The sequence below is a fragment of the Physella acuta genome, unplaced genomic scaffold, assembly GCF_028476545.2.
Source record: "Physella acuta isolate Inbredline_101_S28 unplaced genomic scaffold, ASM2847654v3 ptg000161l, whole genome shotgun sequence".
NCBI lineage: Eukaryota > Metazoa > Mollusca > Gastropoda > Physidae > Physella > Physella acuta.
The window spans coordinates 79,048-220,000 of NW_026731680.1; the positions used below are offsets into that span (position 1 = coordinate 79,048).

At 36.7% G+C, this 140,953-nt stretch overlaps 1 protein-coding gene and 1 long non-coding RNA gene across 8 annotated transcripts; both read left to right on the forward strand.

Moving 5' to 3' along the window:
• Window positions 1-8,033: 8,033 nt before the first annotated feature.
• Window positions 8,034-110,918, forward strand: LOC131935831 (paired box protein Pax-6). Of its 6 annotated transcripts, none has more exons than XM_059292520.1 (12): window positions 8,034-8,813; window positions 27,869-28,353; window positions 44,217-44,318; window positions 62,421-62,572; window positions 63,355-63,570; window positions 90,919-91,153; window positions 101,044-101,193; window positions 102,323-102,422; window positions 103,130-103,291; window positions 105,263-105,378; window positions 105,954-106,079; window positions 106,624-110,918. In XM_059292520.1, exons 2-12 carry the CDS (start codon window positions 28,341-28,343, stop codon window positions 106,734-106,736), a joined length of 1,485 nt encoding a protein of 494 aa, XP_059148503.1. In that variant the 5' UTR covers window positions 8,034-8,813; window positions 27,869-28,340; the 3' UTR covers window positions 106,737-110,918. The 6 variants fall into 6 exon arrangements, with proteins under 6 accessions (XP_059148503.1, XP_059148506.1, XP_059148505.1 ...); XM_059292523.1 differs by having other exon boundaries at window positions 105,263-105,366; XM_059292522.1 differs by having other exon boundaries at window positions 103,133-103,291.
• A 4,318-nt stretch (window positions 110,919-115,236) lies between these two features.
• LOC131935833 (uncharacterized) lies at window positions 115,237-120,883 on the forward strand. Of its 2 annotated transcripts, none has more exons than XR_009385986.1 (3): window positions 115,237-115,344; window positions 115,918-116,043; window positions 116,588-120,883. It is a non-coding gene; the product is annotated as an uncharacterized LOC131935833 (long non-coding RNA). The 2 variants fall into 2 exon arrangements; XR_009385987.1 differs by having other exon boundaries at window positions 115,237-115,332.
• The last annotated feature ends 20,070 nt before the right edge of the window (window positions 120,884-140,953 follow it).

The window sequence follows — 140,953 nt, forward strand, 5'->3', positions numbered from 1 at the left end:
ATGTATCACTTATCTACACATCGTATTTTGAAAAATCAAACATACAATAACTAAGAAATTGTTATAGTCACCTCTTATTGTTTTGTTAGAGTACCCATATCTCTAATCAGAAGCCCTTTCAGCCTTATAGTTGTTCTTAAACATGGCGTTTATTCTTCCACATCAGCTCATTCCCCACTCATTAATTAATCAAGCTGGAACCCCCTCCCCCCTTTCTTGGGGGTCACACAGCCACCCCATGTTGCTCCCTCGTAACGAAATCACGCAGCGTAACTATTCACCTGGCTTCTCTCCCCCTCCCCCCCCCCCCCCCCAACCTCCAGGGATAAATTCTTCATGCAGGGGGCAGCGGCCGAGACTTGTTATTTTGGTGTTGTTTCTGGTAGGCTGGAAGACTTGTGTCCAATTTTGACATGTTTGTTTAGTCCTACCCCGGGAAACTTGGTCGAGGAATGTTCCCGATCAACGATGGTCCATTAAATGCAATGAAACGTAGAGACCTGTGATGATAACAAGGCGTATCAACAACCTTATCTGTAAAAGAGATAATCTAAGGCCAGAGTTTAGGTTTAAATTAATGCAAATTTTGCTCGTTGGGCATCAAAAATCACGATTGTTTTTTCTTCAACGGAATGAATTAAAAATATATTCCAGAATAAAATTCCTATCCATGATGGAAAACACAAATGCTTTATGAGTTACTGCAGTCGTAGATATAGGAAGAATAGAAGCCTAACAAAGTAATAGTTTATAGTTGATTTACAGTTCCCGTATATGAGCCTTTTCAGCTTCGGTGTTTCATTATTAATCGCGGGAAATACTTTTTATCAAATGACATAATTAACAATTCCATCATATTGCAAGTAGTGGATTGGCTGAAATTTAGTGTGAAATGTGAAGTAGCATTTACTTTGTTTTCTTGAGCATAAAGTTATGCATTTTTAAAAAAAAATATTTGCCAAAATTAAGGTTTACTTCAGATGCTGGCGACTGGAATATATCATAATTTTCCGTTGGTTTCCAAGACATGGTGCAGATGTAGTTTATGTGATTTAGGACCTCGGCATATGAAGGGATAGTGTGGTCAGCACTATGGCCAGCCGCCTTTGCTTTCCCTAACGTGAGTTAGGTACCCATCAGAGCTGAGTGTGGACTCATGGACGTTCTACTGACTTGAACCCCCTCCCTTGAACGAAAACCAATTTAAATAATAAATATATACTTTTAACAGTGCCCCCACCCTCCCCGAATTTTTCAATCTCCCCTCCCCCCTGGAGAAAATGTATGAAATAAACACTGATGACAAGTATCACGTGATCAACACATCGTTGGGTGTATATGTACGAGTAGGGAACTGGGGAATACTGGGGAATGCTCGGGATTACAGGTAACTCAGTGGTATTGATTGGGCAGCTTCACGTGAACATGTTTGCACTCACATTAATTGTGTTTGCAGCGGCCGACCCCTTATGGGTCCCATATGGGTCGTTTGACGGAAATGTTCCGACATTAGTTTAGACACGGCGAAAAACTTTTCAAATGACCGGATCAAACAGGATGAGGGTGGGTGATGAAGGGGGGGGGGGGTAAAATGCATCGCATGACCACGGTTGGGTACCCTGAACATGAAATCTGCTCACCTTCATTTAGAACGTGCGCGTGTGTTTCACGTGCTGTCGAGTAGAATGAGATGTTGTTGATGGTTGTGTTGTTGATTGTGTTGTTGATGGTCGTGTTGTTGGTGGTTGTGTTGTTGGTGGTTGTGTTGTTGATAGTTGTGTTGTTGTTGGTTGTGTTGTTGTTGATTGTGTTGTTGGTGGTTGTGTTGTTGATGGTTGTGTTGTTGGTGGTTGTGTTGTTGGTGGTAGTGTTGTTGGTGGTTGTGTTGTTGGTGGTTGTGTTGTTGGTGGTTGTGTTGTTGATGGTTGTGTTGTTGGTGGTTGTGTTGTTGGTGGTTGTGTTGTTGATGGTTGTGTTGTTGACGGTTGTGTTGTTGATGGTTGTGTTGTTGATGGTTGTGTTGTTGGTGGTTGTGTTGTTGGTGGTAGTGTTGTTGGTGGTTGTGTTGTTGGTGGTTGTGTTGTTGGTGGTTGTGTTGTTGGTGGTAGTGTTGTTGGTGGTAGTGTTGTTGGTGGTTGTGTTGTTGGTGGTAGTGTTGTTGGTGGTAGTGTTGTTGGTGGTAGTGTTGTTGGTGGTAGTGTTGTTGGTGATTGTGATGTTGGTGATTGTGATGTTGGTGATTGTGATGTTGGTGATTGTGATGTTGGTGATTGTGATGTTGGTGACCTACTAAAGTGCAACGAATAAAATTGCTGCTGTGGTGAGAGTTTTGAGCTAGATGTGATCCGGGTTAGTTGGTCGGTGTGGTTGTGTGAGTGAGTGGGTAGGTGTGGTTGTGTGGGTGATTGGGTAGGTGTGGTTGTGTGGGTGAGTGGGTAGGTGTGGTTGTGTGGGTGAGTGGGTAGGTGGGATGGGAGTGAGTGGGAAATTTGGGTGATGGAGTCGGTAGGGGGTTTGTGAGAAAATGGGTAACTGTGGGTTAGTTGTGTGTGGGTTAGTTGTGTGTGGGTTATTGTGGTGTGGGAGGTAGTGTGGTGTGTGGGTTAGTCTACTCCTAATTAATGCCCGCCTCATTCACAAACACCGTCTCACCTGACGGGTCAAATGACTAGTTATTTCTTATTATTTAATTAGGCTACAATTATTAATTTAAAAAAAATTATTAAGGTCTTATTTGATAAAAAAATTAGAGAGACAAATATATTTTTGCATTTTCATTGACGACGCAAAAATTGACAGAAATGGCTATTTTCCCAGAATAAACCTAATTTGAGTTAAATGTTTTTATCATAAATTACAGTAAATGACAAACTTAGAGGCGTAAGTAAAAGTAAAAGCTAAAAGAAAAAGTCATTAGGTATGTCAAGTCACTTAAAAATATCACAGAGGATGCATTTCATTTATTGATTTATTTTTTTAAACATCGAGTGCACTACTGCCCATGTAGGCGTGTCATGACTTCCGGTGGGTGCCAGATTAAAGTGACAAAATAAAAACAAAACAAAAAATAAAATTTGGCAAAGCGGATGGGGTAATCTCCGCTTACTGCGTGATACGGGCTGTTGGATGAGGGGTGGGGGTGGGGGGGGGGGGGTTGTTAGGGTGTGACGTGATGACGTCGTACTGTGTGGGTGTATGGGTTAAGTGAGGGAGGATTAAGAGGTGATGATTGCGGCGTGGGAGGAGAGGTCCAATTTGAGGCAGGAAGAGGAGCAGATGATGACTGCGTGGGTGTAATATGAAGGTGCATCGTGTGAGCAAGTGATTGCTGCAAACAGAGGCGGATGGCGGTGGGTGCGTGGGGGGTGGTGTTTAGCCGCCCACCACATTTCCGGCAGACTATGTCAATGAAAATTTAAATATTTAATTAGTTGAAGTTAATTATTTTACTTTAGTGAATAATGTACTGTACTATAAAGTGTGTTCACATGCTCTATACCTTGGTGATTATTTTTTGTGCTGTCATATATTACTTTTAATCCCAGCTTGATTCTATAAATAAACCTAACATTAACCAATACCAACACAGCAGTAACCTTAAATGTAACCGTAAACAAAACGTATGGCAGTTGATTGATACCAGTTCATCTTTCTATATATTCGAGCCAGTTTATATTATTCCATAAATCACTTCTTGATTAATAACGTTTTATTATTCCTTTGATTTGTAAGAAGAGTAATCTAACTAAATATTAGTTTGATCCCACACTCTTTTTTTTTTAATTTACTAGTCTTTTAAATATTAGCTATGTAAAGTAAGGCAAATGTAAGTAAAATACCCATCATGGGGCAGGTGAAGTAGGGTTCGCCTGTTTCAGTGAGCTATGCAGGGTAGTGTGTTATTGCAGAGCTGAGTGGACTCAGGGACGTCATATGGACTCGAGCCCGTGATACAAACTCGAAAAGACTTTTAGGTGAGTAGTCGAACGCTCTAGAATTCGACCACACCGCCCCTCACGAAGAGTCCTACGAAATATTTCAACCAATTCTGACTGAGTAATAATCCATTCCAATTTAGCTTTTCTGGTTATCAAATGCCTGGTACTTCCGAATACGTTTTTTATTATAACGTTTTCGTACCGCTGGTTATATCTATTCAATTACCTTTTGGGATCTGGTAGTCAATAGAGCGGGTGAAGTAGAGTTGCTTTGTCCCCAGTGTTTCTTCCAGACTTTTTTCTCCGGGGAGGGAAAGGGGGGGGGGGGGGCCCGACACTAGTAAAAGTGTATGTTTACTATATAAATTCTATCAGACCCCCCCCCCCCCCCGAAGAGATGCCTGGAAGAAACTCTGTTTGTCCCTGTGACCTCTACGAATAAAACATTTTTTTCCGGGGTTCGAACTTCAGACTTTTGGATTAACAGTCTACCACCCTACCACCCTACCACGCGTACCCCGGTTATCTTTATAGATACCACCTTTAGTAAAAACACATATCACTAAACTTAAACTAAACCCTGACACTGACACCAATCCTTAAGAGCCTAACCCCGAGCATACAAATAATGGCAGTGAAAGGGGGCGGAAAGGTTCGTGTTTCTAATCATTGAGACTTATTTCGTATTTTAACCCCCGCTAGCGACTCGTTACAAAATGTTACTGTGGTCAATCAGTAACATTACTTTTCGAGTGTCAATGTTACATGCACATCCACACACCTTAATCGTTTCCATTCAACCGCGCGCCACCACACCGCGCATGTTTAGCGCCGTACCAACAATGTAACAATGACGCCCATTGGCCAGCTCATGATTGAATATTTTCGTACCTATTGTTGCCATTCAGCGGCGCTTAGGAGGGACAACTCCAGCGAAACGGTTGTCGCCCTTGGCAAAAAGTGATTCTAGTATATTGAACATGTCTATTCTAACTAGCAACAGCGTGGACCACTCCTGAAATGTCAAATACAGTACTCAATAGAAACTATAATAAGACATCAAATTTGTGCATTCAGCCACGGTAATTACAAAACCTCTCTTCTTTAGTAAGTACGTGATATAGTTTATATATATATATATATATATATATATATATATATATATATATATATATATGGGGGGGTGTTATTAAAGGGATTTATAAACACATGGACCAATATGTATATGAAAATATCTATAATAAATACAATTTATGGTTTACCTAAATCTGATTCCTCATTTTGTATTTTTCACTTGACGGTTTTACTGTCACATAAGAAGGATGCATCAACATAGGTTATTTTAATGGAAAGTTTTAGTAGGAGGTTTGGATAGGGGGTTAGTGGACTAACGGCATCTGTCTTGGTACCTTAGGATGGGCAGATTGTGACCTTGGGAAGGGCAGGTTGTGACCTTGGAAAGGGCAGGTTATGACCTTGGGAAGGGCAGGTTGTGACCTTGGGAAGGGCAGGTTGTGACCTTGGGAAGGGCAGGTTGTGACCTTGGGAAGGGCAGGTTGTGACCTTGTGAAGGGCAGGTTGTGGGCTGGGTGTGGGGAGGGGGTGGGGCACCCATACCTTCTCTGCTCAGTGCCGGAGGTTGACGTCACACCAGATCGAGCCCAGACCCTCACCTTAACGGCTAACTTCATTATCCCATAACTCGGGTTATCTTACTTCTGTTCTGGAACGTTCTTTTAATAAAGTTTCACCTATCAAATGTGTGTTAGTGCAAATTGTATATTGAAACACTCTGTATAAAAAGAATAAAAAAAGAAGAGATTGAAATCAGTTGGGAATCTCCAAAATCAACAGCCGTTGCAGTATATCTGCTTCTTTAACCACGATACGTCTTTATAACGGGACCTAATACCATTTTGTTTTACGCCCCTTATAAACATTCTACTGATAGTTTAGGTTTGTTTGTGCTTTTATTTGTTATAACGAAATATAGTTGTATAGCATGTGCCATTTATTACACGATTTAACAATTACACCACATTTACCCTTGCGACATGTAAACGATAGATGTCTCGGAAAAAAACAAACTGGCAGCAAGTTAAGTATACATGTTCCGTGGGGAAAATGTTTTAATATAACATTAATTTGTTGTGAGTTTTATTCCTAGACATGTATAATATACATGTCGCAAGTGTAAACGCGGTATAAGTGTTTTTGTTGTTTGGAAATAAGACTAGGGATGAAGGGAATAACGGTGTTGGCTTTGGGTTATGGGACGAAGTGGTCTATCGACAGAGCACACAAGTACTACCCCGTTAGTGATGAGTTCGGCTCACATCTTCCAGACGTCTCAGTGTCTATTCCGCTCTGACCGTTAACTAGCGGGGGAAGTAGAGGTGGCCTGACATAGTTATGATCAGTGATTACACTTTTCCTTCATATGTAGATGAGAGTAACTGATACATTTACTTTACTACCCCATAAACCATCAATTAAATAAATTTAGTGGAATTAAAGGAAGGAAGTTGAAGTATTTATACCTAGCGTTGTAGACTGTAAGAATAAGAGTTAAAATATAGAACATAAAAAGTTGTAGGATAGGACTGGACTTCCAATTTTAAACAAGACCGCATCGACGATTTTTAAAAAAAAATCTTCACAGAAAGAGATGCCTGGAAGAAACTCTGATAGTGTGATCCGCACTGTGCCTAGCCGTCGATAGGTACCCATCAGAGCTGGGTGGACTCAGGAACGTTCTACTGATTTGAACCCGGATTCGAACTTGAAACTTTCGGTTTAGCAGTATACCGCTCTACTGTTAATCCACGCTATTCTGTAGAAAAAAAAAAACCATATTGTATTACCCAACCGGAAAATACCTAAATATCGATCTAAGCGATTTATTTCTAACATCGATATATTTTAAGTTAGGTAACGGGAACGTATAACATACAAGGTAAATTTCTTTACGAAGCAAAACACCACCCCACCCCATGTGACGTCATACAATACAAGCTGACGTCACTTGACACCTTTGGTTTAAAAATAAATACATTTTTTGATGAAACGCTATCTGACATCAAAGCAAGCGGGGCTTTATTGATCAGAGTTCAAAACGTGAGCACTGAATTTTAATTATACATAACCTAATCATGGCGCTGGTCCGCACACCACGATCTGTTTGTTTGTTGGTTGGTTGCTACTGGCGACGGATAGTTTAATAATTGTCGGATTATTTTATAAAATTTTGAACTTTTTTTTTTTTTACCGCTGGGCGACACATTTAAAAAAAAATAAAAAGATAAAACACATTACACTGAAAGATCAAAGGCAGACGGATGAGGACACGTTTTTTTGGATTTTTGTTTTGTTTTGAGCATGCGCAGTAGGTTCCAACACAATTCGCGACACACACTCACACGTGTTTCATGTTCTACGGTGATCCAGGCGACAACAGCACTGAGGGTAGATATGGATTAGAAGAGGGGGACGAGGGAGGGAAGGGAGGAGGGGGGTGGATTTTTTTTTTTTTGTGATTGAAAACGACCTCAGCGTCGCGTACGGGTCTGCCGTTTCTTTTGAAGCGCGAGATGGCCCCGCCCCCTTTTTTTCTTTTTTTCGTTTGAACGAGGCTGAAGGGTTGATCGCGAGGTTTGACGGTTATGGACGCGAGGCGGAAGTAACGAATAGCGCGCGGGGAGCGGTCGCGAGGTAAGAGTTTTACGGGTGGGCGCGGCTTAGAGAGAGACGGATTATCGATAACGGGTTAACTCGCCCGTTGTATGGTCGCTGTGTTGTGTTGGGATCAATCAACCCTTCCCCCATACCACCCCCCCCCCACTTTCAACCCCACCCCCCCCCCCCGTTATTTTCGTTATTTTTTTATATCTCCCCCACTACCTCACCGTAAAATAAAAATATATTCTGAATTCAAATCGACGAAACCACCACCCCCCCCCCTTTTTTTTTAAATATAAAATCCCCCCCCCCAACCAACTCAGCTACGGAAGTGTGGCCCTCGCCCCGCCCCCCTCACCGTCCGCGGCTTATTAAGCATGTGTTTTATAGCAGCAGAGGTGAGTCGGACGGTCCAGCCAATGTTTTGGGGATCTCATGCCCTGTTTCGTGCCCTTTTCTCCCGGCGAGCTTGGAGCGAGTAATTCCATCCCACGCCGCTTGACTGCCTGCCTACCAGAGCAGATCCCACTCGGACGAGACCAGCGCCAAGGCTAGGGGTAAATGCCGTATGCTAAATAGTGGTTCACACACGGGCTAGATACTCTGAACGGGCGAGTGCGCCAAGCGAATGCTGAATTTCACCTCGGCGGATATTAAGAACGCACGGATTAATGGACCGAGGAGGTCGCAAATAGAAGTTAGGTCTAAGAATAAGCCATCCTTTATTATGCACAATTTCGTTTCTAGCTAAGCAAAAGGTGTTTCAGTTGTTTTTTTATTTTTAAAATAAATTTACATTTTTTTTTTTTTTGGAATTGTGCGGAGAACATTTTTTTTTACTCGGAGGAAACAAGTTACTCGGTGATGTTTTCTAGGCGAGCGAGCCTTTTCTAGGCACCTGAGCCTTATCCTGTTGTCATAGCCTTATCTCGACGTCTTCTGTGTGACTTAATCACAGGAATAAACTACAAGGTGTTAATTACAATTAGTCTTAGACACGTGCAGGTAGCGTCTTTATACTACAAGGACGTAAAATTTTACCTCGGGATTCTTAAAGAAGTTTTTCAAATCCTATCTTGGATCGAATTGACGTACCAAGACGCGAATATTCAGAAGTTCTTCTAACTGGATGCGTGTGTTCTTTGACTTAGTTGTGAATAATTCACTTGGATTCTTTACTGGAAAATAACGTGAAAGGTAATAAATATCTTCTTTTATTTTAAAACATATTTACACATTTTTAATGTCAACCGGGTAGGTCTACTTCAACTTTCTATCTACAAACACACAATGCGATATTGAAAGTATTACACATTAAATCACCCACATACATGAACAGCTACATCTAAATTAGTTACACATCTAAGCAACTACAAACATAAATAGCTACACACTTGAACATTATCATTACATGTAGCCTTTCATTAAACATATCACTTCATGGCGAAGAAATTAAGGTTGTAATTTTGATACTTTTAATTTATTAAACTATTAATTATAAGCCGAACAAATCGAAATTAAACGTAAGATACTACGTGGCATTAGCTGATTAACTTGACAGAATTACATTAATAATACGATGTTTCTAGTCATTTAATTAATGAATTAAGATTATTACACGAGCGGATAAAGTTGACTAGTACAAACGTCGCAATTTAAATAAAAATTATAATAAACCTTTCGTGTTTGATCGCAAAAAATGACTGTAAATAAGTATGTTACGCTTTAAAAGTAATTTTATAATTATTTATAGGTAACGGCTACTCGTAACTTAAAAATAAGCACAATTGTTTTTAATTAAGATTAAAATCCTGACTTATTTATCTTCCGTAAGCCTGAAAATATATTTCAATGCCGTATAGGTTTGGGGCTGGTCTATGCAATAGCAAACAAAATCGGGGAATCTCCGAGAAAAGTTGAACCAACTACAAACATCTTGCCTTGATATACTCCGAGTAGTGTCGGGTGTTTCCAACTCTAAGTAGCTGGTTTACTTATTCGGAGCACATACTCGAAAAATTTTTTTTTTGTGAAAAATTAAACACGTAAAAAAAATACTGCGAAAATTTAAAACACGGAAAAAAGGGTTAATGCGTAAAAATAAACACAAAAAAGATTGCTGCGAACAAATGTTAATTATAATTACCGCGAAAATGTAAATATGAGAAATGCAAAACTTGCAGAACATGGAAATTAATAATAAAAATCTCTGATGCAATTGAAAACGCAGATGGTGTCGAATAACTTATCACCTGGACATGTAATTAGCCTGATTTAATTAGCTCGAGCAAGTATAATATAAACAAGATTATAGAGAGTGATTAGGGGGATTTTTAGTTTAATGGGTGATTCGTTAAAAAAATAATTGATAAATTCGGCAAATGTTTTTTTAGTTCTTGAGTTTATGATTTTTATCCGCCCTCTTTATTATTTTTATAAATAGATTTTAATCAACATTAATAAGGTTGATATCTGTACAACAAGAGGTAAAGAATTTAAAAAAAAATTAAATATAAAATCTGTTGAAAGATAGTTATTTGTTCTAATTGCACTAGATGCTGTTCATCAAATTAGACCTTTTCATTGCGAAAATAAGAATTAGTCGGATTTAGAATATAAATTTCTTTGTATTGCAATGTATGGGTACTTAGATAGAAATGTTATTACATCTGGTTTTCGATTTAGAAGTGAAAGAATTCAGGTAAAAACCTGATATGGTATATATAAAGGTATTTGAAAACGGGGTAGATACACATTTTAATAATTAAAGAAACAACTACCTAATTTTGTCGACGTGTAAGATAAATTGTTAGGTGTTGGATTGGGTTTAAAACTTTTAAATAGTTAAGTTTAAGAAAGATTAGAAAAAATTAAAAATAATTGAAATCTGAGTCATGTGGCATATTTTAAAACGTTTCTCGATTTTCAAAGACAGTTCAGGTTTCTAAAGGAAACAAATTAATATTTTCCAACACCCCCACCACAACACACCTCAAGACAGAATCACACATCTACACAGCACACCTCTACACACCTTAAACAAAACACCAGCTGCCGTCGCTTAACACAAGCAACAACACCTTGCAGCGAGCCGTAGGCCTACGGCAAAGAGAGAAAAAAAAAAGAATCATTCAACGGCTAGGCCTTAGCTTGACGGTTTTCAACGCAACACATATCGCTGTCGGAGTCTTTTCTTCCACACCGTAAGCCTGATAAACGCCATTAAACTTGGCTCAGAGAACTATACAACCCAATTCGTAAATAAACTCAGTTTTTTTTCGCGGGGATACGAATGTAAATTAACACGAAATTTCGACGGAGTTAGGACTGGTGAATTGGACTGAGCGCCGGGAAATCTGTGGTTTGAAATATGATTATTGTTTTTGAATATCACCCGCTCCAAGATAGATACATCAAACATGCTCATTAGTGCGAGCTGCTTGGATGGTTTTGGAAATATTCGCACCTGCGTTGGAGAACAAGAAACAAATTTATGTTTCGTAGTTTAATTTAAAAGAAAATAAATACTATGTGTTTTTCGAAAATGGAATTTTAAATTTTAAACAAAATAAATTTTGTTAGAATAAAATGTTTAACAAAAATTAAAAGTCCCCAAATAAATAATTTTTGTTGTAATAATATTTTTTTCCTTACTCACCATTCAGAAAGATACATACAATTTCATGCTTATAGATTCCAAAACAAATTTACTGAACTTAAAAACCTGGGCAAAATAACATCAATACATATATTATCCAGGATAACATGCGTAAGGAATTTAAAATATGGTTTGACCCAAGGATGTTTTATCGAAATAATTTTTAAAGCGAGTTTATTCAAGCGTATTTACTGCAACGGTAAATATTTAAGAAATATATTATCTCTAGAAAATATTTAAGAACTGTATTGTACCTGGATTTATATTATGGAAAAATTCAATCTATGTATAGCTCTATATTACATGTAATATTTTTACACGACTTTCTTTGAATATTTAGTTTTGCGATAACTTTTCTAAGGACATTTTGCCCCAAGATAGTTTCCACAAAAATATTTTGTCTTAGGATATTTAATGAAAGAGCAAATTTTTTCCCAAGATAATGTACCCGTTGATATTCTTATGGAGAATTTTGTTCAAGATGTTTTATTTAAAGCTATTTTATCCAACGTTTTTCCGTTTGGGTAAATAGAGAAGTTTCTAAGAATTTCATATACCAAAATGTTTTCAATATTCTAAACAGAGTTTAACAAATAGCTCACACATATTTACCTAAGTATAATTCACTTGCCAGAAGATAACTAAAATCAAAATAATCGAAACATTGGCCAGTTAATATAAGAGATAAGTATCTTTAACTTTACAAGATTTTAAAACGTTTCTGAGGTTTCTCCTCACATACAATTAGCTCATGATGCGCTTATTACTGGGCTTCTCATTAACAAAATTTAACTAATTTGTAGCTATACTACATTAATTGATAGGATGTAGATGTATATGAAATTACAATGAATGTGTTAAATTGTTATGTAAAATAATTGTATTAAGCAATAAAATTAAAGTAGCATGTTACACATAATTTTCTTTAAAAAAAGAGATACTACTTTAAATATAAGCCGTAATAAATATTTATTAGTAGGTTAAAATGAGTTTTATTTTTAAACCTTACAAAATAATGTTAATAATTGTAAAACTAGCTATTTTTTAATCATTCCATGTTAAAGGAACTTGTCATTTTAATTTTACTATTTTACTAAACAAGTTTTTGTACCTACTGTTTTGGTTTTGTGTATCAATTAAGTTTTAAAATTATAGTGCGTGGTGCCAAATTGCAATTAAGTTTGTATCAAATTAGAAAATAGAGAGATCTATTGTTTTAAGGTATAAAGTACTTTGAAGATACGCCGGCGAATTATAAATTTAGTGAAATTTACAATCGTCTTGCTTACTACAGGATTTTAAAAACATTCGTGGTTTTAGAAAGCGGTTTCGTTTTTCTCTACTCAAACATTAATTGCCACATTTACATCAAAACACATACTTTCAATCACGCACAATCATCGACTACAATCTCAATTCACACACTTATTGATCACAATATCGAATGTCAATAATTTTCAACAGTTCCCCGTCACATTTAATGCCCACAATATCCATTCACAATCACCTTCCAGAACATACTTACAAAATCAACATACATATATTCTATTCCCACTCACTGTCCATAAAACATATTCACAATCACCGTTCACATTCTTTATTCAAAATCAACGTTCACATAATCTACTCACAATCAACAATCACATCATCTATTCACAATCAACATCCACATAATCTATTCACAATCACCATCCAAATTCTACTTTCACTATCAGTGCTCAGAATCTCCTTTAACAATCACCTTCCACCAAATGTATTCACAATCATCGTCAACAATATACAATCATATTCTTTATCATTGCGCATAACCTCCCCTATTTGCAACGACCACCACGAATAAATTGCTACGGAAATCACAAAAGCAGACGGTATTTTGAATCGAAACCCCTGAATTTACTATCTATTCAAAACATTTTTTTTTTAAATTAAATTAAAAATAGAATAAATATAATAAAAAAAAAACAACTTAGACCTACAGATTCTATCATTTCCCTCTATATATAATTTGACTTTGAAGTCAAAAAATAAATTGACTTGTGACTTAAAACAACAGCTGCAAACCCCAGGCATCAACAATCTAATCCAGTGTAAGCTAAGACAGAGCCGTTATGCCCAGCAGGTATCGACTCCGGTATCGATCGTTAAGCAGTTAATGAGATTCAAGTACTGACATTTATCGATACTTAAGTGGATACGAGTACTGATCTTATCATTAACACGTACTCGATGAAAAAAAAATCCGCGATTAAGTATCGGATTGTATTTCATAAGTGGTAGCGGAATAAAATCAATATGTTGAGATGGCTTTGGTGATTTTGAAATAGTTCCAAAGCCGGAGACTCAATATCTGGGGCTTTAAACGCTGGACATTTTTAAAGCCGGGGATATAGCCGGATCCGGGTTCGGTACATGCTAATCCGTTTGGTTTTTTAGGCTCGGGGTGGTGGTTTGGGGGTATGAATTAGTGGTTTTGGAAATACAATACCTTCTTCTTTTTCTTCTTCGTTCTTAATTTTTGAATATGGTGGAGGAATTTTTTTTGTAACCTAAAAACAATAAACCGGGAGTGATCTCCCCTAAACTTTCTCGAATATTCTTATATAAAATAACAGGGGATGGGAACTCGGGCTATAGACATGATTTTTAATCCATTTTAAATACTTAAAGTTTTAAAAATAGAATAAAATCTCGTAGACAAATTAATTGCACACCAAGTGAACGCGAAATAAAAAAGCGCATAATAGTGCGCAATATTATTATTACTTTTAAAATTTACATTAGTTTTTTGAGAAATCGGAAGTAGCGTAAAGTACTACTTCCAGTCAACGGAAATGACTCAAAATTTAATAGAAGGTAGAGAATTAGATCTTTTACTTACGTATGAAATTTCATTTATCTATCTGAAATAGTACTCAAGTTATAGGCTTTTGAAAAATTCAAAGTAGGAAAAGTACCACTTCCGGTTATCGGAAATCGCTCAAAAGTTGATACGGATCTACGATTTTGATTAAATACTTATATATGAAATTTCATCAACCTAGCTGTAACGGTACTCAAGTTATCGTGTTTACACACGGACACACACACACACACACACACACACACACACACACAGACACACAGACATACGGACAAGATTGCAAAATTATGTTTTTCCGTATCAGTGAGATGCAAAACGTCGAGATTTGCAAAAATCTCGATTTTTTTTTTTTGCACGATTACAAGACTTTCTCTATACTTCGTATATACGAGAAAGTAAAAATCAAGTAAAATCTACTTCCGCTATTCTAAATGCGATGTTGATACGTGTATACACATGCCTACAGAGAGTTCAATAGTACACAGATGTAGGGCATTAGCTTCTGTCGGAGGCTTTATGCGGTGTGTTGGTTCAGGCACTGGTCCGCTATATCGGACCAAGCGACGACTGCAATACGTCAATAACTCGTTCGTCACTAATATCGATAATCCGCTGTGTTTTGGGGTTACAGCATTACGCGTGTGTTGAGAGATGCACCGCGGGTTAAGGGTTACGGGTCGGTTAGGGATTATGGTTTTGGTTAAGGGGAATTGCTTGGAATTCGGTTAAGTATAGTGATTGAGTTAGGGTTAGCGCCTAGCGGACTATTCTTTTATTATTACTTGTTTCGTTTAGTATAGGGAAAGCTAGTCTTTTATTAGTATTTTTGTTTATGGATAATGTCAGTGATTCTTCCAGACTTTTTTCTCCGGGGGGGGGGGGGGGGGGGTGGACAACATTTTCTGGAGTGGGTGGACACTGGTAAAAGTATATGTATTCTATATAAATTCCATTTGGCTTGGGAGGGAGGGAGGGCGGTATAGATGCCCGGAAGAAACTCTGGATAATGTGACTGTTATGCTTAGGTTAACTTAGGGCTGTTGGCTTGGAGTGTATGCTTGCCGGGTTCTAAAGCGAACGGGTACGGCTAAATTACAAACACCCATTTGCTCAGTCACTTCTTCAATAGCCATTACAACATATTAAACTATTACTGGTGACAAAACAAGGACTGCCATCACACCCATCATCACATCCCCACCCCCCAACAACCCAACAGCAATCGCCCCATCCACGGGGTGTGTGTATTTATAAAGCACTTGTCCCCCCCCCCTCTCACAATTATGATTACACAGACATTAAAACGGCAGCCTTGATCCACCCCACCCCACCACCCCACCCCCACCCCTACCCCACCACCCCACCCCACCCCACCCCACCATCGTGCCGCAGAGCCGACTACACACACGACGAATCAATACCAAAACAACACTAGGCCATGTCCCTGTAATTGAACTGCTCAGTAGAGGAGGTATAATTAATTCATTGACACCCTCCCCGCTAACACTAGCGTATCTTACGGGAAAATCCTATTTTTTTTTTAGTGCGCACCATATTATTTTAAATTTCGCAATTGCGGTCCATTTAAACGCAGAGGGTACGTTGTCGAAATATGGTATTAACATTTACGGCAATTTTAATTTAGGGTAAAATGCGAACCGCTTTGTTACTTGCTACATAGATAGCTTAACTTGAACTCGATTATCAAGTATTCTCGACCTTGCTTATGTAATCCATGTCCTATCATTTCATTTTATATCCGATTTCCGGGCACCTCATAACTGAAAAATTCTGGAGTATTCAAACATAAAATTTTTGTTTTTAAATCTATTTGAACGATTTGTTTTTAACTCCAGTCTATTTAACAATATTTTTAAAATTTACTATAGCAACTTGGCATTCATAAAACTTTAATTTTCTGTACTCTAATAAACGTTGATTACATCTTTGTATCAACACTTTTTAGAGGTCTCCAGGTTAAGATTATTACAGGATCTAGTTAAAGTAGAGTGTTTACGTTTTAAATATTTGTCACAATTTATTTCAATATTAATACATTTTAAAGAATTATTGAATTTAATACGAATATTATTTTGTTTAATAATAAATAATTGATATTATCCCTAAAAATACAGTTCATTAATACTAATTATTGTTTATTAACTCTAATTTCCAAATAAAAAAAAATGTTCTTACTAATCTTAATTTTATACCCGCATAGTCCTAAAAAATTAATAATTTTGCATAACATTTCTATTGTTTTTCCCGCTGATTCAATCTATTTAAATTGTATGCATTACAATTATCTCGACGTTAAAGAAGATCAAATTAAAATATTTTAAATAATCCTTTTGGAATTGATCCGGTAAAATGATGAGTGTATTCATTTTATCGCAACAATACTTGTAAACTTCATCGGACAACCCAAACATCTGAAATAAATAATTGATCTCTAGGTAGGTTGTAGTACATTAGGCTATAGTTTTTAAAGAATTCAGGCGTGCCTTGGGAGGGGGTGGGGAGGGGATGGGGGGGGGGGGGAATGGTAAGAAAACGCAACTCAAATAATGATACTTTTTTTTTGTTTGTTATCAAATTCCGTTATATCTTTCGCAACTTATTAAAATTGAAATCTTTTAAAACTTGGAGTTTTTGCTTGCAATTATAATTCTTCTTTGCTAAACCCAGTTCTATAAATGTATGAAATATTCCTTTCTTTTTATTTTAAAAAATTCCGTTACGTCACTTATTATTTGTCAAAGTTGAAACCTTTTAAAATTCAAAATATTTTCTTGTGATAAAAATTTCCATCGCGTTTTTTTTTAATGAGAGCCCCGCGCGCCTCTTTGGTGCCCCCTGAGAGAGAGAGAGAGAGAGGGGGAGGGGGAGATTAACAAATGCTTGATAAACAATATCTCAATCAGATCAAAGTCATTATTTAAAGCCCCACCCCCGCCCGTCACCCCCACCCCTCTCATAACACATGGACGTCAAGATGAGCTTTCACACCCGCCATACCTAATTTCGCATAACCGAGTCGAATTCATGTTTTTTTGAACGTCAAAAAGAAAATCTCTCCTCGGACCCACCCCCATCACCCCCTCTAACCTCTTCACACCTTCCTCTTTTAGCCCCAGGGTCACGATCGAATCTATAATTAGAGGGAAGTTAATTTTTTGAGAACGTCAAATTTCCTCCCCCCCCCCCCTTCTCTCGCGATCCAAAGTAAAGATCAACACTTCTCGCTCATAATGAACCGATTATGGAACGTTTGAAAGCGACTTTGGAAGAAAAAGATAATAATTCAGGAGCCTTGTTGAAAGAGTTTTAGCAGTTTGGCTTTGAGGCTGTAGATAATGGAGAGCCCGTACCGTGCTGCGGGTTTTTATGCTAGTAGACACTTGGACATCAATCATGATTGATAGGTTTTCAACGCATTATTCATCTTAGAGGTGGTAACTTTAAAAAAATATATATACAAAAATCTATAATTTATCGTTTTAAAAAAAAACAAAAAACCCATGTCTAAAAAGTGGTTTCCCATCCTTTTTACATTATATCCATTCCACTTACATAATTGTAAAATTATATTACTTGTGAATATTATTCTAATTCTGAAGCTTATAATAAATCTTAATTAATTAAAGATAATTAATTAAATTGCTGAACGAAATGGTTGAGAGTACTGAATTATATTCCACTAGACTAAAAAACATTCATGTAAAATATTGTAAAATAATGGTATCTATGGTATTTTTTAAAAGCTTAAATACTTTGCTAATAAACTACTAATTATTTAAAGAGCTTGAATAAAACTAATAATTTCTAAATAAATTAAATGCGGTGTAAAATCATACGCCTAATGACTTGTTTGTTATTTTTAAATTTAAAACTATTTTGGTTTTCTTCGAGTTATCACCCCTTGTTTGTTGCGTGTTAAAGAGGGCGCTAATGGCTGAGTTGTAAACAGATTGCATGCAAGAAATGGTCTCAGATTTCTTCGTGGGCCCATGCTTCGAGTGTTATCTCCAAAACCTTTCGTCAGTTCGTGAAAATTAATACGTTAAAGTCGGGACCGATCCACCGGGTCCGGCAACTGCCCACAGAGGGCGACCGGTTAAGACCGGCAGATTTTTTTTCTTCTTCTTTCTCCGAGGTGGCCGGCAACAGAACAGATGGTTATCCCACAATAGTGTGACACGGGAGCCGGTCATTAGGGGGGAGAAGGGTCCCCCGTCCGCGTGTCCCGGGCGGTGCCGCTCTTGCCCCGGGGCTAGTGTAACTCTGATGTCTTTGAGCTGGGGGTTGGGGGGGGGGGGGGGGTGCTGGTGGGAGGGGGGGTATGTCGCGCCGTCTCGTCTACTTAATATTGAGTAGGGGGACTGTAAAAGGGGAAATGAAAAACTTCTGATTTGAATTGAGATGCAGAAGGGACTAGAGAGTATGGGAATCGTTATTAAGCACAAAAAAAGCCATCTAAATTTGCAGTCGATTAGGTAAAATGTCAGACAATAGACAATGGTACTAAGTTAAGAAAATATTGGAACATATAAAATCACACACAATAACTAATATAACTAGATGGTTATGGTTTTAAAATCAACATTTATTTCTTTAATAATCAACAGCTTACTGATAACTGCCGGTTTCTTACATTATTAGTAAAGTCCCTTGTCGAACCTGACGGTCCATTGGGCTAGTGAAGTAGAGTGCACCTGTTTCTTTGACCTCGGCATATGAAGGGATAGTAAAGTCAGCACCATGCCCAGTCACCATTACTTTCCTTAACAGAGCTAGGGGGACACAAGGACGCCCTACAGATATGAACCCGGATTCGAACTCTAGACTACCGCCCTACCACTAGACCACGCCGTCCCACCTACTTACATTAGCACTTACTTGAAATCAGTTTAAAGTACTGAGTATTGTAGAGGTGGTGTGTCTAACCATCTAGCAGAACCACGAAAACACTTACGTTGAACACTCTTGTCTTACAAACAAAACTTAAGTTGGTGGGGGGGGGGGCGTTAAAGCGGTGTTTGTGCCCGCAAGCACCTCCGCGAGGGACGCCACTGTCGAACACCCAACACACACACCACGCCATCTCACAGCACAACACGTCCCCGGGCGCAGCGCTCCATTTAGCGGGTACAAAGTGAGACGCCCAGCAGGGCGCCACGCCATAGATCCGCGGCCAACGAAGCGTGTGAGGTACATGCGCTGGGCTCGGGTTTATGGCCGACACTATGGTGTGTGTGGGTGTGTGGTTGTGTGCGGGTTTATGGCCGACACTCTGGTGTGTGGTTGGGTGCGAGTTTGTGGTTAGCGCTCTGGTGTGTGTGGGTGTGTGGTTGGGTGCGGGTTTATGACCAGCACTCCCGTGAGTTATTTTAAAATGGCACCAACTTAATAAGAGGCTTGCTGAAATTTCTATTTGGATACGTTTATTATTGTACATTTAACTATAAATATATATAATACATATGACAATACTTGAATAGTAATACAGTGAACACACACATATAAACATATATATATATATATATACACACAAACATATATATATATATATATATATATATATATATATATATATATATATATATATATATATATATATATATATATATATATATATATATATATATATATAGCTTAGCTCTCTATAGTGAATTACTCCTCTGAAGTTGCCTTTACATTTTTTCAAAAAAAAAAAAAAAAAAGACCTAAACTTCACCTATAACACGATGTTAAAGTTGAAGTATATAAAAATAGAAACATTTTTTTATCCCTCCTATTCCAACCCGCAAATCCTTATAACATCATTTGTACTTATGAAAATCTTAACTCGAATTCTCTTGTAATTAAAAAAAAGAGAAGGTCTTGAGCGTTCGCAGATTTCGTTTCGCTAGACCCGAGTTTGGCGCTGTTTTAAAATTGTTTAAAAAAAATATAAGTTTGTGTGTCAAAACAAAGATATTTTAGCTCTTTATGAGCTAAGCTAAGCTGTTCTACCAGGAGCAGAAGTTTCAAAATTTTAAACAATTCTTGTCAAATTAAAAAAAATAAAAATCTGAAAAATAAAAATGTGTTCGTTTTAAATGAGAGAAAAAAAATGTGATTTACGTATGTTTACGTATGTAAAAGACAACAGTGAAATACGAGCAGTTTAATTACTGCACTGTGTTAGGCGTGGAAGTCGGAATTCAACGCAAAACAATTAGTTTAACGTGATTTTTTTTCTTTCGTTAATTTAAATTTAAATACAATCCTAGTTTTATACACGTTTTTACATGTCCTGCCCACAACCCTACCTGAGAGTAGTCTCTGTCGTAGAAGTGAGGTGTTATCTCCCTTGAAGGAGGAGTTGTCCCCGTGTCACACAAGGGAAGCAGATTAAGGACATCCAATGGACTGGGACTCTCGTGTTCTAGCTTGTCCGCCCACTGTAGGGGGTGGTGGGAGGGGGGGAGGTGATTAATTACAGCGGCGATGACTCCAGGTTTTGTCGTGTTACACAGACAGGCACGTACATGCTAATCTAGCAGATATATTCGTTGTGCTACATGACACACACACAAACACACACATACACACATACACACAAACATATATATATATATATATACATATATATATATATATATATATATATATATATATATATATATATATATATATATATATATATATATATATATATATATATATATATATATATATATATATATATATATACCAATACATGTATGTGTGTATATACATATGCATGTATATATATATAAACACACACACATATATATATATATATATATATATATATATATATATATATATATATATATATATATATATCTGTATAACTATATAATCATAGATATTTACCCTCAAATACCCACACACTTATATATGTAATATATATGCCTATATATTGTTAGGGTAGATAAATCAATATCTATCTATCTATCTATATATATATATATATATATATATATATATATATATATATATATATATATCTTTGTAGCTTAACTGATATAGTTTATGAGCTGAATTGGCCGTTGAATGGCTTCCTACCTACCTACTGTCCACCAAATGAATATCGTGAGTCACATAGAACCCCCCTTAAATAGGACGCCATGTTTTATAATTTAGCACGCAGAGGTTTCAGCCCTACACACTGATTGAGCGGCTTGCACCCGCGATCGAATACAACCGGAAATTGCTCGTTACTGCTATTTTTGTTCTACGGTAATTTCCAAAAAATAAAAAAAAATATAAAAAGAAATAACTTTTAAAAAATCCTTTAAGTCATTACATTTAGGAAAAAGAGATAATTTACATAATATTTAACTCACATTTTTTCCATATTTAGCTCTTCCCAACCTAAAATTAACACAAACAATTAAAATTTCTTTTTAATTAGATCATTAATTTTTAATTATATAAATTATCCTGTTAAATGAACATATTTTTTTTTCTTAATAAAATATTTGACAAAAAATATCTTTCATATTTTGGTATCCTTATGGTATTATCCTGCTATTATCCGGGTATCCTTGTGGTATCATCCTGCTGTTATTATCCTGGTATCCTGCTAGTATTATCCTAGTATCCTCTGGTATCCTCCAGTATCATCCTGCAATCGGCGCTCTGTCACTCCCAAGCCTTAATCTTCCATGAATATTCATGCCCGTCGACTTCTTTCCGAGAGCGACCTGAGCAATTACACAGATCTTTATTCGAAAATTACCCCTACCCCACCCTTCGTCTCCCCCCTTCCTCTTCCTCGTCTTCTCTCCACTCACCCCCCCCCCCCCATCCCAACAACAGGTTAATTTTTTTCATTAGTTAAACATGCCGATGTCTACACACATAGTCACCACACAGACACCACCACGCTTTTCACTCACAAACGTTGTTATGGTGATTATAATTTTTTTTCCAGTGAGAAAAATACACCACTATCTTCTATCCACCACTCTCCCTCCCCACCCAACAGTTTGTTAAACAGCTAAAAATAGGCCAACTATCTCTATTTCTAGGTATGTTTCAGTACATATAGTCACTACACGCATACCTTTTTCTTTCCACGCACAAACGTTGCAATCACGATATTTTTTTCCCAATGATCTACATACACCACTATCCTCTACCCAAACAGCTAAAACTTCACAATCTCTGCATTTCTAGAAACATTTATTCGCCCCCACCCCCACCCCCTCCTAACACATTCAACACCCCTCTACCCACCCCAAAAAAACACACTTTCGAAAGTCGTACTCACAATTAACTCACCCCCTACCACCACTCCCCCCTCCCACCCCTAGCACCAATACAAGACTCATCGCACTCCTGCAAATCAAATCTCGCCCCTCCGCGATACACCGCGAGAGAGTCCGCGACACGCAGCGCTGAGCACCGGTATATCGCCGTGGTGACATGACAACTGACATTGTGTCGTGACGACCGGAACCCGTCTTGTCCTGCCCATCTCATCTCGTTATTTTAACAGCAAGAAAATTAAAAAAAAAATATTCTGGAGTCGTATCTGTATCTGGATTTACGCACCTTGCTCTCATTTTAACTTTCGCATTTTTTTGTATTTATACATTTGGAATTCAAAGATAGAATTAAACTCAGCTCTGAATGACATCATCGCAAATGATTTCTCTGTATATTAAATGTGAACTTAGTTAAATTTTGTTTAATTTAAAAACAAATAAACGAAAAAAACTGTTAAATTACATTTCTATATTTCTACGATTGAAGTGCATTTTTAAAATATAAAAAAAAAATATTTTGAAATTTAATGTTTGGAATGATGTTTTTATTTTAATTAAAAATAAATAGATCTAAGCATGTGTTTGCTAACAACTTGTCATAACTTATAGACGTATTTCCAAACTTGAAGCCACGATTTAGCAGATAAAAATATACCTTTAAGAAACCGGTTTTAATTGTCTGCGTGTTCAGTCTTCACGGATCAATTCATCAGAGTGTGCCAATGTTAATTAAGACTTTGGTCCTGCAAGGGCGGCCACTCCTAACATGAGTGAGGGGAGACAACTAGTGAACATGGATTCTGTGCTTTGATGGATAACCGTGGATGTTCGTACCTACGTTGTGTGTGTTTTCGTTGTGGATACATTTTTTCCCTCCGAAGAGTTGGAATTTTTTTTCTGAATATGTGACCCCTCCCACTTTTCGCTGTTGAAAATGTAACTAGAGCTACGCATTTTAAATGAGGTGAGGGGAATGCCTAAGATTAAGTCTTGTAATTTAAGACAGGATTAAAATGCCTAATACAAAAATTATGTAACAACACTTATGTGTATAGAATGCAAAATTATCTAAAATTAATGACGTGTAATATTTCTAAACAGTATTAAAATTAGCAGAAAAAGCTATCTCGTCAGTTAAACAAATCCAATGTATAATCTTCGATTAACGAAACCATCAAACAATTAAAAAATAATGTAACATAGCATCAATATATATATATATGTATATATAGGCCGCTATATATATATATATATATATATATATATATATATATATATATATATATATATATATATATATATATATATATATGTTCTTTAAAAGTATGTTTAGGAACAGGGAAACCAATATTAAATCACTTTTTAAAAATGTATAAGAGCATTAACTTGCCAATTCGCCACCACGACCAGATGTCGTTAAGGCTTTAAGTTGACCAGTTAATTACAACATAACACATCGTAAGAGCACATTACACACTTCTCAATCATCTGCTGAGCATTGGTATTGATTGTATGATTCTACCATATATATATATATATATATATATATATATATATATATATATATATATATATATATATATAGATAGATATATAAAAAAAACGTGTATATATAGTATATCATATGTTTTTACGAAAAACCTGTAACTGAATAAACATATATATATATATATATATATATATATATATATATATATATATGTGTGTGTGTCTATAAGTATATACAAGTATACAATTATACTTGTAAAAAGATGGGGGATTTTACACCGAAAATATGATGTCTATAAAATTTCTATAATCGTAAAATCAAATCTTGTATTTGATCCCAATCATACATAAATCACACTCTACACCGCGGCAAGTTGAAACTCTAATAATTAAAACGTGTTGTACATTTTTAAAATAAATATCTTAAACTCTATTTAACTGCCATTATAAGCCTATTCAATTCATCCCTAGCACACAAAAAAAAATGGAAATAAAAACTCGCATTAATTTTTTTTTTACCTACAAACGCTCACGGCTTTGTGTTACGTCCCAAGCTAGTCACTGAATGTTAGCTACCCCCCCTCCCCCCCCCCCCCCCCTTACAACACAGACCCTCACCCTCCGGCTTAACGGCACGCTCCCGATCAAGTATATCCTATTACAAGTCTGGATTTGTTTTTTTTTTCCATTTTTTGTTGTTGAACGGCTCCAATATTATGACACACTGTTTAACCAGTAGCGAACTAGATCTAATACAAGATAGCATCGCCCAGTCTCTCTGCGGGAGCTTTACCGCGATTTAAGATTAAGTGTTTTTTGTGCAACAGTTGGGGACCGGTTTAAGTAGGGATTATAGCCACTTACCTGGCCGTTAAAATTGTAATCCTAATCCTAATTAAAGATTGGGCATTAAAGAATTAAAGGGGCCGGCTCTGGAAGCCGCGAGAGGTATTTAAAGGATTGTTCCCGTTGCTGATACTAGAAATGTAGGTCGAGAAGTTCAACTCACAAAAGAAAATTTTGAACAATCCAGATTAAGAAACCAAAGTTTGGAACTAATTTTTAAATGGAAACTATACAAGCTAAAGGTTCGGCGAACATTTTTTGTAAACTTGACATCAAGAGTATTTAAAAAATAAATAAATTGATTTCTCTTAAATTCAAACCACAAAAAAAAAAAAAATACTTCACAATTTTCGAATTGCTTATTCACAAAGTATTTAGGCACATAAACCCTTGTTATTTCCATAGTTTATTGGTTAACGATTAACATTCAGTCACATTCATGAAGAAAAGGGGGGAGGGTTGGAGAGTATGTTACCTTCAAAACTCTCAAATTCAGACTCACTGGCATATGCAACTTGTTTGTTGGGTACATCAACTTACCCTAGAGAGAAACTCCAAAATCAAAAAAAATCTGGTTTTGCTTAAGACGTTATTTGAATAGAAAATCGGCCATTTTTAATGAATACATATTCAATGTATGTTAACAATTTTTATCTTAACATCTTTCGATAAAAGTATTTACACCTCTAGTTTAAAAGTATTTACACCTCTAGTTTAAAAGTATTTACACCTCTAGTTTATTGTGTCCACTGTATAATGGTCAGTAAACTTGAACTGTAGAAAATATGAAAAAATGACTCTAAACAAAAATTAATTTAAAAAATAAGATTTCCGAAATGCCTACTGTTAGATCATTAAGACTTAAAATTGTTTTGTTTTTTATACTCGTAGATTGTATACAATAACTTCGTTTCAAAATAAATACAATACAACTCACATGTTTAAAAGTTCGCCCGTTTCATTAGATTTCAGGGGTCTCCAAACTTTTCAGTCCGAGGGCCGCATTACCCATCAAATTTCAGTTCGGGGGCCAGTTTCTTCCAGGCATGTCTTTGATTTTTCTGGGCAAAGTTCCTCAGCCATCACCAACAGACGATTTTTCCTTGACAAAAAGATCTCCGCGGGCCGGATGAGAGGACTTCGCGGGCCGCATCCGGCCCGCGGGCCGTAGTTTGGAGACCCCTGCATTAGATCATAAAGACTTTAAAGTGTTTTCCTTATGTGTACTGATCGTAATTCACTCTGTATACAGAAGATAGATCTAGACATCAACCAAATTGTACACAAACCACCACTTTTTCACAGTAAAGATAAACCTTTCTAATTCTTTGAAGACGAGCTCTGATAAAAAATCTAACCGTACTTTAAAGTGCATGTATCTTTGCCGTCCTGTGAACTTCTGAAACTAGCTTTGTCCTCAGTGGTGTTCGCTCTGTTGTTATAATCTAACAAACCAGCCGTTTAATTTAGTGGATTATACAAAGTAATAAATCTAATTCAATAAACATATACAAAGTTCTGTTATACAAACTAATATAAATATAAATATATATATACATAAAATATAAAATTTTTTTTAATCAAATATATAAAATTTTAGCAAATTAAATATTAATACATAAGCACAATACAGAAATATCTAAGTTGATACAGCTCTAATAAATACATTGATAGTAGGATAAAGCTAATATGAAATGAAGCTATTATATTCAATCTCTTATCTTCGTTGTTAATTTTTGAATTGAACGCTAATTGGTAGTTAAACATTACATAAACTAAACTTTTTTTATTCGTTGGAGATAAAAACATATTTTAAATAATTTTTTTTTTTGGAATTTAAATGAATTCTTTTCGTGCATGACTAATTTAATTATACCGTAGACGTATTCATTATTTGTATACCCGGTACGTTATAAGAAACAATTAATGTAATTTTCTGCATTACCTTAATGCGCCCGTGTTAAACTTCTAAAGTCGAAAGTTTTAGGAATACCGTCCCTTTACATTAATATAAGAATCAAACAATAATTAATCCAAATTACATGTAGTATCTATATTTCTAATTTAATACACCACTTTCATGGTTAACACATTATAGGATACGGTAGATCACATAACCTGCCATTATTAAATTATTTAATGAGGAATATTTAATTAACCATAATTAATTAGTCATTGTGAGATCTTTAACTGTTTGATGAAGCTACACAGTGTGATCTATGTGACAATGCTGTTGTTACTAATCTACGAGAGACAAATTTAATCTCTTATGCTAAAGGTTACAACTAATGTCAATGACAACTTAACCCTTGATTAAGGAATTTTTTTTTCTTATTAAAACAAGTAATTAAAAAAAGTCTAGTGACAATTTTAGCGCAATTTCCTTGTGTTATCTAAAAATAGCTCTGTCGTAGCGTAAATCAAGAGCAGGGTTAGTAAAACCATTGGTTAGTTATTAAAACGTTTTTTATTAATTTTTTTTTTCAGTATTTTACGTTTTATTTACAATAGAGTAACATGACTAAAAACCATTGCGCGCCCAGCTACCGAACGTGACGTCGCAGCCATTGAACGTGATGGCGCAGCTATTGAACGTGATGACGCGTGTGGTGTGGTTGCATAAAATGCCTACTAATTCGGTCCAAATTTTAATTAATTCAAAAATTTTTTTGTGACCAAACGAAAGGATATTTTTGAAAACTTTCTTCGGCAATATTGTTCTAAATTATGGCAGGAATCGATTGGTACGTGTTTCAAGTCGACAAGTGGTCTGGTTGCCGAGATATAGGCAAAAAACTGCATTTTTTCGAGGTTTTTTGGCTTTTCCGGGAAATCCATGAAAGAAACCCGGAATTTTTATGGCCTATGTTCATCCTCGTAACTTGCTTAACATAATTGTTTTTGTAACTAGTCATCGATATTGCTTCGTTGAGGAGGAGATACGACTTAAAGCTGCGGACACACATCCATACATTCATCCATCCATCCATCTATCCAGAAATGACGGGTTAATAAACGCAATTCTCCAGAATGGAAATTGCGCTAAAAAAACACAAAACAACAACCCATTCCTTTGAAGTATTTGACAACGAATTTTTAAATCTATCTTTTTCAGATCCATACAGTCTGGTCAAAGGGGCGGTGCGCACCCTTGCACCTCATTGCACCATAACGGATTCGCGTGGTGCGCATCTACTACAGGCATCGATCTCAGACATGTTGTTACCCTGATAGGAAACTGAAAAAAGTTACTCCAGAATTCCCCCTTCAGACTTTATCCTGTAAATTAAGCTCTGGATTTTAAACTCCAGAACTAAAGCCCCAGAGTATCTTCTGATTTTTACCTCCGGAATTTTCAACTGTAGATTCTCAGCTTCAGAATTTTAGCTCCAGATTTGAGCGTCGGATTCTTAGCTCTGGAACCATTCCCGTTCTATTCTCTGAAATCTTTGGCGCCCTGTAAGGGTGAGCTGGGTGCCACGGGTCTAAGGCTCAAATGCCGCGGATTGGAGGCTGAGTTTCAGACATCTGCTGTGGATATAAATAGCACAAGGGACGAAACTCTGGAGATTAAATTGTTTAACAACATGCCCGCAAAAGGTAAGATAATGAGATGATTATAATTAGACTTCAACTACTTAAATATATTACAATTAACAGACGTCTCTGATTTTATGACAGACAATAGAAAATTTAGTTCTATTTTGTATATTATTCGTATTATTTATACAGATGTAGACAATACGGATGTAGACAATACTCAAAACCTAAATTTTAGTTTTTATATATAGTGGTTAGTTGTTGAATGTTACGTCGTTTTTGTAAACCTGATCATGAACATTATTATTTTGTATTCCTAACTTTTTATTTCGTATAATTTTTGGCGGTTTTGATATAGTATAGAAATTTCTTTAAATCAGGAAACGTAGAAAACAATTACTTTAACCTAGTGCCCCCCTCCCCCTCTTTAAAGTTTTAAGTGACCTCCTTTCGCCCAGAGACAGAAAATGTCTAAGGAAAAAACGGTGTACATTGATATTCTTGTTCTTATCACGAATTGTAGGCAAAGTCAAAACCTTCTTTTTATTCCGTATATTCGTTATGATACTTTATATTTTATTATACCTAGCTAATGTTCTTATGAAGTCTTCGTGTTTTCCAATATTATTTAAAAATTTAATACCGCGACTTTATTCTCACATCGCTTTCTCCAACAATGTATTCCAATTGCTTTTAAAAGACCGTATTTTAAACTTCTTACATTCCTGTATGCATTTGTATTGATTGAAACAATTCTGACCCACCCCACCCCATTAATCGATGTGCAGATAAAAGCACAATTTTATTCAGCATGTTAAAAAATAATTTATAATTTGCCAAAGGGCAGGGAATTAGAGTTATCCGAATTCGTTAAAGAGTTATCTATCTTTCAGAATTTAATTTAATATTTTGTATTTTAAAGGCACTAGCATAGAGCATAGTTGTTGAAGAAAACTATCAATCATAAAAGCAGAACAATTATTTCCTAAATGAACTTAGCGACGGAAATATATATTTAAAAAGTTGTTGAATATCTAAACCATATTTTCTGTTCGTAGTATTTCCCATCCCTATTCCCTGTTAATAATAACATACAGCTATTTGTTTTCGAAACTGAGCTTTGTTTTAAACTTAAATACAAAGTAATTAACAAAGTTACTTTCACACTCTTATAAACAGACTAAATGCTTGCTTTATCGGCGTGGTTGAATAGTTAAGCTTATGGCTGCTAACCCTAATGTCTCGAGTTCGGATGCCGGGTTCTAATTTGTACGATATCCCTAGTCCACCCGGGGTTACCTAATTGAAGTTAGGGAAACAAAAGCAACTGGGCTTACTGCTGACCACACCAAATCACACTGAAGTTAACCCAAACTCAACCAGTTAAAACAGTTCAAAACTATTAACACTCAAACCCAACCCGTTATGAACAAAGCGAAATGTTTCATTTCAATACTTTTCTCTACTGAAACTCATCAACATATACAACATACTAGTGCACACGAATGCACACTACTGCACTCTATTACACACTACTATACACTGCTACACATTACTGCACACTACTTCACACTGCTAAACATTACTGCAAACTACTTCATACTACTGCAAACTACTTCATACTACTGCACACTACTACACACTACTTCATACTACTGCACACTAATGCAAACTACTACACACTACAACACACTACTGCACACTACTACACACTACTGCACATTATCCCTCTTCCCCTTGGATGATAAAAACGACGAAAACACTTCTACATTGAACGCTAACTCCCAGCATTCACAGACTATTAAATACCCCCTCCCCTCACTAACCACGTCCCCCTATCCCCCCTTCCCCAATTACCAAAAGGATCCCTCATCAACATCTTCACAACAAGCGACGACATCCCTGTTCATAAAATTGGCCGCAAATCTCCGCTAGATTGCTATCTCTCTCGGACGTTCGCCCTTCATGACCGGGAGAGATCCCGTCCACCCGATTCTACCAATTCACAAGGCCAAGGATTCTCACTAAGGGAATAACAGGACTCTCTGCTTCCCTTTTAGCACTAAGCCACAACTAATCATACATGTGTATATACGTTTAGAAAATACAATTAAAACAAAGGACATACTAATCCGAGAAAAGAAAAAAAACACAACATACGCATTTTGTCATAGTTAGCCCATGTAAGATAGCAACTAGCAACGCTATAAGTTACAAATAATTAATACCATTCACATGTCTTATTGAGTTTATTACCAATTATCACAGACCTATATATATATATATATATATATATATATATATATATATATATATATATATATATATATATATATATATATATGAAGTTTTCCAAACATCGATGTGTTAAAGTCGGTCGAAAGTCGTATTTTACATACTAGCTTAATTTAGGAATATGTTCATTAGTAACTCAAATGTAGGAATATTTCCCATAAAAAGTTAAATGTAGGTGTACGAAAAATCAAATGTTAGAATATGACCCCTACCAACAGTTGCAGGAAGACGACCCCTAATTACCTTAAGTATAGGAATATGACCCCACTAGCTCAAGTGAAGGACTCCTAAACCCCAGCTGTAGGAATGTGATCCTGTTTTCTCAAATATAGAAATATGACCCCTAACGCTCAAGTGTGGGAAAATGACCCATACTACCAAACATTTAAGAAAATGACCCCTACTATCAAACATTTAAGAAAATGACCCCGCTAAAAGAAACTTGGCTAATACTTCCACAAAAGATATATATTTAAAAAAAAAAAAAAAACGACTTCTACTATAGAAGTGCTAGTACTGAGTTATGTCCCTCACCTACACACTACCCAGCATAGGGGAGACAACTATAAAAGAACGATGAATTCATTTATCCTTCGTGTCGTTTATATCACACATTCAACCCTGGCTATTTCACTCTTCCTCAAAATGTTCAATAACCACCCCACCCCCCACCCCCACCCCCAACCCGACCCCCACCCCTTCTTTTTTTCTTTATATAGCTCATACATTTCCAACGGGGGCTAAGTCCCATGTAATGATTGCCTGAGCCGATGCGTAATTAAGATGGCCGTCTCGGCAAGGAAGGTCACGTGGTCCCCGTCTTAAAACTGCTCTGGCCGTCCCCCAGCACCAGAGAGAAAAGTCAAGCTTGTTCTCTCAGAGAAATGACAAGGGCCGCGTTAGTGGATGCCTAATGGGTGGATGGGCTTTACATGTTGCTTGATTCATTTAAACCACAGTCGGTGTTTCTTTCAGACTTTTTTCTCAGGGAGGAGGGGGGGGGGGGGGGCACTTGAAAATTTCTAGGGTGGACGGGACCAAATTTTCCAGGAGGAGGGTGCAGACACTGGAGAAAGTATACATTTTCTATATAAATTATATATCGTTCGGGATGGTGGGGGGGGGGGGGGGGTAGACGTTTTTCGAAGTGGATGCCTGGAAGAAACTCTGACCACAATGAACAAGATTGCGAAGCGTAATAAAATATATCTTTGGTGTAGGTTCTATAACAGTAATGCCTTAAATAATAGAACCTTCTTAAAAAAAGGGGTGTTAGGTAGCTGGTAGTAAAGTATAAACCAATATAACTTGATAATTTTAACGTTAACACTGTACCTAAGCCAAACTCTTACCCAAATCCTAACATAGCACTAATTCTTAATACTAGCTTAACACTAATCCTGATATTTCAATACTATTGACAACCTAACACACCTATTTTTGGAAGAGCCCATTGTCGGATACAAGACAAGCGGAATTTTCCGCTTAGTTTAAAAGAGATTAAATTAGTTATAGAGTCCGTATTATAAATATACTTCAAAACAACCTAATGAAGTCTACTGTTATTAATTTCTCAACAACAATACCCCCTCCCGTCCCTCAGTCCTACGTACCTGTGGCTTTAAATGTTTTTGTGTAGAAGAAGAAAAAAAAAGAGGAATTTATTGAAGTAGAAATTAAGTTTTTGAGCTCTGACTAAAGCTATAAAAAATATACCTCGCTACTAAGTTGGATGGGAATAATAGCGGAAAATAACTGTCTTGATTATTTTGAGAAATATTTCCGATACTTGTGTCCAATAAATAGATATCTAGATCCCTAACGCCGATATACGTCAAATTAGTTAAATGATTATGTAAAATAGACAGCTGAACACAGAAACAGTTTTACAGTGAATAGTTATTTTCAAAAGTTGTCATTTAAAAATAAAAACAAATTAAAAATTAAAAAAATATTATCTTAGAATTAGCAAATTGACTTTTAAAAATTAAATTATTAGTAGTCAAAACGACCCCCCCCCCCCACCACTATATTTCTCAATTTACACCAGAATTGTCTCCCTTCCCTGCTTCTTTCCTCCCATCTTTTCCAATCGACTCAATATTCATACGCCCCATCAAACGGGAATCCCCTGAAAATCTCCTACCTCGCGTGTGACGATAAAACCTTCCTCGTTGAGAAAAAAAGGGCTAGTTTTCTTTTTTGGTATTTATTTTTAGGTGGAGGGGGGGGGGGGGGTCGGATAATTTGGAACGGTTAGTTAAGGGTGGGGATGTAGGAGGGGGGGGGGGTGCTGACCTAAGAGGTGGACAGTGCGGTCAGGACAGCCTTAATGTTGAGCGCTGATTTCAGCGTGTCGTGTGAAATGTGGTCGGTATGCAACCCAATGTATTTCCACACAATACTGTAGCATAGAATTTGGAGTATTATCCTAAAGTAGGAAACGTACCCTCTCACATACACACAGATATATTTTAAAAATATGTTCTATATTGAAAATATATGTACTATTGAAAACCCACCCACCCAAACACACACACACAAACACACACAAATTTTATATATATATATATATATATATATATATATATATATATATATATATATATATATATATATATATATATATATATATATATATATATATATATATATATATATATATATATATGTATATATATATATGTATATATATATGTGTAATACATTTTATATGTCTGCAGTTGCCTGAAGGGACACGCAATCGTTTGAATAGTTATAAATATTTCATCATAAGAATATATCCACGTACATACCCAGCTAACAATGCACATACTACCCTTATAAAAAAACGATGTCATTGTCTGAGAATCGATTACCATTCTGTTCAAACGATGAGCTGGGACAAGATATACGTGTAGTCAGCTTAACCAACACATGTTCTATTGTACACTATACGTATTTTTTATTCATTTTTTTCTTGGGGGGGGGGTATTGTGGCATGTTTTTTTATGCATATGCCATAAAATAGAGCATTCTGTGTTGTAGACTTAGTAATCTTGAACCAAGTCCCGAGACCAAAAAACACAACCGATACCAAATGATTAATTAGGTGTATAACAGTAAATCATGAACGATGTATCATTGTTGTATGTTCGAGTTGTGGTATTCCTATCATACTCGCTCTAGCGATGTATTTACATACATTAGAAAAACCCGAGGCAAAGTATTACTTTGTTTTTACACATACACTTTCTACTTTAGCTGGGGAGGGGTTCAAAGCATAGCTTTGTTACAATAACTTCTTTGTAGTAGTTTGGTTTCTTTCTTGTTTTTTTCAACCTTAAATGAACTCAAAGGTCAAAGTTGGTCATATCTTCTAATATATACTACCATCTCGCCAGAAAATGGTAATTCGAACTTTAAAACGAATATCTAAGTCTTCATATTTTCGACATTTAAAAACATCAAGTTTTAATGTACTACTAATATCAACTTTTAATATACTACTAACATTAACTTTTAATATACTACACGCATCAACTTTTAATACACTACAAGCATTAACTTTTAATATACTAAAAGCATTAACTTTTAATATACTACAAGCATCGATTTTTAATATATTACAAGCATCAACTTTTAATATACTACAAACATCAACTTTTAATATACTACAAGCATTAACTTTTAATATACTACAAGCATCAACTTTTAATATACTACAAACATCAACTTTTAATATACTACAAGCATCAACTTTTAATATACTACAAGTATTAACTTTTAATATACTACAAGCATTAACTTTTAATATACTACAAGCATTAACTTTTAATATACTACAAGCATTAACTAAAATATACTATAAGCATCAACTTTTAATATACTACAAACATCTAACTTTTAAAGTCAATTTTTTTTCCGAATTAAAAACATAAACCTATAATGTCAAAATATATATTTTAAAGTCATATTAATGTCATTAATTTTATTTCGTTTTTATTTTATTAATTAAACAAATCTATGTTAATTACTCCCATTAAAAAAAAATACCTTTTGAATGATAAACATAAAAATAAGTAAACATAAAAAATGGCTTTTAGTTTAAAAATCTTTTCTTTATGTCTTCAATTTTCCTGGCTTCTAAGGATTAAAATAATGCGATCTAAAATAAAAGCAATAAAATATTTCTTAAGCGCCGCTGACGTCATAGAAAACAAAAACAAAAATTGGATTTTCCCAAGAAGCTTTGATTTACGTCAGAAAATGGCCGTTGGTTCAGTGTGAGTCAAGGTAATATTTTGTCATTGACTTAGGGTGTGTCAAGATTAGTTTTTGTCAAAAGCGGTGACTTGTGTGTGTCCTGTTTAATTTTTGTCCACGGTGGTCATTGACTTGAAGTGTGTCAAGATTAGTTTTTTTGTCAACGGCACTCATTGCCAAGTCTAGCTTTGTCAATGGATGTTTGAGTGGGGCAAAGATCATACTGTTTTAACTCGTCGTTTCATGCTACATTTAAGGGATTTGCTTATTGATTGAGGAGCTACAGTACACAGTTAATGGCTCCCCTTTGGGTTTGTGGGTGGGGGGTATAAGGTCTTTGTATGTAAAAGGAGGGGTGAAGTATTGTGGGGGTTGAATTAATTGTGAGTGGAGGGGGGTAGTTTGTCGGGGTTGAGTTAATTGTGAGTGGGGTGTGGGGGGTAGTTTGTGAGGATGGGATACAAGGATTTGTGTAGTTTGATCTCTTTGTGGGATTAGAATTAGTTTGTTAATAGAATAATGGGGCGTAAAGGGGTAGGGCAAGGAAATAGGTAGGCTTTTAAGGGATTAGGATGTATTATTGTCGAAAGATAGGTAGGGGTAATGGGGTGTAAACAGAAAACCGCTGCAACATGTGGGACGTGTGGGTAGCTGAGGTCATTTCGTACACCATCTTTTTTTTATTTACACACGAAATAAAGGAAATTTGTCTTGTATCTCAACTTTATTTCTTAAAAACGAATATTAGAACTAAAGTCCTGAAACTAAATTTTCCCAGACTTTCTGAATAATATACTGTCCTAGGGACGGTAGAAAGCTAGACTGCCAACCCGAGAGTCTCGAGTTCGAATCCAGGTTCAAATCAGTGGAACGTCCCAGAGTCCACTCAGCTCTGGAGGGTATCTAACTTACGTTAGGTAAACAAAAGCGACTGGGCTTAGTACTGACCACACTATCCCTTCATATGCCGTGGTCAACGAATCAACTCTACATCATCTGCCCCATATGTCTTGGGTACGAACGGAATGAAGAAGAAGAAGAGGAATACTCTCCTACATTATTAATTAATAAAAGTGCTCGAAAAACACAACGTTATATCTGTAAAAAAATCTCTTTCTCACCTTATATATATATGCCTTATTCTTACATTTAGAATTTTCCACTCTTTCTTTCCAAATAATTGATCGACCGGCTGGCCTAGAACTTAAGCCCAACACAACGCCAATAATTACTAAGGTTCTATTCTTGTAGAAGTCTGACTACCTACCCTCCAAATGAAATATTTGTTTCGTTTTAATTTTATTTTTGTTACTAAATGTTTATCTATTAAAGTGAATTATAATTTTAAATTTCCATACAATTATTGCTAAAATATTTTTAAAGCACGTTGTTCACAGATTCCATCAGGGTGTTCAAAATAACGCGCGTGAGAACCGCTCTTAAGGTAGTTACTCAATGACACTGTTCGCTGGTAATTATTGCGTACTCAGAAGACAGTTTAGAGAGTAGCATATTTAACCTTGGCAGCGACTTGCCTACCTGATCGAGGCTGTAATTTGTAGAGTATGGTCGGTATGTTTCTGTCAGTCGTAACCCGGTAATCGAACATAAACCATCGCTGGTAACAAAACATCAGGTGTAAAGAGAAGTTATCTTATCTGTCACATAACTTAATCTAAGCCCTAGCACTAAAATGAGTCCTACGCTCTAACTTTTACTTAATTCTGACCCTAAACTCTAGTCAACATTGTAATATGTTGTTTTACCCTAAAGCTAACTATAAGGTTTGAACTTAGTCTTAACTCGGGACCTAATTCCAGCTCTAACCTTAGCAGAGTTTCTTCCAGGCGTTTCTTCCAGTTTCTTCCCCCGAAGAAAGTCTACAACCTCCCCCTCCCCGAACGAAATGGAATTTATATTGAAAACTTTTACCAGTGTCTGCCCCCCCCCCCCCCGGAAATATCAAGTTCTCCCCCTGAGAAAAAAGTCTGGAAGAAACACTGAACCTTAGTTTAGTCGAACATTAACCCTGATCCTTATTCTACTTGGCTACAACAGTTCATCTAAAGCGGTGCGGCTAATTAAAAGCTACTCAGACTTGTATATTAATTTAAAAAAATGATCAAAAGTTTAATAGAGTAAATAATTTGATTGAATTTTTTTCCCCTCCTTTTTAATAAATTACACGAAAAGAAACATTAAAATTAAAATAGCATCTAAGTGAGGTATAATAAAAATAAACCACAGTCTAATCAAGGATAAAAAAACACTGAAATTTTATACCTTTTTTTTCAAAAATTTAAACCCGTCATCTTAAAAGTAAAACGCTAACAATTTTACTATTTGCTATTATTTTTTAATATAAATAACTGTCCATCCGTCGACTTCATTTTCTATTTCCATTTTCCTTATAATATCACTTTGCTCATTTGTTTGGTTCACACTCATCCGCCTCTACCCCCCCCCCCCTCCCCCACCCTTTACGCCCTATCTTTAAAAAAAAACCTTACTGACGTATTCAGAACACACGAAAGCAATCAACATTAATATCCGATTTCACTCATTCTGGGTTGTAAAATTACGATTTCAATTTGGCGCAGACATTACAAAAACAAAACGCAGCAAAAGAAAATCAACGAAAGAAAAAGAACGAGGGAATTTAAAAAAAAAATAAAAAAGAAGGGCAAAATGTCTTAGTTCAGAAATTAGATTTATTCCTCAGAAAATAAATTATTTCCATTTTACTTGCCTTCTATAAAAATTAAATGCACACTCGTTGAGATGATATTGTAACGATCTCTCTATATAATATAGACTTAAATGTTGTTGTAGAATGTAGATTAAGGCTATATATACAACTAGCCAGCTGTTTTAATAGAAAATTTATACTAATAACGTTCTATAATTAGGATTGTGTTTGTTGAGCGATTCGCTATACAAGGTAAACAACTTAAACACTTAAACTCAAGGTAAACAACTTAAACACTTAAACACAAGGTAAACAACTTAAACACTTAAACATTTAAACACAATGTAAACAACTTAAACACTTGAACACAAGGTAAACACTTGAAACTCCAAGATCAGTTCTAGCATTTGTTCAAGACTATCAGAAAACATGGAGCCAATGGCCTACCTAGTGCATAACATTTAAACACGTAATACATAATTTTATTGTGTTGAGGTGATACTGTACAAAATATTGCAATTAAAGAACGAAGAAGAAGAAGACTGGGATGACACAGCTTGTTTAAATTGTAAAACAAGAAATGATAAATTTAATTAACAAACAGTTGAAATGTTTATCTAAGAAATCTTGGTCGATTCAAAAACGTTGGACAGTCAGACTTATCCTTAATTCCAAGCAAACACTAAAAACTTAATAACCTACACACAAGGCAATCTTCTTCGTATCACGCAGTGTACTATTTGAAGGAATTTCATCAAGCATAATTAAGCATTACTAGCCATATGGGCCATTGACTCCGATTTCAGCCTTCGTCTCTTTCTAAATTTGCTTCGATAATCTTTGTCCGACTTCAAACAAATTACAAGGCAGCAGTTGTTTTTTTTAAAGTTTGCTTTCTTAGATAGGTTGCTGTCTCCAGCTAACAAGCCTCAAATACATGGAGTCCGAACTTGGGTCTTTTGGAGTTAACAATCACGCGCTATCCTGTCCGACCACGCCGACTACACTAACGATCTTATCCGTAAGAACAGACAAATATGTTAAACATCAAGACCATGTCATCACATTTGATCGGGCTAACCTTTTGACCAAATCTGAAATCTAAAAACCAAAATCTCAATAGTAAAAATAAAAAGCCTGATCCATTTTCACTTAGGTACAATACTTAACCCAGGGAAAAAGGAGGGTGGGCCGACCAAGGAAGACATGGAGAAGAACGGTTGAAGAAGAGGCGAAAACAGCTGGGCACACATGGGCACAGATAAAGGGGGCAGCCCAAAACCGAGTCCGATGGAGATGTGTGGTTGCAGCTCTTTGCTCCCCAGGGGCCACAAATGAATGATGAAGACAATACTTAACAAAACTTAAACAGTTTTAGGTTAAATTCTCGTCTTTTCTTCAAAAATTATCTTAATATATTTACACGCCTAAGTCAACTCGCATCATTAAAAAATGTATTGTACATCGAAGGTTCTTAAACCCTAGCAACAAGACCCCTAAACCCAACACCAACAACAAACTCACGCCACATTCGCCTTAACAAAGACCCTAATCTCGTACGTTATCGTAGCCACGAGACTTACGAACTCCAAACACCCTCAGCTAAAATCAATACCCGGCACATCGATACAAAACTCCAATCGCGGAAATAAAATATTTTAAACAATCCAGAACTTAATCCTATCAAGAACAGACTTTGATTCTGGTAGTTAGGGAAAATAAATCCCACCTTAACTTTACTAAGATAACGGTCAAATTAAGTGAATACCACCACTCGAAGTTTCCTTAAGCTGGTTCATGCCCAAGTACAAGTGGCTATTTTATACCCGGCTCCCCGCATTAGTGGCTTGACTCATGCCCTTAAGTATCGATGGGAAATTTTAATTTGAATAATGTATTCTCGATAGCACTGCATGGATTAATTAATTAACTTTATTGCCGCGCCAATCTGATTAGCGATTAGAAGTCTTTAAAAAGTACTTCGTTTTTTTTAATATTTAATAGTTTTCATAATCATTTCGGGTATTTTTCTAATGTTTATTCCCAGTTAAATTTAAATTGTTCTTAACTACCCCCCTCCCACACCATAAACATCGTTTTTTTTTAAGTTGTGTTTTACAGTTATTACAGTAAAGATTACATAACACTTAACCTGATCCATAACAAAGAGAGACGGTACAAGACAAGTACTCACCAAGACCCGCACACACATCGGCAGACGACAGACCAGGGACTGACCTGGTACAAACTTTCTCACACTTTCCCCGCAGACTTCGTGGCCGAGAACAGGTCGCGGACAGGACTTGTACCTGTGTACCTACTCCATCTTACCTGACAATCACATGGGGTCAGGAACTCGACTAGCCCAGGTTGTCCTAACATTTACCTGAAGAATGGGATCAGCTTCACTAACACAACAATCTGTCGTAAAGACAAAATGTATTTCAATATATTATTTATTTCACCTAAAATACATTCAGCATGATCTGAAATATACATACGTATACACAGAGTTATTTATTATTACTTTCCAAAATCTCTTTAAAAATATCTTAATTGTAAGTGTAATCTTTAAAATGTATCTTAACTTAAAGAGATATCATTAAATTTCCCGAATTTAAAAAAAAATATTACCGCTTTTTTTTAAGGCGGCTTGGTAAAGAACTAAACGCACTATCCTTATTTATATGCCGAGACCATATATACACATAAACTCTTCTTCATCTACCCAACTGACAGCTTTGTTCAAAAGGCTAAGAAATACAGTTTAAGAATAACTTGAACAAAATTAGTCCACAAATATTTAGCGGTACACAAACGACACTTGACTTAACTGTACTGGAATGGTATGTATAGGTGGACGAGTAATATTGGATGTATGTACGGACTTTTTATTTATTACAATTTGAAATTAAAATCTGGATAAAATCCACACCAAACAACAAACGCTCTCATGGCATAAAGCTACTAACCCACCTTGAATTCACGTCCAACCAAATGATTTTTGGTGACCCAATACAAAAAGTAAAAAAAAAAAAAAAAAAAAAAAAAAAAAAAAAAAAAAAAAAAAAAAAAATACCAAAACAAAATAACAAAAGAAAATACCAAAACAAAATAACAAAAGAAAATACCAAAACAAAATAACAAAACAAAATACCAAAACAAAATACCAAAACAAAATACAAAAAAAATACAAAAAAAAAATAATACAAACAATAGAACATAAAAAAAAAATTACTAAAATACCAACGACAAAAAATTCCAAAAAAAAAAAAAAAGAAAAAAAAGAAAAAAAAAGCAGGAACAAGTTCAGGATGTTAGGTGTTAGAAAAGACGTCACGTGATGAGGTTTAGTTTAGCAGACGATGGTTGAGACCGAGTGATTTGCACGTAGTCGCACCGGTTGTCACTTCTCCAATGGTCTCACTGGTGAGACAGTGCAGGTAGGATTTGTTAGGGGATAGTCTCACTTTTACGGGAGCATTCTGTGATAGTCTCACTTTTACTGGAGAATTCTGTGATGGTCTCATTTTACTGGAGGGTTTTATGTGACAGTCTCACTTTCACTGAAGAATTCTGGAGTGGTCTGGTTTTTAATGATTTTATGTGAGTCTCATTTAGTGGAATTTTAAGCGATTGTTTTACTATTTAGATTTTTTTTTCTGAAATCTCACAATTTTATGAGTTTATTTGTGGTTTCACTTTTATTGCAGATAATCTTACTTTTATGTTTATTTTTTATTTTTATGCGTGTCGTTTTTGTGATGGTCTAATTATATTAAGTGGTTAATAATGTGATAAATTAATTTTTTGTGGTGTCTCATAATGTCTCACAATTATGTGCGATTTCGTAGATTCATGATTATATGTGATTTGGTGGTCTCCCATTTATATCCGGGTTTATTGTCTCCCTTCTATATGTGGTTGAATGATCTCCCTTTTAGCTGTCGTGTTGTGGTCTCAACTTCGAAGATTTTGTATAGCGGTTTATCCGTTATGCGTCCGGTGTAATAGTTCTAATTTCTGACTGCAATATACTTGGTGATAAGTTCACTTGTGCAGACATGGAACCACATTTTGTATCACATTCACAGAATGTGTGAACTACGACAGTCACATGTATCATTCAGAGACAAACACGATATAGTTCACATTCTACTTCACAACTACTCTCTCTTGAATTATAACTAATTTGTTTTACGTATCTATTACCTTTCCGCAGTGTTCGCTTTTGTTTACGCTTAAAACTATCCAACATTTAAACTAGTATCAGCTAGTGGTTTTGACATTTTAATTCTTAATTTCTCTAGTATAATAAGTTAGTATGGATTAAAAGTACCATTATCCTAATAATTAAATTATCAATTAATTAATGTATTAATTACGTTATTTTTCAACAGATGCGATTAGTTTCGAATGGGAGAGAGTATGCAGATTAGGTTTTGAGATTTTCGCTTACGTTGCTTTGCTACATTTTGACAATTTATTTATTTTTGTTGAGATACGTTTCAAAGGTTATCCTAGGAGTTTGTTTTAATTGATCTTTTGTTAAAATTATAACTGTGTAAGCTGCTGGAACCCTTTTTCCTTCAATTCTTTTTCTCGATCTTAAGTGTACATCAATGCTCTTATCGGTGTAATCTATATATATAATTCTCTTCTGGGAAACAAGCTGCAAACGCGCTCCCTACCATCCCCACCCCTACATGGTCTTAGTGAGCTGTGTTCACTCTAAATGTTTACAAACAGATCCGGGTTAAGTGACGTTTATTAGGGGCAGATAATTTAGTTTGAAATGATTTTAAACTTAAGGGGGGGGGTAACTAAGTGGAGTTTACTTTAACGGAGGGGGGGGGGGGGTAAGGAGGGGGGGGGGGGTTATCGTCCTTAACGAGCTACTTATAGTGTTTGAAAGAAATATTTTCAGTGGCAGTGTTGGTAATGTCGAATTCACAAATTATGAATAACTGAAAAGTAGAAAAAACAACAACTAAATAGAGGCGTATGATATGCCGCGGGTCGGCTCGTATTATTAAAAACAACAACAACAAAAAAAAAAAACAAAAAAAAACCAACAGGAAACTGAATCTGAGCATGCGCGGGCAGTTAGAAGACACAACGGTCGCCGCACCATTGACCCGGATTTAGCGCAACAGCTGTCACGTGCACAGCTTAACATATTTTTAATGCGGGGAAAATTTAAATATTTTGTTTTCTATACCCCCTTACCCCCCCCCCCCCCCCCGCTGTTTCTTGTGACAGACACACATCTTTAATATTCTTCCATCGATTCTTAAGGGAAATTTTTTTTAAAGCCATTTGTTCCTTAATAGTTGATTTAATCTAAAGCATGTTTAACGGACGAATGGATATGTTGTACATATGTAACTACCATATATATGCAGGAAAGAAGCTGGCATTGATTTCAAATAAAACTAAGTGGTAATTTATGCTAAAATTTCGTTTGGCTAAGGCGATAATCTCCTTATTACCTCTTATATTTTACCTCATCTTTTAAGCTTGATACTTAGGTCACGTGAGCCGATGCGATAATGTATGAGTCTCCGAAAATTAATTCCTCTTCAGTTAACTACACTGCTTAGAATATTGCGACTGAGTAGTAAAAAGGGGGTGTGGGGTCTGTTTGGGGTGACACTTAAAATAAATATAACATGAGAAGCTAAAAACTACAGGTAAATGACACTATAAAGTTTTTTAGCAAACCATTGGTGATATGTAAAAATGTAATATTAGCAAAACATTTTATGCAGGATATTTGGAATGGGGAGCAATGAAACTCCAAAGATAAACGATTTTTAAATTACATAATTTGATTAAATGTCATTTGTAGACGTTTTTCCTTTCTTCTGTTACTCCAAGACTTCACGCCGATCAAACACGAATCCTGCTAAAATGTCAAAATTTCAAATATTTCATTTCTTTTGTTTTCAACAGAGCATCATACAAATAAAAAAATTCTAGAAGAGAATCACAGAAATTCCTCTAACCCAACAATCTTTCCTTTATTTCCTCTCACCCAACAATCTTACCTTTATTTCCAGAAGAGGACCACAGCCATTCCTCTCACCCAACAATCTTACCTTTATTTCCTCTCACCCAACAATCTTACCTTTATTTCCTCTCAACCAACAATCTTACCTTTATTTCCTCTCAACCAACAATCTTACCTTTATTTCCTCTCAACCAACAATCTTACCTTTATTTCCAGAAGAGGACCACAGCCATTCCTCTCACCCAACAATCTTACCTTTATTTCCTCTCAACCAACAATCTTACCTTTATTTCCAGAAGAGGACCACAGCCATTCCTCTCACCCAACAATCTTACCTTTATTTCCTCTCATACAACAATCTTACCTTTATATTCTCTCACCCAACAATCTTACCTTTATTTCCTCTCACCCAACAATCTTACCTTTATTTCCAGAAGAGGACCACAGCCATTCCTCTCACCCAACAATCTTACCTTTATATTCTCTCACCCAACAATCTTACCTTTATATTCTCTCACCCAACAATCTTACCTTTATTTCCAGAAGAGGACCACAGCCATTCCTCTCACCCAACAATCTTACCTTTATATTCTCTCACCCAACAATCTTACCTTTATATTCTCTCACCCAACAATCTTACCTTTATATTCTCTCACCCAACAATCTTACCTTTATTTCCAGAAGAGGACCACAGCCATTCCTCTCACACTAACTCACCCAACAGTCAAAGTCCGGACACTGCAGGCAGTGCCAACGCTGCCAAAAAACCAACAAGAAAGCGAGGTAAGACTCTCCTTCCCCATGAATCTTGTCGCCATTCTTCATTCCAATGCATCTTGTCGCCATTCTTCATTCCAATGAATCTTGTAGCTATTCTTCCTCTCAATGAATGTTGCTTTTCCTTTTCATTAAAAATCTCGCCTTTTCTTTTTACTACTATTAATCTTGCTGTTTTCCTACAATGAATCTTGATGTTTTCTTACAATAAATCTTTCTGTTTTTCTTCTTGCCAATGAATCTTATAATTTCTTCATCCCAGTCATTAACATTGTTGTCTTTTTTCCTTATATGTGTTCCCTCTTATACGACTTTACATAATGGATAACGAAAATATTTATTAAGCAGTATCGGCGAAAACAATGGGCTAAGTTGGCTTATGTTGATATGACCCATATAGGAAATTAGGGATTTGTTCATGTTTATTTCTTAAAAAACTTATGCAAGCTTCAAACAGAAATATATATTTTTTTCAATATGCAGTTAATCAACGAAGTTCCCTACAATCTGAGTACCCGTATAATACTCGATTTAAAATCTTTTTAAAATATCGTAAAGGCAAGTCGTATAAAATACAAGATGAAAACTTTTCAAGGTTATACATAAGGAAAAGTTCCCTAAAATCTGACTGCCCTCATAATACGCGATTTAAAATATTTTCAATATATCGTAAAAGCAAGTCGTATAAAATACAAGATGAAAACTTTACAAGGTTAGACATAAGGAAAAGTTCCCTAAAATCTGACTGCCCTCTTAATACGCGATTTAAAACTCTTTTCAAAATATCGTAAAACCAAGTCTTATAAAATACAAGATGAAAATTTTTCAAGGTTAGACACAAGGAAAATAAATTTTTTCCACATTAACGTTGAATTTGAGCGAATTATGTTCATACACATGAATGGATTTTTAAAACATTTCTTTTTTGATAAATCATGTTCATGAAGTTTACCTTGCAACTTCGTTCCATAATTGATAACTGATGCATGGAACAAAGTAGTATAACCAATGTGCAACATTTGGTGGTGACATAAAATCTTGTGCGGGGTGTATTGATATTCCAATCAGCGGACGAACAGGACCACGCCAGCCCGCTAGATGGCGTTGGTGTCTTGGGTAGTCTATGTAAAGCTTTTTATCAGATGAGCCTGTCTCCCATTGACAGTGATGTTTGTGTGTAAAGCAAATGTTTGTTTATGTAAACATTGAAAAAGTGAATGCTCGAGACTGAGCAAAATGACGCTCGATTCTTGATGCCTTGCGAGCCAATGGGTGTTGAGAGATGATGATGATGATGGTGATAATAAAGATGATGTTGAAATAAAAAAAAATGAAAAAAGCAACAGAAAAATATTTAAAAATACATCCGAAAAATGAATTAAAATGAGTTGCACAAAATAAAACTCACCCAACCACTGGCGACGACGTGGTCGAGCGAGAGAACATATGTTTGCTAATCCAAATGTCCCAAGTTCGTACCCCGGACTAAAGAGTGAACAAAAGAACTCTAAAATTAAACAACTGCCGCAATTCTTCAGACTGCATTTTGGTTGGTCTAAGTTGAATAAGACTTCGTTAATTACATTCGGCAAATATCGGTAACGTATTGAATGCACACGACAAACGCCACAAGAAAAGCCACGGACACGCTTAGTGTGAGTGACCGATAACAGATCTCGCACAACAACAACAACAACAGCAACAACAACAGCAACAGCAACAAAAGCAGCAGCAACAAAAGCAACAGCAACAACAACAATAGATTGTTAAATAATTTATTTCATTGTCCACCCCTTAGTGTAGGTCTGTGTTGTGAATGTGAATAGTTAAAAGGATTTTTCCTTCTAGTTTATTTAAGCTTAACACAAAATGTCTCTTAAACGTAAACACGTTCTAATACAGTGAAACACAAAAAAGTCTATTAAAAATAAACACATCTTATTAAAGTTGAACACCATCTATTAAAGATATTAAACGAAGCATCTGTAATAATGCGCCTTTTTAAATAAGAAAAATGTTCATGATGTATCACAAACAAAAGAACTCATGTATGACGCAAACTAATTTGCAAAGTTTTAAAAATATGTTTCATGATGTATGTATGGCTTTATGACTAAAGCATAATTACATTCTAAAAAACAATTAAATCTAATGTGCAGATGTATCATTTTGGCTGCTATTTCATGACTAAAATTGTTTTCCATTCTAAACCAAAGCTTAAAATAAAATAGTTCATTAGCTTGGTGCAAACAGCCGTTTCCATTCCGTTACAAATAAAATAGTTCTTCAATTTCCAAAGTTCGAAAGTTTATACATGTATGCTTTGTATTTATTCAGTTAAATAAAAATAAAAGTTTGCTTTCTAGTATACAATTAAACTGTCGCAAAATATATTTTATATTCTGCACATGGGGCTAATTAAATATTAATTACTGTGACACTAAATAACAACAGGAAATAGTGTAATGTAGTGTAGCGTTAAAACATTGTAACACATGCTAAGATACAGATCTTTGTACAGTTTCTCTGACGTTTAATTATCCGAGGTCGTTGTATACGTAATTGCACGAATCGTGGTGTTGTTGTATTGATTGTGAACTGTCGTTAATAATAAACTTTGACGTTTTACTATTTCAAACTAAGTGTGTGTTTGTGTGCGTGTGTTTAGGGGCATGGTTTCTTTCAGACTTTTTTCTCCGTGGGGGAGGGGGGGGATAGGGAATTTCTGGGAGGTCTAACACTATATTATCCGTATAAATTATATGTATTGTTTTCGTCCGGGGGAAGGGGTGGGGCAAGGGGTATGACGTTCTACGGTGGAGGGGGCAAAAGTGTAGGTTGAGTTAGTTGGTTACAGACTATCTAATTAATTAATAATAATTACTGTACTATGTAATTTAATAACATTAATGCAATTTAAATTTAAAAAAAAAATATTGTGCTATGTAATCTAATATCATGGCTGAAATGTAAAAAAGTAAATTAAATTTAACAAAGCTTATTGTACTTTGTAATCTAATATCATCACTGAAATAAAAAAAAATAACATTGCTTATTGTACTATGTAATGTAATAACAACACCCTAATTTATACAAAAATAAAATTATGTACACATAAAAAGAATATTATGATATGTATTCTATTATCATCACTGAAAGGTAAAAAAAAAATTAAATTAACAAAACTTAATGTACTATGTAATGTGAAAACATCACTCTAATTTATACAAAAATAAAATTATGTACAAATTTAAAAAAAAAAGGAAGCGCGACGTTTAAAATTGGAGTAGAAAATTTATAGCCTACTGCTAGGTGACATATTCGCTTTATCACTGCTACACACCTGGCCTTATCTCGTGTCATAAGTTACCTGACTCGCGACATTCTTAATTGCTTGTGTTATGTAACTAATTAAACATAATTAATGCATTGAAATCACGATTAAAATGCCATGTTATTTTTTTTTTGCTAATACTATGCGCTGTTTTGTGTTTTGCTTGCTTAGCATTGCATAACTCGTACCTAAATAGCGGTGGTTTAGCAAGGCAACATGATGCGAATATACATACTACTTTTTCTGATGGTGGTGGGGGGGGGGGGGGGAGAGGATTGAGTTGCTTATTCATTTTGGTGTGTGAGTTTTGTAGTTGACATGATTCATAGAAAGGATTTTAAGTCTGGTATTGTAAGGATTAAGATTGTTTTTGAGTTAAAGATAATGTTTTGATTTCCAACTTTTGACGTTTCACGTATTAGAATTCTTGTTGCTTTGACTCCAAACCTATGGCTATTAATTCCATATCATGCATTAGAATTCCTCAATCGAAGATTCGTAAAACCTTGTTAAATAGATTTCACTAGTGAATTCTCAACGCCTTGTATGGTTAGCTTGGCGAGCTAATACTTGCATTCTTTTAATTGTAACGTCAATGTTTAACCCACTGCTGGGCTTAGAGTTGCCACTGTAAGGATGAAATAGATTTCGCATGCTTTGAGTTTATTCGTTAAAGATTAAGTTAGAAAGTGGAGTACAAGTTAGAGAGATTTGTACACAAGTTCTAAAACGTGTTACCTCCCTCTACAGCCTGTCAGCTTAGCTTATCTCCCCATGTGAGATCACTCGGTTCATTAGATCGACGGTTTTTTGAAGACCGGCGATTGTAATCCTAACCTCCATTTATTTCAACGATGACAAATAGCGCGTGACTTAAACGAACACCGGGACCTAATTAAGTCCTTAAAACCCTGATCCTACCCGTTTTTTTTTTGGACATGACCGTGAACGGGTACTTAAGCAGGTCTAATTGTTCCCCCTGCTTAGATCTGTTACTAAGCCGGTTCGTTTAGCGGGCAGACCGGCCACCCCATTTACATGTTTTTATCTTGATCTGGTTACATTGTGCTTCTTGTTCGCTTAACATACACAATAGGCTTTAAAGTTCATTATATTTTTCTGTTGTTTTTTTTATGTCTGACCCCGGTTGAAAATTGAACTGCTATATTTGTTGTTTACCTATGTATATTGTTTAAATGCCTTTACATTTATTACATAATGAAAGTAGAATCACACACGAATTTGGAGAACTTGAATACGTTGTAAATTTATATATATATATATATATATATATATATATATATATATATATATATATATATATATATATATATATATATATATATATTTAACTAAATGAACAGGCAGCCATTCTTATTAAAAATTAGATATATTTCGCTTTAGTGTCACCCCCCCCCCTTCCCCCCACTTTTGATGGCGTCACCCAATGCGGTCCTTATCCTCCACCCCCGCCTTGTTGTCCGACTCAAATTAACAAACTCAATTTGTGATTGTAACTTTTAAGTCGTATCAAATTTAAAAAAAAATAATACTCATAACAATAGCGTCTGGCTAGTGTTAGTAGTGAGTGATTTCCCTTTTCTGAATGAGAAACAAAACCGAGTAAGCGTTTATCAGAACGGTTTAATTCACACATTTAAACAAAAAAAAACAAAAAAACAAGATCAAAACAACAGTATGCTAAATTCAGGATTGAGAAAAAAAAATGTAACAAGCAATTAAGAAAAAAAAAACGGTGAAAAATTAAAGAACAAAAATGGAATCGATACTGGTTAAATTTGAAAACGTCGTGTGGGCCTATTAACATGTCGCGCATTAATCCTTGCACATATGTAAATGGTCTTTACTTAAGATAATTAGCATTGTTAATTATGCAACAGGAAATTTGTCAGGGGTCGCGCGCGGTTGAGACCAACTGTGGTACTGTCTAATTAAGATAATAATTAAGATGCGTCATTAGATTTGACATGGATTTTTTTTTTACCAATACTGATAAAAACTAGACTTCATATTCTTCGTATTCTTAAACATCTGACGTAACACATGGTGTTTCGGCATTACGCCTTCGTCAGAAATAACTTTTTTTAATCGAGAAAAAGAAATCCTACATTTTTAATGATATTTTAAATACTATAGACCGAATTGTCGTTTCCTGAGTTTCTTGTATAAAACAGTTTTTGTAAGTTCAGAACGTTTTTTTTTCTCTCAAATATTTTCAATGAGCTTATATCAATATAGTAGTTATAATATTGTTAAAATTCCTTTGATGTAAGGTATTGTCCGAATCAAAACAGAATTTTAAAAAAAAAATAATTTGGCGTTCTAAACTTGGTCTTAAAGAAAAAAGTAAAGAATCCTGTTTAGACCTAGCGATCCTTTGGGCAGATGAAGTAGAGTTCATTTGTTTCTTGAAACTCGGCATCTGAAGGGAAGGTGTGGTCAGCACTTTGCCTATCCGCCTCTACTTTCACTAACATGAGTTTTGAACTCATCAGAGCTGGGTGGATTCAGGGTCGTTCTACTGACTTGAACCCGGATTCGAACTTGAAACTTTCAAGTTAGCAGCCTAGCGCTCTACCCCTTAGGCCACGCCTATGTTTGTCTAAGTAAAAAGTAAAAATAAAAGATAATACTAAATAAATTAAAAATTAAGGAATATCAGAGATAAGAAACAAAAAAAAATTTCAACCATCTGTAAGATAAGAAAAAAAATATTCGCCAACACCATCAAAACACATGTTCTCAACTCCTTCGCTACCTACCCACACACCACAACACGGCGCCCCCTTTAAAACAAACTCCAGCATGTTCGGCCCTCTGAAGTAATAAACTAAGCCCATCTAGGATGTTGCTTTAGGGTGTCTCTTTACCGTCTTCACCGTTTTGCCGAGGTAGTTTTTTTTCTTCTCTAAACTACATGGACATTCGCGCGTTTCCTTACCTTAAAACGTCCAGAGAGCGATACATTCATACATCCGAAACTAGCGTTCACAATAATAATTAAGTGTTAATTGGCGTGCTTTTCAAAATTTAAGTAAAAACTCTTTCATGATATGATTTTAAATAAAATATTAACCCATATCTAGAGCAGTGGCTTTTAAATTTGTGGAATGCATTGGGTTTGGGTGGGGAGGGGGGGATAAGTCTCTATTGATACTAGTTTGAAAAAAAGGCAATATATATATATATATATATATATATATATATATATATATATATATATATATATATATATATATATATATATATATATATATATATATGTACTTATCTATACCGTGGAATAGTCAGCGTCTTATACAAACTCACACACACTTAAGTGTATAATACACCAGACGCTAAGTGTTGTGAAGTAACACAAATAGGCGGCTCATAAAACAAACAATCAACGCACTAATTAATAAGGATGCACATTCTGTTTAGTCCACACAAAAAAAAAGCCGTAAAAACAAACGTTTAGCTGCCTGCAACTTCTCGTGGCGTCCTATTCTGCAGATGGCGGAAACTTGACTTCTGCCGTGGCATCCGTTGTCTGGTGTTTATAAAACTCAAAGATGGTCCGCGCCTTGGCGAGTGAGGAGGGGGGACGGTTGCCGGGGAAACATAAGGGCGCAAGTTCCTCTTTGGAAGATCTGGTTACAGATTCGTCGTCTTCGTTTTCTGGAATAATTTTTTTTTCTGTTTAATTTTCAAAAAAAAAAAGCTTGGAGATAGATTTTTTTAAAAGAGGGAAATTTCGTAGAGCCAGACTTTTCTTAAAAGCCAGATTGAACGTAGTTGTTTAGTGCTGATTGTCATAATTAACACATATTTTTTTCCCCTTTTTCTTCCTTAATTGAGTGATTAAAATGTGAAGGTGTAGAGCGAACAACGAAGCGATAAAGTTGGGTCGTGTTATTAAAAAAAAAACAAAAAAAAAAAAACCCCAGCGAACATATTTTTTTTTACGTTTTTTTTTCACAAACAAGTTTTGTTTTTAGTTAACAACATCGCCGCTTTAATTTTGTAAAAAGAATATGAGAGGGGGACGATGGGGTGAAGGAAAAATTTATAGATGAGCCGATGTGTAAGCCTTTCGGCTGATTAGACGTGAGTAAATATTGACAGAGTTATGATCATATGGGCATGTAACTGTGTATGTTCATATCTGCTCAATGGTTGGCTACAGAAGATGTACTTGCACCAAGTGACCCCCATATGGTTCCACGCAAACTTTCTACTTTTTGTAAAACATAAAATAAGACAGTTCAGCTTTCAAATATAAGAAACACATTTCGAAGTGTTTCGATATCATCCATATTGCATCTCCATACCAACATTATCCGTAATTTGTAAGTAAAATCTTCACTTTCTTCGAATTTGTAAATAAATTGGTATGTTATCTGCGCAGCCTTGAATTACTGATCATATTTTATTAAAATTATTTCTTCATAAATAGGTGAATCCATTTGAGAAAACCGATACACACTCGCATATATATATATATATATATATATATATATATATATATATATATATATATATATATACTTGTCATCTTGTCATGATATAGATCAGGGGTCTCCAAACTTTTCAGACCGAGGGCCGCATTGACTATCAAATATCAGTTCTGGGGCCAGAGTTTCTTCAAGGCATATCTTCAGTGTTATGGAGCCGCCCCCCCCCCCCAAAAAAAAACCTCCACCGCCCCCCCCCCCCAATATATAATTTATATAGAAATATATACACATTTCAATTGCCGCCCCCCCCCCCCCCCCCAGAGAAAAAAATCTGAAAGAAACACTGTCGGGGACCGACAACACACTCGAGGTCCAAATTTTCTCCCAAATTATTCTTCACGTGTTCTATATCTATGGTCGAGCCCATGTGACCTTATTAAATTCGACATCTTCACCACAGGATTCAGTACACTGCTAGGGTCCATATATTTAGCACTCAAAGCTTGCTGATGAATAATAGAGTGCATGAGCATTTGTTGTAGAATATTTTTCTCATTCGCTTGTCCAACCAAGCCTTTCTTTATGCCATTTACTTTTCTCCATCAACAGTCAGGTAACTGAGGCTAGTCTAGTCCACGTTATAATCAGCAAATGTTTTCTTAACTCATTTAATATATCCTCTCCGGTAACAGTGCCATACATGTTATGTAGGGAAGCCAGCTATTGTGTTATGTTCATGTCTTCATCCACACCCCTAATGAACACAAGCAGTTGAGAGGTGGAACAGCTGTCCAGCGACTCATCCTTTCCAATTAAACAAGTAATTAAAAAAAGTCTAGTGACAATTTTAGCGCAATTTCCTCGTGTTATCTAAAAATAGCTCTGTCGTTGCGTAAATCAAGAGCAGGGTTAGTAAAACCATTGGTTAGTTATTAAAACGTTTTTTATTAATTTTTTTTCTCAGTATTTTACATGTTTTATTTACAATAGAGTAACATGACTAAAAACCATTGCGCGCCCAGCTACCGAACGTGACGTCGCAGCCATTGAACGTGATGGCGCAGCTATTGAACGTGATGACGCGTGTGGTGTGGTTGCATAAAATGCCTACTAATTCGGTCCAAATTTTAATTAATTCAAAAATTTTTTTGTGACCAAACGAAAGGATATTTTTGAAAACTTTCTTCGGCAATATTGTTTTAAATTATGGCAGGAATCGATTGGTACATGTTTCAAGTCGCTAAGTGGTCTGGTTGCCGAGTTATGGGCCAAAAACTACATTTTTTCGAGGTTTTTTGGCTTTTCCGGGAAATCCATGAAAGAAACCCGGAATTTTTATGGCCTATGTTCATCCTCGTAACTTGCTTAACATAATTGCTTTTGGAACTAGTCCTCGATATTGCTTCGTTGAGGAGGAGATACGACTTAAAGCTGCGGACACACATCCATCCATCCATTCATCCATTCATTCCCAGAAAAGATGAGTTAATAAACGCAATTCTCCAGAATGGAAATTGCGCTAAAAATAGTGAAACGTGCTTACATTTTTCGCTATTTGAGTCACGTTGTTTTCACCAATATCTGCAACACGGTGTGCAAAGGTATTTGCACCCAAAGCTACATTTTCAAATTGTTATGAATTTTCTGGGCAAAGTTCCTCAGCCACCTCTAACATTTTTTCCGTGGACAAAAAGGATCTCCGCGGGCCGGATAAGAGGACTTTGCGGGCCGCATCCGGCCCGCGGGCCGTAGTTTGGAGACCCCTGATATAGATAATGTTAAGCGTCTGTAGAAAAAAAACGATATGTTTTCTGCATACCCATATAACAATATGCTGTTTACCCATATAACAATATGCTGTATACCCAAATAACGATATGTTGTCTGTGTGTACCCGTATAACGACATGCTATCTGTGTACCCGTATAACGACATGTTGCCTGTGTGCCCCTACAACGACACGTTCGTGTCCCCCTACAATGCTCTAAATTTTCCCTTGTCCAGTATCAAAAGCTCCCTCATATTCTGGGAGCCGGGCTTTAAGATCGCAGAGACCTTGCCGGCACGCCATGAGGTCACGCGGTAATCCGGCTACAAACAGCAAGCCGGCGGACCGGACACCGGCCGAGGACCCGCTGATTGGTTCCACCATCCACTTCCGGATGCGGACAATGCGCGCGCTGGATGTGGTCAGCCTAATAGCCTGGTGGGGGGCAATCAATGTCCGTGTAGTGAGCTAAAGAATCAATTAGTAGGGGTGGGGGGGGGGGGGGGAGGGGTATGGGGGTGGGGGTGGGGGAGTATGAGGGCGTTATAGGGGGGGGGGGGGTGTTTCTCTTCAAACGACAATTCATTGACTTGTTTGGTTGATAACAGAATCAGCTATCTTAACAACTTTGCTTTCTCGTTTCTATTTTTTTTGTTTGTCTGATCGTAAATCCTGCTGGGGGCTAAAGCTCGAACCACTAAGCCAACGCTAGCTAAAAGAAAGCACTAACTACTGAAAATATCCAAAACAAAAATCTAACCCGTTTAGAAATCGCACCATTAGTAGCTAAAGCATTCAAATGATGAGCGCTAACAAACCATTTATATATATATATATATATATATATATATATATATATATATATATATATATATATATATATATATATATATATATATATATATATATATATATATATATATATAAATACATATATCAAACTAATAATTTATTAATTTAAATTAATAACTAATATATATTAAATTAACGTGTTTGATTTTGCGAACGAGATTGCATTACATTTCATTACATTTCAGTTACAACGCCTGCTTCCACCCCCCTACACATTTCATCAAACAATTTTTTTTGTGGACAGACGAACTTCACCCACTCCCTCTCCCACCCTCCCATTTTTAAATCGAATTCAATTAACTTCGAAGTAATTTCAACATATAACAATTAACATCGTCATAACGAAATACGCGAATGTGTACGATGTCTCCGCGAAGAACAATCGAACCACCACAGAGAACCAGTACGCCGATAACAATACCGGCTTAAGCCGATACAGTCGCGAGGCTATTAGCATACAAAAATTAATTTCTCATTAATCCAGCACCATCTGCTAGTGTGACATTAACATATCGTGGTCTGCGGGAGCTTTGGTTTGTGGTTGTTGATTTAAGGAACATGGTTTATTGACTAGGATGATTCTTAAGATCCGAGATGGGATATGTAAAGACAAAAAATTAGAATGGTTATGTGGAGCGTTGTGTGTAGAATCAATGGATGTAGATTGTGAAGCGAACAGATGGTAAGACAATAAACGTTAGCTCCTCTGTTGTTGTAAGCAAGCGACGCGGCCCAAACTATGAGTGGTTATATTTATTAACTTGAGTCATGCTGGGTACTTAAATTCGCTGGATAGGCTTAGGGGCTTACAAGATAAATGATGAATTTCTGTGACGTCAAAGATTTGAACCAGATTAATCAACGGTTATATTGCAGTGCAGAGTGTCCCTTCCCGGCGCCCGGAGACTAACTTTAAACTTGCCCCCCCTCCCCCACCCTTTTTTCTTAAATATTTATAATTCTAAACTGCAGCTAAAATGAGCTTTTATTTTTCTTTCCAACTTATTTTGGCGCCTAATGTCGGCGCCCGGGCACTTAATCACCCCCCCCCGTCGCTTCGCCTCTGCTGCAATGTGAATGGGGCTGGTCACTGTGCTGGGTGCTTGCCACACAGTCCCAATATTTTGGGACGTCACATCAAATTGTTAAATCTACTTAAATAGCGTGATGCTGTCTTTGTATTTGGGCCTGTTTCGGATTTAATTATTCCTTTAGGAAGAAAAAAAACATGAAAGTTAATTAAAAATTTATTTATAGCAAACACGATCTCATTAAAAACGATTTCAGTGAAGATACAATCATTACTATTGACCACACTAAGATTATCATTTTTTTTAGAAGAGACACGTTCTGTAGTTTATTATCCGAGTGAACCCGCTGATTACCTCCCCTAACCACAAAGAACTCTGTGGTTCCAGAAGATTCCAGATTGATGTTTTATGTCTCCAGCTTGCCAACAAAACATCAAGATGTTTCTTATCGCGGTGATCGCGTCAGCCGCGGTTTGGATGTAGCACCCGTCGCAACGCGGACATTGTTTTTTTCTCAGCTGATTTACTAGCAACTGTCCCGTTGGTTGACCGGGCTAATGTTGAATTTAATTATAAAACGTTATTTCGATGGTTTTTTTTTCTTTTTATTTGTCATCTTAAAAATTTTAATTTCCTGAATTTTATGAGAATTTATGCCTGATTTTTTTTTATCTTGATAAAAATTTGATTTTATGGTTGACGAAGGTGATGATAAATTAGGGGAAAAAATTATACGCAATAAAAATAACATCACGTGATAATAGATTTTTGTTTTTAATAGGAATGTCGGATTGAAATAGGATAAAATAAATTGTTTACGAAATAAAACGTTTCGTTTACTTTACATGAGAATTATATTTCCATGCTTTCAAAGCTATTTTTACTTGCTTAGGAGCGCCTAAATTAATGTATATTTTAGCTATTTAAATGAGATGAAAGGATATATATATATATATATATATATATATATATATATATATATATATATATATATATATATATATATATATATATATATATATATATATATATATATATATATATAATTATATATCATATACTTTGCTAATACTTCATTCACCTTTCTGTTGTGCGTTGAGTAACGAAATATATGGGTCTCTTAGATCAAAGGATTCAGTTACTTTTTATAATCTAAGGCTAACACACAAGTCTTCTTTTACTTATTAATCAAAAAGATTTTTTTTCGCAAGTCTATCGAAATGCGCATGACTAACACAAAAAAGAAAACAACAACACGATAACTCGCTTACATCATTTCATCATTGGACACCCAGTCGAGCAGGTTGTGTATGTGCTCACCAGTAGTCCCCCCCCCTCCCCCCTCCATTTACCCGATCAATTCCGCTTTACTTTCCCCTTTAGCATCCGGGCAAGAGGACTGAGTGAAATCGTCGCTCACACAGCAGCACGCGACTATTCCTTGGTCTATCATGGCGGCTGTCTATAAATGATCTTTTGTGAGGGGTGTGTGGGGGGGGGGGGGGGGGATGCAGGGGTCACGTGTCTACAGATGCCTTTTTGGGGACTAGAAGGCAGTGTCCATATATGGTCTTCTGAGAGCAGAAAGGCACATGTCCAAATGCTCTTTTGAGAGTAGCAAGGCACATGTCCCAAATGCTCTTTTGAGAGTAGCAAGGCACATGTCCCAAATGCTCTTTTGAGAGTAGCAAGTCACATGTCCCAAACGCTCTTTTGAGAGTAGCAAGGCACATGGCTCGAATGCTCTTTTGAGAGTAGCAAGTCACATGGCTCGAATGCTCTTTTGAGAGTAGCAAGTCACATGTCCCAAATGCTCTTTTAGTGGCAGGAAGGCTTATGTCCATAAATGCTCTTTGGAGAGTAGGAAGGACATGCCTCAAATGCTCTTTTAGTAGCATGAATGCGTATGTCCATAAACAATCTTTTGTGGACAAGAAAGTATTAAGCGATCAGATCAAAACGCAATGCTAAGTTGATCGAAGGTTAATGATCTCATTTCGAATCTCTGGTTCTTGTCAGTAGAATGTCCCCTAGTCCCCACATCTCTGATGGGTACCTGAAATCTTAGCACATTTCCCAGATAAACATATTCCGCCAGTCGGAAATTTGAGATAAATCAGATCAACAAATGCATGAAAATTCATCTTTAATTTAACGAGAAATCATATTTTGAATTCTTTTTTAAAATCGCACGTGAAGTAAGTAAACCGCACTAAATAAAAGTAACTTCTGGAAAATAAAACTAAACATTATTTGAATAAACAAAAACACAATTAAATTGAAACAGAACAAGAATTAACCTTTATAAGCATGCGACAAAACAGTGTCAATATCGAGACCGCAAATTTGCTATTCTTCTCTTCAATACAATTTTAAAATGAGAAACGTCAAAAAAAAAAAAAAAAAAAAACATCGCGTGCAAGTTAATCTGGCTAACATTTTGTCACGCAGATTTAAAAAAAAAAAAAAGAAAACCACACACTAAATTAAACGCCACCCCGCCCTCCGTCACAAGTGATGTAATCAAACAAATTGTCTCCGTCAGCAAACAATCCTTTTGTGGCAAGTCCCAGCACATGAGCCGTTTAGAGATCCTAAGACGGAGGGTATCACGACAGACTGCGTCAAACGCTGAGTCAACACGATTCGCTCTGACGCTGTTTGTTTAGTCGTTCTAGTCACAATGGGGGCCATTCTTCAGGCGGGGCTGGGCGTCTGTTATGTGATTCTTGATACAAGGCTAGCGATGTTATGTGATTGTTGGTTATAAGAAAACTAGATCTGTTATGTGATTGTTGGTACAAGACTAGCTCTCTTATATGATTGTTGGTACAAGACTAAGCTCTGCTATGTGATAGTTGGTATAAGAAAACTAGCTGTGTTCTATGATTGTTGATATTAGAAAACTAGCTCTGTTATATGATTGTTGATATTAGAAAACTAGCTCTATTATATGATTGTTGATATTAGAAAACTAGCTCTGTTATAAGATTGTTGGTAAAGGACTAGCTCTATTATAGGATTGTTGGTGTAAGAAAACTAGCTCTCTTATATGATTGTTGGGATTAGATGTTCGACTTTATCTATGTTACGTGATTATTCAATAAGTTTTATCTATGTACAATAAGACCGTCTCTATCAATTGTGATTTTTCTTTAAGATTTTAGTTCTGTTATACGACTGCTCATTCCAGAAGCATGAATTTATGTATGTTATTTGATTGTTTATAAAAAAAAGGCTTACAGTATGTCTATTATGAGACTTTCCACAAAAGAAAAAAATATCTGTATGTCTTGTGTGATTATACATACAACAAAATGGTTGAATTTACAGCTATTTTGTAATTATTCATAAAATAAGGTGAAAAATATGTTTATATACATCTAGGGTTAAATTGTTCTGAAGATTGTTCTGAAGTCGTATATTAATAAAGAATTAAACATAATTTTTAATTTTGAACATTTTTTACAATATTAAAGTCTCTTATGAAAACAGACAAATGAACAAATAAACACCCAGATAAAATCGAGACATCTGGATTAGTATTTCCCACTAGCGAGGTGGCGTTGTTTGACTAGTGGGGTCTTGCCTATCTTTAACAATGACTTATGATCCTCAATCAGACCCTGTCATGACTCTAATCCCCGTCCCTGTCGCAGCACTGTCTCAAGCTGGTCGCACAATGTCCGTTGTTTACAGTATCGATTCCACTCACCCCGGACAGTACCACCCTCGTGGAAAGGGATGCAGGCACCCCTAACCCCACCCCGGCCGATGTACCTGACCCCCAGACATTCATCCGCCCCAGGGCCACGTGTCCCGCCACTTGCCAGGACAATCCCCGGGGTCAGTCACCCCCCCCCTACACGCGGACGCCCTCTGGACGATGAAAGAAAACTGACCCCCGAGTTTCACGGCGTTCTCTGAATGCAAGAAGTGCCTCCATGGAACCTCGGACAGACCTCATTCAATATTATGATGGGGATTTCTATTTTTTTTTTGTCTTTATCCTCTCTTTACAGACTGCGCCTTTTTATTGATATCCCCCCTCCCCTCCCCCGCTTATAGAACCGTTGTCAGGTCCACTCAATGCATGGTGTTTGATGTGCTAGCGGTCATTAAGTTCAATACGTAGCCATGCGTTTTCTTACTCACGGGATTTTCACTGTTGACCCGATTGTTTTTATATTTTCTTAATAAATTAAAAAAAAAAATAGAATGAAAAATAAATCCCTTTTGAGAATTCCCAACACTTTATTTAGAAGTATGTATCTTTATTTAGAAGATGTATCTTTAAATGTTTAGATTAATATCGTCTTTATTGTTAGAGAATGAAAAATAAAGCTTTCAAACAGATACTTGGAATGTTTTTTTTTTGAATTAAAATAACTAGACAACAACTGCTTGAAACACTTCCGGTTATGGAATAACATTCATAGGAATTCATGTGTTCGTTTGATAGGCCAAGTCTATGTTTATACCGCAGTAAAATAACTGTGTATGTGTTCGTGTAATAAGTCAAGTTTGGTTTATACAGTAGTAAAATAATTGTGTAAGTGTTCGTGTAATAAGTCAAGTCTGGTTTATACCACAGCAAAACAACAGTGTATGTGTTCGAGTGATAAGCCTTCGACTAAAACACCATGTACTGGTGCTGATTCTGACCACTCCAAATGAAACGTCCCCTTTGACACAAAGTCGATAACTCTGGAGACTAAAAGAGTGGCTTCCCTTAGTTCAGTTGTCAGGGGCGGACACTGAGGTCTGCAGACAGCGCCACCTGACCAAGTACTAAGAGATTAATGGACTGGCGCTATCATATCCAGGGGTGTATCTGTAAGGGGGGTGGGGTGTAAACTGTTTGAGGAGTTGATAGTCATAGCTAAATTACCCCCCCCCCCCCCCCCTCGATCACAACCATTCGAATACTGGCCCTATCACACCCAGGGGTGTATCTGTATGGGGGTGGGGGTGTAACCTGTTTGAGGAGCTCATAGTCATAGTTGAATAATAAAACTCCCCCGTTCTCAACCATTCAAATAAATCTACGCCCATGGCATTAGTCATGTTTAAAATCATCACATTAAAACCTTGACTAGATCAGTTTTTTTAAAGATAAAAAAACAACAGAAAACTAAAGTGGTTTTTAAAGCTATTGTGTTCTCTGAATAGTTTTGCTATCTCCACGCCCAACCCCTTCCCGACTTAGTATTGATGATAAATGAAAATTGGAGGTTTAGATAAGATCAAATATTTTCTTATTTATCATTATTTTGGTCAATAGATATAGCAAATATATTTGCCCTTGTATTTCTTTTATTTTAAGTAAAGAAAATAGAATGTAGATCAAGCTTAACATAAACAAATAATAGATGAGGTTTTGTATAAGAAGTAAAACTTTTAAATTTTTAATGTAATTTTCAAAACATTTCCATGTAAATAAATTAACAATTTAAATAAAAAGCAATAGAATGCAGCTTATAGTTTAAAATTAAAAAAAAAAAATGTAACCGTGCTTTTCGGTGCTAACTGGTGCTTGTCGGTGCTAGCTGAGACGAGACAGCCAGCCAAAGACAAGTGCGGAGATTCTTCTGTCTGGGGGAGGAAATGAAATTGATAAGACATGGCGCGCTGTGTCTGAATGCAATTGTACATTCATTAGCCACGGAGACTACTGTAAGCCATCTTAAAAAATATACAGAATTTTTTTTCCCCAAAAAGTATTGTTCGGAGTTTAAATAATTAACGGAATAAATAAATCAAAACGTTTATTTTATAGTGAATTGAGCTCCATTTGCCTAGTTTTATAGAAATTTAAAAATTTAAAAAGTAAAATCAAATTAAAAAAAAAACAACTAATAAATATGGGATTATATGTTGTAGAGTACAGTACTGTTGAAATTATTCTAGAAAGAAGCGAGGGGGGAGTAGAAATTCTGGGACGGCCATTACGAGGCTTCTCTCCCCAGAGGGCGCTGACGTCTCCCGGAAAGAATCTGCCAAAGCCGCAAGGTCAACCGGATGTGACCTCCGGTGCCGAGCCGGCTGCCTCGACAAACTCGAGTCACGACACCTCGAGTCACGTGTTCTGTCTCGTGACTCCGTGTAAACAATGTCAAATTTAAAAACAAATATGGCGAAAAAGAAAATAAAATTCCAAAAGAATAAACGGAACAAAAAAATTTCTTAAAGATTTATTTTTATGGATTTCTGTATTTTGAAATAATGGCTCCTGACAAGTTGCTATTTTACTTATAAGATAGGATACATATAAAAATATATATTGTAAGATTAGGCCTAGTGGAGATATTTTAAAAATATACTTGAATCTTGAGCGATCTTTTAATGTGATTAAATGATAAAGAAAAGACTTAAACGTCTACAAAAGAAGAAAAATACATTTATTACTTTCAACAATTTTAGAAATTTGGTAACAAAATAATTATTTATTTTATTTATTTACCACAATTTTAACCTGTAACGTTGAAATAAATAGAGCACACAATATTGCCTTGTTGTTTAATGATACTTTTACCAATGCGTAAAGCATATTTACATTGAAAATTTTTAAAAATCAACTGTTATTTTAAAAAAAAATTGCCTTACGTTATTTAGCATAGCAGCCGCTTAGCGTTGTCGCTTAGCATCTCACGCTAATTGTAGACTTTGACGCTTTCTCCGCAGGCCACAGTGGAGTCAATCAACTTGGCGGAGTCTTCGTGAACGGGCGTCCTTTGCCTGACTCCACTAGACAGCGTATAGTGGAGCTGGCACACAGCGGGGCCAGACCGTGTGATATATCACGTATATTACAGGTAACTGTTACACCTTGTTATAAGGATATGTTATTTTATGTAAACAGATACTAGGTTTCATTAATTGCATATGTTTTTGTGCGAATATGACACTGGAAATAAAGGTGAAACAATTTTATACTGCTGGGGTATGGTGGTTGAATGGTAGAGCACACGAATGTAAAATAAAAGGGTTAGCTCAATGGTAGAGTTCAGTTTCAGGGTTTTAAGTTTTTAAGGAACCACTGAGACCACCCAGCTTTAATGAGTACCTGGCGGAAGTTTGGGAAAGCTATTTACTTAGCGCTGACAACAAAATCCAAGCACAAGCCAAATAAACAAAAACAGGGGTGCTCTCTATAGGGCTGGTAAGTAGGTCAATAAACAGTTATATGGCTCATGCAGGTTTTATTCAACCGTAGAACTGGTTGGTGACCTACTTACCAGCCCTATACCCTATCCCACTAATGTATCATCAAGTCTAAGTGGGTGTTATATAAAAAAACATAACTCTATATTATTAGCCCATATAACACTCTAAAACTAAACCAAAATCTAGCCTCGTCTTAAAAAAAAAGGCCTAATGTTTTGTTTAGTGTTTAACAGACAAGTATCTCTATTATTTTAATAGTTTCAATAATATAACGGGTTTTATATTATGGGTTGTTTCATTTCCTATAAATATATTAGTTCTGTTTTTCTTCAACATTTGTTTCCTTATGGATACAGATAACAATGCATTTGTAAATGAATCTTTGTTTATGTTTACCAATGCTTCATATCTTTTAATGTTTTACTTTTAGGTTTCAAACGGATGTGTTAGTAAAATACTAGGCCGTTATTACGAAACCGGAAGTATTCGCCCCAGGGCTATCGGGGGTTCGAAACCAAGAGTGGCGACTCACGATGTGGTCGGGCGGATAGCGCACTACAAGCGCGAGTGCCCGAGTATATTCGCTTGGGAGATTCGGGATAGGTTGCTCAGTGAAGGGATATGTAATCAGGAGAATATACCAAGTGTGAGTAGAGTTATATTACATCGTCGTCCTTACATCGTTAACTTTACATTGTCATGATTACATATTCATCATCAAACCTTTATTATTAAATATTCGTCATTACATAGTAATTATTACATCTCCCTTATTACTTCTTCACAATTACATCACAATCATCATTATACCTTCATCGATGCACCTTTACTATCTCCATTATTACTTATTCAACGTTACTTAATCATCGTTGAATAATCATTATTACATTTTCTTTACTACTTTTTCATTATTACATCATGATCATTATATAATTATCATTAATTATTTATCATTACATCTTCATCATTACATCTTCATCATTACATATTCAACAGTACATATTCATCATTACATGTTCATCACTACGCGTTCATCATTTATAGTCAACATTACTTCCTCATCGTTACCGAATCATGATAGTGTGTTCATTAATACATATTCACAGACTTTTTCATGTTTTTCTAAATCTAAAAAAAAAAAACAACCCAGTACGCCCAAAGTAGCAATTATTGGAAAATCTACCCCACCCACACACAATATACTTTTATTTGTAAACAATTTCAATACAAATTCAGTGGCGTCACAAGGAAGAGGGGGAGGGGTGCAGTCTGCACAGGGTGATACTTTTATTTTAAAGGAGGGGGATAACAACAAATTAAAAAAAAACAGTAACATTTCCTATCAAAACAATGTTTTTCTCAGTAAAATTAATGAAATAATAGGGGAAAATTGATTGTGACATTAAACGGAAAATGTAAAATTATTATTGGGGGTGGGTTGACACAACCAGGGACACCCGCCCTAGTGACGCCACTGCATACAGTATGTTACTCACAATCACGATACGAACTAACTGTATGTCGTGTTGTATGATTGCTTGTATGTACGCTTGTGTGTATGAATGATTGAATGTGGGCGCTGGAGAATGTATGTATTGATCAGAAAATTGGCAACGCGAACTTAATATTCATTGCACCTGTTGCCCAATTATTTCGCTAGATTTAACTTTGGTATCGTGAAAATTTATACGGTAAACAAAAATCGGCGTGGTAATGTGGTAGAGTGTTCGACTGGTAGCCCGAAAGTCTCGTGTTCGGATCCAGATTTTGAGTCCGTAATACGTCCCGGAGTCCACCCAGCTTTGATGGGTACCTGACTCGAGTTAGGGAAAGTAAAGGCGGCTGGGCATAGTGCTGACAACTCTAACTCTTCATATGCCGGGGTCGTTGAAACAGATGAACTCTCCTTCCCCTGCCCCGTGGACCCTTAGAATCGAAAGGGTTCTTGAACATTTACTTCAGAAAGTTAAGGAACAGTTATCTTACCGTGAAATCTTCATTACTAAAAACATTTTTCTATTCTAATTTAGCAATTTTCAGATTTAAACTATTTTTAATAAGAAATTGTCTAATTGCTGTTATCTGGCAAAGCAGTGGCTAGTCACAGCAATGTTACCTTACTGGACACTGGTCAATCCTGCCCCCCCCCCCCCCCACTCCACCCCGGGCTCACTTAATGGAGTGGATAATTGTCTTGATTTCATCCACAACTTGTTCGCCCCAAACACGATCGTGGCTGATTCAATTTGTCACGTTCGTGCGCTAATAAGTGACGTGACAGTCAACGTGATCATCCTGACACGGAAGGGGGTGTGGTGTGCGTGTGTGTGTGTGTGTGTGGCGGGGGGGGGGAGGTCGCTAGGGGAGTGGGGGCTTTGTAACATGGCTTAAAGTTGAAAATTTTCTGATTGAAAAAAGAATTACAAATTCTGTGAATAAACAAACGACTCGCCACATAAAAGAAAAACTTCATCATTTAATACAAATTTTGATATTATTACAGTATTTAGTTATTTTGTTATATTAAACAACTGTATATCATTTATTTCTCTGTGACCGTAAAACTAATTGTAATATTTATTTTATACTACATTTTTACTAAATTATTTCCAATTTTACGCGAAAATTTGCCTTTCTTATTTTTCTTTTTACTGTAAAAAAGCACTTGATTTCAAGCAATGTTCGTTGTTATTATTATTTTATTAAAATAAAATAAAACTTTCAGAGTGCTGTCGAAGCGGTTCTAGAACAATCTATTAGAAACAATTTTTCCTTGTACTTTCATCTGAGGGTAAACCTATCCGCAGAATCGCGTCCACAAAGAATCGCTTCACCCGGCACCAGATTTAGTGATAATTAAATACCCTCATTAGCGGCGTCCAATTAGCGAGCCACTGACTGGGCTGCCCACAGAAGGGCGGTAATGAGTCTTGATTGCGCTAACTGACTAAACAACTTAATTAAGCGTTGTAACGCCCGAACCCGAGATTAAGACGAGAAACCCGTTCAGCCTTAGAACGCCAAGACGTTGCACTTAATTTCATTGGAGGGTGGGGGGTGTGACGGGGGTAATATAATAAACCAAATAAAGACAAAGCTGTTTATGAGGTTGGGGGTTGTATATGAGGTCGTGCTAACGAAGAGAGTGATTAATTTGGCATAAATAAATTTATAATTAAATTTTGTATCTCATTTGTAGTTTATGTTGTTGTATTACCTTTCGTTGTTTTCGAAAAGTTGATATTTTGGAATTGATGATGTTGTCAATTAAAAATACAACCACACTTTAAAAATCATAGACACAGTTTTACAAACATATACACAAATATGTTTATAATGAGTTTATTAATGGGACGGCTGATTAATGTAAATTACGAGCATGCCATTGTAATTTTATAATCGAAAAGTTTTTGAAAGATGGAAAATATGTTTTCTACTATATAAACCAAAATCACTAATTTTATGTATATAATAACTTCTATTGTGTGAAGGGCTATACATAAAGGTTTTGGCTCTTGGATTCCATATAAAGGAAAAAATGTTATAAGAAGACTACAATTTTTATCAAATCAATTCAAATCTCTAACGCTTTAAACATTTCACATTTCACATTAATTTAAAATTTAAAACCCCTCTCAATTTTTTTAATGGTCCTTTCTAACGAATGTATCCCACGACCGTTTAACCTTCAACTTGAAGTTTGGCCCCCTTCTTCTCATTCTCTCTCCACTATAAAAGGCTAAAAATCGACAAGTCAAGGCTCTAGCGTTGAAAAAAAGAGGGCCCCCAACTCAACAACACGCCTAAAAAATTGTGGACACACTTGAGCTTATTAACACACTTTCGACACGCTGTTCAAAAGCTGTAATCACCACTTCAACACGAGCTAAGCCGGAGTTTAACGAACGGCCTCGGGGTTTTCCGGAGAGTCGATGGGTGCTTCGCGGAGCTCGTATTGTTTCATTTGGCCTTCTCTCTCCTGCGTGGGTTGGATTTACTAGTGGTTTTTCCGAAAGTGGTTTTATTGTGGTATTTTTTTAAACACCTGGCTCAGGCATAATATTTCTATCAAATATGAACAAAACAAAAAAAAAAAAAAAAACAAAGAAGAAAACCTTGATAAAAGCGATTTAAAAGTCACAAAATTGTTTTGACCAAGTTGTTTTCTTCAGAAGAAACAATGTCAATAAAAAAAATATAGATCACTTTTTGATGTATAACCTTGCGTTTGTTATTTTAATACACACGTGTATTTAAATAACGGTCAGAGTTGAAAGGGTCGAAATAATAATATAATGCAAATCAAATCAACCATACAGTAAACACTGTTTTAGATAAAAATCATTTTAGAAATCGAAAACATTTACAATAAGATTTAAGAGCATCGATTGGACTTGGTCTAACCTTCAGCGATCCGGGTTTTATGGCCTAAAATCAAATGTCAATGACGTTCAACGAAAAAAACTAAAAACAAAACAAAACAAAGAAACCCAAACACATTGCGTTGCCCTAAATTTAGTGTCGATGAATAAAAACAATAAAGAGTTGGATCCTAGCTTTTTTTAAAAAACCCTACTCTATAATGTGTTTTGAAATGAGTTTCGCACGAAGATAGTAATTAATTGCTTATAATTATAATTAATCAGATGCATCAGCGCTGGCAAGGATACACTTCAAACCTCGTCAAGCTTCTGACCCTCATTACGCTCAAGTCTTAAGCCGATAGACTCTGGGATCTATTCTTTGGCCGCGGGGTCGTCGATGCCACCGCATCATGCGCCACAAAACGGGCCGCATTACGGGCCGCGACATGGGCTTTAAAATGGGCCTCAATAAGGGCCACATGAGCCGCGGCAGGAACGGAAAGATGAATAAGTGTTTATTTCAATTCGTCGTCGATGAGAAAAAAAAAATTGCTGTCGTGTTAAGGGGTTTAGGAGGTGGGGGATAGGGGGGGGGGGGGGGGGGGCTTAGAAATTTTTCAGAACTGCGGGATATTATTTTCTACCTCCCTCCCCCCCCCCCCCCTCCCACTCGAGTGAACGCCGTTACGGCCTAATGATCAGTCACACTGGGTGATTCGGTACATGTGTGTTCATTTTGTTACTACCCAACAACATACCTATTCCCCGCAATACCTTCTCTGCTCAACCCCCCCCCCCCCCCCGCACACAACTTTACAAAATCCTATGTTTAAGAACTCTACAGTAAGAATTTGATACAATTTTTCAACAAGCTTTTCGTCTTCAAAGTTAATTGTAGAGTCAATTTTATATCAATATCAAAATTCATTTTAAAAAGAATAAAACAATTAATATCTTGAAGTGTTAATTTTACATTTCAATTAAAATATGATTTATATTTACATCAAATCTATTATAATTTAATAGTATTAAAAAAAACCAATGTATTTTTACATGCCTTTGTTGTGTATGTTTTTTTTTTAATATAGAAACGCATCATGTATGTGCTGTATACTTGGCTAAACACCGACCATTTATCATAAGATACAACGCAGTTTTGGTCGTTACGATTTTTTATTTTTATTTTCTTATACGCACCCCTGTTAGACACGAGAGCGAACGGATATACCACGGGGAGCCACGCCGCACCCGGTCCGTCCGGTCACCCCCCTCTCCCCCCGTCCGGTGCCTCTAAAACGGCAGGGGACCCGCTCCTACCCTTTTATTTTTTGACGCCGATCACTTCAAAAGGGGCCTCTTCGTTTGTTGCCACTACAGGCGGCGCGCTAGCAAGTGTAAGGGATATTATAGTTAAAAATGTTTTGTCCCCACAACGGATGAAGGCTCTCTTATAAGCAATAGATCCGAAACATAGAAGAGAAGAACCCCCCCCCTCCTCTCTTCTAACTTCCCAAGAATTCTCCGACGCCCCCTGTCGTATAGCTTAGGACGTATCTAGTTCTAACCTTAGCCTCTAAACTTAAGCTTAAGATCGAAGAAGAAGGGGAAAAAAAAAAACGGGTTGACAAGAATCGTAGTATAGCTCAGCAGGGCGTCCTTCTTAGCCGTCGTATTAGAACGAATATAAAAAAAATTGAATTTTGAAAGCTGGGGGGAGAAAATAAGAAAGAAAGGCGTCAATAGTAGGAATAGTCTTCACTGGCGCAGCGGCGGGGGGACGCTAAAGGGATGTGGGGGTGGGGGTGGGTTTATAATCGCCCGGCGCTAATATTATCGAAAAGCTCGTACAAAGACGCAAAAAACTTGAGCAATACGGCGTTGGATCGTTGGTATTTGTCGCGGCGCGTCGGCACACGGTATACCTCTACGGGTAGATTTTTTTCTTTCTTTTTTTTTCTCTCTTTTCGCCGAGGATTTGACAAATACGGCGGTGATCAAGTGAAACACGGTTAAAAAAAAAAAAAAAAAACCGTCATACGGAGATTTCAATGCCATGCAATTATAAGCAAGGGGTCGGGGGTGACACGGTAGATTTGAGTTATCCGTTCTTAGTCGTATTGTGTGATCTCCCTTTAAATTTTTATTTGAGATATTCATAGACAAAAGAATGATATAATGTTGTATTCTAAAACTACTGCTAGCTGGGATTAAATTATTTTAAATAGATAGTTAAAAGTAACATCTGCGCGGATAAGTTTTAACATCTGGACCGAAGTGGTGTGTAGCTTGAAAGAAATCTAGATAATAGACGGAATGTGATTTTCTTGTATTCCCCCGCTAAGCTTATGAATTAAGGGGAGATAATTTGTTTACATCAAATATAGGGCGAACACTTGGCGAGATTCGCGAAGGTCTCATCTGATTATGGCCCTTGTGGTTCATCTAGTTCAGTTTTATATTCTAGAGGACGTGTGTCGATTTCTTATGGTGACCTCTGCTTAAGTCCGAATAGTTGGTTCATTATGGAAAATAAATTTGTATATCAATTTCTAGATAGATCTTTATGTTAAAAAACCGTTAGCTATGTCTTTATATGTAGGTTTAGGTCCATTTATCATCCTTATATATATATATATATATATATATATATATATATATATATATATATATATATATATATATATATACACACAAAGATATATATGTTGTTCCATGTGTCCCACGCACACACGCGCCTTTAACCCTCCCACACCTGGTGTTCAATCAAACTGCGTCTCAAAGAAATGACGTCACACACTAATGCCGTGGGCGCAGTCGGAGATCCCTTAGTGGGAGTCGTAGATGAACGGCTCCTTAATGGGAGCCGTGGTTAAACGGCTCCTTGGGCTGTACTTACCGGGGCCCCCCTGCTGGGTTATAGACCGGTGTTAAGTTGGGCTCGGCTCAGTCTATGGCCCATTTTGACGGGTGGTGAGCGAGGCTCATACGCTGTCCTCTGTGGCAGCGGACACCGTGTTTAGTGTAATAAACGCGCCGGGGTTGGTGTGCGGGGGTAGGCCGTTGATCGCACTACGTTACAGGTCATTTAACGTAACAATGTTACGCCATCCCGCTGGGTTACCGTGGGGGTATCTCACATTAAGGAACGTACGATTCAAAGCACGTCGCAATTGGGAACTTTTTTATGTATTGCTATAAAAAATAAAAAAAAATAAAGTTTAAACTGTTTTCAGAAATTACGGATCAAAACGGATCGCTAAGAATAGGCGAATCTAGTAAAAGCTTACTCATAAACTACGAGCATACCTCTCCCCCATCCACCACCACCAAATTATTATGATACCGAGCCCCTCAAAGGTTGCTATAAGCAAAAAATAAATAACATAGTTGGATATTGCTTTACAATCTGAAAGAGAATTTACGTTTAAACTCTGAGAAGAAATTACGAACAAAGAAGATAATTTTAAAAATACTAACTGGAAAGCTGGCAGTTCAAATCCCGGACGTGATCCCAAATTTACTCGACGTCTACAAGTGTTTTAGGTGTGATGTAAAGCTCAAGACCTCAGGATTCATAGGATAGATGAAGTAGAATTCATATGTCTCTTGGCCTTGCCATATGAAAGATAGTGTGGTCAGCATTATGACCATCCGGCTTCACATTGCCCAACGTGAGTCAGGTACCCATCAGAACTGGATTGACTCAGTGACGTGCTACAGGCCTAAGTCCGGATCGAGATCCGAACTCCAGACCTTCAGGCTAGTCGCCGAACGCTTTTAGATGTGATGGTCGCATGTAGACCAGAGTAACATGTCTCTAGATACAATAAATACCTGCAATAACTTTCTTCTGACCATAGTAACTAATGCCCCTTTAAAGATTGTAGCCAGATTTATAAAACGCATTGGCTTGTATAAATTTCGAAGCATCAAGCATACACAATACAAAGTGTGTACTTGTATTCGTTATCTTAGAGGGCATGCAATATTCTTATCAGTAAATCAGTTCATTTTGTTAACAAACGACTTGGAAAACTTCACTTCTTTTGTCCAACTGATCTCATTTTCCTAAAGAGTATCAACTCACCGTAAAACGTTTTCAAACCCTTGGTTAGGCCACTAACGTAGAAACTCTTAATATTTCAAACTGCTGTTCACAATAAAGGGATAAAAACAACCAAATGTGCCAATTAGCTGGGTATTCGCTTTAAAGTAAAATAAAAAATGAAAGGGATTTACTGAAACAAATTAATTGGAAACTCTTTACAAATCAGTTGTTTTTTTTTAAATTTTTTTTTTATATTTCCCGTTGATAAAGTACAAGTAGTTATTGATTGTGGGTAGGATTCTTTCTCTGGGTGAAAGATGACGAACAAATCCACGATTAATTTTTATACTGCTCCTACTCGACTTGGTAATCGGGTTGTCCCCGAGACTTAGAGTTATCCCTCTTTTCTTTTCGAAGAGGGTCACCAAGTTAAGGCCCCTTCTTATCAGAATTCGTATTTAATTAATTAAAAGGGGAGAGAAAACCGCTTGCGCGCGAAGTTATCTCCCATCTCTAAAGACATGTCTGCCAGACAGGTCTATTGTGTTAAGTGCCGCACAAGCCGCGAACGTTGATGCCGTTATTGCATGACGTCTTTACTGCCGTTATATTAATTATCCGCACAGAGTTCTAACTCCCCCCCCCCCCCCCCCCCCCCCCGTCCACAAATACAATCAATTTTCTTCTCTTATTATTTTTTAATTAATAAAATCCACTTAGATTAGTGGCGATATGCGTCATGTTCAAATTACAGTATTGAAAATATTTTTTTAAAACATAAACACAACCGCAGTCTAATTTAGGCATGTTTCTAAAAATCGGGAAAAAAAAAACTTTTATTAAAAAAACGCATAAATTCCTCGTTTCATTTTCTAACGGGTGGGACGCTGTACTAGTAATATGATGAAAAACCAAACGCCAGTGTAAGCCTCTTATCCTCTCGCTGCTTCTCGCGAGAGTTCATTGAAATAATAATAAAAGTCATGGTAAGTCTCGTTTTGGTGTGGGCGGATCAAGGCGTCTTCTCATAATACTCACAGTATAAAACATTTCTTTTAAGGGAGCTTCACATATAAGATGCATTATGACCGCTGTATATCGTAAACGTAATTTCGTAGAGTGTATGCAATCCCGCGAGCTTGAATCTAATGGGAGTGGTTGGGTGTGGCTTAGACTGACTTAGATACTTGAGCGAGTTGGTAGATTATACGTATGCACTGATGTTGGTAACCTTATTAGTGGTTAGTGCCATTTTATAGATTATTTCTGGAAAATAATGTACGGCGCTTTTCTGAAAATATATTTTGTTTTAAATTGTAATTTTAAACAACTTTACAAAATGCGGATTATATAAATAGTATAAATCAGTTTTCATCAACACAATCTTCGTGAAATCGTTATAAAAACAAAATATTTTCCACAAGTTCTATTGCTCTAAATATCCTGATTTTGTAGCGATACATTTGTGTGGTGTTTTGACTGGCGTTTGTATGTGTGCGTGTAGTGTATATATATATATATATATATATGTGGTATGTGTGGTGTATATGTCTATGGTGTCTGTGTATGTAAGTGTGTTCTTGTAGTGTACAATTTTATAAAAAAAAACCTGAGTTTAACAACACATTGAAAACTAAACTAATTCAGGTAGCTACTTATTTAAACTATTATTATATATTTTCCAAAACATCTCTCTTGTGAAGTTTTTATAATCAAATAATTAACAACTGCATTTTTACATATAAAGATTCAGAAACAAATCATCAAAACAATACTATTATTACGTTAATCTAATAATTAATTAATTAGGCAATCAATTAATACTTTTGCTCATAAACTTTGTCGACCAACTTCCCAAATCACTGCGGGAGTGTAGGCGCACTCAAAGCTAAGGGGCCGTTACGCTAGTGAGTGCTCACTCACATGCATGTTTCGCGATTCTCATCTAAATTTAGCACTACCCCCCCCTACACCCCCACCCCTCGCCAATAACAGGACGTCATTACTCGCTTCAACAGTTCCACAGAGCACTAAATTTTTATAGGGCCGGACTTTAGTGGACATGCCGGTGCCAAATTGAAGCTTGTCCTAATTTCTTTTACTGTAAACACTTCTCTCTGTGGTACCTTTCGCTTAATGAGGCCGGCGGCGTTATAGCAACGTCTCATATCTTAGTATTAATTCTCTATCTCTCTACATATATATATATATATATATATATATATATATATATATATTTATTTATTTATTTATATATATATATATAAATAATATATGTTTGTGTGTATGTGTGTGTGTGTCTTTGTGTGTGTGTGTGAGTGTGTGTGTGTGTGTGTGTGTTTGATATTATTAGCAAACATCATTACAAGATTTTTAAAAAATGTACATACAAATAAATATTTACTGTTTCCATCTTTTTTTTAAAGGGATATTTTTAAAAAAAAAATTAATTCGCTTAAATAACAAATCACATAAATACACAGACAAACGTGAAGGCAACATTCTGTATTGTCAAAAATTTCCGTCTTAGACGGCTTTTGTAAATGTACAGCAATAAAATTGCACTAATAGAAAACTGGATTATTGTGATAAATAGACTTAGTAAAATCCTCATAGTTCATGATTTTCATAAATTTCATATTTTTAATTAGCCCTTGTCGTTTTTCCTTTATAACAAATATTTTTTTCTCAAATAGGGACATTAAAAAAAAAACCAAACAAATCTAAATAAAGAAAATACCGCCGCAAGTTATAGATGAATATAAAGCGTGTAAATAAAACATGTTTACGGTAAAGGAACCGGGTTTTCCCCCTCCAGGGAAACGGTGTAGAATTACACAATTGAGCGGCAAGTAATTGAGAAATGAAGCAAGTTAAAACGGGACATCACTCTTGTTATTTTCTTGGACACTGTCCTCCCCTTGTCCCATGTCTTCTCGCCCGAGGCCGCGGGATGAATCGTGAGTTGTCTGCCAGTGTTTGATGAGATAAATCTCATTTAGGTAGGGCCTACTTGTGCATGTCACTTTTTACAAGCTTTTATTTGTTTATGCTTTTTACGCTCCCGATTTTAGACAAGCGATATATATATATATATATATATATATATATATATATATATATATATATATATATTATATATATATATATATATATATATATATATATAATATATATATAAATATATATATATATATATATATATATATATATATATATATATATATATATATATATATATATATATATATATATATATATATATAGGCCCTATAAGCCTATATATATCAAACGGGTATAATATGATAGAATTAGTAGCATTATGAAATACAGAAAAAAAACTTTTTAAAAAAGGGTTTGTTTAATTGTTTTACGCATATTAAAAGATTGTTTATTATAGGAATGATTCCATGTTTATAAAGCATGCTTTAGGCTGCCACATTACTCAGTTACCTGCTACAAGCTATTTACAGCAACCATTGTAAACATGTTGATTGTCTTAACTCAGCAGTGTGTGAGTGCTCACAACAAACACTGGCCGTCGTAATGCCTGCATTGTTTACATTCTTGACTTCAGAAAATCGGCGACTAATCTCACTTAAATTACTTAAACCTTAAACAAACACCAGAATCCGCAATGCAATGATCCCCCCTGAAGCCTGGTTAAAAAAATGGACCCCCCCCTCACACTTCATAGCTGTCTACCAACCTCATAAAGTTAATATATTATAATCACACAATTTTTACAACTCCATTCACAATGATATATTGAATACGTGCGGTTTTTAAAAGACAGCTTAACATGATTGAAAGATTTTTTTATACATATCCACTTCAACTTTAAAATGTAATATAGTAATATTTTTATATTTTAGTATCTACTGGTGATTACTTAACAAACAATACTTAAGGCTTTTGATTCTTAAAAAGGGGAACTTGTATAGTCGCTGAAACGAAATATTTAAGCAATGGTTTATGTTTTTCTTTTTTTCTTAATACTCTAATAGGCAAACGTTTTTGTTTTTATATTTTCACCATATAATAAAATATATTTGACGATATATAAAACCTACTTATCTGGCATAAACGAAGTTGCCTGTTTCGAGCATTAAAAGTTAAAATTTGTATTCTAGAACTAGTAAAAATAATACGGGACATGTCCACCAAATTCGACAGTTGAAATTTATATTTATAATCTGACTATGAGAAATCTCTAAAATTACTGCGTATAAAAATCAACCGTGGATGGTAATTTAATAGCACGCGGCATATAGAATTATTTATGACACAAAACCACAATATACAAACATTAAGTCGACACTACAGCTAAAATTACCCCTGCATTACCGCCCCCCCCCCCCCCCCCCGCTATTGAACCACCAACTTATATCCACTCATACTTATTCCCATTCCAACGCTTCAGTAATTTTCCTTGAAAACAAAAGAAATAGAAACACCGAAAACCAAAATACCTTGCATTAATCAGCTTACCTATATTCGTCACGTGATCGCGTCACGCGCTGGGGTGGAAATCTCACGGAGTCACATGCAGCAGAAGTTAAGGGTAAATTGAACATGCAGGTATATAGACGTTCATGGGCGGCTACTCCGATTTTTTTAAAAAAAGGGGAGGTCACTTCTACTCATGACGGCAAGTTACATAGATAATCAACAATGGTGATAAATCTACATGACAATGTCAAATTCATCTTATTATGTTCTAGATTTCAATATTACACTTCAGTTGTTTTTTTTTTTATTTTGTGAAAAGTATTAATTTTTTTTAAATAGTGTGTTAATATTTTGTTTTTAATTTTTGTATTATACAATAATACTGTTTGATTAGTACAAAGTTCCAAACAATTTTTTATTATAGCCATACAGTTAGTACAAATGATAGATTGCTTATATTTATTTATATACATTTGAAAATTAAAATTAAAATAATTACTTTTTAATAAATTATTGATTCACCTTTTCTTATATTTATTAAAAAAAAGAAAAAAAATATTGATTAAACTTTTTAGAAATTGATTTATGGAAATCAATTTCCCCCGCCCCCAACCCTGTCACCAATTACCTTTCAACTGTACTCATTTGAGTTCGCCCTCAATACACTGACAGAAACTATATATATATATATATATATATGCCCATGTATGTATACACTGCACAATGTCCTGTTTTGTACTCACTGTAAGCGCGAGGATGACATGCGTTCTACTCACGCACGCGATCCTGTAGATTGCATGCACACTTTTCTTACCCGCTTGAGTACTCAAGGATAGATCATGTGTGTGTGGAGGGGCTAGAGTTGAGGGGGGGGGGAGTAATATGGAACTAAATCTTTAGTCTCTGGTCAAGCGGAAATATAAGAGATAGAAGTCGTTGTATTGATCTCAACATAGAGGAACTTTTTTTTCTGGAGGAAGAAACAAAAAAGCTTTTATGGAAGTCAAAATAGAAAGATTATTGTATTGACGACAAAGTAGAAAGATTTTTAAATGGACGACAAAGTAGAAGGATTATTGTATGGACGACAAAAGTAAAAAGATTTTTGAATGGACGACAAAGTAGAAGGATTATTTTATGGACGACAAAAGTAGAAAGGTTATTTTATGGACGACAAAGTAGAAAGATTATTGTTTGGATGACAAAATAGAAAGATTCTTGTATGGATGACAAAGTAGAAAGATTATTGTATTGACGTCAATGTAGAAAGATTATTGAATGGACGACAAAGTAAAAGCATTTTTTTTTTAAAAATAATTTTTAAAAGTCTATAAAAAAATAGTTAACAATATTCAGACCTTTGAAAAATGGATTATTGTAAAGTTTTGTTGAATATTTTGATTCTTAAAAAGGAGAACTTATATGGTAATATTTGAGCAATGGTTTATATTTTTACAAGCTTTTATTTAACTCACTTCCTCTGTCGTCAGTCTGTCGTCAGTCTAGACGGAAACGCAGGAGTGAAAATTCGGACAGTTCTACTTGACCGACACGATTCACATTTGGCACGTGGGTCAAGACATGAAGACAATGCAATCTGAAACTAAATTTGACTTAATTGGATGCCTAATTGATTTTTTATGAATTAATTAAAATTTGGACCGAATTAGTAGGCATGTCTAGCCAACCACACCACACGCGTCATCAATAGCTGCGCCATCACGACCACGTAATGGCTGCGTTCAAAAACCATTGCGCGCCTACTGAACGTGATATTCAGTAGGCGCGCAATGGTTTTTAGTCATGTAACTCTATTGTAGATAAAACATGTAAAGTACTGAAAAAAAATTCATAAAAAACGTTTTAATAACAAGCTTTTATGTAATGATGCACTAAAAAGTAGAAAATAAATTATAGACTACTATTTAAATAACTATAAAGAAAAGCGTGGGTCTCTTCTCAAATATTAGTAAAGATATAAAATAGGTACTAAAGTACTAAAGTGCCCCACGCTTTTCTTTATAGTTATTTAAATAGTAGTCTATAATTTATTTTCTACTTTTTAGTGCATCATTACATAAAAGCTTGTTATTAAAACGTTTTTTATGAATTTTTTTTACAAGCTTTTATTTAACTCACTTCCTCTGTCGTCAGTCTAGACGGAAAGGCAGGAGTGAAAATTCGGACAGTTCTACTTGACCGACACGATTCACAGTTGGCACGTGGGTCAAGACATGAAGACAATGCAATCTGAATCTAAATTTGACTTAATTGGATGCCTAATTAATTTTTTATGAATTAATTAAAATTTGGACCGAATTAGTAGGCATGTCTATCCAACCACACCACACGCGTCATCACCTTCAATAGCTGCGCCATCACGTAATGGCTGCGTTCAAAAACCATTGCGCGCCTACTGAACGTGATGTTCAGTAGGCGCGCAATGGTTTTTAGTCACGTAACTCTATTGTAAATAAAACATGTAAAGTACTGAAAAAAAAATTCATAAAAAACGTTTTAATAACAAGCTTTTATGTAACGATGCACTAAAAAGTAGAAAATAAATTATAGACTACTATTTAAATAACTATAAAGAAAAGCGTGGGTGTCTTCCTTCACATTAGTAAAGGTATCCAATAGATACTAAAGTGACCCACGCTTTTCTTTATAGTTATTTAAATAGTAGTCTATAATTTATTTTCTACTTTTTAGTGCATCGTTACATAAAAGCTTGTTATTAAAACGTTTTTTATGAATTTTTTTTTTACAAGCTTTTATTTAACTCACTTCCTCTGTCTGTCTTGACGGAAACGCAGGAGTGAAAATTCGGACAGTTCTACTTGACCGATACGATTCAAAGTTGGCACGTGGGTCAAGACATGAAGACAATGCAATCTGAAACTAAATTTGACTTAATTGGATGCCTAATTAATTTTTTATGAATTAATTAAAATTTGGACCGAATTAGTAGGCATGTCTAGCCAACCACACCACACGCGTCATCACCTTCAATAGCTGCGCCATCACGTAATGGCTGCGTTCAAAAACCATTGCGCGCCTACTGAACGTGATGTTCAGTAGGCGCGCAATGGTTTTTAGTCATGTAACTCTATTGTAAATAAAACATGTAAAGTACTGAAAAAAAAATTCATAAAAAACGTTTTAATAACAAGCTTTTATGTAATGATGCACTAAAAAGTAGAAAATAAATTATAGACTACTATTTAAATAACTATAAAGAAAAGCGTGGGTCACTTTAGTATCTATTGGATACCTTTACTAATGTTAAGGAAGACACCCACGCTTTTCTTTATAGTTATTTAAATAGTAGTCTATAATTTATTTTCTACTTTTTAGTGCATCATTACATAAAAGCTTGTTATTAAAACGTTTTTTATGAATTTTTTTTCATCTTTTTAAAATATTCTAATACCCATTTTTACCCATGATCTTCAGAATCTTGAAAAATGGATTATCGTAAAAGTTTGTTGAATATTTTGTTTTCAATAGAACGTCTTCTTTACAGCTAACTTTTGAGTGGAGCAATAGTGAAACAATGTAAAAAAGAAAAAATTTTATTTTTGTAATTTACGAGAAACAGAGTGGGTAGTTAGCGTGGTGGGGGGATTAGATGTATCAATAAATCGTAGATTTGGTTACTTTACTTGGAAGCCTAAAGTATGATTCGCCATATTGTTAGGCATAAGAATCTTGAGAAATTATAATAGTTTGGTTACACAGAAATCATAACGTAGAGTATAGAGGTGTGTATGTGGGGGGGGGGGGGGGGGGGGGGGGGCGGGGGTATATGGTCTTGAGAGATTTGAGTAAAGAGGAAGGGGGAGGTTACGTTAGAGACCTTCGAAGTTTAAAGAGAGAAAAAAAAAACTGAACGCGGCCCCTCTCTGATATTAATTATGCTTGACTCATCCGGCGTAATTTTTCTTCAAAAATCTAATTCTTCTCGCCCGATTTCCTCCTGTTTTCTAGGTGAGTGCGTCCCAGCCTCGTTTTCAACTGCTCGCTCCCCAAGGGCAGCATCCCAGTAGCGATCCCCCTGAAGTTTTTTACCAGTCGTCCCTGGCCAATGGCCCCCGGGCGATGGCCAAGTCAAGATTTCTTTATGTCAACAAATTTTTCGGTGTTTAGGTTTTTATTTTTTAACCCTCCTACACAACAACGGGCTGAAAAATTGTTTTCAATACTCTCGAAAAGGTTTTCATCCGTCTAAAATCAACCTGTTCGACAGCCTTCGTCTCCTGCGCTTAGGAGCAAAAACACTTGAAAGGGAACTTTAAAAGTTGTAAAACGTAATCTGAAAATTAATTAATTGAGCGACGTAAGAAGGCTAATTAAACCACTAATTAAGCTTTTGCTGTGGTTACGCCATTAACTGGCGACTTAACTAAAGTATGGCTGACGAGAAGCTTGGGTGCGATACAACGACTAACCTAAGACGTAGTTTTAACGAAATCAAATGATGTTTTGAATGATACCTACCTTATTAACAATTTTTTAAAGAAATTTACCTTCAACCCTCTCTGACCCGTGTAAATAAAAAACCATTCAAATACATTTGTTTTTACGTTAGCAGAGAATGCGATTGTGTTGTTTAGTTTAAATATTTATTTAGGAATACGTAGATACTCTTATTTATTAAAAATAGATTTTTAGTTAAACATGTTTTATAAACTGAAATGTTTACAAATGATTGTTAAATGTAAAACAAATACGCGGTATTTAAGCTTCAATTTATTTGTCAAATAAATCTTCTAGTAACTTCGCAATAAACTTTGATCACCAATCTCCAAACATCATATTATATTATGCCTCTAATGATTCCCCTGATTCATAACCTTCCCTTAACCCTAACCGCGCCCCTCTTCCCCCATGCCCTCATCATTTTCTTAATTTCGAGTTTCTTAATTTTGTTTCGAGCGGCGCGCCTTCTTCAGCGCGCTTTACGCTACATTACGCAGAGGCACTGCACCGTGCACACTTGCTTTTGTGCGCCCTTGTTCAGTGCGAAACCTAACATTCAACCTTGCTCGGGAAACGAGGTCTTCAAACTCCCAAATGACCGTCGCTTTATTCATTTTAAAATCTTAATTTATGACCTTAATTGTCTGATATTGAGGTTTTATTGCATAGTGCTGGCTTCTTAATCTTGTTTCTAGAACGTTCACTAAATAGGACAGGAAAAAGGGGGAATGGGGGGAGGGCGTTTCTTTCACTTTAATTCCTTTATGCTTCTAGTTCTTTTCCATAAAAATACGAAGGGCACAAAGTTAATTTAGTATCTAGCTGTAAATATTGTGTCATAATTATGTTTAAAATTCGCATGACTTTATATATTAATTAACAGGTAACTAATATTTTTGTTACGATTAAACATTTAATGAAAGAAAATTAAAACCGTTATTTAAAACATCAAAATAGTGCCATAACATCTTTAAAACGAATCCGACGTTAACGGTCTATATTTTAAATAATATTTTGATTTGGTTGTTTATCGAAAGCTAAATTTGGTTATAAAAATATCTTTTCTACTTTTTTAAAAAAATACATATATTGATTACATTTTAAGAATAATTTTATTTATTATTCAACACCCAGAACGAGCCATTTCTGAAACGTTTTAGAGTTTTGTTACAGCGCGCTGCGCCTAGATTATTTTTCTAGCTAAGTGCTTTTTTGGCAAATACGGCGCGCGGGCCGGGTTACACCGTATTCAATGGATTTGTTATTTTAGCGATCGTCTGTTTTGTTACAAGTTCCAGGTTCTTGAGCCCCAAGTCTGCTCACACTGTAAACAGACGTCTGCTTGTGTATTTGCCAGCGTATGTTCGGTGGTGTCGTGCGAGACGTTTAAACAGTTTGGCGGACGGAATCTATTTAGAAAAGTTCCAGAAACGTCTGCTGAATTTAGAATCGTTTTTAACATTTTATATATCAGATGGAGAAATGTATCAGAAATATTAGCGTTCTTTAGAATTGTTTGTAATTTTCTAATATCAGAAGGAAAGGGTTTATTGAGAAATGTGTCAGGAACTTACCTATTCTTTAGAGCCCTGTTTTATTTTGTTAAATGTGAAGTATGATATAAATTGGAAATGTTTTATGAAATATTGCCTTCTCCAGAATAGTTTTTATGTTTTTATTATTTTATATATATATATGAAGGATTTGGTTTATATTGAAATCTTGCAGATTTTATCTTTGCCATCTTTAGAATAGTTTATACATTTCTTTTAAAGTAACAGGAATTAGATTTAAAACATTTGCGCTAAAGGTTTACAATCTTACATTTTGTCAATATCCAGCTACATGGGATTTTCTCTGTGTCAACTTAGCTTTCTCTACTTTCTATAGATGAATTATAAAACCACAAACATGTTTTAGCTTTAATTAAAACGTGTGTCTAGAAAGTCAATATGTGCGAGATTTGTGTTTTTTTTAATGAACCTTTTTAATTTGTAAATTGAGCGCCTTTAAAACTAAGTTCCTGTATTTAATTTTACAAACTGAAGAAATCATACATTTTTATTTTTTAAATTTTATTTTATTTTTCTTTGAAGAAGAATTTACGTCGAAACATGTTTCGACGCCATGCCAGTTTTCTTTTCTTCAAATTTGTAAAAATTCATGTCTCCTAACAATATCTATCTTCTGATTTCCTTAAACAGGCACGTAATGTCTCTCAACAAAAGATAACTCAAATCTGAAAAACAAAAAACTTTTCATTTCCGGGATAGAAAATCTCAAATTATTTCTTACCACCTCTTCCACCCCCCCCCCCCTCCTTGCTTTCCCTACTCTACTAGAAAAAAACCCTTCGTTGCCCAGGGCAATGGGAATGTTTATTATATCGTGAACTGGTCATTATTGCAATTTTCTCGTCATCCGACTGGGTCCATAATGAAGAAACGCCGTGAACGGAGAGTCGCCTTCCCCTGTCTCAGCACATTGTGTATGGTCGAATAGACATTGTGAATACTCACATTTTGCGTGCCTGTAGGGTTAGACGAATAGGAGGAGAGATGGAGGCGAGGGGGGGGGTGGGGGAGGAGGGGAAAAACAAAGAGGGACAATTACTTGAGGTGGGGGAGAGGCAGTAATGAAAATATAACTAGGGGTAATATAACAAGGAGAGTAGAAGGGTGTGGGAGTGGGGGGGGGGGGGGGTAAGTGTTAGTAACTGGTGGTACTATATGTTGTGGAGTTTGGTGGAACTTTACGTTATGGAGTTTGGTGGAACTATACGTAATGGAGTTTGGTGGAACTATACGTTATGGAGTTTGGTGGAACTATACGTTATGGAGTTTGGTGGAACTATATGTTGTGGAGTTTGTTTGAACTAGACGTTTTTTGAACAGTGTATTTGACTTTGCACAACCACGTTTACTGTCCCTGACATGGGTTAGATATTTATTAGTGCTGGGTGGACTCAGGGACGTTGTACTGATTGGAATTCGGATTTGATATCTAGACTTTCGAGTTAACAGCCTAGCGCTCTCCTGTTTAGGCCGCGTCATGTCATGTACACTAGGAAACAGAAATGGCACCGCGTTTCATGAAAAGATGTGTGGTCCATACACACAACACACGACGGGTTAGAAATTCAATTTCAAAATCAACAATAAAGAACGACCAGTGTTCACTAGAAAACTTCAGTGTTAAACTTTGTCCTCGTAACGAACGTTTCACGTTGAATTTTACGAGTGAGTCGCTCAAACATTAGATAACGCAGTCATCAGAGTTGACATTTTGAGATAATTTTATGCGGTTTCGGTACACGGAATATCGAACACTAAGTAAATTAGTGTAATTAGTAATTTACATCGAAATAATTATCTTATATTAATTCCGCAGATGTTACTCTAATGATACTAAAATGCCTAGCCGTCGCTCTCAATATGCTCTCTCTTTACACCCCCCCCCCCTACATCATGCCCCATGCACCTTCTGTGACTTTATTTTTTTGTCTTTTTCGTATCGAAAAAAAAAATTTCTTCAGAGTCAATGACTCGTGTCGGAGTCATTGACTCGTGTGTGATTCTCAAGCAAATGTGTTTTTCATTTCATCCAACGCTTCAAAATTTCCCTCCCGCTGCGGCGGCTGTTGATCGCCATGTTGTGTTTTTTTTTTGTCCCCGTCCCCGTCCCGCCCCCCCCCCCCCCCCGACTCTGCCATGGCCGTGTTCCAGCGTCGAAGGGGGACCTCAGCACCGGACAACAAGTGGTCGGATCACGACGCAATGACGCGGAACGGCGTCACTATCAATCTGCCCGCTTCAATGAAGCGTTTATTTGTCCGGACAATTCCAGGCCCCTCCGATCCAAATGTCGCATTGCTGGGGGGTGTGGTAGGGGGGGGGGGAGGGGGGGGGGGTTCGATTCTTTTATGTTAAAATTGTTCCTAGTCTTGCTAAGTTCGCTTGGCATCAACCATCAGTTTGCGCGCGTAATCGCACTATTGAAAGCACACACGCACAAAAAGATAAAGTTACGATGGCGGTGCGCAATAAACACTAAAGCATCAACCGACATTAGGTCAATCTGTTACCGCCCTTTGTTGCAGGCAAGTTGGTGGTGTAATGATTGGGATTTCCTCGAGTCCATTGTATCGTAGGTATGACCCGCTGTTTCGGGGAACAGCGAGGGGTACGGGGGAAGCGCATCGATAGGTTCAGCGTCAAAACCTGGAGGGGAGGTTTAAAAGACATTAAGACGTTGGTTAGTGGGCTTGGAACAGCAGGGGATCGAGGTGTCACTGTGTTGAAGGGAGACACGTGACAAACGACGATGATACACGTTTTTATAGCTTTTTTTTTTAGTCCTAAACAGCATCTTTAGGAATATTACGCGGCAAGTGCTAGTTCGTCGACTTTACTTGACAAAGGTGGAGATAAATAGATATAGCAGTGTAGCCAGAGAATTTTAATCTGTCCCCGAATGTGACAGAACTGGGATGGGAGTGTAAATAGTGGATGGAGAATCGGGAGAGCTTGGACGGTTCCCTATGTTCCTCAAGGAACCAAATAGAATAATAATCCCTATGTTACTTCGTAGAACTTCTTCTTCTTCTACGTGCTTAATTTTTAGTGTTGCAAGGGATCGAGCCTTATCTTCGTAGAACCAAAAGGAATACTAATCCTTTTGTTCCTCAAGGAACCAAAAGGAATAATAATCCCTATGCCCCTTAAGAACCAAAAGGAATAATAATCCCTATGCCCCTTAAGAACCAAAAGGAATAATAATCCCTATGCCCCTTAAGAACCAAAAGGAATAATAATCCCTATGCCCCTTAAGAACCAAAAGGAATAATAATCCCTTTGTTCCTCAAGGAACAAAGATGAATAAGGATGATGATGATGTTGTTACAAGGGATTTGAGATCACATATTCAAACGTATAATGTACATAAATAGTTTATGTTTATCATTGCTAGCTGTACTTTAACGTCTTCACTCTAATCCTTTTCTAAACAACATCTTTAAAATCAGAAATTCTAAAAAAAAAAAAATACAAACTGAACAGCACACCGCGAACGGTTTCTATAACTAACGTTTGTTTGTGCGTAGGAATTATTAAATTTAAAACACCATTTACTAAAGTCAGAGATACCCAGATATTTTACATAATATCATAAGTTAGGGATTGCATATGTTTTGACCATTTTAAATTATTTATTGACAAAATAAAAAGCGGGTAAAGGCGTTAAAGAAAACATCCAACAAGAGCTACTCATCAATTTGTGTCATTCGAAAATTCAAAACGAATAGAATTTCTTGACGTCACAGCTCGGCGTAACACCACTCACGTCACAAGCGTCGTGACGTCATCGCCCTACGTAACCGCGTTCACTAAAGCGTGAAACGTGATTTTAATTCTTCCCAGGATTCCGAGGGTATGAAAGAAGATATGCGTGGAGGGAAAGCAGGGGTAGGGGCGGTGGTAGAGGGGGGGGGGGTCGGGATTAAATTAAAATCACCGGTGAATCCTAAGGTGACTGTTAGGGACTTTGATCCGCCATTAGCCCGGGCACCCCGTGGTGAGTTCTAATTCCAGCGCCGCCGCACCGCGCGGGGCCCACGTTCGCCGCGTGGTGCCGGCTCTTCTTTTGGATTCACTGACAAGGCTATTGTCAGGCCGTCGACTGTTCGGACCATTGTTACTGTCAGTGATACTCCCTCATTTCATCTGTTTTATCCTCCCTCTCTCTCTGTTTCTCGGTTTTCATCTCGGCATCGGCTCCTCGCTGATTGGTTAGATTTGGGGTTTCCATTCACCTTCACCTTTTATCCGGGTGTCATGTGACATCCGTGTTAGAAATTGATTAGCCAGGTTACCCCCCACCCCCCACCCCACCTAAATGTCTTCGTTTAATTCATTTTTTATTGTCGTTACGACCCCTGGAGATTCTAGCGTTTTTTTTTTCTTGCAAGCTAAATTTTTAATTCGAGTGTTTTGAAATAATCAGATGACATTTCTCATTATACGTGTTTACTTTGATTTTACCGTACATATTTATTTCATAAATATATTTACAAACTACGATCCGGTATACACAATTAAAATAAAGTTTTCCATTTTTATTGATGCTATCTTTAGAATTTAACAACCATGGTTTGTGTATAATGGATGTGGAGAAGATTCAATTTTTATTCCTGTGTGTATCAATAAAGGCTTGTCAAAATGAAATATACATTTTACAAAAAGCAATGTGTATATAGTAGAGTTATGTTTTTTTTTATGATAAGAGATGTAAATCTAAATAATTCAGTGATATTTTTAACTTTTTTTTGTGTGAGTATGAAGTAAGTAAAAATTCTGACGTGGTTTTTGTTTCAGTTTTAAAAATTATACAAGAAGAAGAAATGTACATTTAGGGAGGACTTGGACGGGGCAGCGAGAAACTATGTGTGTGTGTGTGGGGGGGGGGGGGGGAGGAAGGGGGTGGGGATCGCTCTCATGCATTGGTGAGACACAGAGGTGCGAGCCAGGAGTGGGAGGGACCCCACATTCCCGATACAGTCTGGGCTAATGACTCCAAGGCCGGCTCTCTGGTGTCAGAGGTCAGCCAATTTTCCGCTCCCGTGGCCGCGCGAGATTTGAGCGAGACGACATCGGCGTGCCATTAAGGGGAGCCGGAGACCGGCACTGCAGCCGGCAGCTGGTCTTCCCACACCTTGCACGTTGGTGTAAGACTTTTCAATGGAACGTTCCCCCATACAGTTTTTTTTTTAATAATTAATTTACTATGTTCCTTCAACAAGTTTTTAAATTACTAATTAGATTACACATAACAAGTTACAAACTAAAGACGACAAACCTGTAAGATGTTGCTTGCAGATTTTTGAAAAAAAGATTGTCTTTATAAAATAAACAAAACAACAACACACGTATGCTAGGGTATTTAAATGTCTTTTGTGAAAATGGGAGACAATCCAAGATGGTCCCAGATGCAATCAACAAATACCTGTTTTTACATTCCATTTTTTTCTGCGTCATTTGATTAATTAAGCAACGTAATTAGTCTTAGTTTTGCGTTGATATACAGTACCCTTTTCTACTGTTATTATTACCTCTCGATTACTTTATTTCACTCAAGTACTGAAAATAAGACAATATATGTTTTTATATTTACACAAACTCATTTATTAATATACTGCTTTGTATACTACTTTGTTCAGTGCATATATCTGTGTATATAAATATATATGTATATGTATATGTATATATATATATATATATATATATATATATATATATATATATATATATATATATATAACCTATATATATATATATATATATATATATATATATATATATATAGAGAGAGAGAGAGAGAGAGAGAGAGACAGAGAGACAGACAGACAGAGAGATGCGTAGGTGTGCGTGTAGTTAGTAATGCCCATTTGTGTAAAAACAAAACGATGACACAATTAAAATATGTCCAGGCAATGTATTTTAGCCCCCCCCCCCCACATCCCACCTTCCCCTCCCCCCTCTCTTCCCCGCCACACACATTCATAACCCACCAGAATTTAATCTGGTAGAAACAATAAATAAAAAAACAAAAACCTAGCTAAATCTGGTGTTGTCTCCCCTCGCAGTCTTGCTAAACTTGGGCACAGACTGCAATACATTCACCTCCCCGGATTTTTTTTTTTTTTTTTTCGTCTGTGTGACACTCGGCATCACCTCGACATATGTCTCGGTGGCCAGGAAAGGGTTAACGAGACGTTGGCGGCAGTAAAACTTCCATGCCAGGAGCGACTCCCCCGCCCCTGCCCTCCTATTGTAAGCTTCAGTTAATCCCACCGTGACGGGGGGTTTGTGGTGGTAATTTGTAAATAAAATGACAAATGGGAATAATTTGTCCTTGACAAATTGTTGAAATATTTTTGTTACGTTTATTTTTTTTTTTTTTTTTTGTGTTTGTTAGTCAATTTTAGAAACTATAAATAGGAAAATTTTGATATATTGCACACCGTTTACTGCAGATAATTGAACAGATTGTATACCAGACTTATAAAGAACTACACATTCAAACTCTTATTACATAGTTTAGTTGTATCAAAATACTCTATTTTTAAAATTGTAACGAAAATAATATTTTTGTTGATAAAATTAATTTTTTAGAAACAAATTATGTTACATCTAGAAGGTCAGTTGAAAAAATTTAACCATACACATTTTTTTTACCATTTTCAAGAATACAAATTTATTTTTTTGTTTTATTTTCCCCACCAAAACAGAAATTATACTTAAAAGATCATTTTATACTATCAGAAAAACTATAGTAGAAGTATATTTTCAAGGCAGCAAATAATTGAGAACTCTCAAAAGTTAGACAAAAACAGTTAACATTGCTCACCAAACAAAAACAAGTGTTTAGTCTGTCGTGAGTTAAGCATACCGACCGGAAGTTATCGATATACGTGATACATCCAATCAGGTCAGAATTTCATCTTCTAAACATAGCAGTTATTCATTATTATTTCTGGCCATAGTTTCACCTGTTGAAATAAACCCAATAAAGATTGAAGTTACCATTTTCATCATCTTATATATATATATATATATATATATATATATATATATATATATATATATATATATATATATATATATATATATATATATATATATATATAGTTCGATTTACCTATGTATTTATGCATATCTATTTTTTATACAAACGTATGCATATAAATGTATATATGTAAAAGCACGTATGCATATCTAATGTAGATGCGATAGTTGTAAGGAGACTACCACACAGTGTGTACAGTGCCTGTACCCCCCCCCCCACCACCACACGCCGCCCCTGCACCCCTGGCCGACATATGGGCCTACACCAGCTAGTGACAGGCGAGTAGGTGTCAGCCCGTAAGTCAGCGGGTTAATGAGGTATGTGCCAGCCTGGCGAGCTGTCAACCCATTTGTCATGGCAGTCGTGGTTATGTGGGACATCATGACCACTGGTCATTTGTTTGTTTTTTATAGCAGACGGGTTACAAGATATGTATTACAAAAGATATATTTGTTTATCAACACGTTAATTACTAATTTTTAGTGTTGTAAAATTTGTTTCGTGAATATAACTCCGAGGATTATTTACTTAACAAAGTTAAATAATATATATATATATATATATATATATATATATATATATATATATATATATATATATATATATATATATATGGGTGTGTGTGTGAGAGAGAGAAATAAATATAAATATATTTGTTTATCAACACGTTAATTACTAATTTTTAGTGTTGTAAAATTTGTTTCGTGAATATAACTCCGAGGATTATTTACTTAACAAAGTTAAATAATATATATATATATATATATATATATATATATATATATATATATATATATATATATATATATATATATGTATGTATATATATGGGTGTGTGTGTGAGAGAGAGAAATAAAGTGTGTGTGTGTATTTAGTCCATGCTCATACCTGTGTCATATTATTAACATGTGTTTGTCAACCACACACCATTAACACTTGTTAGCTATGACACCACACACGACACACACTTAACCTCTGTTACCTATGCATGACACCACACACCATTAGCCCCTGCTACTCATGCCACCACACACCATTAACCTCTGTTACCGATGACACACCACACCACACACCCTTAAACCCTGTTACCTATGACACCATACACCATTGACCTGTTACCCATGACACCACACACCCTTAACCCCTGCTACCTATGACACTATACACCATACACCACACACCCTTAACCCCTGCTGCCTATGACACCATACACCATGACACCACACACCCTTAACCCCTGCTACCTATGACACTATACACCATACACCACACACCCTTAACCTCTGCTACCTATGACACCATACACCATGACACCACACACCCTTAACCCCTGCTACCTATGACACCATACACCATGACACCACACACCCTTAACCTCTGCTACCTATGACACTATACACCATGACACCACACACCCTTAACCCCTGCTACCTATGACACCATACACCATGACACCACACACCCTTAACCCCTGCTACCTATGACACTATACACCATGACACCACACACCCTTAACCCCTGCTACCTATGACACCATACACCATGACACCACACACCCTTAACCTCTGCTACCTATGACACCATACACCATACACCACACACCCTTAACCCCTGCTACCTATTACACCATACACCATGACACCACACACCCTTAACCCCTGCTACCTATGTCACCATACACCATACACCACAGACCCTTAACCCCTGCTACCTATGACACCATACACCATGACACCACACACCCTTAACCCCTGCTACCTATGACACCATACACCATACACCACAGACCCTTAACCCCTGCTACCTATGACACCATACACCATGACACCACACACCCTTAACCCCTGCTACCTATGACACCATACACCATGACACCACACACCCTTAACCCCTGTGACCCATGACACCACACACCCTTAACCCCTGCTACCTATGATACCACACACCCTTAAACCCTGTTACCCCTGTTACCCCTGCTACCTATACCACCACACACCCTTAACCTCTGTATATTTCTCTACCCCAGGTCTCCTCCATCAACCGAGTACTACGTAACCTGGCCAGCGAGAACCAGAAAGTCATGGGCCAGGGCTCCATGTACGATAAGCTCGGGCTCCTCAACGGTCAGGGCTGGCCGCGCCCCAACCCCTGGTACACCCCCACGGTGTCGGCCATGGGCGGGCTGGCGCACCCCTCGGCCTACTCCCCCTCGCAGGCCGCCTCGCACCATCTCCTGCACGAGAAGAAAAGTGAGTGGCACGGTATGTGATGACGTCACGGGTTTGTTGTTTCCTTAATTTCCTACTTCTGTTGTCTCGCTGCTCCTCAGATCAAATTTTAAGACTCCTTTGTTGAGGTTCGTATCTACCAACCATACACATAATCAGGTCAACGGTTGATGACCTCATCTATCTAAGCCGGGCCTTGAGGTTAAGATTAGGATTAGGTTAAATGCCAGGGTAACAGTTGTTTTTTTTTGGTAAGGGGCATGGAAGCCGAGTAAGTAGTAAAAGTAAATCAAGTTCTTCTTTAGACCTAGCGGTCCCATGGGTAGATGAATTAGAGTTCATATGTTACTTGACTTTGGTATATGAAAGGATTCGTGTGGTCAGCACTATGCCCAGCTGCGTTTACTTCCCCCAACATAATTCAGGTACCCATTTGAGCTGGGTGGACTCATGGGACGTTCTACGGAAGTTGAACCCAGATTCGAACTCGAGACTTTCGGGTTAGCTGTCGTATGCTCTACAAGTCCGAAACAAGATCCGAACTCGAGACTTTCGGTTTAGCAGTCGTATGCTCTACAAGTCTGAACCAAGAATCGAACTCGAGACTTTCGGGTTAGCTGTCGTATGCTCTACAAGTCTGAACCAAGAATCGAACTCGAGACTTTCGTGTTAGCAGCCACACGCTCCATCATACGAGAAAGCCGTGCTGAATGAAACTGGCCGAGTATGAAATGTAAACTTAATCAAGCAATACCAAAAAAAAAACTAAAACAAAACAACATTGTACTTGTATTCATTACGCATACACGTATCAATTTCATGTGTGTAGTTTTCAAGTTGTCCGCTCCACTAAGAAAGTCGTTAAACGAATTTATTATTTACAACCTGGTTGTAGAGAGCTGAGTCACACACTGGTAAAAATTTATCAGCTGTAGCAGGGATGTAACAGAGAACTGCCTACATGTGAAAAAAAGGTTAAAAAAGGTTTTAACAAGGTTAAAAAAACAATTTTAACTACCATTTCACCAGTTGATTGAAGTCTGATTGCAACCACCCACAGCGTCTCATCAAAAGAGCTAAACACTTTCAACAAAACATAACAAACTTGGAAGATAGTTAATAATTTACTAAAACAACAATTGCTATTTTTTTTTAAGTAGGCGGGTAACAAAATGCTAAAATAAATAGACAACGCATGAACGCATACACACATACACATACACGCATACACACACACACACAGACACACACACAGACACACAAACAAACACACACACAAACACAACGGATATATACAACAACAGCACAAGTACACAGACACTTATAGTCACATAAAAAAAAAAACCTACACACAAACACAACATAGGCGCAAACCGGGTAGGACCAATGCACACAGTTTAAGAACAGTGGCACGTTTTACGAATACATTCTTTATTTGTTGAAGACAAATATTAAAACATGGTCAAATGAATTAGAATAAATAACAGAGTTAGATATTGCGTTTTAATCATAACGAACGAAAGCAACACACCCATAAAGATAAAAGAAAAAAACAACATATTATCATGTGTCCAAATATGCTGGCCTAATGTAAGCATTAAAGCTACTACAATATTCGCTTAATTTAAAAACGAAGTACCATCCCCCCTCCCCTACACCCATAAAGATAAAATAAAGAAGAAAAAATATAACAGAATATCATGTGTCCATATTTGCTGGCCTAATGTAAGCATTAAAGCTACTACAATATTCGCTTAATTTAAAAACGAAGTACCCTCCCCCCCCCCCCCCCCCCCCCCCCCATCGCCACCAACTTTTTGCGCTCGTAGAACTTTAAAGCGCGTTAATTAAGCCAAAGCGCGCGGGGCCGGTGGAAACACGTCCCCGACCCACGGAACTCACCCCGCTGGGTATCATCGTGAGGTCAAGGACGCACACAGTGGATCTCCCATGCTGCCACATACGTTTCCGTTTCCCTCCGCGCGTGGCTAGCGTGAGCAGTGCGGGGAGCGCGTGCCAGGGTGTGAGTGTGACGGACCGTGAAGAGCCGGGAGTGACAAAATGGCGAGAGGAGGGAGGGAGGGAGTGACGGAGGAGGGGGGGGGGGGAATTAAAACAGTCGGCGAACATGAAGTAGAAAGGAGTGAGCTAAATTAGTGTCCAGTAGAAAGGGGAAGTAATTTAGAATGTTTTGAAATACAACCACACCATCCACTCCACGCGAAGGTTTCAGACTAAAAGAGTTCCCAGAGAATTTGAGCTTTAATGCGTACCATAGCTAGTTACCCTAACCATATCTCTAACCCTATCTCTAACTCTAATCCTAAAATTCCTCTTGATGCTATTTCAAAATTCTAACCTTCCAATGACAAAACTTTTTATTTTATTTGTTTTGTTCGATTTTATATTTTAGTTACTATACGTTAACAATTCCGTACCGGCTTCAGAATTTCGAGTTTTGTTTCAACTCAATTTATTTGAGACATTCTACATGCTCTTGTATTTACAACATAAATTTAGTGATAACAAGTATAGAAGCAGGCATTGTTAGTGAAGTGCTACTATAGTATATCTTCAGCGCCGAAGGTAGATACAGGTCGATATGAAGGCGTTGTCACAACAACGTATGTCCAGTATTGATACATTTTTAACTACGCAAAATTATCTTCAAAATTATGCATCGTCATCTTCTCGTTCTAAAATTAATGTTGGACGGGATTTCATCGAACACAGTTAATATGGTATAACCTGTCAACTTGTTATGTGGCTGGTTATCTTTCTTGATTTGCCTTAGTCCTCTCAAGAATAAATTACAAGGCAGCAGTTGTTTGATTTTGGAGTTGTCTCTCCTAGATGGGTTGTTGTCCCCTGCTGTCGAACTTCATCCGCCCTGGGGTTTGAACTCAGGATTGTTCGGTTTAACAAACATAAGCCTTATCTGTCCGACCACATTGTTGTCTTCTAAAACACGTATTTTGATATTTTAATCATAATTTATCTTCAAAACTATGCCTCGTCTTCCAAATACGTAGGCCCTATTTTGATTTTAATCGTAATTTATCTTCAAAACTATGCCGTATCTTCCAAACAAATATTTTGATTTTGATCGTAATTTATCTTAAAACTATGCCTCGTCTTCCGAACACATATTTTGATTTTAATCGTAATTTATCTTCAAAACTATGAACACATATTTTCCACTTAGGCGCTGTATAATTTTTAAACCTGACTGCACAGGTTCGTAATTCAGTTCGTTGGCTACTAGACAATCACAATATCACGCTCTTGCATATAGCTGTACCACAACAATATCCATGTCAACAATGGATTTACCATCTGTGCCCGCGAACTAAAAAGTTGTGTATACAACAATAGAACAATATAATCGCAGGTTCAAAACTCTAAGTCTTCTTCAAATTGAAGAGCGCTGTATCTTCTATTACACAAGTGTTGGCTCCTCGGTCTGTGTTTAGGATCACCTAAACTTGCTTTGACATTCCAATTCGAATGATGGATGAGATCTCTACGTCCAAGATCTGTAGAGTTATCGCCCTTACCCAGGAGTTAACGCCCTTGGTCTGGAGTTAATGCCCTTGTTCTATGAGAGCGTACAGATTTCACCAGAGTTAGTTTTACAATGACAGGCTTGTGGGGGTAAGTGCGAGGTTCATGTTGTGGAGAGTGAAACGATTCAAAAAATAAATAAGATTGGCGGGATTCCTGTAACAATTAAATCGTGGGTCTAAATATTTTTAGTTCCTCGGATAATTAAACGGCTGTGTTTCAGGGGAAAAACTATATCAGTTTAATTGACATTTGCAGCGTTGATGTTTGATTATATAGGTTATAGTTAGTTATTTTGATATTCTTTTCTATTATTTGGTATGTTATCCTGAGCTACTGTTCTATAATTTTTGCTAAATGGAGTTTATATTAATATAGACTGGTATAATAGTTTATTCCCTTAAGAGTATGTTTTATATAGTTTTTGTTATACGGAGCTAAGTGTTTTATTAATCAATTTGTTACATGCAGCTATGTTATATTTGATATAGAAAGTTTATGCTCAGTTTGTTAGATAGATGTTTTGTTATATGGATATATTTATATTAAGCTTTAAAATTTGTTGAAGAGATGATTTAATACTGATTAGCTAAGGTCTGATGAGTTGTGATATGGAAAGTGTTAATTTTCAACATGCGAACCTCGTACATTCTATATTGCGATAGGGACCAACCACTTTACATATCACCTTGCTACTTACTTGATCACGTGACAATATATTATAGAAGAATGTGGAATTATAACACGTCAAATGTTCATTTAGCCGTGTCGGATTATACTCATAAGACGCAATTAACCCAACCGTACACATGCCTTAGCACCCATGGGGATTATCCTAATTCCCGTCCCCCCCCCCCCCAGAGACCCGCTCGCGAGTGTCAAAATACCCCGTGGTCAAGGGACGTAAGAACCACGAGTTAAGTCAAGGGAGACAATCGTCAGCTGATGTGACCTGAGAGGTAAACGTGCGACCCTTCACCGCAATCAGAAAAACTCGTGTTGATGACGTATTGTTGCGCGATCAAATCCTAAACCCTACCGCGAAAAATAATCCGGGTGTATGACGCTTATCGTCGGGTTAACCCTATGATTCAACGCCTTTTAGAAGTGTCTGGATTCCACCTCAATAACGGAAGTAACCAAAAGTAGTAATTACCTCTAAAAGAGATTTTTTTTTTCAACAGGATTAGATGTTTTTGAAAAGATTTCGATGCTAAAAGTGTGTGTGTGTATGGGGGGGGGAGGGAATTCGTAGCTTGAAATAGTCCTCAAGTAGTTATAATTTACCCTGAGACAAGAAGACGACAAGGAGAGGACAATTATGCAAGTTCGGAGGACCAGGACACGGATATGAAATAATTAATTGACATAGTCCCAGAAAAAAAGGCTGCCCTAATTTCCACTTCCGCTCTGGCCCTCCGGCCACAAAGAGGTTTCTCGACGACCGGAAGGGCTGGTCTGAGCGTGCGCACTGATCAGAGATCAAACGGCAAGGGAATCTTCCTACTGGCGGTTCCGAATGTTCGGAAATTTTCACGTCCGCTGCGTAGTGGTTTAAATTTCAACGTATATTTTTTTTTTAAATAAATAAAAAAGAAATGCATCCGATCTTATTTAGTTTAATCTCAACAGATTATGGGAAGAAATTTTCAGATAAATCGCTTACCAATTTTAATCATAATTAGTGCTCAGATTAAATGTGCCAGAAATACAATCTCGCTTAATTTAAAACAAATATATTTTTTAAAATTGTACTCTCTCTCTGTCTCTATCTCTCCCTCTGTATATATATATATATATATATATATATATATATATATATATATATATATATATATATATATATATATATAAAATGTCTGATTTTCGTTTTGAATTAGCAAACCTTACCACAATAGCATTCTAAATGACTTTGTTGTTAATTTCTTGTTTCTCATTCTTTCCGCCCAAAATTTCAACAAGCCAAATCTGTGACGTAACAGTTTTGCACCCTGTGAACTATAACCCCTGTGTTTCTCTTGTTTTGTGTTTTTTTTTTCACCTTACGTTACTTCCCACATTATGTTCTTATTTTTTATCCCATTCACACAAAAATGGCGCTTTTACAAAAAATATTTCCCCCCATTATTTTCAGACCCTGAACGTATTTCCTTTAATACACTAAATTCAAAATTAAAGCGACGCCATATTCATTCCAAGCAATTAATTAGCTATCAACATTTTTTTTTGTCTATTTTCACGGACAACTGTTACCTTTTATTGGCTCCGGATGCCGGGTGAAAAATTCCCCCAACTTCAAATCAAACGACTTTACCGTTTTATTTTCATAGACAATTGCGCCGATGTTTCTCGCATAGAATCGCTACGTCGCTTTACGCCCCCGCCCCTCGCCCCTTAAATACGACGCCGGGGCTGCGTGTCTTTTGTGCACCCTGCCGACGCCTAGTCTAGCGCCCTTTCAGCCTAAAGAACCAAAATCACCCTCCGCCTTATACAGCGACGAGTAAAATCGCGAAGAAACCTTCTCGCTGGTGAAAGTCATTCTCCTGCCCGTTCAATTCCCAGCATTATTTTCATTTCGCGATTTGTTTGGAGCGCGAAGATAAATATGTTTCAGCTTTCCCCGACAGAGAGGAAAAAAAATATTTCCCCCGCGCGTACGATTCTTTACGTAAAGACGCACAGTTTTATTTTTAATCTTCGCGAAGCTTTGACGATTGCGAAAATATGGAAACTTATTTCATTCCGATCTTACTTTTCAGTTAATTGTATTTGAATATAAAGGTTTTATTCTTTAAATAATAAAATAAAAAGTTTCTTGGCGATAAGTTTTACACTGGCATCCCTGTATTTAGTATCGTTGAAAAATATATTTTATCCACAAACATAAACCTAAGTTTAATCTTTGATGTAAACCTAAACCTAAGCCTAAAATCTGCTCTAAACCTAAATCAAAGTCTAAAACCTGCACCAAACCTAAACCAAAGTATAGTCTACGGCCTATATAAGCTTTAGGATAAATATGCACTTTACAATAACCGAATAGTTACAAAGTTTTTCTTAAAAAATGTTATATTATTTAAAATTAAAATAAAAAGAAATTAAGTTAATTTTTTTTCTTCTGTTTAAAGCGCGTAAAATGTTTTATTTTTTTTTATATCTCGTATAGCAAAGTATTTAAAATATTAAAACATGGTCTATAAATAGATTTTTAAAAAATTAAAATGGCGTCAACATTACGAGAACCTGCATTTGTAAGAATAAGAATCCACGGCTGACGTCATAACAGTCACATCAACCTCTTTCTACGGACCAGTCCCCCCCCCTCCCCAACCACTTTCTTTTAACGTGAAAACAAACAATATGCTGTTTACATGTTTCATTACAAAACATGTGAAAAAAAAGACGTGAAACACGCGATCTGTTTGACTTTTAAGCACGTTTCTGTCCGTAAAGTCAAAATAATTATCTTAACCCTTCAAGTGCCAGCACCGTTGTTAAACCCAACAAAAGGGTCTGCCATGTTAAGGGTTAACGCAGTGTTGAACTAAAAGGGTTAAGCATGGACGTGATGTTTGGGTGTGTTCCGCTACCTAGTCTTACCAATCATATAGGGCTCAGGGATAAACAGGATTTCTTTAGGATAATGGGTGTTTGTATTTTCTCTAGGTATAGATTTACAAGAGGTGTACGTTTGAAAATAAACACCCTCTCTCAAGAAAACTTTACATGTGTATGTTTGTCTGTTAGTTTGTTTTAGTTTTAACTCTAAGTAGTGAAGGCTGGGACAATAAGAACAGCTTTTCTGTTTTTAAATTACATCTTAGAAGACTATCTACATGCTGTTGTATTGTGTTGGAAACTACTGGAATAAATCTATTCATCATATATTATAAACACACTCCAGACATTGTAATTAACTTCTCAAAAATTAAAAACCGACTTTAAAAAACAGTAAATGCTCAGTAAATAAAATAAAAACGTTCTTTTACGCTTAATTATAATCATAAAGTCACGATAGAAATATAACATAAACTAGATCATCCATGACTTTATTTTATAATGACAAAATATCATTTGTTTACTAAGATGCCATGTTGTTTTTTTCACAATATATTTACGCCCCTAATATAAAACATGTTATATGCAACTATGATCATCAAACTCAATTACTTGTTAATTAGAACAATCCCTTGATATTATCATTCATTAAAACACAACACAACTAGCTAAAGTTTATCTTAAAGCGCTTATAAAGATATTCAGAAAATTTGCCCCCGAAAAAATATCCCGTGAGTTGCATATCCTAAGGGACCCAGCGCTAAATAAACCGGTCGTTCCTTAATCAGCGGAGCGTATCGTTTCCATGGATAATCGGATTAACGAGCTCAACCAAAATCCACCCGGCCCAATCGTGGCTCCGTATTTCGATGGCCCTCTGACGTTCCGTCATTAGCTAATTCTGTTTAAATGACGAATTTCGAGTCAGCCTTGTCAAACTAGCAGAATAAACTGCCCACAATTTGAACGTTGCGGAATATTTTTCCCCATCTATTAAATTTAATTACGTAATTTTAATTACGACGCATGTTATTGTTTAGTGTTCGTGTTATTCATTCAAAGTTAAGTCGTGTTTATGATCAATTTTAACGGAGTAATATATATATATTTATGTATTTTATTAATTAACAATCAATTTCCCGATACACGATTTTAACCACTTTAATTGCTTGTTGAAGCTATTATCCGGTTAACATTTAGACATAAATTGGAATTGATTTGATATAACTTGGACTGGATAAAAATTGCACCTTTTGATAAATAAGTCAAAGGGAATAAAATGAACGATTACAGAAGAATAAAGAAATTCCTACATCTAGATTAATGTATATTGGTTGTAGAAGTCTTTTCCGTATAGATTTTTTGATCTCGATATTTAGTCCACAATAAAATTTCAGAATCGGGTTTTAGAATGAGAAAGGGGGAGAGTAGGGTCAGAATATTTGATGAAACGGGTCGCGTCGGTTCCAAGTATTTAAAAGCAAGGGGCAGTAACAAATGGCGCACCAGAAGAGGGAGATAACCTCGTCAGATCTCCTGTCTATTGTCCCCCGTGTCCGTGTGCGCGCGTCATGACAACTGTCCACTCACATCTCACGTGCGGATGCGCTCACACTCTGACCCCTCTCGTCGCACCCCCGTGACCCGCACCCCCTGCCATCAAATCAGCCCGGGACCCCAAAACCTGCCGCAGTGGCAAGAGGCACGTGGACGCCCGATTGTTTGACCAACGCTCCTGAGTTTCATGCGGTCGGTTCCATCCCTTCTTCCACCGATCTTCTAGATTATTCTAGAAGAAAAAAAAACCACCCCTCTATTTTATTTATTCTTACTGGGAGCGAAACTGATGGGATGCTGTGTGGGGGTGAGGTCTAGGGGCGCATCTTTACGATACCCGGCACCAACTGCCCGCGCATGCGCCCTTTGTTGATTCTAGCATGGACATTAGACCTCATTTACATCATCTTTCCTGACGGGTTCGTCTGCCACGTGTGTTGGGCGGAAGTGACGCGTGTCCGTGGTTTTAAAATAACCGCATGATTTATATGAATTCATTGAAACGCCAAAAGACAACAGAAACATACTGTTAAATAAAATTTATACAAAAATATTTGTATTCAATTTTATTTATTCAATTTATTCCATACCGTTAACAACAGTAGACACAAAGGCCTTTTTTCACATTGGCTTAAAACAAACAACATAATATCATTATTTTAATAAAGAAGCAAATGAGTAGTAAAGACATAGCAGTAACATAGCATTCATAAATTAGAAGTAAAGAAATCATGTGGTATATATTTTCAGTATATATATACTGAATATAACAATATATTTAGAATAATTGCAATATAGGATTGTAAAATTTAAATACGTTTTTAACTGTTAAGTACAAAATTTGTTTTCGATAGATCAAACGAATTTTTTTTTTGCTTTACGAAATCCAGTATAAGACTAAGCATATTGATTAAAAGTAATTAAAAATTACATTATTAACACAATTTAAAAAAAACAAAACTTTGAGCTACAAACCTATGACGTTTAGCTCAAGTGGGTCTTAACCAGATTTAAAATGAATTCGAAAAGGATAAACAATATCTGAATCTCACCAAGGATATACCTTAGTACTCTAAACACTCTTAATTATTTGCGTTTAATTAATTATATTTTATAATACACATCAAATCTATACCAACAACAACTAGCTTAACTTGAATAAAATGTAAATTTTCAGCCCAGCAGCCGACCACTATCTGCTGTTCCAGCAAATTTAACAGTTGTTGTCTTTTTATCTGCAGATGATCTGATTAGCAGCGCCGGCTCCACCGGAAGTCAGAGCGACGGGCAGACCGGAGAGACAGATGAGCAAATGCGCATGCGTCTTAAACGGAAGTTACAAAGAAACCGGACGTCGTTCACGGCTACGCAAATAGAATCATTGGAGAAAGGTCGGTTTTGTAAACATTTTTTTTTCTTTAGCCAAAAGTTTAAAGCAGATCATTTAAACATTTTATTCAAAAGTTTAAGGCCGCTTATATAAACGTTTTTGGCCAAAAGATTAAGGCCGCTTGTTTAAACATTTTTAAGCCAAATGTTAAGTCGGTTATATAGTAAAGTTCCCTTTTGAAAATGGCCGCCCACGGGTCAGGTGAAGTAGAGTTCGCCTCTTTATGTGACCTCGGCATATGAAAGGATACTGTTACCAGAGTTATACCCAGCCGCCTTTACCTTCCCTAACGTATGTCAGGTACTCATAAGAGTTGGGTTGGCTCAGGGACGTGCTACCACTCTAGCCAGGGACCCGAACTCGAGACTTTCAGGTTAGCAGTCGAACGCTCTACCATTCGACCATGCCGTCCCATGATGCAATTTTACCTGGCTTAAGCTGGGGCTGGGGGTTTAAAGACACTAGTTTTGCATTATTAGGAAATCACTGAGTCATCTCAGCTCTAATGGGTACCAAGCTCAATATTGGGGAAGTCACTGTGGCTGAGCATGAAACTAACCAAGTTATACCTACATAAACCGAGGTTACAGAAATGGTTTACCTCTTCATTACATTCTATACTCAACCCAAAGTCAGGAAATATCTCTTTTACCTGTTTATTTAAAAGCACACAATTATCTTATATAGTAAGGTCAGATAAAGAAATAAATTCTATCGCATCAGCCAAGTGACCTGTTTAACATAAAAGCAAACACAAAAATTGATAATGTTCCATATTCTTTTTTGATGCTAACATTTAAAAATATTAGAAAAATAAACTGATCAAATTAGACACACACAAAAACTACTTGTTTAAAAAAAATCCAAATTGTTTTAACAATATCTCCATCATTTGTTCTCTTAGTTGTTTCACTATGTTTTTTTTACAACAGTTTAAAACAGATTAAAAATTTATTTTATGGAGTAATAAATGTTTCCAGCCAATCCCCGCCGTAATCTGAAAGTACAAATCGACTACGTCTATTACACATAATTTTCTGAATACAGTCGAAACTACTTTAGTCCGATTTTTAAACAGCTGTGTATATAAAGCATGTATTTCTATCGGCGTATTGATACCAATGTTTCAGAGTTTGAACGGACTCATTACCCAGATGTCTTTGCGCGCGAGCGACTCGCCCAGAAAATAGATCTTCCCGAGGCAAGGATCCAGGTGTGGTTCAGCAACAGGTAATTGACCTACAGTTTACGTCTGCTAGGGTTTCTTTCAGACATGCTTTTTTTCTTGTGGGCTCAAAAAAACTTCCGCGGAGCGCACCTAGCATTTCCATGGAACGGAAAATGGTTATAAGTCGTCCAGAGGGGCGATGGACGTACTACGGGGGGGGGGGGGGGGGGGGGGATAGAGTAACTTAGTCTTATAGTGGTCAATGGTTAAATTAATAATGAAGTAGCATTGTGGTCAAAGGGTTAAGTAATTAAAAAGTCTTATAGTGTTCAAATGATTAAGTAATAAAGTAATCTTATAGAAATGAATGGGTTAGGTAATTATAAAGTATTGTAGTGGTCAAATGATTAAGTAATAAAGTAATCTTATAGAAATGAATGGGTTAGGTAATTATAACGTATTGTAGTGGTCAAATGATTAAGTAATAAAGTAATCTTATAGAAATGAATGGGTTAGGTAATTATAAAGTATTATAGTGGTAAATTGGTTAAATAATAAAGCAGATTTATAATGGAAAATGGGTTTACTAATAAATCAGCGAAATAAGAGCTCAACGGGATAAAGTTTTATATCACCCTATCGATTGCGTTCGTTAAACATAACTTGGTCACATGTTGGTCAGTGGGGGTTGTTTAAAAAAATTGTCACGTGATCAGAAAAAGGACAGCGGGTTTAAGACTTAACCTTCTCCCCACCATCTTCACGCCAGGAGAGCCAAATGGAGGAGGGAGGAGAAGCTGAGGAACCAGAGGAGGGACGTCTGCAACGGCGCCACGCGGCTCCCCATCAACCACACCTTCAGCAACGGCATGTACCCCGGGGTGCCGTCAGCCATACACCAGCCGATTCCATCCATGTCCGACACCTACAGGTCAGTGGCTTACAGTCTGTGTGTGCGTGTGTAGGTGTTTGTGTGTGGGTGTGTGTGTCTGTGTGTGTGGGTGTGTGTATGTGTGTGTGTTTGGGTGTGGGTGTGTAGGTGTGTGTATGTGGGTGTGTGTGTGTGGGTGTGGGTGTAGGTGTGTAGGTGTGTGTGTGTGTGTGGTGGGTAGGTGTGTGTGGGGGGGTGTGTAGGTGTGTGTAGGTGTTTGTAGGTGTGTGTAGCTATGTTATGTGCACAAAACATGAAGTATAACTGTATAGGCAGCGATGATTTCTAAACATAATATAAAGTTACAACAACGTGTATGTGTTGACATATATCTACGAAGTGATAAGAAAATAGAACTCCCATATTTAATATGTGTGTTTGTATATATATACATATATATATATATATATATATATATATATATATATATATATATATATATATATATATATATATATATATATATATATACATATATATATATATATATATATATATATATATATATATATATATATATATATATATATATATATATATATATATATATACATAGGTGTGTGTGTTTATGTGTTTTATTTTTGAAAACAAAATTGATTCAAATACAAGTGAATAGTTTGCTTATGAGACTACACACATGCAAGCTTGTGTTGCATGTGTGCTGACTTACATTTCTGAGTAAAGACAAAATGTGTGTGGTGTTACAGTGGAGGAGCAGGCAAATGTGCAACCCCTCCCCTTTAAATACAAAAAAAAAATACGGAATTCTTACTTTTGATGCCCCGTAAAGAATATGAACCAAAAATGTAACCCCCCCCCCCCCTTTTTTTTTTCTTTGAGATAATTCTAAAATGCCCCTCCCCCCAGACACACACAAATGACCACCCCATCCGCACCCCTATAGGTACGCTTGTATCTCAAAGTGTTGATTACACAACCCGTTTACCCAAGTTTGAGCCTACTTAATAACGACTGGCTTCGTACGTCTTTTCTCCCTAGGGTTGTATTGGTTGAAAAACTCTAATTAAAAAAAATATAAAGACAGTATCGTTTTTATTATAATATCACAGAGTCAAATTGGCATTGTGTAAGAAAACACATGGGTTCATGGGTAGCTTATTTCAAAATAAAGGATTTTCTTTCATTGGTCCCACATTATTTCTGTTCAATTTTTAAATCTAACGTATAAAAAAATATTTTACCCAAAAGATTGAACAATCAAAATAATAACATTTTTCGAACATATATTTTCAACCCTGGACCGAACAAAATTACATTGACATTTTTTATTGTGGTCTTAGAAATTTTGGCGAGGTGCCAGTTGTTCTCTGGCAAAGTTACGGAAGACGGGTTGGTAACACATCAAAACCAAATATAAAAACAGTCTGTAGTTTGTGAAGCTAGTTTTTTTTAGTAAATTCCAAAAAATATTTTAATCGAATATTTTTATAGCAGTGTTAATTATTTTTTTTTTTTTTTCAAATTCTTGATTTTAATTTTTTTAATCGAGTCAAATATTAAGAAAAGATTAAAGAAAATAGTTCCTAATCTTCTAGCAAAAAAAAAATCGATTTTATGTCAACACATATTGTTTTAAATGCCGAACGTTTCGCGTTAATTGTTTCAGCAACGAGCATAATCTTCAGGTATGAAGATTTCGCACACGCAAACACAGTAATCTCATTTAAGAACAGGGGATAGAAGGATTTTCCCGTTGCAATATTATAACACCATCGTACTGGATTTCAGTGGCGTCACTAGGTCGTGTGTCACCCCCCCCCAATCTCGCCTCTAATGACGCCTCTGCTAGGTTCACAGGATTAGTTGACTAAAATTTTTAACTTGGTGCCGCTTATAAAATCATTGCCGCCTGTGATATTTAACAAAGAGGTTGTAAAAATGTAAATCTCATTGCTGCCTGTGATATTTCGGCCTCTCATATCTAACACGATGGTTGCATTCTACTTTCAGCTCGATGCCGCCTATGCCAAGCTACTCTCTCTCCAACAACATACCCCCCAACCCAGCCTGTTTGCAGTCGTCTGCTCCTTCGTCCTACTCGTGTATGTTACCCGGTAAGTGGAGCGGTAAGTTTCCGGTTCTGCTTTCTCCATTTCTGATTGGCTAGTTCACAAAAATCACAGAAAATAGCCTACTCATAGGTTGGAATTGTATATATATATATATATATATATATATATATATATATATATATATATATATATATATATATATATATATGTATATATATATAATATATATATAAATATGTATAGCCTATATATATATATATACTTATTATATATATATATATATACATATATAAATATAATATATAAATATGTATAGCCTATAGGCCTATATATATATACTTATAATATATATATATATATATATATATATATATATATATATATATATATATATATATATATATATATATATATATATATATAGTTAAAATTTAACTTAACATAAGTTTTATAATTTGTTTTCATTTTGTAATTAAATCATTATAGAAATACTATTCTATAAATAACTAGCTTCTGAATTAAATAATTAATTTATAATTAGCATTTAATGACTTAAGTACGACGTCTTGTATTTTGATCTCTCATTCCAACTGCCAGTTATATCATGTTTGAATACATTCTCTCCACAGACTACAACCGTGGCTACGACCATCCCTTGTCACTCAGCAACTACGGCCGACCACCGTGCGCACCATCAGTCAGTATGCACCATCAGAACCACATGGGTCAATCTTCGCACAACTCCGTCTCAACGGGTAGGTCGACTAGTACTTCAGAAACGGGGTGATCTAAGTATATCACTGCTAGTAATAAAGTAATGTCGTCTACAACGGGCCGGCCAGCTAGTATTTCAACATTAATATGACGTTCATAAAACATAACACAATAGTCTAACTATTATAAATTTCGGTAGAGCTGAGGCTATGTCATGAGCCTTGATCTAATACTTTCAAATTTTAAAAAGTTAAAATATTTTTAAAAATGAACTTAATTTTTTTTTTAAAATTCACACTAAAAATTATATTGTTTTTTTTTAAATAATAGTCTTACCCGTTAGTTAATACCTTTAGTGTCAAAATTACAGAAGAAGTACGTGTCAGTTTATTTCTTAAATGACAAGCTAAACATTAGTTTAATTGTTTTTAAATATTGTTACCTTATTTCTTGAATTTAAATATCTTTTAATTATAATTTGAACTTATTATAGAAAAAAATAGAACTAGATAAGACGAAGCTACTTAAACTAAGGAACTATTTTCTTGCGCGTCGTAATCTAACAATGTGTTTTGTCACCCTCAGGTTTGATTTCGCCCGGTGTATCAGTGCCCCTCCAAGTGCCAGGGGGCACTCAAGACATGGGCGCCCACCACATGGGCGCCATGACCCACCAGTACTGGCCCCGCATCCAATGACGCCAGGGGGACGTGTGGGTGTGACCTGACCACGTCACAGATTTCACGTCAAACCAACCTGCACATAAACTGATGACGTCATATGGATAAAATCATATTTGATGATGACGTTCTGCCATAAGACTCCATCTAAAAAAACAATTTTAAAATACACGTTTAAAAAAACTTTAAAACAGTTATGTTTATTAAAAATACATAGTATTTATAAACGCTTCAACATATTCACAATGGTGAATACAAATTGTTCCGCAGTATTGTTGGAAAACATATTCTGAAAAGGGCTTACATAATAAAATTTAAAAATCTTCTTCAACAAAGATGATTTCAGCATGCCAAGCAAGACTACATCAAATTCAGTTTATTTTTCCAAATGAAAAAAAAAGGAAACAAAAAGAAAACAAAGATTTTCTGTGTGAAAAAAAAAAAACTAGTTTCAGACTACACGTTAATCTGATTTTATATTATTCCCATATAGACCCATTTTATTCATAATGAGAAGAGCGTTTGATAAAACTCAGTCATGTGTAAACTTACGTATGTGGAAGTTTCCCAACATGCGCCTGTATTGGGTGGATTGACTGCACAGTTGCAAGGAATTCATTTTTGTGTGTGTATGCAAGCCAAAAGAAAACAACAACATACGTTTCACGTGTTTTGGATGCGGTTTCTCGGAGACGCTTAGCTATAGTTACTACTAGCTGAAGTTGCTACTAGCTGTAGTTATCTCTAGCTTAAGCTTCAGTTAACATTAACTTGGCTACACAAGTTCCAGTAATTGCTAGGTAGAATGGCTACTTGCTTCTTTTATCATTTGCTAAAAGCTCCAATATCGCAAGATGCCGTTGCTACTAGCTTTATTTATCACTAGCTAAACTGGTCAGATAAAGTTATCGCTCGCTACAAAAGCAGCTAGCTCCAGTTACCACTAACTAGAGTTACAACTAGCCAGGGTTACTTCTAGAATTCCCACTGGTATACCACTTGCCTGGATCAACACAAACATATACTGCCATTCCATCTAGTTACAACTAGAATGGTTCAAATTACTTCTAGTACGTACGCCACGAAAAATCTTCAGTGCAACATTTTCTGGTTATTCTTTCACACTGTTGAAAAAAAAATATGATATCTAAAAACAAATTCCAGAAGACATTTGCAAAAAGTGTTGTATGCAATGTTTGCTCAATTACAGTACTAAAGAAATTGTGGCTGGTTTTTACACTCCGTGAATATTTTTCTATTCTTGAAAATCTGAAAACGGAATTTTTTTTCCGCCCAAGAAATAACTTTGTGGTTCCAAATAGAATACAAGTGGCCAAAACAACGATGTTGGCCCAACGTTAACTGTTCTGGCCCACACAGCAACTTGCTGGCCCGAAGAAACGTTGTTGGCCTCGAGACAATGTGCTAGACGAGAACTGAATAAAACTGTTTCCTTTCCCTCCCTAATAAACTAAACAAGTACTGGCCAAAAAGACAATTAGGTTGGCCTGGACACACCGCAGCATTGATGATGGCCCAGATTGACAGTTGGCCAATATACTTGGGCCAAGATTGAAGCCAGAATTGTGACAAAACATTCAGTAACAGCTTCAAAAACGTTTCAAACATCACCCATCTCCTCTATATTTGGCACGCCAATGTCTACTCTACAACTAGGGCTGACCAACTTCAGAACAGCGACGCTCTCTTCTGCACGAAGGAAACTTTAAGGATTTCAACTTTCCCAGATGTATATTTTCATATTTTCTTTGTGAACATTCAATTTATTTATCTTTTATAAAATGCTCATTGCGAAAAAAAAATTATCTTGACATATTTACTAAAAGATATGTTCAAGATTCTGGTTGTACCATGTTATAGATAAAATTATAATCTTATCTAGTCTTATTAACCTTTAATTTTCATGTAGTACACTGCAGTGTGTCTTTTAGTTTAGCTTCAAGTGTTAATACATTCAAATCTCAGAAATATAACTGCAGTTTTAATAGTTGTATGATGATAAACTGTTAGCTTTTACAAAAAAAAATGTAAGTTTATCATATGCGTAACGGATGTATATCTGTTTGTCATGACAGTTTATGTGTGCATGTGTTTAATATGTGTGTTCATGTATGTGCTGTGTGTTTAGCTTGTGTTCAACATGTGCTAAAGTGTAAGCACATTTTGCCTATAGTCGACAGGCTATAGACAACCCTGCTCAATATTTACTCTCTAAACACACGAAAAAACACGGACGACTTCAAATCAAACCACACACACATTTCTCCCGTGTTTATTTCAGATCATGTTCGAATTCAACACACTAAAATAAACACACCGTGTGAAATCGAAAACGAGGCCCCGTGCACTTAAATACTCATTTAGTTGTAGAAATAACCACAAAAAAACCAACAATTATTTAAACATTTTTTGTATTATTTTTTGTAATATATTATAATTATGACTTGGTGTATTTGATTGGATGTCTATAAAAGCCAACAATGACAGCTAATTGATACAATCTTTAAGAGTGCGTTACTTGTATTAGGGTTTTTTCTTTAATGTGGTTTTTTTCTGGTAATTTAAAAACTGAATCTTAATTAGATTGAGGGAACAATATTCTCTTAAATTTATTTTTTCTAATAACTACATCGTTTAAAAAAATGTAATTTCATTATTTTTAAAGATTTTATTTTAAAAAAAAATCAAAACTTGTAATGTACATAAAGAGGACTTGTGAATTATACAATGTGGAACTGGTTTAATACTTGCAATTACCTTTCTTTTTAAAATGCTACATTGGAACTAAAACTATAATTTAATTTAAAGATTAAAAAAAAATAAAACAGTGTAACTAAGGATATATGCCTATATCATTACTCTTTTTAAATTATACAATGAAATTAAATTTAAAATACACACACAAATCATCATAATTTAACTTCCTAGGGTACATGTTTTTTTGTTTCAAATTACTACTAATACAAATGCAAATGTTTTATGGGTCAATGGAATTATTAAACACCGTATTTTGACTTTTTTTTTGGGATAATTGAGCGGTATTTAAAAAAAAAATTGTAATAATTATAGGTTTTGTGAATTACTGAGAGGGCTCGTTTTTATGTACTCTTTAATAATGAATTTCTTAATATTTTTTTAACTTGAAAACCTATTTTAATTAAATGATTTCTTAAAAAAATATGTGCAAATATGGAATATGACATTTATTCGCAAATTTATGTAAATATATAAATAAATATTGCAGATATAAATAAATAATAGCGTGAAACTAAAAGATCTCATAAACTGACTGAGACACAGAATACGTGAGGATGAGAATGATCCATGAATGAGTAGCGTTCACTTGAGAATCGAAAAACGTTTGTACACAGTGTTTACATTTATTTTGGTGAGCGATTTAATAATTTAACAAAATGCATTGATTTATATTTTTCTTGTATGTTTTTTTTTGCAAAGTAAATGTGTGTGTTTGAAATAGGTGAGGACATGATGTTGATCTTATAATACTTGGTTAAAAATATTGAGATGTAGGCCTATCTTGTAAGTTTTGTTTGGTTAGATATCTCGAGATTTTACTTGAATGTCGCTTGTGTTTTGGTTGTGAGACTTGTAATGATGAATGGTGGTTATAAATAGAACGCGAGGTAAACAAGCTCAGTACGAGACAGAATGCGAGTTTTGCATGTTTGGTTAATATATTATTAAATAATTGTTTAAAAAAATATTTGTACTGGAGTTTTTTGAATTAGAACAAATGAGAAGGTTAGTGGGGTTTAATGAAAGTTAGAAGAATGGCCACGATAAAGTCGGGCATAATTAAATAACTGGCCATAATAGAGGACTGAGTTTCAGTTAAAAACGTGTAAACAGTTTGATTTTGAAAAAAAAAACCGAAAACAATTAACCCGTTCTATTTACAAAAAAAATAAATAAATAAAAATAAATGCTTCCTGGCGAGTAAGAGAATGTTGGGCCAGCTTAAGTTAGTAGATTACTAGATTGATTCAGGGGCGTAACATGGTGACTGCATGACAACATTGATTTATTTTGATTGACTGGTATAATTAAATGATCGATTATTTTAATTTCTTGCGTGGTTTGATTAATTGTTTGTCTTTATTAAAAATTGATGAATTTCTTATGGGGTTATTTCACAAATGTTTGTATGAATTAAAAATCACGTGGAAATCTAATGTCTTTATTTATGTCACCTACTTATCATACGTTTGTCACATGCATGTCATTTATGTGTCATTCACCTGTCATACGTTCTCGTATATATGTGTTACATGTTAAAACTTGAAACGACTGACATAACATTTTGTCAGTGCTGCTACAAAAACAACGAGGTACTTTGCAAGCACATACACTATATTTTACCTGGGGTATGACTTACATAATGAGTTGTTTGTGTTATTACTTCCATTACAAGGTCTTTGTGATGTAGTAGACATATTAAATTACCTGTGTTAAGGCTCTGAATTATCTATGACAAACACCATGAGTTAGCTGATATATATCATACATCACGAGTTACCTGATATATATCACACACCAAGAGCTACCTGATATATATCACACACCAAAAGCTACCTGATACATATCACACATCATGATTTACCTGATATATATCACACATCATCGGTTACCTTATATATCTCACATATCAAGAGTTACTTGATATATATCACACATCATGAGTTACCTGATATATCTCACATATCAAGAGTTACTTGATATATATCACACATCATGAGTTACCTGCCTCCACACCTTCAGGTACCTGTGACAATAAACACAACCATGACTTATCTGTGCTGCACACCTGTGACCTAACACAAACACACATTAAGTTACCTGGCTGCACACCTCGAGTTACCTGTGATGATAAACACACTATAAGTTACCTGTGCTAAGCATCTTGAAATACCTGTGATACAACACACTTGAGATACGCAGGATAACACACACTATGAGTTACATTCTGCACACATTAAATTATCTGTGATGATGAACACATCATGACCTGTTCTACACATCTCTATTACCTGTTATAAAGTGTGAGTATTTTGGTCATCTAAGGTGTCGATGTGTTGGTCTTCTGTGGATGTGTTGGTCATCTGTGGATGTGTTGGTCATCTGTGGATGTGTTGTTCATCTGTGGATGTGTTGGTCATCTGTGAATGTGTTGGTCATCTGTGTTGTGGATGTGTTGGTCATCTGTGGATGTGTTGGTCATCTGTGGATGTGTTGGTCATCTGTGGATGTGTTGGTCATCTGTGGATGTGTTGGTCATCTGTGGATGTGTTGGTCATCTGTGGATGTGTTGGTCATCTGTGGTGTGGATGTGTTGGTCATCTGTGGATGTGTTGTTCATCTGTGGATGTGTTGGTCATCTGTGAATGTGTTGGTCCTCTGAGGTGTTGATGTGTTGGTCATCTGTGGATGTGTTGGTCATCTGTGGATGTGTTGGTCATCTGTGGATGTGTTGGTCATCTGTGGATGTGTTGGTCATCTGTGGATGTGTTGGTCATCTGTGGATGTGTTGGTCATCTGTGGTGTGGATGTGTTGGTCATCTGTGGATGTGTTGGTTATCTGTGAATGTGTTGGTCATCTGTGGATGTGTTGGTCATCTGTGAATGTGTTGGTCCTCTGAGGTGTGGATGTGTTGGTCATCTTAGGATGTGTTGGTCATCTGTGGATGTGTTGGTCATCTGTGGATGTGTTGGTCATCTGTGGATGTGTTGGTCATCTGTGGATGTGTTAGTCATCTGTGGATGTGTTGGTCATCTGTGGATGTGTTGGTCATCTGTGGTGTGGATGTGTTGGTCATCTGTGGATGTGTTGGTCATCTGTGGATGTGTTGGTCATCTGTTGATGTGTTGGACATCTGTGGATGTGTTGGTCATCTGTGGATGTGTTGGTCATCTGTGGATGTGTTGGTCATCTGTGGATGTGTTGGTCATCTGATGTGTGGATGTGTTGGACATCTGTGGATGTGTTGGTCATCTGTGGATGTGTTGGTCATCTGTGAATGTGTTGGTCCTCTGAGGTGTGGATGTGTTGGTCATCTTAGGATGTGTTGGTCATCTGTGGATGTGTTGGTCATCTGTGGATGTGTTGGTCATCTGTGGATGTGTTGGTCATCTGTGGATGTGTTAGTCATCTGTGGATGTGTTGGTCATCTGTGGATGTGTTGGTCATCTGTGGTGTGGATGTGTTGGTCATCTGTGGATGTGTTGGTCATCTGTGGATGTGTTGGTCATCTGTTGATGTGTTGGTGATCTGTGAAAGTGTTGGTCATCTGTGGATGTGTTAGACATTTGTGAATGTGTTGGTCATCTTTGGATGTGTTGGTCATCTGTGGATGTGTTGGTCATCTGTGGATGTGTTGGTCATCTTTGGATGTGTTGGTCATCTGTGGATGTGTTGGTCATCTGTGGATGTGTTGGTCATCTGTGGATGTGTTGGTCATCTGTTGATGTGTTGGACATCTGTGGATGTGTTGGTCATCTGTGGATGTGTTGGTCATCTGTGGATGTGTTGGTCATCTGTGGATGTGTTGGTCATCTGATGTGTGGATGTGTTGGACATCTGTGGATGTGTTGGTCATCTGTGGATGTGTTGGTCATCTGTGGATGTGTTGGTCATCTATGGTGTGGATGTGTGCGTCATCTGTGGTGTGGATGTGTTGGTCATCTGTGGATGTGTTGGTCATCGGTGGATGTGTTCGTCATCTGTGGTGTGGATGTGTTGGTCATCTGCGGTGCGGATGTGTTGGTCATCTGTGGATGTGTTGATCATCTTAGGATGTGTTGGTCATCTGTGGATGTGTTGGTCATCTGTGGATATGTTGGTCATCTGTGGATGTGTTGGTCATCTGTGTTGTGGATGTGTTGGTCATCTGCGGTGCGGATGTGTTGGTCATCTGTGGATGTGTTGGTCATCTGCGGTGCGGATGTGTTGGTCATCTGTGGATGTGTTGGTCATCTGCGGTGCGGATGTGTTGGTCATCTGTGGATGTGTTGGTCATCTGGATGTGTTGGTCATCTGCGGTGCGGATGTGTTGGTCATCTGTGGATGTGTTTTATTTTTGAAAACAAAATTGATTCAAATACAAGTGAATAGTTTGCTTATGAGACTACACACATGCAAGCTTGTGTTGCATGTGTGCTGACTTACATTTCTGAGTAAAGACAAAATGTGTGTGGTGTTACAGTGGAGGAGCAGGCAAATGTGCAACCCCTCCCCTTTAAATACAAAAAAAAAATACGGAATTCTTACTTTTGATGCCCCGTAAAGAATATGAACCAAAAATGTAACCCCCCCCCCCCTTTTTTTTTTCTTTGAGATAATTCTAAAATGCCCCTCCCCCCAGACACACACAAATGACCACCCCATCCGCACCCCTATAGGTACGCTTGTATCTCAAAGTGTTGATTACACAACCCGTTTACCCAAGTTTGAGCCTACTTAATAACGACTGGCTTCGTACGTCTTTTCTCCCTAGGGTTGTATTGGTTGAAAAACTCTAATTAAAAAAAATATAAAGACAGTATCGTTTTTATTATAATATCACAGAGTCAAATTGGCATTGTGTAAGAAAACACATGGGTTCATGGGTAGCTTATTTCAAAATAAAGGATTTTCTTTCATTGGTCCCACATTATTTCTGTTCAATTTTTAAATCTAACGTATAAAAAAATATTTTACCCAAAAGATTGAACAATCAAAATAATAACATTTTTCGAACATATATTTTCAACCCTGGACCGAACAAAATTACATTGACATTTTTTATTGTGGTCTTAGAAATTTTGGCGAGGTGCCAGTTGTTCTCTGGCAAAGTTACGGAAGACGGGTTGGTAACACATCAAAACCAAATATAAAAACAGTCTGTAGTTTGTGAAGCTAGTTTTTTTTAGTAAATTCCAAAAAATATTTTAATCGAATATTTTTATAGCAGTGTTAATTATTTTTTTTTTTTTTTCAAATTCTTGATTTTAATTTTTTTAATCGAGTCAAATATTAAGAAAAGATTAAAGAAAATAGTTCCTAATCTTCTAGCAAAAAAAAAAATCGATTTTATGTCAACACATATTGTTTTAAATGCCGAACGTTTCGCGTTAATTGTTTCAGCAACGAGCATAATCTTCAGGTATGAAGATTTCGCACACGCAAACACAGTAATCTCATTTAAGAACAGGGGATAGAAGGATTTTCCCGTTGCAATATTATAACACCATCGTACTGGATTTCAGTGGCGTCACTAGGTCGTGTGTCACCCCCCCCCCCCCCAATCTCGCCTCTAATGACGCCTCTGCTAGGTTCACAGGATTAGTTGACTAAAATTTTTAACTTGGTGCCGCTTATAAAATCATTGCCGCCTGTGATATTTAACAAAGAGGTTGTAAAAATGTAAATCTCATTGCTGCCTGTGATATTTCGGCCTCTCATATCTAACACGATGGTTGCATTCTACTTTCAGCTCGATGCCGCCTATGCCAAGCTACTCTCTCTCCAACAACATACCCCCCAACCCAGCCTGTTTGCAGTCGTCTGCTCCTTCGTCCTACTCGTGTATGTTACCCGGTAAGTGGAGCGGTAAGTTTCCGGTTCTGCTTTCTCCATTTCTGATTGGCTAGTTCACAAAAATCACAGAAAATAGCCTACTCATAGGTTGGAATTGTATATATATATATATATATATATATATATATATATATATATATATATATATATATATATATATATATATGTATATATATATAATATATATATAAATATGTATAGCCTATATATATATATATACTTATTATATATATATATATATACATATATAAATATAATATATAAATATGTATAGCCTATAGGCCTATATATATATACTTATAATATATATATATATATATATATATATATATATATATATATATATATATATATATATATATATATATATATATATATAGTTAAAATTTAACTTAACATAAGTTTTATAATTTGTTTTCATTTTGTAATTAAATCATTATAGAAATACTATTCTATAAATAACTAGCTTCTGAATTAAATAATTAATTTATAATTAGCATTTAATGACTTAAGTACGACGTCTTGTATTTTGATCTCTCATTCCAACTGCCAGTTATATCATGTTTGAATACATTCTCTCCACAGACTACAACCGTGGCTACGACCATCCCTTGTCACTCAGCAACTACGGCCGACCACCGTGCGCACCATCAGTCAGTATGCACCATCAGAACCACATGGGTCAATCTTCGCACAACTCCGTCTCAACGGGTAGGTCGACTAGTACTTCAGAAACGGGGTGATCTAAGTATATCACTGCTAGTAATAAAGTAATGTCGTCTACAACGGGCCGGCCAGCTAGTATTTCAACATTAATATGACGTTCATAAAACATAACACAATAGTCTAACTATTATAAATTTCGGTAGAGCTGAGGCTATGTCATGAGCCTTGATCTAATACTTTCAAATTTTAAAAAGTTAAAATATTTTTAAAAATGAACTTAATTTTTTTTTTAAAATTCACACTAAAAATTATATTGTTTTTTTTTAAATAATAGTCTTACCCGTTAGTTAATACCTTTAGTGTCAAAATTACAGAAGAAGTACGTGTCAGTTTATTTCTTAAATGACAAGCTAAACATTAGTTTAATTGTTTTTAAATATTGTTACCTTATTTCTTGAATTTAAATATCTTTTAATTATAATTTGAACTTATTATAGAAAAAAATAGAACTAGATAAGACGAAGCTACTTAAACTAAGGAACTATTTTCTTGCGCGTCGTAATCTAACAATGTGTTTTGTCACCCTCAGGTTTGATTTCGCCCGGTGTATCAGTGCCCCTCCAAGTGCCAGGGGGCACTCAAGACATGGGCGCCCACCACATGGGCGCCATGACCCACCAGTACTGGCCCCGCATCCAATGACGCCAGGGGGACGTGTGGGTGTGACCTGACCACGTCACAGATTTCACGTCAAACCAACCTGCACATAAACTGATGACGTCATATGGATAAAATCATATTTGATGATGACGTTCTGCCATAAGACTCCATCTAAAAAAACAATTTTAAAATACACGTTTAAAAAAACTTTAAAACAGTTATGTTTATTAAAAATACATAGTATTTATAAACGCTTCAACATATTCACAATGGTGAATACAAATTGTTCCGCAGTATTGTTGGAAAACATATTCTGAAAAGGGCTTACATAATAAAATTTAAAAATCTTCTTCAACAAAGATGATTTCAGCATGCCAAGCAAGACTACATCAAATTCAGTTTATTTTTCCAAATGAAAAAAAAAGGAAACAAAAAGAAAACAAAGATTTTCTGTGTGAAAAAAAAAAAAACTAGTTTCAGACTACACGTTAATCTGATTTTATATTATTCCCATATAGACCCATTTTATTCATAATGAGAAGAGCGTTTGATAAAACTCAGTCATGTGTAAACTTACGTATGTGGAAGTTTCCCAACATGCGCCTGTATTGGGTGGATTGACTGCACAGTTGCAAGGAATTCATTTTTGTGTGTGTATGCAAGCCAAAAGAAAACAACAACATACGTTTCACGTGTTTTGGATGCGGTTTCTCGGAGACGCTTAGCTATAGTTACTACTAGCTGAAGTTGCTACTAGCTGTAGTTATCTCTAGCTTAAGCTTCAGTTAACATTAACTTGGCTACACAAGTTCCAGTAATTGCTAGGTAGAATGGCTACTTGCTTCTTTTATCATTTGCTAAAAGCTCCAATATCGCAAGATGCCGTTGCTACTAGCTTTATTTATCACTAGCTAAACTGGTCAGATAAAGTTATCGCTCGCTACAAAAGCAGCTAGCTCCAGTTACCACTAACTAGAGTTACAACTAGCCAGGGTTACTTCTAGAATTCCCACTGGTATACCACTTGCCTGGATCAACACAAACATATACTGCCATTCCATCTAGTTACAACTAGAATGGTTCAAATTACTTCTAGTACGTACGCCACGAAAAATCTTCAGTGCAACATTTTCTGGTTATTCTTTCACACTGTTGAAAAAAAAATATGATATCTAAAAACAAATTCCAGAAGACATTTGCAAAAAGTGTTGTATGCAATGTTTGCTCAATTACAGTACTAAAGAAATTGTGGCTGGTTTTTACACTCCGTGAATATTTTTCTATTCTTGAAAATCTGAAAACGGAATTTTTTTTCCGCCCAAGAAATAACTTTGTGGTTCCAAATAGAATACAAGTGGCCAAAACAACGATGTTGGCCCAACGTTAACTGTTCTGGCCCACACAGCAACTTGCTGGCCCGAAGAAACGTTGTTGGCCTCGAGACAATGTGCTAGACGAGAACTGAATAAAACTGTTTCCTTTCCCTCCCTAATAAACTAAACAAGTACTGGCCAAAAAGACAATTAGGTTGGCCTGGACACACCGCAGCATTGATGATGGCCCAGATTGACAGTTGGCCAATATACTTGGGCCAAGATTGAAGCCAGAATTGTGACAAAACATTCAGTAACAGCTTCAAAAACGTTTCAAACATCACCCATCTCCTCTATATTTGGCACGCCAATGTCTACTCTACAACTAGGGCTGACCAACTTCAGAACAGCGACGCTCTCTTCTGCACGAAGGAAACTTTAAGGATTTCAACTTTCCCAGATGTATATTTTCATATTTTCTTTGTGAACATTCAATTTATTTATCTTTTATAAAATGCTCATTGCGAAAAAAAAATTATCTTGACATATTTACTAAAAGATATGTTCAAGATTCTGGTTGTACCATGTTATAGATAAAATTATAATCTTATCTAGTCTTATTAACCTTTAATTTTCATGTAGTACACTGCAGTGTGTCTTTTAGTTTAGCTTCAAGTGTTAATACATTCAAATCTCAGAAATATAACTGCAGTTTTAATAGTTGTATGATGATAAACTGTTAGCTTTTACAAAAAAAAATGTAAGTTTATCATATGCGTAACGGATGTATATCTGTTTGTCATGACAGTTTATGTGTGCATGTGTTTAATATGTGTGTTCATGTATGTGCTGTGTGTTTAGCTTGTGTTCAACATGTGCTAAAGTGTAAGCACATTTTGCCTATAGTCGACAGGCTATAGACAACCCTGCTCAATATTTACTCTCTAAACACACGAAAAAACACGGACGACTTCAAATCAAACCACACACACATTTCTCCCGTGTTTATTTCAGATCATGTTCGAATTCAACACACTAAAATAAACACACCGTGTGAAATCGAAAACGAGGCCCCGTGCACTTAAATACTCATTTAGTTGTAGAAATAACCACAAAAAAACCAACAATTATTTAAACATTTTTTGTATTATTTTTTGTAATATATTATAATTATGACTTGGTGTATTTGATTGGATGTCTATAAAAGCCAACAATGACAGCTAATTGATACAATCTTTAAGAGTGCGTTACTTGTATTAGGGTTTTTTCTTTAATGTGGTTTTTTTCTGGTAATTTAAAAACTGAATCTTAATTAGATTGAGGGAACAATATTCTCTTAAATTTATTTTTTCTAATAACTACATCGTTTAAAAAAATGTAATTTCATTATTTTTAAAGATTTTATTTAAAAAAAAAATCAAAACTTGTAATGTACATAAAGAGGACTTGTGAATTATACAATGTGGAACTGGTTTAATACTTGCAATTACCTTTCTTTTTAAAATGCTACATTGGAACTAAAACTATAATTTAATTTAAAGATTAAAAAAAAATAAAACAGTGTAACTAAGGATATATGCCTATATCATTACTCTTTTTAAATTATACAATGAAATTAAATTTAAAATACACACACAAATCATCATAATTTAACTTCCTAGGGTACATGTTTTTTTGTTTCAAATTACTACTAATACAAATGCAAATGTTTTATGGGTCAATGGAATTATTAAACACCGTATTTTGACTTTTTTTTTGGGATAATTGAGCGGTATTTAAAAAAAAAATTGTAATAATTATAGGTTTTGTGAATTACTGAGAGGGCTCGTTTTTATGTACTCTTTAATAATGAATTTCTTAATATTTTTTTAACTTGAAAACCTATTTTAATTAAATGATTTCTTAAAAAAATATGTGCAAATATGGAATATGACATTTATTCGCAAATTTATGTAAATATATAAATAAATATTGCAGATATAAATAAATAATAGCGTGAAACTAAAAGATCTCATAAACTGACTGAGACACAGAATACGTGAGGATGAGAATGATCCATGAATGAGTAGCGTTCACTTGAGAATCGAAAAACGTTTGTACACAGTGTTTACATTTATTTTGGTGAGCGATTTAATAATTTAACAAAATGCATTGATTTATATTTTTCTTGTATGTTTTTTTTTGCAAAGTAAATGTGTGTGTTTGAAATAGGTGAGGACATGATGTTGATCTTATAATACTTGGTTAAAAATATTGAGATGTAGGCCTATCTTGTAAGTTTTGTTTGGTTAGATATCTCGAGATTTTACTTGAATGTCGCTTGTGTTTTGGTTGTGAGACTTGTAATGATGAATGGTGGTTATAAATAGAACGCGAGGTAAACAAGCTCAGTACGAGACAGAATGCGAGTTTTGCATGTTTGGTTAATATATTATTAAATAATTGTTTAAAAAAATATTTGTACTGGAGTTTTTTGAATTAGAACAAATGAGAAGGTTAGTGGGGTTTAATGAAAGTTAGAAGAATGGCCACGATAAAGTCGGGCATAATTAAATAACTGGCCATAATAGAGGACTGAGTTTCAGTTAAAAACGTGTAAACAGTTTGATTTTGAAAAAAAAAACCGAAAACAATTAACCCGTTCTATTTACAAAAAAAATAAATAAATAAAAATAAATGCTTCCTGGCGAGTAAGAGAATGTTGGGCCAGCTTAAGTTAGTAGATTACTAGATTGATTCAGGGGCGTAACATGGTGACTGCATGACAACATTGATTTATTTTGATTGACTGGTATAATTAAATGATCGATTATTTTAATTTCTTGCGTGGTTTGATTAATTGTTTGTCTTTATTAAAAATTGATGAATTTCTTATGGGGTTATTTCACAAATGTTTGTATGAATTAAAAATCACGTGGAAATCTAATGTCTTTATTTATGTCACCTACTTATCATACGTTTGTCACATGCATGTCATTTATGTGTCATTCACCTGTCATACGTTCTCGTATATATGTGTTACATGTTAAAACTTGAAACGACTGACATAACATTTTGTCAGTGCTGCTACAAAAACAACGAGGTACTTTGCAAGCACATACACTATATTTTACCTGGGGTATGACTTACATAATGAGTTGTTTGTGTTATTACTTCCATTACAAGGTCTTTGTGATGTAGTAGACATATTAAATTACCTGTGTTAAGGCTCTGAATTATCTATGACAAACACCATGAGTTAGCTGATATATATCATACATCACGAGTTACCTGATATATATCACACACCAAGAGCTACCTGATATATATCACACACCAAAAGCTACCTGATACATATCACACATCATGATTTACCTGATATATATCACACATCATCGGTTACCTTATATATCTCACATATCAAGAGTTACTTGATATATATCACACATCATGAGTTACCTGATATATCTCACATATCAAGAGTTACTTGATATATATCACACATCATGAGTTACCTGCCTCCACACCTTCAGGTACCTGTGACAATAAACACAACCATGACTTATCTGTGCTGCACACCTGTGACCTAACACAAACACACATTAAGTTACCTGGCTGCACACCTCGAGTTACCTGTGATGATAAACACACTATAAGTTACCTGTGCTAAGCATCTTGAAATACCTGTGATACAACACACTTGAGATACGCAGGATAACACACACTATGAGTTACATTCTGCACACATTAAATTATCTGTGATGATGAACACATCATGACCTGTTCTACACATCTCTATTACCTGTTATAAAGTGTGAGTATTTTGGTCATCTAAGGTGTCGATGTGTTGGTCTTCTGTGGATGTGTTGGTCATCTGTGGATGTGTTGGTCATCTGTGGATGTGTTGTTCATCTGTGGATGTGTTGGTCATCTGTGAATGTGTTGGTCATCTGTGTTGTGGATGTGTTGGTCATCTGTGGATGTGTTGGTCATCTGTGGATGTGTTGGTCATCTGTGGATGTGTTGGTCATCTGTGGATGTGTTGGTCATCTGTGGATGTGTTGGTCATCTGTGGATGTGTTGGTCATCTGTGGTGTGGATGTGTTGGTCATCTGTGGATGTGTTGTTCATCTGTGGATGTGTTGGTCATCTGTGAATGTGTTGGTCCTCTGAGGTGTTGATGTGTTGGTCATCTGTGGATGTGTTGGTCATCTGTGGATGTGTTGGTCATCTGTGGATGTGTTGGTCATCTGTGGATGTGTTGGTCATCTGTGGATGTGTTGGTCATCTGTGGATGTGTTGGTCATCTGTGGTGTGGATGTGTTGGTCATCTGTGGATGTGTTGGTTATCTGTGAATGTGTTGGTCATCTGTGGATGTGTTGGTCATCTGTGAATGTGTTGGTCCTCTGAGGTGTGGATGTGTTGGTCATCTTAGGATGTGTTGGTCATCTGTGGATGTGTTGGTCATCTGTGGATGTGTTGGTCATCTGTGGATGTGTTGGTCATCTGTGGATGTGTTAGTCATCTGTGGATGTGTTGGTCATCTGTGGATGTGTTGGTCATCTGTGGTGTGGATGTGTTGGTCATCTGTGGATGTGTTGGTCATCTGTGGATGTGTTGGTCATCTGTTGATGTGTTGGACATCTGTGGATGTGTTGGTCATCTGTGGATGTGTTGGTCATCTGTGGATGTGTTGGTCATCTGTGGATGTGTTGGTCATCTGATGTGTGGATGTGTTGGACATCTGTGGATGTGTTGGTCATCTGTGGATGTGTTGGTCATCTGTGAATGTGTTGGTCCTCTGAGGTGTGGATGTGTTGGTCATCTTAGGATGTGTTGGTCATCTGTGGATGTGTTGGTCATCTGTGGATGTGTTGGTCATCTGTGGATGTGTTGGTCATCTGTGGATGTGTTAGTCATCTGTGGATGTGTTGGTCATCTGTGGATGTGTTGGTCATCTGTGGTGTGGATGTGTTGGTCATCTGTGGATGTGTTGGTCATCTGTGGATGTGTTGGTCATCTGTTGATGTGTTGGTGATCTGTGAAAGTGTTGGTCATCTGTGGATGTGTTAGACATTTGTGAATGTGTTGGTCATCTTTGGATGTGTTGGTCATCTGTGGATGTGTTGGTCATCTGTGGATGTGTTGGTCATCTTTGGATGTGTTGGTCATCTGTGGATGTGTTGGTCATCTGTGGATGTGTTGGTCATCTGTGGATGTGTTGGTCATCTGTTGATGTGTTGGACATCTGTGGATGTGTTGGTCATCTGTGGATGTGTTGGTCATCTGTGGATGTGTTGGTCATCTGTGGATGTGTTGGTCATCTGATGTGTGGATGTGTTGGACATCTGTGGATGTGTTGGTCATCTGTGGATGTGTTGGTCATCTGTGGATGTGTTGGTCATCTATGGTGTGGATGTGTGCGTCATCTGTGGTGTGGATGTGTTGGTCATCTGTGGATGTGTTGGTCATCGGTGGATGTGTTCGTCATCTGTGGTGTGGATGTGTTGGTCATCTGCGGTGCGGATGTGTTGGTCATCTGTGGATGTGTTGATCATCTTAGGATGTGTTGGTCATCTGTGGATGTGTTGGTCATCTGTGGATATGTTGGTCATCTGTGGATGTGTTGGTCATCTGTGTTGTGGATGTGTTGGTCATCTGCGGTGCGGATGTGTTGGTCATCTGTGGATGTGTTGGTCATCTGCGGTGCGGATGTGTTGGTCATCTGTGGATGTGTTGGTCATCTGCGGTGCGGATGTGTTGGTCATCTGTGGATGTGTTGGTCATCTGTGGATGTGTTGGTCATCTGCGGTGCGGATGTGTTGGTCATCTGTGGATGTGTTGGTCATCTGCGGTGCGGATGTGTTGGTCATCTGTGGATGTTTTAGTCATCTGCGGTGCGGATGTGTTGGTCATCGGTGGATGTGTTGGTTATCTGTGTTGTGGATTTGTTGGTCATCTGCGGTGCGGATGTGTTGGTCATCTGTGGATGTGTTGGTCATCTGCGGTGCGGATGTGTTGGTCATCTGTGGATGTGTTGGTCATCTGCGGTGCGGATGTGTTGGTCATCTGTGGATATGTTGGTCATCTGTGGATGTGTTGGTCATCTGTGGATGTGTTGGTCATCTGCGGTGCGGAGGTGTTGGTCATCTGTGGATGTTTTAGTCATCTGCGGTGCGGATGTGTTGGTCATCGGTGGATGTGTTGGTCATCTGTGTTGTGGATTTGTTGGTCATCTGCGGTGCGGATGTGTTGGTCATCTGTGGATGTGTTGGTCATCTTAGGATGTGTTGGTCATCAGTGGATGTGTTGGTCATCTGTGGATGTGTTGGTCATCGGTGGATGTGTTGGTCATCTATGGATGTGTTGGTCATCTGTGGTGTGGATGTGTGCGTCATCTGTGGTGTGGATGTGTTGGTCATCTGTGGATGTGTTGGTCATCTGTGGATGTGTTGGTCATCTGTGGATGTGTTGGTAATCTGATGTGTGGATGTGTTGGTCATCTGTGGTGTGGATGTGTTGGTCATCTGTGGATGTGTTAGACATCTGTGAATGTGTTGGTCATCTGTGGATGTGTTGGTCATCAGCGGTGCGGATGTGTTGGTCATCTGTGGATGTGTTGGTCATCTGCGGTGCGGATGTGTTGGTCATCTGTGGATGTTTTAGTCATCTGCGGTGCGGATGTGTTGGTCATCGGTGGATGTGTTGGTCATCTGTGTTGTGGATTTGTTGGTCATCTGCGGTGCGGATGTGTTGGTCATCTGTGGATGTGTTGGTCATCTTAGGATGTGTTGGTCATCAGTGGATGTGTTGGTCATCTGTGGATGTGTTGGTCATCGGTGGATGTGTTGGTCATCTATGGATGTGTTGGTCATCTGTGGTGTGGATGTGTGCGTCATCTGTGGTGTGGATGTGTTGGTCATCTGTGGTGTGGATGTGTTGGTCATCTGTGGATGTGTTAGACATCTGTGAATGTGTTGGTAATCTGTGGATGTGTTGGTCATCTATGTTGTGGATGTGTTGGTCATCTTAGGATGTGTTGGTCATCTGTGGATGTGTTGGTCATCTGTGGTGTGGATGTGTTGGTCATCTGTAGTGTGGATGTGTTGGTCATCTGTGGATGTGTTAGACATCTGTGGATGTGTAGGTCATCTGTGGATGTGTTGGTCATCTGATGTTTGGATGTGTTGGACATCTGTGAATGTGTTGGTCATCTGTGGATGTGTTGGTCATCTGTGGATGTGTTGGTCATCTGTGGTGTGGATGTGTGCGTCATCTGTGGTGTGGATGTGTTGGTCATCTGTGGATGTGTTGGTCATCTGTGGATGTGTTTGTCATCTGTGGTGTGGATGTGTTGGTCATCTGTGGATGTGTTGGTCATCTGTGGATGTGTTGGTCATCTGTGGATGTGTTGGTCATCTGTGGTGTGGATGTGTTGGTCATCTGTGGTGTGGATGTGTTGTTCATCTGTGTTGTGGAAGTGTTGGTCATCTGTGGATGTGTTGTTCATCTGTGGATGTGTTGGTCATCTTAGGATGTGTTGGTCATCTGATGTGTGGATGTGTTGGTCATCTGTGGATGTGTTGGTCATCTGCGGTGTGGATGTGTTGGTCATCTGTGGATGTGTTGGTCATCTGTGGATGTGTTGGTCATCTGTGGATGTGTTGGTCATCTGTGGTGTGGATGTGTTGGTCATCTGTGGTGTGGATGTGTTGTTCATCTGTGTTGTGGAAGTGTTGGTCATCTGTGGATGTGTTGTTCATCTGTGGATGTGTTGGTCATCTGTGGATGTGTTGATCATCTGATGTGTGGATGTGTTGGTCATCTGTGGATGTGTTGGTCATCTGCGGTGTGGAAGTGTTGGTCATCTGTGGATGTGTTGTTCATCTGTGGATGTGTTGGTCATCTGTGGATGTGTTGGTCATCTGATGTGTGGATGTGTTGGTCATCTCTGGATGTGTTGGTCATCTGCGGTGTGGATGTGTTGGTCATCTGTGGATGTGTTGGTCATCTGTGGATGTGTTGTTCATCTGCGGTGCGGATGTGTTGGTCATCTGTGGATGTGTTGGTCATCTGTGGATGTGTTGGTCATCTGTGGATGTGTTGGTCATCTGTGGATGTGTTGGTCATCTGTGGATGTGTTGGTCATCTGTGGATGTGTTAGTCATCTGTGGATGTGTTGGTCATCTGTGGATGTGTTGGTCATCTGTGGTGTGGATGTGTTGGTCATCTGTGGATGTGTTGGTCATCTGTGGATGTGTTGGTCATCTGTTGATGTGTTGGACATCTGTGGATGTGTTGGTCATCTGTGGATGTGTTGGTCATCTGTGGATGTGTTGGTCATCTGTGGATGTGTTGGTCATCTGATGTGTGGATGTGTTGGACATCTGTGGATGTGTTGGTCATCTGTGGATGTGTTGGTCATCTGTGAATGTGTTGGTCCTCTGAGGTGTGGATGTGTTGGTCATCTTAGGATGTGTTGGTCATCTGTGGATGTGTTGGTCATCTGTGGATGTGTTGGTCATCTGTGGATGTGTTGGTCATCTGTGGATGTGTTAGTCATCTGTGGATGTGTTGGTCATCTGTGGATGTGTTGGTCATCTGTGGTGTGGATGTGTTGGTCATCTGTGGATGTGTTGGTCATCTGTGGATGTGTTGGTCATCTGTTGATGTGTTGGTGATCTGTGAAAGTGTTGGTCATCTGTGGATGTGTTAGACATTTGTGAATGTGTTGGTCATCTTTGGATGTGTTGGTCATCTGTGGATGTGTTGGTCATCTGTGGATGTGTTGGTCATCTTTGGATGTGTTGGTCATCTGTGGATGTGTTGGTCATCTGTGGATGTGTTGGTCATCTGTGGATGTGTTGGTCATCTGTTGATGTGTTGGACATCTGTGGATGTGTTGGTCATCTGTGGATGTGTTGGTCATCTGTGGATGTGTTGGTCATCTGTGGATGTGTTGGTCATCTGATGTGTGGATGTGTTGGACATCTGTGGATGTGTTGGTCATCTGTGGATGTGTTGGTCATCTGTGGATGTGTTGGTCATCTATGGTGTGGATGTGTGCGTCATCTGTGGTGTGGATGTGTTGGTCATCTGTGGATGTGTTGGTCATCGGTGGATGTGTTCGTCATCTGTGGTGTGGATGTGTTGGTCATCTGCGGTGCGGATGTGTTGGTCATCTGTGGATGTGTTGATCATCTTAGGATGTGTTGGTCATTTGTGGATGTGTTGGTCATCTGTGGATATGTTGGTCATCTGTGGATGTGTTGGTCATCTGTGTTGTGGATGTGTTGGTCATCTGCGGTGCGGATGTGTTGGTCATCTGTGGATGTGTTGGTCATCTGCGGTGCGGATGTGTTGGTCATCTGTGGATGTGTTGGTCATCTGCGGTGCGGATGTGTTGGTCATCTGTGGATGTGTTGGTCATCTGTGGATGTGTTGGTCATCTGCGGTGCGGATGTGTTGGTCATCTGTGGATGTGTTGGTCATCTGCGGTGCGGATGTGTTGGTCATCTGTGGATGTTTTAGTCATCTGCGGTGCGGATGTGTTGGTCATCGGTGGATGTGTTGGTTATCTGTGTTGTGGATTTGTTGGTCATCTGCGGTGCGGATGTGTTGGTCATCTGTGGATGTGTTGGTCATCTGCGGTGCGGATGTGTTGGTCATCTGTGGATGTGTTGGTCATCTGCGGTGCGGATGTGTTGGTCATCTGTGGATATGTTGGTCATCTGTGGATGTGTTGGTCATCTGTGGATGTGTTGGTCATCTGCGGTGCGGAGGTGTTGGTCATCTGTGGATGTTTTAGTCATCTGCGGTGCGGATGTGTTGGTCATCGGTGGATGTGTTGGTCATCTGTGTTGTGGATTTGTTGGTCATCTGCGGTGCGGATGTGTTGGTCATCTGTGGATGTGTTGGTCATCTTAGGATGTGTTGGTCATCAGTGGATGTGTTGGTCATCTGTGGATGTGTTGGTCATCGGTGGATGTGTTGGTCATCTATGGATGTGTTGGTCATCTGTGGTGTGGATGTGTGCGTCATCTGTGGTGTGGATGTGTTGGTCATCTGTGGATGTGTTGGTCATCTGTGGATGTGTTGGTCATCTGTGGATGTGTTGGTAATCTGATGTGTGGATGTGTTGGTCATCTGTGGTGTGGATGTGTTGGTCATCTGTGGATGTGTTAGACATCTGTGAATGTGTTGGTCATCTGTGGATGTGTTGGTCATCAGCGGTGCGGATGTGTTGGTCATCTGTGGATGTGTTGGTCATCTGCGGTGCGGATGTGTTGGTCATCTGTGGATGTTTTAGTCATCTGCGGTGCGGATGTGTTGGTCATCGGTGGATGTGTTGGTCATCTGTGTTGTGGATTTGTTGGTCATCTGCGGTGCGGATGTGTTGGTCATCTGTGGATGTGTTGGTCATCTTAGGATGTGTTGGTCATCAGTGGATGTGTTGGTCATCTGTGGATGTGTTGGTCATCGGTGGATGTGTTGGTCATCTATGGATGTGTTGGTCATCTGTGGTGTGGATGTGTGCGTCATCTGTGGTGTGGATGTGTTGGTCATCTGTGGTGTGGATGTGTTGGTCATCTGTGGATGTGTTAGACATCTGTGAATGTGTTGGTAATCTGTGGATGTGTTGGTCATCTATGTTGTGGATGTGTTGGTCATCTTAGGATGTGTTGGTCATCTGTGGATGTGTTGGTCATCTGTGGTGTGGATGTGTTGGTCATCTGTAGTGTGGATGTGTTGGTCATCTGTGGATGTGTTAGACATCTGTGGATGTGTAGGTCATCTGTGGATGTGTTGGTCATCTGATGTTTGGATGTGTTGGACATCTGTGAATGTGTTGGTCATCTGTGGATGTGTTGGTCATCTGTGGATGTGTTGGTCATCTGTGGTGTGGATGTGTGCGTCATCTGTGGTGTGGATGTGTTGGTCATCTGTGGATGTGTTGGTCATCTGTGGATGTGTTTGTCATCTGTGGTGTGGATGTGTTGGTCATCTGTGGATGTGTTGGTCATCTGTGGATGTGTTGGTCATCTGTGGATGTGTTGGTCATCTGTGGTGTGGATGTGTTGGTCATCTGTGGTGTGGATGTGTTGTTCATCTGTGTTGTGGAAGTGTTGGTCATCTGTGGATGTGTTGTTCATCTGTGGATGTGTTGGTCATCTTAGGATGTGTTGGTCATCTGATGTGTGGATGTGTTGGTCATCTGTGGATGTGTTGGTCATCTGCGGTGTGGATGTGTTGGTCATCTGTGGATGTGTTGGTCATCTGTGGATGTGTTGGTCATCTGTGGATGTGTTGGTCATCTGTGGTGTGGATGTGTTGGTCATCTGTGGTGTGGATGTGTTGTTCATCTGTGTTGTGGAAGTGTTGGTCATCTGTGGATGTGTTGTTCATCTGTGGATGTGTTGGTCATCTGTGGATGTGTTGATCATCTGATGTGTGGATGTGTTGGTCATCTGTGGATGTGTTGGTCATCTGCGGTGTGGAAGTGTTGGTCATCTGTGGATGTGTTGTTCATCTGTGGATGTGTTGGTCATCTGTGGATGTGTTGGTCATCTGATGTGTGGATGTGTTGGTCATCTCTGGATGTGTTGGTCATCTGCGGTGTGGATGTGTTGGTCATCTGTGGATGTGTTGGTCATCTGTGGATGTGTTGTTCATCTGCGGTGCGGATGTGTTGGTCATCTGTGGATGTGTTGGTCATCTGTGGATGTATTGGTCATCTGTGGATGTGTTGATCATCTGTGGATATGTTGGTCATCTGTGGATGTGTTGGTCATCTGTGGTGTGGATGTGTTGTTCATCTGTGGTGTGGATGTGTTGGTCATCTGTGGATGTGTTGGTCATCTGTGGATGTGTTGGTCATCTATGGATGTGTTGGTCATCTGTGGATGTGTTGGTCATCTGATGTGTGGATGTGTTGGTCATCTGTGGATGTGTTGGTCATCTGTGGATGTGTTGGTCATCTGTGGATGTGTTGGTCATCTGTGGATGTGTTGGTCATCTGTGGATGTGTTGGTCATCTGTGGATGTGTTGGTCATCTGTGGATGTGTAGGTCATCTGTGGATGTGTTGGTCATCTGTGGATGTGTTGGTCATCTGTGGATGTGTTGGTCATCTGTGGTGTAGATGTGTTGGTCATCTGTGGATGTGTTGGTCATCTGTGGTGTGGATGTGTTGGTCATCTGTAGATGTGTTGGTCATCTGTGGATGTGTTGGTCATCCGTGGATGTGTTGGTCATCTGTGAATGTGTTGGTCATCTGTGGTGTGGATGTGTTGGTCATCTGTGGATATGTTGGTCATCTGTGGATGTGTTGGTCATCTGTGAATGTCTTGGTCATCTGTGGTGTAGATGTGTTGGTCATCTGTGGTGTGGATGTGTTGGTCATCTGTGGTGTGGATGTGTTGGTCATCTGTGGTGTGGATGTGTTGGTCATCTGTGAATGTGTTGGTCATCTGTGGTGTGGATGTGTTGGTCATCTGTGGTGTGGATGTGTTGGTCATCTGTGGTGTGGATGTGTTGGTCATCTGTGGATGTGTTGGTCATCTGTGGATGTGTTGATCATCAGAGGTGTGGATGTGTTGGTCATCTGCGAATGTTTTTGGTCATCTGAGGTGTAGATGTATTGGTCATCTGAGGTGTAGATGTATTGGTCATCTGAGGTGTAGATGTATTGGTCATCTGAGGTTTAGATGTATTGGTCATCTGAGGTGTAGATGTATTGGTCATCTGAGGTGTAGATGTATTGGTCATCTGAAATGGAAATATGTTGTTGGGCTCGTGTTTAAAATGTCAAACCGATGTATTTTTATCCCCACTTCTATTCACCCCTCTGTACTTCTGAGATCTTAACTTCTACGGCTACGACGCTCCACAGAGAATATATTCTCTTTTAATTGTTTTGCTTTGCATAACTTTTCCCAACATTGACACCGCTGGTCTGCCATACAAACCTTGTCTCTTCTGACTCGTGAACTCTACACAAATGCGTCACTGATCCTTTTCGCTGAACATTTAATCTTCAAGCATCATAGGAGAGAATCCATCTTTGACATAGATATGATAGATATGAGTGGTTGAGGGGGGGGGGGGTGCTTTGTTCTCATACCTACTGGGATATACACACAATCTTTCTTTTATTTAAAAAAAATGTCTTTGTTTTGTTTGGGGGTTCATTGAATACGGAAATTCCCGAAGAAAGAAGGTATGGGTATACATAGGCGAGGTTTTGGTTAAAGATACCACCTGCGGCAATTGTAGCCAGAAGCCAAGGTTCTGTCTTGTAAATAAGCTGAGGTTAAGTTTTGTAGCCGGTGTAAGACCCGGAATTTGAATGTAAGTAGCGTGTCAGTTGGTGTTCTAAAGCGTGGCAGGAACATGTGAATAAAAATAATTTGTTGTCTGGGTTTAGTCTGTGGTGGGGGCATTGATAAGAGATATCTCGAGGTAAGATTTTTTAGAATCAAACATATATCTTGATGGATGAGTCCATATATCTTGATGGGTGAGCCCACATACACCATGATGGGTTAAAGGTGAAGGACGTCTCTTGCCTTGGACACCTGTGCAGTGACGTCTTGATGGGATGTCTTAATGGGACGTCATACGAGGAGGGCGACAAAGACGTGTACACGCGGGGAGAGGGGGGCATCGAAGCGAGACGTCCAACTCTAAATCATTGAGGTTTAATGTCTCCCTTCATAACATCAAACACGGGTATCACACCAATAAACATTTTTTTACATGAAGGTGGTGATGTTGCTGCTAAATACGGGTGTTTATATCTTGGTATGATGAATGGGATTTAATGGTTAACTTCACGGATGGGAGCTATGTCGGGATAATAATTTATTTTAAAAAGTTTTATATACAAAACTTTTGACTTATCTGATATATATATATATATATATATATATATATATATATATATATATATATATATATATATATATATATGTGTGTGTGTGTGTGTGTGTGTATAAATATTTGAATATATATATATATATATATATATATATATATATATATATATATATATATATATATATATATATATATATATATATATATATATATATATATATATATTCACATATTGAAAAACCGAATTAACTAAGAAATTTGAATTTGAAGTAGGCAAACAATTAATACATAAAGACTATTCTGATCAAACAGCTTAATAGCGAGTAAAATACCCGCTCCATCATAACCCCCGTACTGACGACAGCAACAACAGACCCTGTCGACGTCAACTACATATTCACCATCTGATGTCGGGGCTTGAAAAAAAGATTGCTTCTTTCCAGACGCCCATCCACATTCTTACAACCAAAACCCTTTAATTCTTTTTTTTTCCCCCACCCGGCTCGACCCCCTCGAGGACCCCCTGTGGTGTATTTAGCCTGTTCGGTCGGTTGCTTCCGTGTTTGAAGTCTGGTTCGAATCGAGGTATTAAATTTAAAGAATTTAGGCTTGTGAATGACAGACGGATTCTAGCTGCATCATACGGGAGAATATACACCCTACAAAAGTAACCCCGGGGGATAACTCTCGCATTGCTTATGCCCCCTGCAACGCCAAGTATACCATATGAGTTTAATCCCCAGTTTCTTTGCCCCATAATGCCTCATCGCCTGTACGACCATCAGATGATAACGCTAGGCATTCACCTGAATGCTGATACCAGAATTAAGGGGTGCTCCTGTCCTTTATGCCGACTATAGATGAACAGCAGTGAAGGGTAAACAAGACTATCAACCAGAAGAGGTTTCAACCAATCAAAGACGAGAGATTGCCGCAGCCCTTTCAGTGAGCATGTCGTTAATTACTTGCGGCTCCGCGGAGCACGGGCTCAGCTTTGGGGAAGTTATGTAAATTTATGTATAAACATGAAAAAGTACGCCCTGAGAAGTTTTTAAAATAATTATATTTAAATGATTGACAGAAACGCGAATAGTTCAATTCTAAAAATAGATAACATGAGCGCGTGAGGTTTCTTTGTTCGGAAAAAAATGTTCGTAAAGTTTTTTATAAAATATTCGTCATCGCGCCATTCAGTTTTGTTCAAGTGCCGAGTTTAAAAGTCGTGAGCTCATATGTTCTTGGATATTATTTGGAGATTTAAACTAATAATTTAAAAAAACTTAAAAGGTAAGTTTTTATTTCATTCAGATCATTTGGGATTATGTACATTGTTTTAAAATAAATACAGGACGGGGGCTTAAATTAAATAAATCTACAAGTCGAAGTCACAGAAACAGGTGAACTCTACTTCACTTGCCCCATAGAACGTCAGGTTTGGAAAAGGAACTACTTTTTACAAGCTAAAAAATGTTTTACTGTATTCATTGTTGATGGGTTGCGAAAGTTTTTGAAAAAAAATTTTAGTCGAACTTTTTATCTCCTTCAAAACTTTGAAAACGGCACAGTGATGTAACAACTAATTCCAGTGCCGTCAATTTCCGGTTCGGCACGTCCTATGAGTTCCAGGATAGTTTTATATTTGTTATCGTCACATCCGGTTTATTGTAGCAGTTGGTGGTTTAAACCATAAAGTTATAGCTGTTGGTGATTTAAACCATCCAGTTTTAACGACATATCAAAACGGGAGGTACGGGATGATACGACCGCTGCCGCTCGTAGAACTAGCTCCTGGGGTGTGTGTGTGTGTATGTGGGGGTGTCTAACAGCGCGTTATATATATATAATTATATTGGTGCATTCAAGTATTAACCGGCAGCCGAGCGTAGCCCTTATCACTGATTTTATTTTATTCTTATATATTCATGATTGCTTGATTGTTAGAAAATAATGCTTCCTCTAATAGATAATGTTGGACTTGATTTGTTTTATTCGAATTCATTTCGTAATCAAAGTTCACCGAATATTATTTTTAATATAAGCTAACAGATTAATAGATTTTTTTTTTATAATTTGTACATTGTATGATTAGTTTTAACATTTTTAATTAAATTAAATTCTATTTTATATATCTAAGTTTCTGACAACTAAACTAAAGACCTTTCTTGACCGACTTCAGCTTTTTAGACTTAGTTTGGTATTTAAAAGACATAAATTCTTTATCAAATATCGTCTCTCTGAGTTTAAAAAGGAAAATAAAATACACATTTTAAAATGATTTTTCGACTATAAGAAAATGTGACATTGAAAAATAAGAAATTTAGTTGACAAGAATTCGATTCCAACAGTTTTATAATGTTGTATGCTGTAAGAAGGAGGATTTGACAACTGCGGGTTTGGTACCCTCCAGTAACAGATTATTCACAACATTTGAATATCTTTCTTTTTAAAGAAGGTCCTCTAGGGCGGCCGCATAAATTTATATTGGTCACGTCTTTTAAAAGGCTACGTTCCTGGAGTATCGATCCAAAAACTGGAGTTTTGTACTTGAGTGAGTCCAAATTAAGGTATCGTTTAGTTTTACCCTGAGTTGGTTGGGTGATGAAGCACAAGCTTAAGGACAGGCACCACGGATAAAAAAATTTTTTTTATTTAACACATTTCTGGTTGTTTAATAAGTTCATATAATTATAGTTGTTAAACTTTAGACAAAAATAATATATAGCCGTCAATAGCAGTACTGGTTGCCATGGAAACCGCGAAAAGGTGTGAAAACTAACACCTTTTCAAATCGCTAAGGCTTTGTTCCCATAAGAGATTTTAAAAAGCAGATGAAAGATTCAGGTTTCTCAAACCAAACTATACATTTCTACGTTTACTCATTGCGATAGCTTGTACTCAATTTTTAATACAAATTTTTACGTAAATGTATGTGCAAAAATTAGGGGGTGGTGTTACATAAATATCAATATTTCCTAAAGTATTGTAGCAAACTTAATGTACAAACGTAGTTTTGTAGATGGTATCATGCTGAATGCATGTGGAATGTTTTATTCTTGTATGACAAAGGGTTCCAAAGCCTTAGCGATTTGAATGTTGAATTTTGAGTAAAAATGCAAAGTTGAGAAAACGTGAAAAGAAGAGCGGGAAAAGGCACGGCGCGTTTTCTCTTATAGAAAACAGAAAAAAACGTCTTGTTATATGTGGAAGAACCATTTGTCTAATAAAATACGCTTTGATTTATGTTGTAAGTTTTAGACAGAATTTTTCTATGTAAGCAGAAAATATGTATACAACAGGTAATGAATGTATGACTATTAAGTATTACACATCCTATCAATCGAGCGGTATTCTCAGAACAGCTATTTTCAAACAAGATCAAGTTTTGTTTGTTAGCCGGTCTTCTCACTTCAAAACAATGTCTTTCTCTACTCAAATTGTAGCTTACACAAGTTTATTGCCTTATGATAATAGCCTACAACACAACACTGGATACAACGCTTGGGGCTAGACACGCCCCCTCCACCCCACCCACCGCTGGATAGTGCGTGAAGAACCGATGAGCCATAGATTACCAATGTTCATTCAACCGCGAATAACACATCTGTGTAGATAGGGTCAAGTACAGGGCCTAAGTGAATGCTTCTCAGCTATCCTATCTAGTATTTACATTCGTTGCTACCACACCCTATACGGAGAGATGGGCATACACATTAACACATGTGTCGTATACAGTCCAGTGTAAAGCCTGATGAACGCGTTCAAGCCTATCACAGCATGCCGTAACAAGATTATAAACCGGCCGTTGGTTGAATGGCGAGAAGGGAATGAAGGGGGTAAAGGGGATGGACAGTACATTCTTCAAACTGATAGTCATGTCCATGACGCATTGTTTCAGCTTAGTATAAAGCGTACGAAACAGTGTTTAATATTGTTCCAGTGATAATCAACAGTGCATTTCAAGGCCACGTTTCAATTACTAAACTTAATGTTGATGTATAACTTTAAAACAACAAATAGAAGAATATACGCGAATGAGGTAAACAAACGAGACAGGCGATTGTTTTGTTTATCTAGAAACAAGATGGCTGCCTAGCACACGTGGTTAGTTGCAGCCTATCGTGAATTATTTTGATTTACTGTACTATAATATGATTGGTCAAGCTTATCAATGAATCTCTTCCCCTTCATAATTTTTACGCGCATGCCCTTATATGGAGTTTGATATAAAATTTTACTTTGTAGAAAACAACTTCTATCTCACTTATTTTTAGAACAAAAGAAAAGGTCACTACACCAGCGGGTACACGAGTGCTTGGCCCTTAGATTGCTGTAAAGTTTATGGTGCCCCGCGGGCCATAAATACATGTAATACCCGCTCGAAGATAGCCGCTGTCCGCGTAGTAGTGTGAAAACTTGTCGGGGGGGTACCATGTTTCACATCGCAATAAACGGATAACCGTAAGCTGTAGAAGTCCGAGATGTTCAGGTTAGAGAGATAAAAGGTATTAGTATCGAATTAAGAAATAAAAATTTTGGGGAGCAAAATTACAATTTTATCGAAAACATGGGTATCTTGTTCCCTTAAAAATCTAGAACATTACATGGTGCTAGAGTTTTGTTTAGTAGAATTGGTCATATACTTGTTTTCATTTGAGGAATAGAGAAATATTACAGATATAACTACAGGAATGGCAAATCGATATTCCTTGTGAAATGTTGTGTAGAGTTTTATGTATTTCTTTGAAAAAAAGTTGAATCATGTTGAATTATTAATTGTGTAATTGGTTGCTTGGTTCTGTTGATACCGTGGTGTTTTGTACACCATTGATGGTGTTTTGTTACACCATTGATGGTGTTTTGTTACACCATTGATGGTGTTTTATTACACCATTGATGGTGTTTTGTTACACCATTGATGGTGTTTTGTTACACCATTGATGGTGTTTTGTTCACCATTGATTGTGTTTTCCCATGCAAGAGTATTGGCCGTTTATACTGTGTATGTGACACCAAGATGGTGTTGTGAATGGTGGTGCTGTGCGTTGTGGTGTTTCGTATTATGGTGTTGTGCATCATGATGTTGTGTTGAATGAACGTTTGAGTATTTTGGTGTTATGTTTGATTGTGGTACGTTATAAATGATAATGCTGTAAATGGACGTGTTTCGTAGGGCTTTGAGTTGAGTATGATGGTTATATTTTGTGAATGATGATGGTGTAGATGGAAAATTGTTGTATAAGGGGTTGTATTTTGTATTATGGTGTTGTGTATGATGGTAGCATGACATGTTGTGAATGATAGTGCGGCGCATAATGTTGTTTTTTATGACAGTGCTGTATTGTGAATTGTTGTGCTGTGTATGATAACGCTGTATCGAAATGTGCTATAAGAATTGAGTTAAGCTTCATTGCTGTTCTACTCGGTGCGGCATAATAAATATTTATGATTAATTTTTTTTAAACAATAAAATACATTCATCTTTTATTTTTGTACTCGGCATAACAACTTACACCATACCAGCATTAGCAGTCAATGATCTTAGGTCACCATGCATATAATTAAAAACAGTTTCATAAAATATAAATGGTTTTGTTCTTATGCCTGAAACAAAAGCAACAATAGAAGTTACTTCGTACATATTTAAATACTGCATAATCACCTCAATCTAGTTTCAACTTCACAGGCGCATATTGTTACCTTACGTTATGATTTTAAGCAAATCCTTGACTAGTATTATCACTTTTTATGGAGCACAGGGTCTTACTATAATCTTTCACTTTGTCTGCTTCCCGATTGTGTATTTTGCCGTCTCCCAAGACATTCCTGCGTTCTTCAGTTCTTCAAAAATTCTACATCCACGCCTGTCTTGGGAAGCTAACTCTAATCCTGCAATAAGTTTTGAGGGATATAATAATGCTTAGAACTATAATGCTACTTACTTACTTAATCCTCATCACTCCCTGTGGAGTATAGGGCAACAACAAATCTCCGCCATTCCACTCTGTCTCGGGCGAGCCACTTTAGTTCATGCCAGGTCTTGCCAGTAGCCTGCACTTCTTCTTCCATCTCTCTCCTCCATGTTCCCAGTGGTCTTCCTCTCTTTCGCTTTCCAGGCAGGTTCCACTTCAGCACCATGTTGGAGAACAATAATGTTACTAATCGAAAATTGTATTAAGACATTTACTGTTTATCAACACAAAAGTAGGTAGCTGAGTGACTAAATTTTATTTGACTAAAAAAAGTTGCATTGTTACAATGCTCTATTTATTTTTTAATTTCCAGTCTCCTTGAAGTAGAGAAAATGACTATTTTTTCCACTCTACGTGTAATTTATTTTTGAAACAAAGTGGTTTCTCTAGTTTATTTTTTCGTTGTTGAGGTTTTTAGCTTCAATGTTGCATCTTAATTGAAAATTCTTCGGTCACTACAATTTTAACCATCCCATTTCATCATCATATTTTCCCGTTCGTACCGAAAGACAAATGAGACAAATGAGAAAGGTGAAGTAGAATTCATCTGTTTCAGAGATGGGATAGTGTGGTCAGTATTATGCCCAGCTTTTGTGTCCATCATTGCATTTAAAGTCTACACAAAGTTTCAAAACAGAGAAGTCATTAAGAGAAAAATTTCCTTATGAAAGTTTTCATTGGTTCTAAAAACAAATCCTCACTAACTGAATGCCGACCTAGAATCGAAGACCCTAAAAGTAAATGTATTTGAGTCATGTTTTCGAGAAAAACATAACAAGTATTAGTAGTTACTCTTCTAGTTTATTTTATCTTATGTATAATTATTGCTGCAAAAATATTTATTACGTTTATTGTTTTATAAACAATTTGAAATGTGTGTTCTCTTAAATGTTTAGTTACTTACTCAAGAATTTTTTTTTATCAAAATCTTTCTAAAATATAACCAATATTTGAATTATTAACACAGTGATTGAAAATTATATGAAAATTATATAATAATAATAATAATAATAATAATGGTTTTATCTATCCTCTATCTGTTGTATATTAAGCCAACCTCTTTAGGTAAACTACAATAATGTATTTTTTAAAAATACTTGGCGGCATTCGAAGATAATGCTTATAATTTTTAATACCTATTCTATTTATTTTCACTACTAGATATCTATTTACGTTATATATCTACTTGACATAAAGGTATAATACGCGAAATAAATTAACACTCATAGGTGTTAATAATTTTCATTTTAAAATGTATTTAATGAGAGTGTTGTTGAAACTTTTGTTGATAATTTAGGATTTTTTTTTTTTTTTTTTTTGTGATTTTTCTTTCTATTTTAATTATTTTTGTTGTAATCTTAGATGCAACTTTAGGTTTTTTAATTTTAATATTGTTGGTGCTTAAGGTTTTTTGTGTGTGTTGCGGCCTTGAAACAATATGTAATTAGTTGCGTTGCAATTTTAATTTGAACTTGAGGTATTTTTTGGCTAATATATTTGTTGATTATAGTAGTTCTTTTTCAATTTGATTTGGTTTATTAAAGACAAATTATTTTTTATTTTTATGATATTGTAGACAATTTTTGCAATTTATAAGAACGAGCCGACCCGCTGCGTATCATACGCCGCTATTTAGTTGTTTTTTTTTTCTACTTTTCAGTAATTTATAATTTGTGAATTCGACAGTACCAATGCTGCCACTGAAAATATTTGCTTAAAAACACTAAACTCCCCTCCCCCCACGTGAAAGCAGCCTCCTCTTAGTTACCTCCTCTAAGTTTAAAATCGTTTCAAACTAAATTATCTGCTCCTAATAGCCGTCACCAAACCCGTCTCTATGATTGTAAAATGTAAACAACGTGACCACAGCTCACCAGACAATGTGGGGGTGGGGTGGGGGTGGTAGTGATAGTGATAGAGAGAAAGAGAGGGGACTGTAAGGCGCGCTTGCAGCTTTTTTCCTAATGTCTCCCAGAAGAGAATTATATATATACGAGCCGACCCGCGGTGTATCATACGCCGCTATTTAGTTGCTTTTTCTACTTTTCAGTAATTCATAATTTGTGAATTCGACAGTACCAATGCTGCCACTGATTTAAAACACTAATCCCCCCCCCCTCCGCACGTGAAAGCAGCCTCCTCTTAGTTACCTCCCCTAAGTTTAAATCGTTTCAAACTAAATTATCTGCCCCTAATAGCCGTCACCAAACCCGACACTATGATTGTAAACAAAAACATTTAGCGTGACCCACAGCTCACCAGACCGTGTTGGGGGGGGGGGGGAGGTAGCGATAGAGAAGAAGAAAGGGGACTGTAAGGCGCGCTTGCAGCTTGTTTTCTAATGTCTCCCAGAAGAGAATTATATATATATAGATTATATATAAATATGTTTTCGGCAATATATTTGACACTTTATAATTTCCGCAACTTTAGTTGGTACTTAATACATTTTAACAATACATTTTACACACGTTATTAATGTAACAGTTCGTAACATCTTAGACATAATACAAACAGTGGTGTAGATTGTACTTAGTTGACACCGTTACATTCATAAGTTATGGTAATTTTCAGATAGGCGCTTAGTATTGAAACAAAAACATATTTTCAAACCAACAGTGGTTTAGTGACAGTAGTTACATACTTACATTAGTTACATTCATTAATTATGTTAATTGCAAGATAGGCGCTTAGTATTGATACACATTTACAGTGTTGTGTAACATTATAAATGTTATAACTTTAATGTCGCTGTCAACAATAAGGAGCTAACGTTATAAAAATAATGCTAGCGTTAGTTAACAATATTCTTCAAGTGCTTTAAAAATATTCTATTTAATACGTTGAAATTAGAGACTACGCCAAATGTGTAATTAGTGATTTAGAATATCTCTCTCTCTCTCTCTCTCTCACACACACGCACACACACAAAACACATGAGAGAAGAATGATCAGAAGGCAGAAGGGCAGATCATAAGGGCATATCACGAACACAGGGCAGAGAATATTGTAAGAAGTTTTTGCTTATTGAAAAAATAAAGGACAGAAGGACTAGTATACATACTTATGAAAAACTCAACGAACCCTCTGTTTCAGCTTAAATCTACTTCACCTGCTCCAAAACCAGGTTGAACTCGGCCTTATTTTGTAATGGGA

What these genes read in the sequence shown, in the direction of transcription:
- LOC131935831 (XM_059292520.1), top strand. An exon ending in GAAGAAAAGTGAGTGGCACG is followed by an intron (nt 91,154 to 101,043) that starts GTATGTGATGAC and finishes TTTTATCTGCAG; the next exon opens with ATGATCTGATTAGCAGCGCC. An exon ending in GCACAACTCCGTCTCAACGG is followed by an intron (nt 106,080 to 106,623) that starts GTAGGTCGACTA and finishes TGTCACCCTCAG; the next exon opens with GTTTGATTTCGCCCGGTGTA.